We start from the raw sequence: 137440 nt of genomic DNA on the forward strand, positions 1-137440 counted from the left end.
AAGAAAACAAAACAAAACCCTTCCTGCAAACCTCCCCAAGTTAGAAGTAGGGACTGGGGAAGAAAAAGAGCAATGAAATTGTACCAGGAAAACTTCAGATCCCATTTTGTTGTTGTTTTTTTTTTTTAAATATGTATTTATTTATGCATACAAGAGCTGGGGTGCAGGCCAGCGATGCAGGGGGTTGAGAGGATTCACCAGAGACCGAGTGGGGAGCAGAACAGGCATATGTACTGAAATACACTGCTGAGGGGAGCAGCAGACCAGACAGGAGAGGTCTGCTATGCCATGTGGGTCAGCTCCCAGGCCAGGGATGGAACTCTTGCTGCAGTGGCTGCAGATAGCTTTGTAGTGCTGAATGCTTAACCCCGTGTGCCACCAGGGAGTCCCCAGATCCCATTTTGGCCACTGACCCCTGGCCTGGTCATAGGTCGGAGGTTCAACCTCTCAGACCCTTAATGCTCTCTGAACCATGTCTCTTAGGGAGGGATGAGCACTCACACTGTGGTAGATTTGTTGAGATGTGGAAAGGAAATACATGCAAAAGGGCATAGACTGACATGAGGTCTGCATTCAATCTATAGACATTTACAAAGAAACATTTCCACGTGCACTTACTTGCCTTCTTAGCAAATTTTCATACTTACCCCAGTTCTCCTCACACATCTGTATCTCTTCCTTCAATGTTTTGGCCCAGAGCAGAAAGATACTACCTCCTTGCCCTGGATTCTTTCTACAGCTGGGGCGGAGATCTTTGCCCCTGGATACACAAAAAGCCCACTGGCCTCTAGCACATACATGAAGCACAGAATTCAACAGGCTGCAGAATTGGTGTTTAAGGACAAGTCAGGAGGGTCAGAAGCCCCCAGCCACTCTCTTCATTCCTCCTTCGCTGGTGGCATCATTTTTCTCCAAGTTATTTAAGCTGTCTCTGTGAAACCTTTGCACAAACATAAGCCACTCCCTCCTCCAGACCAGTGCTGTTTGATAAGTTTCTGTGTTGTCCAATATGGTGACCACCATCACAGGTGGTTATTGAACTCTTGAAATGTGGCTAGTGTGACTGATAAACTGAATTTTTTCTTTTTTTCACTTTAACTAATTTCAATAGCCACATGTGGGTAGTGTCCCTGTAGTGGACAGCATAAATCCAGGTGGATACAGAAAGAGGGTCAGTGTGTGTCTGAGCTTTACACAGTGTGACAAGATGTAGAAGCATGTGAGATAATGTTGGGGAGGAGTTTGGGGCTTGTTATTTTTCCAGTTTTGTTGAGAAATAATTAACACATATCACTGTATAAGTGGGAAGTGTACAACATGATGGTTTTGATTTACATATATTATGAAATGATTACCAGATTGTGTCTTATTTTTAATTTTACTGGGCAGTGTATTAGTTATCCATTGCTGCTAACAATAAATAACAAAGCTGTCCCCATATTTAGAAGCTAACTGGCTAACATTTCTTTTTTTTTTTCCTGTTTTTATTTTATTTTTATATTACCCATACAATTGCAACCCCCTTATTTTGACCCCAATGCCTCCTTTCCCCGCCCAGCCCCCCCCCATAGTGTGTCTCTGGTTCATAGTTGTTTGTTGATTTTGATTTTTTCTTTCTTATAGTTATTTTTTTCCTGGTCCCTTATTTAGGTTTTCTAGATTCCTGCTATGAGTGAGACCATCCGGTATTTTTCTTTTTCTTCTGGCTTATTTCGCTGAGCATGATCCATTCCAGCTCCATCCATGTTGCTGCAAATTGCATGTGTTTATCTTTTTTGAATGCTGAGTAATATTCCATGGTGTATATGTACCACATCTTCTTGATCCAGTCATCTATTTTTGGGCATTTGGGTTGTTCCCATAGCTTAGCTATTGCAAATAGTGCTGCTATAAACGTAGGGGTACAGGTGCCCTTTGGAATTGATGTTTCTGTGTCCTTTGGGTAAATACCTAGGAGTGGAATTGCTGGATCATATGGAAGCTCTATCTTTAGTAGGTTGAGGAATCTCCACACAGCTTTTCATAGTGGTTGGACCAGTTTGCACTCCCACCAGCAATGCAGGAGAGTTCCTTTTTCTCCAAACCTCACCAACATTTGTTGCTAGTTTTTTTACTATGTGCCATTCTCACTGGTGTGAGATGGTATCTCATTGTAGTTTTGATTTGCATTTCCCTGATTGCAAGTGATGTTGAACGTTTTTTTCATATGCCTGTTGGCCATTTGTATTTCCTTTTTTTTTTTTTAAATAAACATTTCTTTCTTTTTTTAAAAGATTTATTTATTTATTTATACAAGCACTGGGTACATTCAGAAGTGTGGGAGGGTGAGAGAATTCCCCAGAGCCAGAGCAGGGAGCAGAACAGGCAGAAGGACTGAAGTACACTGCTGCGGGGAGCAGCGGGTGGCAGGAGAGGTCTATGCGCCATGTGGGACCCTCGCCTGGCAGCCAGGGATCGAACCGGCCGGCTCTGCAGATGCTGCGGGCAGCTTCGCAGCTCAGCGCTCAACCGCTGCGCCACCGGGGAGGCCCCATTTGTATTTCTTCTTTGGAGAAGTTTCTTTTTAGCAATTGTGCCCTTTTTTTTTTTTTTTTTTAAGATATTGAAGTCTTTTTTTTTTTTTTAAAGATTTTATTTATTTATTTATTTATTTATTTATTTATTTATTTATTTATTTATTTATTTATACAAGCACTGGGTACAGTCAGAAGCGCAGGAGGGTGAGAGAATTCACCAGAGTCAGAGCGGGGAGCAGAGCAGGCAGACATACGAAATACACTGCTGAGGGGAGCAGCGGGCGGCAGGAGAGGTCTGCGCACCATGTGGGACCCTCCTCCAGTGGCCGGGGAGCAGCCGGGGATGGAACCAGCGCTGCAGAGGCTGCGGGCAGCTTCGCAACCCAGCGCTCAACTGCTGTGCCACCAGGGAGGCCCAATTCTGCCCATTTTTTGACTGGATTATTTTCTTTGTTTTTGTTGAGTCTCGTCAGCTCTTTGTAGATTTTTGTGATCAGTCCTTTATCATTAGTGCTGTGTGCAAAAATTTTATCCTAGTTGGTGGGGTTTCTCTTTGTTTTGGTTATTGTCTCTTTTCTGGCTAACATTTCTTATGTTACAGTTTCTGTGGGTTGGAGCCTGGGCACTGTTTAACTGGGAGCCTCTGCATCAGAGTGTCTCATTAGGCTCCGGTCATTTCCACTGAGAGAAGGGCCACTTCCAAGGTCACTCACAAGGCTGTTGGCCAAAGACCTCAGTCACCTGCCATGCAGGCCTCACCACAGGGCAGATCACTACATGGCAACTGGCTTCCCTCACAATGAGGCAGTTAGGTGAGAGGCAGTGCCTAACAAGGAAGCTGCTGTTTTTTGAGTAACCTAATCTTGGCAGTGATATTCTGTTGCATTTTCACTAGAAGTGAGGTATTGTTGGGGGAATAGTATGTCCTGAATGAACTCCACCAACTAAAGTTTTATGGACTCCACCCCCTCCTCCATGCCAAAGAGATCCCAGGTGCTGAAGATTACAATTCCCATCATGCCATGAATCTGCCATGACTCTTGATTTTTCAAAGTGGGGATTGCTGGGAAGTAAGGGTGGAGTTAAGCAGCTGTGCTTGGTACAAAATCGAATGTATGTGAGCCTTCAGGGGTCTTGGTTTTGCCTGCCTTCAGCATGCACCTGGGATTCCGTCTTAGTGCTATAAGTAGGATGTTTGATCAATTAACCTATCTTCCTTTCCTTTCCCTTCCCTTCCCTTCCCTTCCCTTCCCTTCCCTTCCCTTCCCTTCCCTTCCCTTCCCTTCCCTTCCCTTCCCTTCCCTTCCCTCCCTTCCCTTCCCTCCCCCTCCCCTCCCCTCCCTCCCTCCCTCCCCTCCCCTCCCCTCCCCTCCCCTCCCTCCCCCCCCTCCCCTTCCCTTCCTTCCCTCCCCTCCCTTCCCTTCCCTTCCCTTCCCTTCCCTTCCCTTCCCTTCCCTTCCCTTCCTTTCCTTTCCTTTCCTTTCCTTTCTTTCTGTCTCTGTCTCTCTCTCTCTGTGTGTGTGTGTGTGTGTGTACATGCATGGTTCCTTTCTTATCATTTCCCTTGTATCAATAAATAACCCTTTTATTAACCTTTCTCTGTATGCCTGCCCTTGGGTTCTGTCCTGAGTTTTCTTTAAGCACGTAGGTGAGGACTCGCATCCAGGCCATCCCATTTCCGGTTGGGGTTGCTCTGTAACAGTATCAGATCCAGGGCCTCCCTGATGGTGCAGGGGGTTGACTGCAGCACTGTGAAGCTGTCCTCAACCTCTGCAGCACGGGTTCGATCCCGGCCAGCCAGAGAGATACCCACATGGTGGGGCAGACCTCTCCTGTCTCGTCTGCTGCTCCCCTCAGCAGTGTATTTCAGTCAGTCTGCCTGTTCTGTTCCCCACTCTGTCTCTGGTGAATCCTCTCACCCTCCCTCACATCTGGCCTGTGCCCTGGTTCTTGTATGTATGAATAAATAAATCTTAAAGAAAAAAAAAAAACCAGTATCAGATCCAGCTCATGCTCAAGGGTGAAGGTGACTGCAGCAGGGCATGACTACCAGGATGGGGGGGGAGGGTCATAGGGCCACCTTAGACCAACCAGTCCACCCCAGGAAGCCCTTGAGTCCACTCTAGTGCCCCTGGAGGATGCTGAGAGGAGTGACCAGATCAGGTTGCCCATTTGAGAAATAAGCCACACAGTCACATGCTATAAAATGAAGAGTCTAAAAGTGTATATAGTATGAAAAGCCTCTTCCCATCCCCAGCCACTTACTTAATTACTCTTGGTAGTGATGCACAATATTTCCAAGCCTTCTGTTGCTCCCAGAGGCAGTCCATGCACATATAAGCAAATTTGTCTGTGGTACTTGCTACTCTTTCCAATTCTATTCTCCTTCCAGACATATACCAGGAATCTATTCCTGCAAAATAAACCACTCCCAATGTAGTGACATAAAACAACTTTTTTATTGTGCTCATAGGTTTTGCGGGTCAGGAATTCAGGTAGGGCTCTGCAGGTATGGCTTGGCTCCATGCCACAACACCAGGTTTCAGCTGGTGATATTTGTGTGGCTGGGGCTGATTTGAATGACTGGCAGCTGGAATCATCCAGAGGCCTCTTCATTCATGACTCTGGTGCTCAGGTGGAAGACCAGAAAGCTGGGCTCTGCTGGGACTGTGAACCAGAGCACCTACATAGGGCCTTTACATTAGGTCTGGGCTCCTCATAGCTTGACTGCTGATTCTGCACGAACATCTCAGAGAGGTTTCTGGAAGGCAAGTACTACAAAAAAAGGCACAACTGAGTAGGTGACCTTTTCTTAGTAGGTGACCTTTTCTCAGACTTGTTATGCATCTCTTCTACCACGTGCTGCTGATAACAAGAGTCATGAAGCCCAGACCAGAATTAAAGACAAGGAAACGAGACCCTATCTCTTGATGTGGGGGTGGTAAGGTCACATCACAGAAATGCTTGTGGAGTGATATGTGTGTGGCTTACTTTGCTCGTCTTTGCAAAATACAAGCTGCCTTAGCAGGGGCGCTACCTCCCCATCTATTTCAAGTGAGTTGTGACCATGTGGTTCGTCTTGGCCAATGAAGCATGAGCAGCAGTGGCTTGCATCACTTCTGGGTGCAAACTTTAAGGGCCACTGTGTGATTCACCACATCTCGTACTGTCATCTATGTAGAAGAGCAAACTGAAAGGGAGGCCCTATCATCCTGGGTCCCTGAGTGACCACTCACCTGTAGAGGACTAGAGAGAGAACTTTTTGTTGTTTTAAAGTCACTGAAATGTGTTACTGCAGCCCAGCCCAGCCTCTCCTGATCCTATTTACACAAATAATAAGAAACCTTACACTCCATTCTGCACTTTGCTTTTTTTGTTTTTGTTTAGCAATATATCTTGAAGATTATTTATATCAGCACAGGAAGAGCACCTGTATACTTTTTTGAATAGATAGCCACATAGGGGGCCTCCCTGGTGGCACAAGGGGTTAAAATGCAACCTATGAACCTATCCGCAGCCATTGCAGCACGAGTTCGATTCCCGCCAGGGAGCTACCCACATGGCGCAGCAGACCTCTCCTGACTTGCCTACTGCTCCCCTCAGCAGAGTATTTCAGTCAGTCTGCCTGTTCTGTTCCCCGCTCTGTCTCTGGTGAATCCTCTCACAAACCCTGCACCCCCACACACACACACCTCTGGCCTATACCCCAGTTTTGGTATGCATAAATAAATAAATCTCTTAAAAAAGAGAGAGAGACACACACATAGTATTCCTGTATAGGAGAAGACCAAATTTTACTTAACGAATGCCTTTCATCTTTTTGAACTTTTATGTGCTTGAGTGCAATTGTATTTGTAGGATAAATGCCAAGAAATGCATGTTTCACATGGTTGGGGGCAGATTTCCCTTCTAATAAGGATCACTTTGGCTGTAGGTGGAGGATGGTTGAAGAGCCAGAACCTGAGAGTTGCATGAGGCACCTCCCTCTCCTTACCGCATATCAATCCCCGGATCTTCCCAGTTCCAGTTTCACCATAGCATTCAGTCTGGCTACTTGTCTGTACCCTTTGACCACTGCCCTAGCACAGGACAGCATCATTCCTCTCTAATGGTTCTTCCTAAAAAGTCTCCTGCCTGACTTACTCAGGATACTTGGTTGTAAACAAGGAAACCAATTCTGGGCAACTTAGGGGGGACAAGGAACTGACTTCAGCTCCTGCTGACTCTCCTAACCCCAGGAAGGACTGGGCTTGACAGCCACCCCCTCCCCATCCAGCCACCCCCTCCCCATCCACTGCTTCCATAATAAATGTGAAAAGGTGTCTCAGATGTGGATTCAAAGGCCTAATTGGAGGCATTGAAAACATGCTCCAGTTATCAGCGGTCTTGGAGAAGAAATTCTGCTTGCTCTCTGATTTTCCTGATGGAAGACAGGTCCTGCATTTCACATGTTTCTTCCCATAATAGAGGAACAGTCAGGTCCTGGGCACCAAAATGGTGTCTACAAGTCATTTTAAATCACTCTCTCTCAGCCCTGGCTCCCTATCCCCATCCACGAGCCTTCTGTGTGGGCAAAGCTGATCACACTACTTCCTGGCTTAAAACACCCTTGACAGCTCCCCACTATCCTCAAAATTAAGTTGAAATTCCTTATCTGGCCTCCAACCTCCAAGATCTATATCTCTCTGTCTCATTTCTTGCTCCTATACTCGCCCTAATGTGCCCCCTAAAAACCTAGCCCAGTGCTTTGCCTGCAGGGGCTGAATGTATGAGCCCTTACCACCTTCTTCTGCACAGCTTTAACATCACTGGCCTCCCCTCCAGAAGGCTCTTTCCCTCCCCACTCCAATTACCTCTGAAATCTGTACATTCTCACTTCATCCAAGTGTTCATTCACTTGGACACAAAGCTTCCACTAAATGAGGTACCTGGCCCTTTCAAGGCACTTCTCTTTATACCCAAATGTATCCTATAATCATCTCCACTGTCATCTTTTTTTAAAAAGATTTATTTATACAAGCACTGGGTACAGTCAGAAGCACGGGAGGGTGAGAGAATTCACCAGAGCCAGAGCGGAGAGCAGAGCAGGCAGAAGGACCGAAGTACACTGCTGAGGGGAGCAGCGGGCGGCAGGAGAGGTCTGCGCGCCATGTGGGACCCTCCTCTGGTGGCCGGGGAGCAGCCGGGGATCGAACCGGCGCTGCAGAGGCAGCGGGCAGCTTCGCAACCCAGCGTTCAACCGCTGCGCCACCGGGGAGGCCCCACTGTCATCTTTTTTTAAAAAGACTTATTTATGCATTCAAGAACTGGGTTACAGGCCAGAGGTGTGGGGCATGGGAGGATTCACCAGAGACAGACTAGGGAACAGAAAAGGTGAGTCAGGAGAAACACACTACTGAGGGGAGCAGCAGGTGAGTCAGGAGAGGTCTGCTGCGCTATGTGGGTCACCCTCCTGGCCAGGGATTGAACTCGTGCTGCAATAGCTGTGAATAGCTTCACAGTGCTGTGCTTAATCCCCTGCACCACCAGGGCGCCCCCCTCCTTTTTTTTTAAAGATTTATTTATTGCATATAAGAACTGGCGTGTAGGCCAGAGGTGCCAGAGGTGAGAGGATTTACCAGAGACAGAGCAGGAACACTGCTTAGGGGCGCTGCAGAAGACACAGAAGAGGTCTGCTGTGCCATATGTGGGTTAGCTTCTTGGCTGGGGATCGAACCCAGGCTGCAGCGGTGATAGCCCTGAGATTTAATCCCTAGGCCACCAGGGAGGCCTCCTTCACTGTCACCTTATTGATCCAGATAGCCATTCCTCTCTCCTGGAATTATGTAGCCTCCTAATTGCTCTCTCATCTTCAACTCTGGGCCCCTTAAAAGTCTACTATAACTATGGAGTTACCTTTTTGAAGTATAAACCATCCTTCCAAGGGTTTCATATTTCACTTAAAAACAAACTCCTTGCTATGGTCTACAAAGCCTAGAGTGATGGAATCGGTGCTCTTGTTCCTTCATGCCATCCCAGACCTTGGGCTTCCAGCCTGACCCGTGAATACACCAAATTTTTTCTAGGTTTAGTCTCCGCACGTGCCTATTGCCTCTGCTTGGAATTCTGTTCCTCCAAATTTTTGTGTGGTTGGATCTGCTCAGATCATACACTGAGACTTTTCCCCTCACTATTCTGTCTTAATAGCACTTATTCTCTGAGACCATTCTGTTTATTTACAGGAGTCTCTCCTATAAACCTCTTGGATGTAAGCAGGTATCTGCTGACACCTCGTTATTGCCCAGCACCTGGCTCCCTGACACGCACAAAACGAATGTTCTGTATTTTTGGATGAATGAATGGATAGGGAGCAAAGAAACCTAGTTGAATTAGGCTCTGCCTTACTCGTTGAGTTTGGGCAAGCCTCGGTTTCCTGCAGTGTGAAATGGGGGTGGAAGGAGAGAGGATGAGCCAGAGGTGCTGATTGGCTGTAAGTTTTCGGTCTCTATTCTCTCTAGTCTCCGGCGGGGATCCAGCCACTGGCCCTCAGGCGCCTCAGCTCCCCACCTGTGCAATGGGCGTGAGCTCACATCAACGTCTTGGGTTGGTAGTGCTGCCTTATAAGGCAGCAGAGGCCGAGGGCGGGCGAGGCCGTGTGGGTGGAGAGAATCACAACATCCGGCTGCGGGGGCGGGACGGGGGCGCCTGCGGCTGCCGGACCCGAGCGTCCGGGGCTGCTGGGGAGGCCGCCAGCCTCCTCCGGGTCTCTCCAGTTTCCGATACGTGCGTTCCAGGATGGACCGACCCAAAAAAATACGGCGGGACACATGGCCCAAGCAAACTCCAGGCGCTTCTCAGGAGGCCCAGGATATCATACGCGCCCCCTACAAACCCTGGAAAAGCGAAGGCGGGCCCGAACCACCCGGCCACACGCCCATCCGATGGCCCAATGACAGTGCACTACAGAGGATAACTGACATTTCCTCCATCCAATCAAACGTCCAGTCTCCAAGGCGTGACCCAGAAGACCCACCTCCGTCGTCTCAGCGGAGGGCTCGGCCCTAATTGGCAGTTCAGAATCCTACGAAGGCCCCGAAATTCGAACCTGGGGGCTGAACGCCACCCGCAGACCAACCAGGAAGAGGTGACGTATGAGGGCCCCCGCGCCTCCGCTCCTTCGAGCCGATCCCTGGCTCAGGGGGCGGGGCTACTGCAGAGGCTGGCTAATGGGAGGACGGCGCGGGGAGCGTCCGGCCGGTTAGTGGCCAAGTAAAGTAAACAGAGGGCGGGGCGGGGCGGGCCGGGCCGGGCCGGGCCGGCGCCCGGGTGGCCCCCGGGAGGGGGCGGAGAGAGCGCGGCGGGCGGCGGCGGCCGGGGAGGCCCGGGAGGCCGCGGCGCGGTCACTGCGAGCCGAGCCGAGCCGCGCCGATCGCCATCCGGCCCCGGCCCTAGCGCGATCCCGGCCGGCGGCGCGGCCCGGCGGGCCCGGCGGCGCCGCACCCCATGGAGCTCGAGAACATCGTAGCGAACACGGTGCTGCTCAAGGCCCGGGAAGGTGAGGCGGCCGGGAGGGCGGCCGGCTGAGAGGACGCTCGCGCGCGGCCTCCGAGCTCGGTGGGGCGCCCCAGCCGCGCGGTCCCCTAGGGCTCCCCGCACCAGCGCAGACACTAACCCTTCGGGCCGGTCGTCTCATCTCCTCCGCACCTGCCCCCCGGACTCAGGGCCCAGGAAGGGGCGGGGGTCAGGCCACCGCCCTCGCTGGGAGGCGGCTGCGGGGGGGCGGGGGTGAGGGAAGGAAGAGGGACGGGTGAGATCTGAGCCCCGGAGCGCCTCTCCGAACCCTCTCCCTAGTGAAAGGTGAAAAGATGCCCCAGGAAGGGGCAGCCTATCGCACGTGCCCAGGGCCCAGACCCTGCGCTGAGCTTCGGGCGCCCAGCCTGTGCAGGCACCAAGTTGGTGCAGGTTATAAGCTGAAAATGAATGAGGGACCTCTACCTTAGCACAGCCCACACGACTTGGGAAAACTGCTTCTGGTCGTATATGCTACCAATCCTACAAACACTTCCTCCGTGCCTCAGGACACTGGGGACAGAGGTGAATGAGTCACCATTTTTGACCTCAGGAAGCCCAGGGTCTAGTAGGGCAACTGGGCACAGAAATAAGTAAGAGCAGAGCTTTGAAGGAAGAGAGCATGCCCAGGTGGCCAAACCATAAGTGCAAAGCCCTGCACTTTGAGCCAGTCATATAAACCTGGTCTGTGCCTAACTTCTTCATGACTCCGGCTTCAGGTGTTATCAGGTGCTGGCTCTACGAGGTTGCAGGACACAGGAGGACCATACCTAGCCCTCACTGCTCTGTTATCAATCTGCCCCTCCCCTACCATGCCCATCTCAGTAACATAATCAGCAAACATCTACTCTGTCCTGTCCTGTCCAGGGTGCTGGAGACCCAGCATGAAGAAGACCCTTTTTGGAACTCTTGGACTGAGACAGTTTTTCCACTCTTCTGGGCTTCCAGGCTGAAAGAGTCATCTGCTTTGTTTTTGTGCCCCATTTTACAGGTGGGAAACTGAGACTCAGATGAGGCGCTAGCCCCGAGGTCACAGAGACTGACTGACTAGATCTAGGACACAGGATGTCTCCAACAGTCTGTAGGAAGCTTAGAGGAGACCCCAGCTGGCACAACATCTGGTGCTCCCTGTTGACCCCAGGGCAGGCTGGGTTCTTAGTGCCCGGAACCTTCCTTATCTTCTGTCCTCCTAGCCTCTGGTCTTCCTCACAGTCTCTGGGGGCATCTGCCGGTTCTGTTCTGCCTCGTCATCCAGCCAGCCAGGGAGGAGGAGTTGGGAGAGCCTGGCCAGGACTCCCTCCCAAGAGCTGTAGTCCATTCAGGCCTCAGGCCTACTGAGAGCACCATCTTGACTAGCTAGAGAGTGTGGGCACTCTCGGACAGGCTTCCTCAAGCTGTATTGGAGGCTCTGGGGAGTATGGTCAGACTGGGGACCCTCCCCTGAAGAACCCTCACCCCAACATGATCTGCCCCTCCCACTTGCATGACTCTAGACAAATCTCTCTTGTGAAATGGTTGGGGACAGGGAAACCAAGAGAAGGAATCCCAGTTTTCACTGAGTCCTTGGCCCATGGGCTGGCTGCATCAGAATCACTTCATGAGCTGGCTGACAGCTTGGGGTCAGGGCCTTTGCCAGGTTCCCACATGATCCAAGGCCTTCAGTGATTGGTGTATGTATACAGTTGACACCTGATAGATGCCTGTTATGTGGGGGTGGGCAAAGAGCTTGGGCTATGGTCCTGGGGAGCTGGGTTTCAGTCCTGCTTTGCCACCTTCAGAATTTGTGATCTTGGACAAATAGATTCTTCATTTCAGAACCTGGGGTTTCCCCATGAATTTGGGTCAGGTTTGGCAGAATGGCTGCAAGGATGAAGTAGGCCTGGGATGTGAGCCTTTACTCAGTCCTCCTTTCCCAGGGGCCCATGGAGGGGGCCAGGCTAGGGTGGGGAGGAGCCCACTACCGGTAGAAGTTCCACCCCAGCACAGGATATTTGCATGTGACTCTGCTTCTGCCTTGATGTGGCTGAGGGGGAGGGGGAGGAGGAAGTAACTGGTTGGGGGAGGCAGCACATGGAGAGTTGGGTGAGGGACCTGCAGGGGTGGGGGATGAGTTCCCCTTCTGGGGACGCCTGGCCCTAAGTAAGGGATGCGAGTGGGGGGTCTGTTGCTTACTAGCAGTGAAGCAATGACTGGGGTGTGCTGGGACTGACTGCAGGAGGGCTGCTAGCAAGTTTCTCAATGGGTGCCTGCAACACTTCCTCCTCCAGGCAGCTTAGGTCAGGGAGACCTACCCATTTCCCCTACACCATGTGCCTTCACCCAGTTCAGATGAAAACAAGGCTGGGGAAACTGAGGCCAGGCACAAGAAAGTGATTTCCTGAGGTTGTCATCAAGTTGTTGGAGGGATGCTCTCCTTTTGCCACAGCCCGGCTGGGAGCCAGACAGACTCCCGCTCACCCTCACAACACCTCTGGAGGTAGCTTTGGATCCAAAATGCACTGGGAGAAATTGAAGTTCTTGCAGGGCAAGTGATAAGTGTGAGTTAGAGATTCAAACACAGGTCTGTGAGACCCAAGGCACAGACCCTTTCCTCCCTTCTCAAGCTGGTGGCTGGTGAGCCACATCTGACCAGCTCTTTAGCATGTTTTATTTATTTGGCTTCAGTGGGTTTTTAATAAAAAAGGAACCCATAAGGCATACGGGTTATGTCCAGATTCCCAGATGCTTCTGAGAAATTAAATGGAAGCAGGCCACAAGCAATCAGCATTCCTGCCTAGCAACAACCAAGCAATTGGAGTTCTAATGTACTTGTCCCTGTTGGAAGGGGCATGCCTGGTACAGTTCACCACACTCCCAACCATTCCCTATTGTCTCCCACTTGACCCACATTAAGCATATCTGCCTGGCCTTATGGGCACTTGAGCCACTACCCTGGTCTCAGCAACTATACATGGGGTCAGTTAGGTAAAATAAGGTGACAAGTGTCAGGGAAGCCCTTGTGTGCAGTGGGTGGATCTTGAGTGCCAGCCATCCTGGCACCACCTTATTTCAGTCTCTGATAGCTCAAATGCGGGGGCCAGGAATAGGGAACTTTAGCTTTCCCAGTGGCCCAAGCTATTGCTTCTCGAGTATGACCTGGAATCTCTCCTTTCTGGGCCTTGATTTACCGAGTTCCCACCTTCTCTGTGATGTCCTTCACTACTTCACTTGGGACACCCCTACCTTGGAGGAAGCGGCTAAGACTGGACCCCTTGCTGAAGCTACCTGGAAACCCCACCCTCCCTCACCAGCCTGGCCTCACTGCCCCTCATGGCTTATCCAACCCAGGAGGGCCCAGGGGACAGTGTGTATCCTGGAGGCAGCAAGGGATTTTTAGAGCCTAGGGTGCCTCCCAGAGTGCACTGTGCTGAAGTTGGAACCCCAGGTCTCTAGAGCATGCTGAGGGTGAAGAGGAAGCCCAGACCCAGCACGCATTTGTTCCCACAGGTGGTGGTGGGAATCGCAAAGGCAAAAGCAAGAAATGGCGTCAGATGCTGCAGTTTCCCCACATCAGTCAATGCGAAGAGCTGCGGCTCAGTCTTGGTGAGGCCTGGGTGGAGATGGGGTTGGGGAGGTGGCTGAGGCCAGGGGGACCTACTGATGATCGGGAACCTCCCTTGAGACCTAGGCTCAGGGTGGAAGGAGAGGGTTGAGGGGTCTGGGGGGCATACATCCTGCCAAGCTCCAGTTTCTGGGTTTGGGTTAGGGGGAAAGCAGAGAGCAAACAGGATAGCAGGGGCAGGGTGTGTGGGTGTGGGGAGTAGGGCAGGTTCAGATTTGGGGCATTCTAAGAGAAGCAGAGGAAGGGAGGGTCAGGCTCACAGGACAACGCAGTGGGGGCTGGAACCACCCACAGATTGACTGTGACGGAAACTCTAGTTCTGCCCTACCCAGCAAAGCTTTAATTAAAGGCCCTCAGCCTGGGCAGTGTGGCAGGGTTCCTTGTAGAAGGGGACAGAAGGGTCTAGGCCCCCTCTGATAGCCTGCATATGGGCACGGGGTATACCGTGGCTTCTTCCACTGCTTGGGAAGGAGACCTAGCTTTGAGCTCAACGGAAGCCACAGCTTCCTCCCCACTTTCGCCAGGCAGGCAGCAGGTGTGTGCCTGGCCCTGCCCGGAACCTCACAGACCACACCCAACCCCAACCCTGTGACATATGCAAGTGATGTGAGCCAGCAAGGGGGAGGTGAGGGCCCTACTCTAGAGCCACAGTCCTGGCTATGTGACCTTGTAGACCTGTGTGTCACTTAGCCTATGTGGGTCTTGGAATCCCCAGCTCTGATGGGAAAAACAGTATTGCTTACCTCAGGGTTGTGGTGAGGATTCTAAAAGAGATTATGGCAGCCATGCTGCAGGCCTAGAAGCTGTCGCTGGGGCCCAAGGCCTGGCAGTATAGACAGAAGTGCCCCGCTGGCTGGCTCTAGGCCTGGGAACCCAGCAGCACCCACCTCTGCCCGCAGAGCGTGACTACCACAGCCTGTGCGAGCGGCAGCCCATCGGACGCCTGCTGTTCCGAGAGTTCTGCACCACAAGGCCAGAGCTGACCCGCTGCATTGCCTTCCTGGATGGGGTGGTAAGTGCAGCCCAGACCCAGGTCCAGAGGCCTCAGGCAGAGGATGAGTGGAAGTCCCAGGCCACATGTGCCCAAGCTCCCCACACCTGTCGCTCTTCCCATCCCCCAAACGTCTCTGCCTCCATCCTGCAGGCTGAGTATGAAGTGACCCCTGATGAGAAGCGGAAGGCGTGTGGGTGGCGGCTGATGCAGAATTTTCTGAGCCACACGGTGAGTGAGCAGTGATGGAGGGATGACAGCAGTGAGCACAGCTCAGTGATGGGGAGAGAAATGACCACAGCCTGGGCAGAGAGTACCCTGGAGCTGCTCCAGGCGCACCAGGCAGTTCTGTGGGCATGGAGCCCAGGAGGACAGAGCAGCACTCTGAGCCAAATAGGCTGCCAGCGGCTCTGTTTCACCCTGCCCCAAGAGGCGCAACAGGATGGAATTCTGCAAACTGGGCACTCGCTGGTGTTCCCTTGACCTACAGCCACCCCAGACACAGACTTGAGATATCTTCCATCTCTGCCCAAGATATCTGCCATCTTGCCCTTGGACAAGGGGGACCCCCTGCACTGACCTGTGGTCTGTCCCCAGGGTCCTGACCTCATCCCCGAGGTTTCCCGGCAGCTGATAACTAACTGTGCCCAGAGGCTGGAACAGGGACCCTGCAAAGACCTCTTCCAGGAGCTCACCCGGTAAGCCTCTCGCTGCCACAGGCCTGGAATTGTGTCCAGAGGAGGGACTTCTGTGGGCCTAGAAGGCTGTAAATAGCACAGCAGCTAGGCTGAGAGGGAGCTTGTCTTTTCTTCCTGGCCTTGCTCTGCTGTGGGACTTGGGGAAGGTGCCTGCCCTCTGTAGCATCCTCAGCTTCAGCATGGGCAGTATGTCTGCCACCTGGGGAGGTGGGGTGGCAGTAGAGGATGATGCATTTTGGGCTCAGCAGGCACCAAACAAGGGGCCTGGCCCATTGAGCCAAGAACCTGTGGGATCAGGCTGACTGGCAGGCTGGGCCTTCTCAACAGACTGACCCACGAGTATCTGAGCATGGCCCCCTTTGCTGACTACCTCGACAGCATCTACTTCAACCGTTTTCTGCAATGGAAATGGCTGGAAAGGTGAGTTCATCGAAGGCTGGACCAGGATAGACCAGGTTGCTAGGGTTCTCGTGGGCCTTGGGCCCCAGCTCAGCTAACATTTGCTCCCCAACCCCTTGCCCACAGGCAGCCAGTAACCAAAAACACCTTCAGGCAGTACCGAGTGCTGGGCAAAGGTGGCTTTGGAGAGGTGAGTGGCCAGGCCAGAGGTCAGAACATGGACTAAGTTGGATCCTGAATCAGCCCCTTCCCCCATCTAAGCCCTTGGAAGGGCATGCCCCAGGAAGGGCATGGCTGATTCCCATTTGCCCCATCTACTCTGGCTCTAGGTGTGTGCCTGCCAGGTGCGGGCAACAGGCAAGATGTATGCCTGTAAGAAGCTGGAGAAGAAGCGGATCAAGAAACGGAAAGGGGAGGCCATGGCGCTGAACGAGAAGCAGATCCTGGAGAAAGTGAACAGTAGGTTTGTAGTAAGTACAGACAGAAGACTCACCCTCCACCCTGCCCTGACCCCTTGGAGATGCCCAGGAAGGCAAGACTTTGGGTGTTGGCACCAGACCTGGGGAGCAGGTAGGGCCCCAAGCAACTGAAGGATTTTGGGGGTGACTAGTACCAGCCCTGCCATTAGGTGGCCTGAGGCCCCTGCTTGAGGGCATGGATCCCCTTGGCTACAGGTGAGCTTGGCCTACGCCTATGAGACCAAGGATGCACTGTGCCTGGTACTGACGCTGATGAATGGAGGTGACCTCAAATTCCACATCTACCACATGGGCCAGGCTGGCTTCCCGGAGGCTCGAGCTGTCTTCTACGCTGCTGAGATCTGCTGCGGCCTGGAGGACCTGCACCGGGAACGCATCGTGTACAGGTTGGGGGCTGGCAAGGCACAGGTGGAAGTGGGGGCTGTCATTGAGGCTACAGTCTGCTGCGTACTGGCTCAGGGCTCCAGACTCAACCATACTGGAGGACTTGAGAGGCTCAGGACCCAGCCCTTTGTGTCCGACAGACACAAGTGTGAATCCAGTGTTGCTGACCCTTTCTGTGTGATCTTGGACCAGTCAGCTCCCTGCTTCCAACACTATTATCTTTCCTGGGAAGCAGTTTATAATTTCTACCCCTACCCCTACCAGACATGGAGCCTGGCACAGAAGGCTCAACTGTGAACTCTGCTTATTATTGTTCTTGGTGATGATTTTGTTTGAGCCTCCCAACAGCCCCAGGAGGGGGTGGATGAATAGGCCCATTTGACAGATAGGAAAGTAGAGTCAGCCACCAAAGGGGAGAGAAGTAGGGAGCTACTCACCACCAAGGGCAAGCAAGACTATTGATTTGTTCTCTACTTCACCCCTGCCTTGGGTGGGAGGTACCTTCCATTTGCCTGGCAAGCTTTGGCTGCCCTGGCTCTGTAGATCCTTCCTGGTTCCCTGGCAAACAGAGCAATCTCTGACCCTGCCCTTTTCTCCCTGCAGGGACCTGAAGCCAGAGAACATCCTCCTGGATGACCACGGTAGGTGGAGAGCCATAGGGATGGTAGGGGGTGGGGAAGCCCTGGCCCACCTGCTTAATGGGGCTCCTGCACCTCCACTCACATTTAGGTCATATCCGCATCTCCGACCTGGGGCTGGCTGTGCATGTGCCCGAGGGCCAGACCATCAAAGGCCGAGTGGGCACTGTGGGCTACATGGGTGAGTCTCCCTCCAGCCTGGGCCACCCATCTCCTGGGTCTCCTCACTGACTTCCAACACTATTATCTTTCCTGGGAAGCAGTTTATAATTTCTACCCCTACTACCAGATTGTAGGGACCAGACATGGAGCCTGGCACTGAAGGCTCAACAGTGAACTCCCCCACTGATTCAGTTTGGGAGTCTCCTGAGCCCTAGGAACTAGAAAGAGCTGTTGTTTTCCTCTTGTAGATTAGGAGAGCAGCATTCAGCCAGGGGCCTGCACACATGTGAATTCACATCATTCCTGTACCTGATACTTATTTGCTGGGCTTGCACCTGGCTACCAGTGAAGGGTGAATGGGGACTCAAACCCCTTTTCATAGGCGTAGCCCCACTCTGAGCTCCCAGGGACTGCATGACACTAAGGTCCCACCTTTTGCTTATTGTGTTTCCTTGGGCCAGAGCACCCTGCACCATCCCTGCCTCACAGCATCACTTTCTGCAAGTATAATACCTGCCCCTAGGGTAGCCTTGAGCATGCAGTAGAGGCAAACCCTGGTAGGCAGACTGTTTTGCAAATGAGACTTCTCCTTTCCCATGTTAAATCCAGAGGTTGCAAACTGGTAGCTACACCGGCCTTATTTGGCCTACTTTTGTGCTCAAATCAAATCATTTTAAAAATAGTTTGAATTGGTCATTAACATTGAGAAAGCCAGGCAGCCATATATTAAAATATGAGTTTGTCTTTCCTTGAAAAAAAGCAGAAGAGGGCCTCCCCGTGGCGCAGCGGTTGAGCGCTGGGTTGCGAAGCTGCCCGCAGCCTCTGCAGCGCCGGTTCGATCCCCGGCTGCTCCCCGGACACCGGAGGAGGGTCCCACATGGCGCGCAGACCTCTCCTGCCGCCCGCTGCTCCCCTCAGCAGTGTGCTTCTGGCCTTCTGCCTGCTCTGCTCCCCGCTCTGGCTCTGGTGAATTCTCTCACCCTCCCGCGCTTCTGACTACCTAGTGCTTGAATAAATAAATAAATCTTAAAAAAAAAAAAAAAAGCAGAAGACCTGGCCCTGGCCCCCCTGCTGTCCTTTGATGGGCCAAGCACTCTCCTACTCTTGGGTGCCCACGGGTGGGTGGGTGTTCATTTGAGCTGATCCACTGTAATGTGTGTGGGGCATTCTGGGCCCCTGGGCTAGGCTCCCACCTCCCACCCAGCGCTGATCCCCACGCCCCTCTGCCCAGCTCCCGAGGTGGTGAAGAATGAGCGCTACACATTCAGTCCAGACTGGTGGGCACTAGGCTGCCTCCTGTATGAGATGATTGCAGGCCAGTCACCCTTCCAGCAGAGGAAAAAGAAGATCAAGCGGGAGGAGGTGGAGCGGCTGGTGAAGGAAGTGCAGGAGGAGTATTCCGAGCGCTTCTCGCAGCAGGCGCGCTCGCTCTGCTCCCAGGTGGGCTCTGTGGACAGTGGGCGCGGGCGGCCAAACTAGTGGAGTGGAGGCATGTATCCCCAGCCACCCTGACTGACCCTGCCTTGTTGTAGCTCCTCTGCAAGGACCCTGCTGAGCGCCTGGGCTGTCGTGGAGGCAGTGCCCGAGAAGTGAAGGAGCACCCCCTCTTCAAGAAGCTGAACTTCAAGCGACTAGGAGCGGGCATGCTAGAGCCACCTTTCAAACCTGACGTGAGTACTGCCCACTGCGGCTGAGGGCAGACCTAGCCTGGCGCGGGCTGGGGACCCTTGGAGGGTAGGTTAGTATATGTTCTGTGCCAGAGTCAGAACACCCAACTTAGATGGCTTAGCCAGCAAAGACATCAGTTGCCCCAGCTATCTGAAAATAGAACTTTGTGATTTGATATGAGTTGGTAGGATTTGGAGTGGGGGGCTGGGAACCCTGTTATCCCATTAAGTAAATAATTTTTTTTTAAAGATTTATTTTTATACAAGAACTGCGGCACAGGCTAGAGGCGTGGGAGGGTGAGAGGATTCACCAGAGACAGAGTGGGGAGCAGAACAGGCAGATGAAGACACTGCTGAGGGTAGCAGCGGGTGAAGCAGGAGTGGTCTGCTGCGCCATGTGGGTATCTCCCTGGCTGGCCAGGAATCAAACCCACACTGCAGAGGCTGCGGACAGCTTCACAGCACTGTGCTTAACCTGCTGTGCCACCAGGGAGGCCCAGTAATTAATTTTTTAAAAAAATTTGTTTATGCATACAAGAACTGGGGTGTAGGCCAGAGGTGTGGGGGTTGGGGGACGGTGAAAAGATTCACCTGAGACAGTGGGGAGCAAATTAGGTGGATTGACTGAAATACAGTACTGAGTGGAGCAGCAGGTGAGACAGGAGAGGTCTGCTGCGCCATGTGGGTTAGCTCCCTGGCCAAGGATTGAACTCGTGCTGCAGTGGTGACCAATAGCTTCATAGTGCTGAGACTTAACCCATATAAATAGGATAGGGTCTCCAATGCTTTTAGTGTCCAATGTTGAAGTGTCCCTAGACCCAAAAATAACTTACCAGGTCATACCAAGTAGGCACACTCTACTTTCAGATATTGAGGGAGGGCCTCCCTGGTGGCACAAGGGGTTGAGCGCGGCTCTGTGAAGCTGACTGCAGCCTCTGTGGTGTGAGTTCGATCCCTGGCCAGGGAGCTACCCACATGGCACAGCAGTCCTCTCCGGACTCGCCCGCTGCTCCCCTCAGCAGTGTACTTCAGTCTGTCTGCCTGTTCTGTTCCCTGCTGTCTCTGGTGAATCCTCTCACCTCTGGCCTATACCCCAGTTCTTGTAATCATAAATAAATAAATATTAAAAAAAAAAAAAGATATTGGGGGAAACCTGTAATCCTCTAGGCTCACACAGAAAGCCCCAGGAGGATTTTTGAAGTGGGAAGAGGTGATTAAGAGTTTCTAAAATTAATTGTGTGATGGTTACACAACTCTGAATATGCTAAAAGCCTTTGAAATATATGGCTTTTATTTTTAATTTTTTTTTTTAAGATTTATTTATTCATGCATACAAGAACCAGGGTACAGGCCAGATGTGCGGGAGGGTGAAAGGATTCACCAGAGACAGAGCAGAGAACAGAACAGGCAGAATGACTGAAATACACTGCTGAGGGGAGCAGCGGGTGAGACAGGAGAGGTCTGCTGCGCTATGTGGGTATCTCGCTGGCCGGCCAGGATCAAACCCGTGCTGCAGAGGCTGCGGACAGCTTCACAGCGCTGCACTCAACCGCCTGCGCCACCAGGGGAAGCCCTGAAATATATGACTTATAGGTCCGTCTTTTGGCTTACCCGGAACCAGGTCTCTAACCATGCTACATGAATTCTGTCTCACTTCCTTTCCTACTGGTCACCTTACAGTCTTTATACCCAGGCTGCTGTCACCAGTACACAGCAGTGGGCTTAGTCCAGACCCACATGCTACTAGCTTAGCCACCCCAGTTGACCTACAGTGCCTCTCATCTAATCATTTTAAAAAAAAAAACTGAAGGGAAAAAAAAAGTCCTGAGGCAGCTCCTCATTGCATGTAATTACTCAGAGGCCCCTTGGTGGCTACCTCTGGATCACTGGCCCACATAAACCGCTGCCCAAAGGAAAACCAAGATGCTGATGCCAACAGGGGTAGGGTTGTTGTGCTGGCAGGACAAGGGCTGCCTGTCACACCAGGTAACTTTGACCTCTGGGCCTTCAGCAAGAGAGTCCCCTTTATAGAGTCTCATCCATTCACTGAATATCTCAGTGGATCAGGCTTCCTACAGGCAGGAATACCCTCGAGTCATCAGATTCCAAGTAATAGAAACCTAACACAAACGTGTGCCCGATGTTGAGCTTACTGGTTTCTTTGGCTAGAAAGTCCCAGATCAGCCCCAACATAAGGGCCTCATACCTTGTTGCCAGGATTCCATCTCTTGGTTCTGCTCAACCCGTTGACTATCCTCCGCTGAGTATAAGGTCACAGGGAAGGTTCTGATCATCCAGGTTATGTGCTTGTCCTTCTCTCATGTTCAAGTGGACCAGGTCCTGTGATTAACAGTTCACCAGAAAAACAGGGGAGACTAGAAGGTGGTGGACAGGACAGGCCGATGACTGTCAGTCACACACGTGATTGTTCATTTACTCAACAAATATCTGAGTGTCTGATCTCAGAGTGAGTTAACAGGACCCAGCTCTACCTTTGTATGAGTTCTAGTGGGGAGATCCACCAAATCAACCAGTAGAGGGAAAAAAATGTCAAGTTGTGGAAAGAGCAAAAGAGAAGAAAGAAGCAGACTAAGATGATGAGGAATGATGTGGGGTGGGCATACGTATTTTTAGACAGGATGGTTTCTGTAGAGCTCACAGTTAAACAGAAGCCTCAAATGTGTGAAGGAGAGAGCAGTGCTAAGATTTGGGTGGGGAGAAGGAACAGCATGGAGGGCTGGGGCAGGGACCAGCTGTAAGTGGCATCCAGGGTGCCAGTGTGTTTGGAGAAAGATATGATTCTTATTCTTAGTGTGATGGGCCTTTAGGAACTGTCACCAAGCATGAGGTGTGGGTAGTAGGCCATAGAAGGGTAAGTGGAAGTGAGAGGTCAACTAGGAGGCTAGGAGGTCAACTACGCCTCTGAAGGGTTGTGTCATGTAGGCCTCACTCATGGGTAGTACCTGGCTTCCAGCAGCCTTCCTCGGGGCTGGCACAGCCACTGTAGTCTACACCTTCCCATTTCCTGTGCACATCATCTCATTAACCTTCAAGTCATTTTACTGCCCCCCAGTCTTTCATACAAAGTTAGAGAGAAAATCAGTGCTCTGGAGCTTAACCTTTTAGAAGCAGCAGGTGAAAATAGAGCTCAGTGATGGTATCATTTTTACCAGCCCTAAGCCCTATTGAGATTTTACCAGCCGTAAGCCCTATTGAGATTTAATTCACATACCATGGAATTCTCTTTGTGTGTGTGTGTGTGTGTGTGTGTGTGTGTGTGTAGAAGAACTGGGATATAGGCCAGAGGTGTGGGAGGGTGAGAAGATTCACCAGAGAGAGTGGGGAGAAAGAACAGGCAGATTTACTGAAATACACTGCTGAGGGGAGCAGCAGTTGAGACAGGAGAGGTCTGCTGTGTCATGTGGGTCAGCTCCCTGGCCAGGAATTGAACTCAGGCCATAGCGGTGATAGCACTGAGACTTAATCCCTAGGCCACCAGGGCAGTCCCAATTCATTTAATAAAGTGTATAATTCAGGGGCACCCCTGGTGGTGCAAGAGTTTAAACATCAGCACTATGAAGCAATCTGCAGCTACTGCAGCACAAGTTTGATCCCCGGTCAGGGAGGTGACCCACATGGCGTAGCAGACCTCCCCTGTCTTGCCAGCTGTTCCCCTCAGCAGTGTATTTCAGTCAATCTGCCTGTTCTGTTCCCTACTCTGTCTCTTGTGAATCCTCTCACCCCCCGCATCTTTGGCCTACATCTCTGGCACTTATATGCATAAATAAATAAATCTTTTTAAAAAAAAAAAAGTAAAGTGTATAATTCAATGACTTGTAGTATACTTACAAGAGTTGTGCAATTATCAACATAATTTTAGGACATTTTCATCATCACACCTCCCCTCCAGAGAAACCCCATATCCATTAGCGGTCATTTTCCCATTCTCTATTCCCCTGGCCTTTGGCCACCACTAGTGTCCTTTCTGTCTCTTTATATTTGACTATTCTAGACATTTCGCATAAGTGGAGTTAGATGCTATATGATCCTTTGTGTCTGGCTCCTTTCACTTCGCGTGGTGTTTTCAAGGTTCATCAGTGTTGTCGCATTTATAGCACAGCCACGTGCCACATCACATTTCAGTGGTGGTCCCTAAATACAGCATGAGTGTGTCATAGGCTAGACCATCTAGGTTTGTACAGTTACTCTATAACATTCACACAATGACAATATTGCCTAGTGATCCATTTCTCAGGACATTTCCCTATAGTTAAATGACACGTGACTGTGCTTTGGTCCGTTTTTATGACTGCATATTCCATTGTGTAAACATGTGACACTTTGCTTATCCACTCATCAGTTGATGGACAGTAGGATCATTTCTACTTTTTGGCTACTATGAATAAGCTTTTGTATGGACATATATTTCCACTTATCTTGGGTATACACCTCAGTGGAACTGCTGCTGACTCGTAGGGTAGTGCGGTGTTTAACCCTGGTGGGGAACTGCCAGGCGTCTTTCCAAAGTAGCTGCACCCTTTTACAGAATGTTGTCTTCATTAACATCCTTAATAGCAGCATTTAGAAAACAATGTAAAGACAAACAAGCAAGGGGCCTTCTGGAGTGAGGAGGGCTCCTGTCAGAGGCCTGGGGTATGGGAAGGCAGGAGGGCTGGTTGGCTGTGGAACATGTAAAATGTCCACTGGACATCCCTGGAAGAGAACCCACCAGCCCGAGGTCCTACAGAGGGGTGCCGCACTGAGAGGTCCAGCTGAGATTCAGCCCTACTCACCTCACCCATTGCACCCCCAGATGGCATGTATACATGGATGGCATGTATGTTATCACTTCCACAGCTCCTCGGGACCTGGGCGGGTACAACAGATCCCACAGACTGGTTAATGAGCAGTGAGGAATAATGATCCCCAGTCTACAGAGGGGAAACTGGGCCTCAGAAAAGACTGCTGTGATTTACGAAGTGTATAAAGCACCCCATTTCTGGCTCCAAACTAGAGAGCTCCGGGAGGCAGGCACAACCAGACCTATGCTGGAATAAATCTCTGGGTTAAGCTACCTTCCTGTCTGTGTGTCTTTCTGTGTGTCTGTGTATCTATATACTTCTGTCTATGCGTGTCTGTGTGTGTGTATATATGTATGTGTCCAGGTGTGTCTGCGTGTATGTATCTGTCTTCTGCGTCTGTGTATCCATGTCTCTGTGTGTCTTTGTGTGTATGTGTATTTGTTTCTTTGTGTGTGTGGTCTGTGTCTGTGGTGTTCCTATCTGACCGCCACTTCTGCCCCCCTAGCCCCAAGCCATTTACTGCAAGGATGTTCTGGACATCGAACAGTTCTCCACGGTTAAGGGTGTGGAACTGGAGCCCACTGATCAGGACTTCTACCAGAAGTTTGCCACGGGCAGCGTACCCATCCCCTGGCAGAATGAGGTGGGGCCTGCTCAATGGAAGGGGTGGGCTTCAGGGGGGTAGTTCTGGGGGACGCTCTGACTGCTGCCTGTCTGTGGCAGATGGTGGAAACTGAGTGCTTTCAGGAATTGAATGTCTTTGGACTGGACGGCTCAGTGCCCCCTGATCTGGACTGGAAGGGGCAGCCGCCCGCACCCCCCAAGAAGGGACTGCTGCAGAGACTCTTCAGTCGCCAGGTAACCCCCAGTGGTATCCCACCTGGACCCCCAGCCTGGCTCCTGGGGACGGTGGGTGGGAGGCAGAGCCGGTGCCTGCATGTGCTGGAAGTAGACAGCCACCAGCTGTGCCAGTGGTGCCAGGGTCTCTGGCCTCATTCCCGCCTGTCCCCCACCCCTTGGCTGGGCTCACGGCCTCTTTTCTCTTTCCAGAGGTGAGCAGTGTGGGCTCCCCGTGGGTTGACCTTGCTGCCCAGCCTCGGGGAGCCACAGGCAGCCCTTCCATGGCAGAGGCGAGATGTGGGCGAAAGAAGTCTGGTGCCCGCTTCCCCCTCCCCTGCCCCATTCCCACTGCTTCTGTCACCTGCACCCTGGCATCTTCGAGCTGCTGGCCTTGCTTAGCCGTCTTGTCTCCCCATGCCCTGCCGCCACTGGCCCCAGGGGAAAAGGGCTAGATGAGGCTTTGCCTGGCAGAGTCTGGGGTTTACCTCTTCCCCCTGACTTTAGTATTTCTGGCAGCCTTGCACAGATGTCCACACATGACCCCTTGTGGTGATCCCCTTCCCCAGAGCATGGCCCTGGGCAGCACCTGGACTGGCCTCAGTGACAACCCTGTGGCTAACAGCGCTCGCTCTGCCTCTCTCCCTCCGTGTCTTCCCTGCCCCTCCAGGATTGCTGTGGGAACTGCAGCGACAGTGAGGAAGAGCTCCCCGCTCGCCTTGAGCTCCCCACCCACCTCGAGCTCCCCACCCGCCTCTAGCCCCCTGCCTGAGGCCCCCAACAGCAGTTGGCGGTAGCAGCCACTCCAGGCGCCGTTTACAGTTTTGCACAGTGGTCTTCCCCATTGTCCACTCAAGCTGTGGCCTGGGGAACACAGCCGGAGCTAACCCCAGTGTGCTCTGCCCCTCAACCCAGGTCTGGCTGAGTTTGGCAAGGCCTGTGCTGTCCCTGGGACAAAGGTGCATCCCTTCAGCTCTTGTCTGTGGAGCTCGGGACTTTCTGTATTTATGTATTTGTACGAATGTATATAGTGACTAGAGCGTTCTAAGACCTACCCCAGAGCTGGCAGAGGGGCCACTGCCAAACTCAAGGCTCCTCAGGTCCAGCTTGGATAGGCCAGGCCCTGAGCCCCCAGCACTGTGCTCGCCACCGCTGCCGCCGCCACCGACCTCTGAGTGAGACTTGTGCCTGCCCTGCTGCCCTGGGCTCAGGCCACCACTTTTGGGGGCCCGATGCTGCCCCTTCTCAGCACTTGCCAGAGCTGGAGCTGGGTCCTCTGTGTCCCCTGGGCCTGTGCCAAAGTGTGACCGGAGATTGGTCTAACCCTGGGACCATCATCCACTGCCAGGCTATCCCAGATGGGTTGCCTCTGCCTTCCAGCCCCGAGGGCGCCTTGTCCCTCCTGCTGGGCCCTGCCCTGAAGACTCCTCTTGCTGAACATCCCAGCCTAGGCCATGGAAAGGGAGGAATCCCTTGGCCAACCCTCGAACATTCCAGACTCCCCTCATAACAATAGACACATATGCCCAGCAATAATCCTCCCCTCCCATGTGGGGTGTGTGTCTGTGTGACATGTGTGGTGTGCGTGTGTGTGTCTGAAGGAGGTAAGCTGAGGCTGTGTCTACACCTCAGGCCCAGCTCTGGCCCTTCCCAGACTGTGACATCTGTCCTGGTCCCAGTGTAAGGGTGGCATGGGATTACAGGGCCCTGGTTTTTCCTATTTAAAGTCAATTTTTATTATTCATTTTGTCCAATGTAAGCTGCCACATATCTCTGTGAATACAGTCCGAGCACAAACCTGGCCAGCCACCCTTGCCTGCCTTTTTCTTACTCCTGGTGCTCCAAGGGTCTTCTTGCTTCCCAGATCCTGCTGGAGTGGGAAGGGTTTAGTGGTAGGCCTGGCAGCAAGGCCCAGGAGCCCCAGGGCTGCTTTTATGGTAGCCTCTCAAGTGACCAGGTGTTTGTGATTTTTGGGCTCAACCTATGGGTTACTTGGGCTCCTGAGTGGGGTGAGGCATGAGAGAAGCAGCCTTGGGTCCTCATCAGGTGTGTCTGCTGGCAAAGCAGGCCCAGATAGTAGTGTCACCTCCAAGGCTAAAGTGGCCTGGCTACCAGTCTTGGGAATGGTCTGGGGAGCAAGGTGGGAGGTGCAATTAGGAACACCTGCCTGCTCTGTCTTACCTGGGTGCCTGCTGTGCATCCAGTCTGGGGCTAGCAATCATACTTAAGAGCCAGTGGTCCTCTGCTCTGCTCTTGAAGCAGGAATGGTGGCTGGACAAACTGGCAATGCTGGGAGCTAGGCTGTGGGAGCCAGTGGGGATCCACCACATGAGCATCAGGGAGGGTCCTCTGCCGACACCAGTTGAACTGGGATTTTTTTTTTACATTTTTATTATTTTTTAAAAAATTTATTTACTTATACAAGAACCAGGATACAGGCTAGATGTGCAGGAGGGTGGGAGGATTCACCAGAGACAGACTGGGGAGCAGAACAGGTGGACTGACTGAAATACACTGCTGAGGGGAGCAGTGGGTGAGATAGGAGAGGTCTGCTGTGCCATGTGGGTTAGCTCCCTGGCCAGGGATCGAACTCATGACTCATGCTGCAGTGGCTGGCAATAGCTTGATAGCGCTAAGATATAACCCCTGCACCACCATGGAGACCCTTGAACCGGGATTTGAAAGAGACATTCATTTGAGGGGACAGAGGGTTCGGAAGCATTCCATCTATGCTAAGACTTGGAGTTAACACCTATTGACCCCAGATCTGACCCAGACTTCACAAACTCATTGCTGTTTAGCCTCCCCAGGGCCCTGCTCTTTCCTCCAAGGAACACCTGCCCCCAATACCATCCCCCACTTCAAACCCAGCCCCCCCCCCCAGAACATTTGTTCCTTGTCTCTGGGCTGGGTACCAATACCACAGAAGCCATAGCTTTGCAGTTGGACAGTTCTGGGTTCAAGTTCAGCCTGGACACTAAAGCAGGCTCCCTTATCTGGAAAGATGGATGCCCGTAAGAACCCACCAGAGCAGATAGTCACACATACATACACAAGGTCCTTAGGTCACTGGTAGGATGCAAGTGCTGGATGCCAAGCCAAGAACTAGTTCAAGGACAGGAGGTTCCAGGCACTGACTTAGTAGAAGGGGCCTCTGGGGCCCAGCTATTGGTGTATGGAGCACCAACTCCCTCTTCTGTTAACTTGAGGGAAACACTAAGGAAATAACCTTTACTAAGGTCTTCCAGCCAGTGCGTGGCTGGAGATGGATTGGAAGCCAGCTGCTGCTGATGGAACTGGATCCTGCTCATTAGGTTGGAGCTGAGGCACAGTTGCCCCTCTGTGCCAGTTTTTGTTGGGGGCAGGAAGGGTGGTTAGGTAGGTATTGGTGTGCAGAGGCCAAGCCCAACCCTGTACAAGGGTGAGTAGGTGCCAGATGAATGGTAGGTCCCCAAGGTATGCTGCCTGTTGTGGTGGGTCTAGGCCTCCCACCAAGCTCTCCCTTGGCCCAGGGAGGCATCTAAAGAACTTGGTTGGGGTTCAGTTCAACCTGAAGCTTTTACCATAGTGGATCCTAGTTGGAGGTAACCCACAATTCAGTTCCTAACAAGCCTTCCCTAAGCTCATCCCCTCCCCATCCAGCTCTATGGTGGGAGCTGGGGACCCAGATGGAGACAAGGCCCCCGCCAGCTTGGAGCTCAGTCTGGTAGGGAGGCAGACGTGGGAACAGTGGGACCCAGCGCGATTACTGTGGCAGAGACAATTCTAGAACTGGCAGGGCTGGGACTGCTGCAGTACTGGAGATAAGGCCAACAACAAGTAGAGAAGGTCACTTGACCACAGAGTTGTCAAATTCATGCCCTCCAGGACACAGGACCAGTTATGCCCAGATGGAGGAGACAGGGTCTCCAGTAGTTTAGGGCAGCTGAATGTCAGTTGGGGGGGGTGGGTAGGGGTTCCTGGAAGAAGGGAGTGGCTGGAGCTGAGGTCAGTGTTCATGCAATGCTGTGAACACGAGAATGTGGGGCCTCATCTATTGATAGAAGACGGGAGTCCCTGAAGGGTTTTAACGTCATGTTAGGGTGTCTGCCCAGTATATACAAAAGAACCCAAAGATTCTTTGGGCTGCTCATCTCTCAGCCCATGTTGTTGAGATGGGACTGGGGTTTTGCTTGCACCCCCTGAACACACATATATTACACACACCTACAGCTTGTGACCCAGGTGGCACTGTTAAGGATCTTTGGTTTCAAGTGACAGATGTGTCCTCCAGCTAACCTAGAAGGTGTTTAAAGGATATGCAGGGAACTGATAGGGAAAACAATAACTGGGGAAGCTCTGGGGTCTTATCCTGACCCCATTTCTCATCAGGGCCTTTGCATCACTGAGTCTTACTTCAAACTCAAATGTCTGTCTGGGAACCTGCCCAATGTGCATCAGGGGAGCAGGACAGTTGGGGAAACCCATGAAGTTCAGTGAGTCCCCCTGATGAAATTAGGGTGCTTACACTGAAAGAGATTATAGATACTGGTGTGTTGAACACATGTCCCCTTCCCCAGTCATGGCCACCTGGATTTATTCACCAATGGACATTTGAGATGAGTCAGTCAGTGGAGCATGGGAGTGAGAGGTGGGAGTTACTAGAACTAGTGAAAGAATTGCGAGGTGACAGAGTGAAAGCCTAAAGCTTTGGATCATCCTTGCCACCATTTGGGGGAGAGTTTGCACGAGGATGATGCACAGAAGAAAGTGGAGAGGAGAGGGCGGATAATGCCTGAAGTCACTGCTGGAACCATGGAGCCAGAGTTGCTACCCTTGGACATGAGTCCCCCTCAGGCTCAAACCTATTTGGTATGTTCTGTCACAACCCAAAATGTGCTGGCTGACGTAGGGGTGGAGGGTGTTTTTGGAAGATCATCTTTTTGTGGTAGAGAAGTTGGACTAGAAACAATCCAGTTAAGAGGCTGATGGACATCCAGGTTCAGCCTTGACCCCAGTCTAGACAGTAGGACATTCACCAAGGTTCCCCTCTCCCTAGAGATGAGCAGGGGCCATAGAGGCCTGGGCCATGAAATAAAGACTGGTTCCTCCTCCCTCTGCTACTTGCTAGTGACCAAGTGGTGATGCATGCTTGTGGGGGGCACAGTGGGCGAGGTCTGAGTTAGAAGGGACCGTATTGTCGTATTTTCGCGGTTGGAGCCATGCTGGGGTGCCTACCTGCTTCAACCCCTGACCACTGGATGTGTGCAGGGCCTCCCAGGATGTGGCCGGGGCCTGGGCGTGTGTGTGGCTTCCGGGATGAGCTGTTGTGTGTCAGGGTTTTTGACCTGAGGATGCTTAACTGAGCATCCTGTGTGTTCTGCCGATTGTGGGCCCCGAGTCGCATGGCGTGTGCCCGCGCCCGGGCAGCTGTTTGCCAGGAGCTGTGTGGCGTGGAGCGTGCATGCCCTGTACAGGGTGAGCCCGCGTGCGGAGTCCGGGCGCGGCAGATGTGCCGGGTCCTCCTCCTGTGCTCCCCGGGCAGCTCCATCGGCCGCGAGTGGCTGGGGGTGGGGCCCTCCCGGCGGCCGCGCGCGCGCACGCCGAGCTCGGGACGCGCCGTGTACGCGCCCGTGCGCGCGCCCCGCGGCTCCAGCCCAGCGCTCGGAGCCGCCTTCGCTGCCACAGTCGGCTCCCCCGGGCCGCCGCCGCCTCCCCCAGGCCGGGGGCTCTGTCCGCTGGGCCCGCGCCGCTCGCTCCGAGCCAGGAGGACGAGCTCGAGGAGGATGCCTGGGCCCGTGAGTACCGCGGAGGCGGCGGCGGCGGGCCGGGCGGGCACGGGGCACGGGTGGAAGATGGTCCTGGGGCTGAGCCCCTCCCCGCGGGCTCCTCAGCGCCCCGGCCCGGGGTCGCCGCCCCGGACCCCCGCCCCGGCCAGCCCGTCTCCCAGCCCGCACTGGAGAGAGGGAGGGAAGCAGGGAGGGAGAGGGAGGGCGCCAGAGAGCGAGAGAGCCAAAGCCGGGCGCGAGCCGCCACCGGTTCGCTTGGAAACGGTTGCCACAGCAACGGGGTTGCGCTCCCCGGCAACGCGGCCGTGGGGCGGCGACGCCCCCTCCCACCCCTCCCCCACCCCACGCGGAGCCGCAGCCCCGGGAGCGAAGGGGTGCGGGGTCGCCCCCTCCCCGGGTGGGGAGGACTAAGCTCCTCTGACCCTGGGTGTGCCTGCCTCTATAGCCCGTCGGGAGTGGGGGTGGGGGTCGAGCAGCCCAGTGGGCCCGAGCCGGCCCCCACGTGGCTGCAGTCGTCGCAGCAGGGCTCCTGGGGTGGCTGCAAATGTGGGGGCGGCCCACCCTGGGCCTTCCGCGGTAGAGGAGGCATGGAGGCTGGGTCCAGGGTCTGTGCCCGGCAACCACCACCACTGACCTGACCGGGACCCCCGGAGGCGATGTCCCTTACCCAAGAGAGGAGAGAAGCGCTCATCCCTGACCCTCATGGCCAGGGCATGTGCCAAACCGCGACTCACTCGGCAGGCGGTTGGTCTCTGCTCCTAGTTCCAAGCCACCATTCTTGGGGAGGGGTGCGAGCAACGTGGGCAGGAGCAGAGGAAAGGACATTGCTGATCCAGGGAAGCCCAAGCCCAAGCCAAATGGGAGCGTCCCAGCCCATTGTCTTAATCACAAGTGTCTCTTTCTTGTCTGAGCACAAAGCCCAGACTGTGCTGGGTGGTGTGCAGGTTGGCTGGCTGGCAGGCCAGCGCCACATGGAGATGCCCTGTCCTCCAGAGGAGCTCCTCTGGGAGAAGAGTGGCCGCTGAGTCAGAGGAAATGACCCCTGGCTCCCCTCCCAACCTCCCCTCAGAGGGCAGTGTGCTGGGGAGAGAAACTGCCCTCCTGCCAGCTCTTTGGGCCTGACTCAGCAGATGCCAGCCCTGACCGCATGCCTCCTCAGACCCAGCATCCCAGTGGTCACAGCCATCCTTGGATTTCCTTTATTCAGGGAGGTGTTCTGGACATTGGTAACATTGTGGTGAACATTTGAGGCCTTGGCATAAGATGCCCTTAGACAGGAGGTCCCTAAGGCAGGCTGAGTCTCCCACAGGAAGGAGTACCTTTGAAATTATTCCCAGGCTCCTTTCATTCTGCTCCTGCTCTGCATCCATTATCTCCTAACCCTTACCACAATGGTGCAAGGTAAGTTTATTATTCCCATTTTAGAGATGAAGACTCCCAGGCCCGGGGAAGTTAAGTGACTTGCCCAAGGTCACACAGCTAGTAAGTGGTAGAGCTAGATTCCCAGTGCAGGTTTCTCTGCGCAACATAATAGCTCCTGTGACCCAGGCAGAAGAGAATGTGGAACTTTCTAGAACATTCTTAACCCTTTTTCCCATTTCCTCCAATGAGGAAACTCAATCTTTTGGGCCTTGCTACATATTTCCAGAGAAATCACCCAGATTCTTGTCCTCCCCACACCCCACAGTGCTTTGTAGGGCTCTGTTGCTATTTGGCCCTCCACTCTATAGTCTCTCTCTTGGGGGATACTGGGTACCTCAATCTTCTAGAGCCCCCCCCAGGCCCCTCCCCCACCTCCCCCCCCCCAACCTCTCCCAAGCCCTAGTCCTTGGTGTGTGGGCTCTCTGGTCTGATCACCTTGTAGCCCTGGGTGTGGGAAGAAGCAACTAGCAAAATTGGGCCCATGTGGACCCTGTGAGTGCTAAGTATAGCTTAGGGGTTAGAAACCCAAATACCCCAGGGCCTTGGGGGCAATGGGATGAGTGAAGTAGTCAAGGGAGCTGCTGGGCTGCAGCAGCTTGTGTGGGCTTGGTGTGAATGACTACATTGTCCAGTTTTTAAAATGGGCTAGAAATTCAGACTTTTATGTAAAATCTGGTTTTTAAATGTTGGGAACTAATCAGAATATTTTTTAAAAATTGGCTGTGGACCAACCAAGTACATCCCTGAACTGTGTCCTGAGACCTCTGATCCCTGATAAAGTGACTGAAAAATTTGGTTCCCCCCGACCCCGTCTCCCGCTGGTGTATAAGTAGCACCTCCACTGGGTTCTACATTTGGCCTCTTGAGGTGCTGGCATTTGGTGTGTCATGTGCAGCTGTATATGCTGGTCTTGAAGCATTTTCACACCCCTCATCCCTTGGCATCATCACATTGTCTCATCCCTGCCTTATGGATGAAGAAACTTCAGCTCAGCTTGGGAGTAGCCACCAGGATGGGGTCAACAGCTCAGGGAGGAAGTAGGATTTGAATCCATGGCTCCCCCTTCAGTGCTCTGCAGGCTCTATCAGGCTGTCCCTCAGAAGAGGGTATTGATGTTTCCCCCTGCCCCAGTGTGGCCATTGTCCCTTGGAGGGACAGATCACTGTGCCTGCATTGGGTGAGGAGATGAGGCACAGAAAACCACTGGTCTGAGCTAAGTGCAGTTTGGCCTCTGATATCCAGTGCCATAGCTGAGCCTGGTGACACTGGCCCAAGTAAGGCCTGTTTTCCCACAAGCTCACGAGGACTGATCTGTTGTCCTGTTTTCAGTTTCCCAAGGCCTGGCTTCCCAGCCTAGTGCCAGGGTTGGGTCACAGAGATGCTGCCTGTGGGTGAGGGTTTTGAGTTAAGACCTTGGCTTAGCTGGAAAAGGGAGTCTGGTCAATCTCAGGCCTGGTTCACTGGTAGCTGGGACAACTGTCGTTTTACCCTCAGTTCATCTGTATTGGTGTGGAGGGGTATAAAAAGTCACCAATGCCTCCCTGAAATGCGCTTCTTGCCAGGATAGCGGAGTGTGCATTCCACCTGGGTTCCATGCCACCTGCTTTGTGTGCCTGAGCCCAGCTCCCATCTGTACAATAGAGGTGGCAGCAGCCATCTCCCTCGGGCTTGGCATGTGCAGGGCATGCAGTACAGGTAGCAGTCACCCTCCACCCACCCCATCCCACCTGATCCCTGTCCCTTCACTTGACCGGCAACTCCAGCCTCCCATCCAGGTCTTCACTGCTGACCAGAGCCCCTGTCCACACCTGCATACAGTCCTTTCCTTTTATTCACATAGACGTATGAGTCTTCTGCTGGCTTATAAACCTCTGTGAGGGCTGAGAGCTGGTCAGTGACATTTTGATGACTGGCTGACATTTCCAGGAATGAATTGGGATGCAGACCCAACTCTTGAGGTGTTCCCTTTCCTGCGGCCAAAAGACCGAACAGGTAACTGGACATTGCCAGCCACTTCTTCCATGAGTGGTGGTTGGGTGACTATGTGCCAGATGTCACTTCTGGTGTTGGTCACCAGCCACAACAGGACACCAAGATGTCATGGGCTGCTCCTCCAGCCCTGGGGGATGAGGTGGCTCAGGGATGCCTTTCCCACTGAAGTGACAGATAAGGCCATGAGGCTGACTAGCAAGAAGCCTGGGCGAAATGGGCAATGTGAAGAGTGTGTAGGCTGGGCAGGACACAGCATGGCAGTAGAGAGAGTGGTGCCAAGAAAAGTAATGGGAGTCCAGGTGATGGTGCCAGGTGATGGAGTCCAGGTAATGGTGCAAGGGGACCAAAGTAAGTGGACAGATGAAGGGAAACTGCACTTAGTGTAGAAACCACAGCATGTGGCAGATGGAGTGAATGGGTCTAAGTTTGGGTTGCTTGGGTGCTTGGTGCACAGAAGTGATGTGGTGGGTGTTTACAATGGTGCACTGAGCCCTAGAATGAGAGATCTGTGACCTCAGATTTACTCTCTTTGAGCCCAGTGCTCTCATCTGTCAAATGGGAAGATTCTTACCTACCTTCATAGGGCAAATGCAGGAACTGTGTGGTGACAGCCCTTAGGCAGGGAGCATGTTAGAGACACACATGTCTGCATCCCGGGCTAAGAGGTCACCATCATCAGAGCTAATTTTGTTGGATGGCTGCACACCGTTTAAATGGATTAGCTCAACCTTCACCAGGGTCACTGGAGCAAAAACTGAGACAGTCTGGAGGTTAAAAATCACCCCACTGGGTCTTGCTTTCATCCCCCTGCTCTGTTCCCAAGGAGCATGTGGTCTGAGAAAACCATATAAAACTATAAGACTACAAATAAATCTAGATAGAGTCCTAAAAAAATGTTCAGATAACCTGCAAGCAGGTAAGAAAAGAACAGGAAACAGAAAACAAATAATGAAATGGCACATTTAAGGATAAGTCTGTCTGAAGGTCTACTCGCACAGCTGGAGGTGGCCCAATGGCAGGTATTTGCTAAGAAGGGGACGGGGAGGTGGCTTTGAGCAAGAGGCTGCCAGATAGGGTCTGTGTCTGAAGGGCTCTCAATACCTGCACAGAGGTATGGAGGGCTGAAGGGACAGCAATTTGGGAAATTTTGAGAAGGCTGGTCTGAAGAATCTTGGTGTATGTGTGTGTGTACGGCGGGTTAGATGAGAATGTACTGAAAATTTGGGGGGCTAGATCAAAGCAGGATTCCAGCCCGCTGGGGCTGCCATAGCACCACTGAGTGAAGCCATAGTCTGTGGGCAGGGGGTATGGAACATCAACTCCCCGCCCACTCAAACAGCACTGGAGCCAGAGTGGGGTCAGAGGGCCAGCTCAGCCGTGAGGCCTCACACAAGAGACTTCCTCTTTCCAACCCATCCTACCTAGTCTAAAATGCAGCATGCCTCCTGCCTGAGGGGCCACAGTGGCATCTCCAGGTCTTGGGTACATTCTATCCTAATGCCCAGTCCCTGTCCTGTCCCTAGTTCACTCTGGAGCTGCCATTCCATCTCCCCTTTACCCTGTAGCCTCGTCCCACTCTTGAGCTAAGGATTGGTGGCTTGAAGCACCAGGGCCTGACAGGGAAGGAACAGAAAGGGCCATTTGGCTACAAGCTGGCCTGTCTCCCCAGTGTCCCCAGGGCTGCCAAATCCTCTTGTGCTGAGTGTTCACAGGCACCTGGCTTTTCATTTACATCTCACTCAGCAGGAAGGGGAAAGGTTTTACCTGGATTTTTTTTTTTATTAAGATTTATTTATTTATGCATACAAGAGCTGGAGTACAGGCCAGAGATGCAGGGGGATGATAGGATTCACCAGAGACAGAGCGGGAAGCAACAGGCAGACGGACTAAAATACACTGCTGAGGGGAGCAGCGGGCGAGACAGGAGAGGTCTGCCTCACCATGTGGGTTGCTCCCTGGCTGGCGATCGAACTCGTGCTGCAGAGGCTGTGGATTGCTTCATAGTGTGGTGCTTAACCCCTTGCACCACCAGGGAGACCCTTTACATGGTTTTTGGATTTCAATGCAGTCTAAATTCTAGCTCCTATCCTTATTAGCTGTGTGACCCAGGGCAAGTCATTTCCCCCTCTGAGTCTCTCTAATCTGTCTAATGGGCAGGACCTCTAGGGGAGCAGATGGTGTTGAAGATCATATGACTGTGTGCAAAAAGCCTAGAAGGAGGCCTGACATGCAGTGGGTTGTCCTTAAGATATTTCTAATTCCGCTAAATCCCATCATCTCCAGTCCCAGAAATATGCTTTTGCTGACCCACAGGCCTGCAAGCCCTCCAGTTAGTACCAGCTTCCTCAGAGCATTCTTGAAAATTCCTGTGGGCTCAAGAAAAGGAGAACAACAGATTTAATTAACTCCCAGTGACTGGCAGCATCGTGTTTCTATCTGGGCTGCGTCGCCATGGCAGCCTCATGGTGGGGCTGTGGAGGGGGCGGGTGGAGCTATTGTTCCTGCCATTGTCTGTTCTGGAACGCAGGCACCAGGAGAAAGGAACTGGCACAGGCACCAAATGGCACATGACACAAGGCAACCAAAGAGTCAGGAGCCATCTGGGGAGAAGTGTGGTGTGATCTATGGCCTGGCTTCCCCCCAGCTTGCTCCCAGACTAAGACAGCTCAGGCCCACGGAGCTGCATGTGTGTGCACCTTGGGCACGCTGAGGATGGGTGTCTGGGGCTCCTGGATGGGCCCGCAAAGCTCAAGCAGCAGCTCTCCCCCACCCCATGCTAGGGCTGTGGCTAGACTTGGGTTCAAATTACAGCTCTGCTAGCTGCCATCTACACAGCGAATTGCTTCCCCCACTCCCTCATCTATAAAGTAGGAATAATTCCAGTTACCCCAAGGGTTGTGTGTTAAAGCCCCTGGGTATAAGATATTCAGGAAGGGCCCATTTCTGTTCTGCTACAGTGGAGAACACTCGCCTGCCATCAGTCAGGCAGGACCCCCTCCTACATACCCCAGGATAAAAGGTTCCCTTTAACTCTCGTTGTGGTGAGGAAGTGGAACCAGGGCTGCCCATCTGCAGTGGTGAGGGTCTAGGAGTACAAAGACCAGCTAGTGTTCGCTCTTCATAGATACAAAGAAATTGGGGGAAAGCGATGCAGCGGCCCGGATCTAGAAGGGCAGGGCCAAGTGGGGCTGCAAGCGAGGGTAGGAGGCACGGGAAGCCGCGAAGGAGCTGGGATCCGGCGGGCGGAGGCGCCTAGAGGAAAGGAAGAGAGGGACCTGCCCACGCCCGGCGGCGCAGACAAAGGCAGGGCTGGTGGCGCGCAGTGGCAGCCGGACTCGCACGCCCAGCCCCCACCCCGGGCGGCGCGGACCCGGCGGCCGCGGGGCGGGCGCGACGTTCCTCGACTCGGGCAGCCGGCGATACGTGGTCCAGACTGCCGGGCTGCCAGGCGCGTGCACGGGGCTGAAGCGGGGCGCCGGAGCGCTGCTTTTGGGGCTCCAGATGGACCAACATTTCCCCGCCGCAAAGCCAGCGCGCCGAGACGCCGCCGCGGCCTCCTGGGAAGTCTGCCCGCGGGTCTCAGGCCCCGGCGGGGCGGGGTAGCTCACGCCCCGGGGACGTGGGAGCAGGGCCCGGCGCCCCGAGCCGAGCCCGGCCCTCGCGCGCCCCCTGCCGGCCCTCCGGAGCCCCCTCCGCGCCAGCGCCCGGCGGCGGCGCCGGGTCCCGCGCAGCCCCGGGAACACCCGGCCGGGGAAGCCCGGGCGTGACGTCATCCCCGCCCGGCCGTCCCCGGGCCCGGGAGCGCGGGGTCCCCGCAGCGGCGGCCTCCCCGGGGCCGCGCCGGGGGCGGGGAGCCGCGGGGGCAGCACGCCCTCACCGCCCGTGTCTGTCCCGCAGGTCCCGCGCGGCCCCGGGTGAGGCTCCCGCGCCCCGCCGGCGCCATGGGAAGGAGCGGGCGCCGCTGCCGCCGTCCCCCGCCGACGCGCGCGCCACCTGCGCCCCGCCGCGGGCAGCCCCCGGCCGCGGGCCCCGAGTGACGCTGGCGGCGCCTGGGAGCGTGGCGCGGGCCCGGGGCCGCGCGGAGGAGCCCAGCGCCCAGTGAAGCAGCGAGGACGCCGCCGCCATGGTCATGTCCCAGGGCACCTACACGTTCCTCACGTGCTTCGCGGGCTTCTGGCTCATCTGGGGGCTGATCGTCCTGCTGTGCTGCTTCTGCAGCTTCTTGCGCCGCCGCCTCAAACGGCGCCAGGAGGAGCGACTGCGCGAACAGAACCTACGCGCCCTCGAGCTGGAGCCCCTCGAGCTGGAGGGCAGCCTGGCGGGGAGCCCCCCGGGCCTGGCGCCGCCGCCGCCGCTCCGCGGCCGCCTCGAGGCGCCGGCGCACGCGCACCCGCACGGGCACGCGCACCCGCTGCTGCACCACGGGCACGCGCACCCCCACGCGCACGCGCACCCGCACGCGCCGCCGCACCCGCCGCCGCCGCACCTCTCGGTGCCGCCGCGGCCCTGGAGCTACCCGCGCCAAGGTAAGTGCCGCCCTCCCGCGGGGGCGACGCGGGCGCCGGGGGGCGGGCTCGGCCCCGGGGCGGGCTCGCCGCTCGCCCGCGCGGCCCCCGCGGAACCGCCTCCCGCGCCGCGCGGCGGAGGAAGCGGGCGGGCCGGGGACTGGGGCCGGCGCCCGCCCCCGGGAGAGGCTGGGAGCGGGGGCCGCACCCACCGGGACCAATTCCCGTTCCGCAGCGGAGTCGGACATGTCCAAGCCGCCGTGCTACGAAGAGGCGGTGCTGATGGCCGAGCCGCCGCCGCCCTACAGCGAGGTGCTCACGGACACGCGCGGCCTCTACCGCAAGATCGTCACGCCCTTTCTGAGCCGCCGCGACAGCTCCGAGAAGCAGGAGCAGCCGCCGCCCAGCTACAAGCCCCTCTTCCTGGACCGGGGCTACTCGTCCGCCCTGCACCTGCCCAGCGCCCCGCGGCCCGCGCCGCCCTGCCCCGCGCTCTGCCTGCAGGCGGACCGCGGCCGCCGCGTCTTCCCCAGCTGGACCGACTCGGAGCTCAGCAGCCGGGAGCCGCTGGAGCACGGAGCTTGGCGTCTGCCGGTCTCCATCCCCTTGTTCGGGAGGACTACAGCCGTATAGAGGGGCGCCACCCGCGGACTCCTGGCCTGACTGCGGGGCTTTTTAAATGCTCCCCTTAGACTGCAGGGGGGTGGGGGGAGGGAGGGAGGGATTTCTTACCCCGTTTGTTACATTTTGAGGATAATAAAGGTGTGTGATCTGGTTTGGTACAAGCGGAGGGGGCACCCACTGCTTGCGCCCAAAGGCTCTGGCGGCCAGGCGTGCCACCAGGGGATGGAAACCCAAACGCACTTTCCGGCTACAGCTCGCCCGAGAACACACAGTTAACACCCGGGGTCAGCCTGCTTCAGACCAGAGGATGGTTCCCTTAGGATCTCAAGCCCCACCTTCCCTGTCTTTGATTTCTGGTCGAGGGCGCCCTCCCCTTTTCTGCCCAGGGGGTGGAATTGGGATGGGGGGAGGGCGGGAGGGGTGACCCACCCCAGAACAGCCCCTGGAGGCCGGGAGCAGCAGGCCCGAAGGGATCTGGATTTCTTTATTAACAGACATGAGCACGACCCGTTACAGAAGTTTGTGCTTTCCAAAAAACAGTTACTGAACGTGAAAAAAGGAACCCAAGCAAAGAGGGAGGAGTCGGGGAGGGGCCGCCCAAGCCCTAGGCCCCACCCATCGCCCTGACTTGAATCACGCCTAGGGCCTCCAGCCTGGGACCTGCCCAGCAGGAGGGGGCAGGAAAGGGCTGGGGAGCTGAGGGGCCCCAGCTGGGCCTGCTACTTCCTTTTGGCCAGGCGGGGAGTGGTCAAGAGAAGGGCGGGGATGGGGTCCCAGGGAGCCAGAGCCCACGAGCCATTTATTGCCATGTTTTAAAATTCGTGCAAAATATCTGAAGCCCTGGACAGAGAATACAAAGTGATTATTTTTCCAAGAAACATAAAACTAGGAAAGAGGTGGGGGGACACTTTCCCACCAGAGCTCCCCACCACGCCAGGCCCCAAGCAGGGTGAGGCCTCCACCCCCGCCAACTAAGTGACCGGGGAGGACTAAGAGCTACAATCAGGACCGGGCGGGGAGGGGGTGGAATCTGCAACAGCGTCTCAACTACCAACGGGAGGAAAACCAGTCAACTGTACAAGTCTCCTATCAACTTTAAAAAAAAGAGAAAAGCTGTAAAAGTTGGGCCCTGTGGGTAGGGAAGCGGCCATGTCCCCGGCGAGGGCCGGATCCGGAATGGGTGCCAGGCGGAGCTGCTGCGAGCGCAGACCCAGCGGGCCGTCTGGCCGGAGGCCGGCACAGGTGGGCGGCCTTGGCAAGGGCAGCCTGAGCCTGCTGGTGCCTTGGCTAATCACCTCCCTCGAAGCCCTCCTCCTCTTCAGGTACTGGGTCTGCATCCCAGCAGGTAATGTCGATTTCTACGGTGTTTGGAAGAGAGATGAATTAAAGAGATGGCCCAGCAGATGGTTGTGTCATCCAACTCCGGGAAGCTGTGCTCACTGTAAGTGCGCGTGGAGGCTACTTGCTCACATCTTAAACCCAACATCCCCCCCAACCCCCCAATCTTCCCATTAACCTCCCCACTACTACCTGGAGGCTTGCTGTAGAACATAGGAGGCGGAGCCTTTGCGCACAGCTCTTCCGATTGGGCAAATTCCTCCTCCTGTGATTGGCTGAAGTACCCCTCACTGGCCTGCTGGACGAAAGCACCAGGTCACTGGGCCCCACCCAGCAGGACTAAGGCCGACCTACCAGGCCTGGGCCGGTTTCTCTAGCAACCAGTGATTCCAGCAGTGGTTGCCAAGGAAACAGATGCCTACCTTGGGAACAAAAGCATAGTTGGCCCAGGGAAGGTGAATGTAAAGGAGCTTCCCCTAATAATGTGGGTCACCACGAAAGGGGGTGGGGGTGGGGGGGAGTACTGCTGCAAATCCCAAGAATGCAGGGTCTGTTCCCTGAACCAGCCCTGACTCCCAGCCCCCCACCACCAGGCTACCCATGCCCAACCTGGGTCCCCTCCTTCTGGGTGGTCTCGCCATTGGTCAGCAGGTGGGGCTCTGATTCCAGCTCTGGCTCCTGATCCAACTCTTCTATAGCTGCAACCAGGGGTTCCCCTTCTATTTCCTCCTCTGGATCACAGAAGGTAGCTGGTGGCTCAGGCAGCTCATCAAAATTGAGAAGATTGGCACAGCCTTCACCTGCTGGGGGCAGTGGCTCTGGAGCCACCTCGTCCAGCAGGGGTACCTCTGCCAGAGCGACCTCAGCACCCGAGGGTGGAATAGGAGCACTAGGCTCAGCCTGGGGTGCGGAGGCCCCTTCCCCATTGCCAGGCCATAGGTCAATGAGGCTGGCAGCGGTGGGGGTGACAGTGTTGGCAACAGCGGTGTCAGCAGCGGCAATGTTGGTTTCAATGGCGTCAGCTGCTGGGATGTTGGCCATTGCAGGCTCCAGAGGGGCAGCCAGGACAGCCTGCTCAGGAGATGCCATGAACATCAAGTCCTCCGTGGGGCTTCCTGGACCCCTGGGAGGCTCTGGTGCCTGAGGGGGCTCCTCCATAGGGCTGGCCCAGGCCTGAGGGGCTACTGCTCTGGCCTCCTTGCTGGTCTCTTCATTATCCAAGCCAGGGCTGGGTTCCTGGATCTCTGTCACAGCACAGATGGAGGAGACGGAATCAGCTCTCCCTTGGAGAAGGCTGCAGTCACTGGGCAGCTACCCTCCAGTACCCTGCCCACCCACTCACTGGAAGTCAGTGACTTCCAGGAAAAATGGCCTCCACTGAGACATCCATTCAGAGCACCGTCCAGTACCACTGGGCCCTGCTGCCCTTTACCTAGTGTTTTAAATTTGCCTGGGAGGAAGGCCCACTCCTGGGAGAGAGACCTAGGCTCAGGTGGGTCTAACTCAATACACTTCCAGGCCAGCAGTCTGTGTGGGTGATTGGTGGCCCAGATGCCTAGGAAGTTGTTTCCATGGCCACCTGGGTTCCCAGACCTAGGGCCCCTCACTCACCCTGGGCTGGTGGGAGTGGTGGTGGCAGTGGTGGAGGCTGTGAGGATGTGACCTCATCCAGGGCCTTCTCTATCTGTTCAGCGATGGGAGTGGAGGCCGTGCTGGAGTCAGACGGGCTCCGGGTGGGGATGGGAGTGGGTGCCATCCTCCGGTGGCTGTCCAGGTGGCTGCCTGTGGAACAAACCCCGAGGCTGGTCACTGAAGGCCAAGGAGCCAGGTGGGACCAGGACTGTCCACCTTGGACCTCTCTGGAGTCTGAGTGGGGGCTGGGAGCTCCCCAGGCACCCGGGGGGGCCAGACCACAGCTCCAGACCCTGTAAGCCAGGCCCCTGGGGGCCAGAGCCCCTTCAGGGCCAGGGGAAAGAGGCAGGCAGTACCTGCTCTGGGGACAAACGCCAGAAATCAGCGGTCAGGCTGGGGGAGTGAGGCTGGGAAGCGGGGCCCTCCTTACCCCCCCGCCGAGGCCAGGGGCTGCTACCTACATGGGAGGGAGGAAGAGAGGTTTGGGGTGCGGTGACAGGTGATATAGGGAAAGGGAGTCCGTGGAGGGGAGGAGGAGGAAGAGGAGGAGGAGGAAGGCCCACTGTCCGATGCCTTTATGAAAGGGCAGTACGGACGACCTGCCGAGAGAGAGAGAGAGAGAGAGAGAGAGAGAGAGAGAGAGAGAGACAGACAGAGAGAAAGACAGAGGACAAGAAAGGGTCAGTCACCCCCACCCCAAGGCCTCACCCGCCCCCCCAGGGGCTGGCCCTGGATGTCCAAGCTGCCTTCAGCCAGGGTGCACATTCAGCCAAGCTGGGCCACAGTCTCAAGCCAAGAGCCAACTCCCACCAGCACCAGCAACACACAGCAAGGAGCCCCCACACAGCCAGTCTGAGCAGCACATGCCCAGGACAGACTGCCCAGCTGGATCCCCAGCACTGGGCCAAGCACAGGGCAGGGGCAGACACATCCACACCAGCAGACAGAATGGAAGGATGCGCTACGGGGACACAGAAGCTGCAGAGAGAGTATCTCATCAGGGAACACTGGTGGAGGCGCACAGGCTCCAGGCTGCTCCGACTCAGCCACAAGGGAAGAGCCCACCCCACATGCACCCACAGCCCTTCAGGCAAAACCTTGTTCAACCCCCACAGGACTGCTGTAGCCCAGGGAAGCCTGAGGCCGGGCCAGAGCTGCCCAGAGAGCTTCCAGCACTACCCACTCCTCTGGCCAGGGCGCTACAAGGTCCATCCCAGCCTTTCTCAGTCCTGCACCCCCACATGCGGCAGTGGTGGGAAGCACATTTGATGAATGGCCTTGCCTCCTCCAAGGAGTCCTGGGGCAAGGCTCCCCTTCTGAGAAAGAGTCCCAAAGAGGGTCAAGGCCAACACCTGAGGAGTGGGGGTCAGGTGGGAGTGGGACCAGGACTACCTGGTCGGTGATTGAAGGGCGAGGGCACATCACAGCTGCCTGCAGAGGCCGATGCGACTCGTTCCTGCTGCTTGAAGAACTCCCGTGGGTTGTCAGGCCTCTGGGCAATAATGGCCGCTGCCTCCTGGGAGTACACGGAAGGGTTCAGGGCCAGGTTGGACCTTGCTAGGGCAGTCTTGCCAGCCTCACCAGCCCTCACCTCTACTTCACCTCACAGCTCTCACCTCTACTTCCGATTCTGACTTCTTCATCTGGGTCTCTTCCTCCTCATCCCTCTGGTCACCCTGGAAAACAAGTGATGTGTCCTAGGAACCCCACCCCCACAGGAGCTGGTGGTCTCCTTACAGTCCCCATATTTTTTGCCATAGTCAGGCATGAAGGGATGGAGTTGGCCCCTCTGCCCCCTTCACCTCCCCATCATGAGTCCCCTAGCACAACTCAGCTTCTCCTGCTCCTTTACCCCCACATTCAACCAGACACCTGGGGCCTTTCAGGAGTGCACTCTGCTTTATAACTAACGCTTCTTGGACCCACCCTTGATGCCTGGACTATGGCTTCATGACTGAGACCTCCTCATTCATCCCTTGCCTCCTTGCTCTTGTCCCCTAATTTGTGTACTTCGGTCCTGCTGCCTGTTCTGCTCTCTGCTCTGGCTCTGGTGAATTCTCTCACCCTGCTGCGCTTCTGACTATACCCAGTGTTTGTACAAATAAATAAATAAATCTTAAAAAACAAAAAACAAAAAAAAACCAAAAAGGTGACCTACTGAATGGGAGAAGATAGTTGCAAATTATGATCTGAATATTCAAGATGTATTAAGAACTCAATGGCAAACAAAACATTCCAATTAAAAAATAGGGAGAGGATGGATGGGCCTTCCCGCAGCAGTTGAGCGTTGGGCTGCGAAGCTGCCCGCAGCCTCTGCAGTGCCGGTTCAATCCCCGGCCGAGGATCCCACATGGCATGCAGATATCTCCAGCCGTGCCCGCTGCTCCCCTCAGCAGTGTACTTTGTCAGTCTGCCTGTTCTGCTCCCCTGTTCTGCTCCCCGCTCTGGCTCTGGTGAATTCTCTCACCCTCTCTCGCTTCTGACTGTACCCAGTGCTTGTATAAATAAATAAATAAATCTTTAAAAAAAAAAAAATAGGGAGAGGAGCTGAATAGACATTTTCCAAAGAATAGATACAGAATATATACTGATGACCAAGACAGGCATACATAAAAAGGTGTTCAACATTATTAGTCATCCGGGAATGCAAATCAAAAGTTTGTGTGAAGGTATCACCTCACACCTGTCAGAATGACTATTTTCAAGAAGAGATAACAAGTGTGGGCAGGATATAGAGGAAACGGAAGCCTTATGTACTTGCCGGCGGGAATGTAAATTGGTGTAGTCACTATGGAAAACAATGAGGATCCAAAAATAAAAAATAGAACTACCATATGATCCAGCAACTCCACTTCTGGGTATTTAACTGAAGGAAACAAAATCACTAATATGTATGCACCCCCACGCTCACTGCAGCTTTATTTACACTAGCCAAGGCATGGAAGCAACCTAAGTGTCCACTAATGGATGAATGGATAGAGTAACAGAATATTACTCGGCCATAAAAAGGAGGATATCTTGCCATGTGTGAGGCGCTTGACAAGTCCTCATATCTTTTAAGATTTATTTATTTATGCATACAAGAACTGGGATGTAAGCCAGAGGTGTGAAGGATGAGAGGATTCACCAGAGACAGAGTGGGGAGCAGAACAGGCAGATCTACTGCTGAGGGGAGCAGCGGGTGAGACAGGAGAGGTCTGCTGTGGCATGTGGGTTAGCTGCTTGGCCAGCGGGGACTGAATTCATGCTGCAGTGGCTGGCGATAGCTTAATAGCACTGTGTCTTTAACCCCTGCACCACCAAGGAGGTCCTGGTCCTCATACCTTGAGAACATTATGCTAAGTTAAATAAGTCAGAATGAGAAAAACAATGTGAGGCTACGATTTCACTTACATGTGGAATCTAAGCCCCTCCCCCCCCAAAAAAAAACAACCAAGCTTATAGTAACAGAGAATAGATTTAGTATTTACCAGAGGCTAGGGGTGGGAGACTCGGGAAATGGGTGAAGGAGGTCAAAAAGTACAAACTTCTAGTTATAAAATAACTAAGTCCTTCTAGTTATAAAATAACTAAGTCATGTATAGCATGATGACTACAGCTAATAATACCTATCATAGCAAGTTGCTAACACAGATCTTTTTAAAAAGGGGGCTTCCATGAGCCATAGTAAGGATTGGCTGAATATGGCCCAACATGGTTTTTGTTTTGCTGGTATTATGTTTTTAAATACATTAATTAGTTGCCACCGCTTCAAAATCAGGAAGTTCAAAATGGGGAACTCTAGTTTTCTTGAAATGCCAGAAGCTCTGACAACATTAGTCTCTATTCCCCAAGGTAGCCACTGACCAGAGCTGTGCTGTTGCCACCCGGGCACTGAGTGTGCGCTGTCAACTTTGCTGCAGTCCACATCAGTCCCTACTTACATCACATGTCCATTTCACTATGTTTCAGGATTGCAACCCTAGGTTTGCAGGGCCCACATTCCCTCCCCCTGCTGTATCTAGCCCCTGCCCTGACTCACCCACATATCCTTTGAGATGAAGAGATCAAGTCATCAGCACAGTGTGGCTGGAGCTCCTAGACTCTGCATACCATTCTCCACCTCCATACCTTGGCCTGGGAGAGGAATCTCTTATTCCCCAAATGCCTGACCCCCACCCAGGTCTAACTCTTCCCATTTCTGGCCTCAGTATGGGCACGGATTCCTGGGGAGAGGTCCCTGGCCTAGTCAGGTCATTTCCTTCTCTGGGCCCCATAAGGTGTTCCAGGCACACTGCAGATGACTGTCAAAATTTCCTGTCTCTGGGATCACCTTCCCTACCCCTATGTGGGTGACAGAGAATGAGAACCTGAGTCTGTGGGTACATGGCCAGCACAAGGTTTGGCTGATACATAGCTGCTCAAACAAATTCACTCTACCAAAAGCCTCTTAATTGGTGCCCCCTGGTATCCCTGTGGCTAATGGGACAGAAGAGACTGATATAGGTCAAGAAAAAGCTGCAGGGTAAGATGCTGAAGTAACAGGGGCACATAACCACAAACTTTTATGTCATGGTGCATTAGGGGACTGACCCTTCAGAGTAACCCCCCTTGAGGATTGTCACTCCAACTACAACTTTGTGTCCTCCTGAATGAAATGTAAAGTTCTCTGACCTTGCTCTCTCTTCCCAACTTTCCCCTGATCCTCATCCACTGCACTCTAGCCAGGCCCTTGCCTTCTCATAAGTGTGTATCCCACCAGCCTTTGCTGGTACTCTGCCCTCTGCTATGGTAATATTGCTAGGGTCCTCAATCTTGTTCAAAAAAGGGCCAGAGGCAGCTTACCACAAAAAAAGTTCAAACCACCAACAATGTGAACAGCATCAACACAAGTTAGAAAAATGGGCATGACAGAGCGCAATACACTAACAATTAAGGTCAAGAGCACTGGAGTGCATGAGCACTTTCAAATACATGGAGACCCCTGGCTGCCCAAGCAAAAAGGGCACTCAGACAAGGAATGCAATTTTTAGATAAGAGAAAGCAGAATAAGCTTTCTTAAGCTAAGATAAAACACTTTATAGTTCTAAATCCCAAAGTTTGTCATTTGGAACCTTCCTTAGAAGACCTTAGAAGACAATTGTAATTGTACTGCCATCACACTGACCTGCTAGAACACCCATCCATTTTCATAAAAATAGTTTTTTTCAAAAAGACCTTGCTCTGGATGGGTAAGATGTGATGTATACACACAAATGGCATTACTAGCCTTAAAAAAGGAACAACACTCTGATGAATATTGAAAACACTATACTGGGCCTCCCCAGTGGCACAGCGGGTTGAGCGCAGCGCTATTAAACTGTCTGCAGCCTCTGAAGCGCGAGTTTGATACCCAGCCAGCCAGGGAGATACCCACATGGCACGGCAGACCTTTCCTGTCTCGCCTGCTACTCAACAGTGTTTTCAGGGCCTCCCTAATGGCGCAAGGGGTTAAGTACCACACTACGAAGCAATCCATAGCCTCTGCAGCACGAATTCGATCCCCAGCCAGCCAGGGAGAAACCCACATGGTGAGGCAGACCTCTCCTGTCTCACCCGCTGCTCCCCTCAGCAGTGTATTTCAGTCAATCCACCTGTTCTGCTCCCCACTCTGTCTCTGGTGAATCCTCTCACCCCCCACACCTCTGGTCTATACCCCAGCTCTTGTATGCATAAATAAATCTTTTTTAAAAAGGCTAAGATGATACATTTTACTGCAATTAAAAATAAATTTATCGGGCCTCCCGGGTGGCGCAGCGTTGAGCACTAGGCTGTGAAGCTGCCCGCAGCCTCTGCAGCGCCGGTTCGATCCCCGACCGACCGCCGGCGAGGGTCCCACATGGCACGAAGACCTCTCCTGCCGCAACCGCTGCTCCCCTCAGCAGTGTACTTCGTCAGTCTGCCTGTTCTGCTCCCCACTCTGGCGAATTCTCTCACCCTCCCGCACTTCTGACTGTACCCAGTGCTTGTATAAATAAATAAATCTTTAAAAAAAATAAATTTATCAATTAATTTTAAAAGATCTTGCCCATCTTGGGCCTCCTTGGTGGAGCAAGGGGTTGAGACGCAACCTATGAAGCGATCCACAGCCACTGCAGTATGAGTTCAATCCCCCGGCTAGGGAGCTACCCACATGGTGCAGCAGACCTCTCCTGACTCGCCTGCTGCTCCCCTCAGCAGTGTATTTCACAATCTGCCTGTTGTGTTCCCCACTCTGTCTCTGGTGAATCCCCTCACACCCCAACCTCTGGCCTGTACCCCAGTTCTTATATGCATAAATAAATAAATCTTTAAAAAAAAAAAAAGATCTTGCCCATCTTGATTTCCACATGTTTCCAACTCCACACATGGGAAGTAACAAGGGTTTATTGCATGAATGACTGATGATGGAATTTACCAAGCACAAATCATCTCCACTCCACCAGGGCCTGATGTGCTTGGAGTCCCCTACAAAGGTCACTTAATGACAGTGGCTGCAGAGCTGTCCTACCTCCTCCCTCCCATCCTCCTATGGGGGGCGACCCTGGAACTGGTTTGCATCCCCACAACCCAGTATCTGTCCATCATAATCTCAATCCAGACCTATATTGCCCACCCTGTGATGTGCTCCATGCTCAGCTATTTCTGAAGGATAAAATTCAATTCAAAGCATGAAGACTAGACTCCACTGTTTTCAAAGGGTCAATCCATAGGTCATCCCAATGTCCGGAGGTTTGTTTAGGTAGCACCGCAGGAGCAAGGGGTGCTCTGAAGGAGACACTGCACACTTGTGCACAAGTGCTCAGAGCACTAGCCAAGAATCATTTGTGGGGCTCTGCAGCACCTTTGTTATGGGTCAAGACCTCAAGCCTCCTAAGTGCGGGAAGCATGCATGTCTAATCCACACCAAGACCCATTGTCTGACTGGGGAGCTGGCAGGGGGAAGCCTGGCTCATGAGGGTCTAGGTCAAAATAGACTGTCTAAAGTGTAAGTTTCTCCCGGGAGATTTCTTTCCACAGACAGAGCCAGAGGCCCACGTCATGGGGTGGCAGGACTGATACTCCAAGACATCCCAAGTCCATGCAGAGGTACTCAGATTCCTAGCAGTGTCCCCAGGTCACTGTTTTCCCCATGAGGCCCAGGAACACAGGGTCCATCCACATTCCCCGACGAGGAAACTGGGGGTCCCAACAAAGAACTTACAAAGATAGATTGCTCCTTCAACCGCCTTTTGGCCTCCTCAGCTTCTAAAGTCTGCTGTTTCCTCCTGGAATGATAAGTGGGCATGTACCCTTTCAGGGCAGAACCACAGATGGACACCACATGGAGCCTGGTGGCCAGGGCTGGGGTGGGCCCACCTGTGCTCCTCGATCTGCTGTTCCCGTTCTCGGTATCGCCGTTCCCGCTCCTCCTGCTCCTGCCGCTCCTGCTCCATTCGCTCTTGCTCAAATCTGAGCCTCTCATCCAGGGCCTTCTTCCGCTCCTCCTCCTTCCTCAACTCTTCTTCCTTCTGCAACCCCCAGGGCCAAGGCAGTGTAGGCCTTGAGCCTGGAGACCCGCCCCTGACCCTCCAGTCCTCCCCAACCTAGGTCTAGGAAGGGCGGTTCTGAGAGTTCAGGGGTTGAGCTCTAAGGACACCAGGCCAAAGGGCTCGCTTTTTCAGCTGCAGGAATACATGGGGTGGGACACACAGCTGAAGGCAGGAACCTAGGGTGAGAAGCCCAGAGCTACCCCATGGGGTAGGATCAGGGGCCCACCTTGGCTTGTTCCCAGAACTGCTCGCGGTTAATGCGCTTCATTTCCACAGCCGCATCCGTCTTCTGATAGGTGGTGCCCTAGAGAGTCAAATGGCCCAGCATGAGCACAGAGGGCAGGCTGAGGATTCCAGAAGCCTTCACACTCACAGGTAAGGACTGTGAGGACTCAAGGCCGGGAGGGGGTGAACACTGACCACGGGCTCCGCATTCTCGTCCTCGCGCAGCCGCAGGCGGTGCAGCACCGGGCTGGAGAGCCGCGCCAGCCCATTGGAGAGCCGTTGCCCAATAGCGCCCGCATCTATGTCTTCCACACTGCTGGCGTTCACGATCACGTCGACGCCCTGTGGCAGGATGGGGTGTTCAGGAAGCATGGCTTCTGCCAGTCAGCATCCCCAGCACACAGTCCCCGAGGCTGGCCGGCGGGCCCCAGGAGCCCCGGCCCCTCCCCTAGGAGACCAGGCCCCTCCGCACCTGAAAGAACTCAGCCACTTTGGCCACATGGCTGGCACAAGCGCATTTTCGGGCATCCGGCACGTCTTCCCCCACCTGCAAAGCATTCAGGGAAAAGGGTGTTGGTAAAGGACATTAAGGGACAGCAGCCTGGGCCTCCCCGGTGGTGCAGCGGTTGAGCGCTGGGTTGCGAAGCTGCCCGCAGCCTCTGCAGCGCCGGTTCGATCCCTGGCTGCTCCCCGGCCACCGGAGGAGGGTCCCACATGGCGCACAGACCTCTCCTGCCGCCCGCTGCTCCCCTCAGCAGTGTACTTCGGTCCTTCTGCCTGCTCTGCTCCCCGCTCTGGCTCTGGTGAATTCTCTCACCCTCCCACGATTCTGACTGTACCCAGTGCTTGTATAAATAAATAAAAATAAATCTTTAAAAAAAAAAAAAAAAAAAAAAAAAGGGACAGCAGCCTGAGGCCCCTGGCTTTCTTCCCAGGGTTAGTGGGTTTTTTCCAGTGGTATCAGAGGGTGGAGGGTGACTGTTCTGGGGCCTTCCACTCCCTTCCCCAGCCCAGAGCTGCATACCCAGTTGATGAGCACGTATTTTGGCAGAGCAGCTTGGGAGTCCTTGACACTGCAGAAGCCGTACATCACCTTCTGGTTCTCAAAGTGGCCCGAGAGTTCCTGTAAGCCCCCATCTGGGGGAATCAGGAGGGTGTCAGGACTTCCCCTCCTGAACCCTTACCCACAAAGGGCTTGGAACCCAAAGGAAAGACTCCTCTGTGGGCACCCGCCCCGGAGTCTTCTGGCCTCCAAGACCTGGTCAGGAGCCCAGAGTTCTGGGTTGGTGTGAGAGAGAGACAACAGGCAGGAGTGAGCTTTACCTTTAAATCTTCTGGGCTTAATTTCGAGGTAGGACTGAGGAAGAATTTGTTCACTCATCTTCCTGCCCCAAGTGGTGCTAGTGCCCAGTAAAGTGAAATGAAGCCTTGGGCACTGGAGAAAGTGGGGGTGATCTGGGCCACCCCTGCCAGCCACTTCCTTTCTAGCTGTGTGATTTTGGACAAGTCACTCTCCCTTTCTGAGGCTCAGTCTTATAATCAAACAGGAAACAAGATTCCCTCCCTCCTCACCCTGGGGATTGCAAGAATGATGAGAGGAAGGACACCCGCCAGACAAGTGTAGATCTGCTCTATGCAAGTAAGGAGGTGGCCCGGAGCCAGGAGGATGGGGAAGAAAACAATCCGAGGAGGGGGCGGCAGAGAGGAAGGCAAAGGAATGGCTGGAATTCTTACCTCCTGACGCTGCAAGCTTGAGGTCATCTGAGCCATCCTCATATGTGTACAGAGCCCTGGGAGGAGGGAAGAGTTGCTCAGTCAGCTATGAGGGCCAATTTTGGGTGGGGACAGCTCTGGGGAAGAGGAGGGACACAGAGGGAACAGGACAAGATTGGGGGTTCGAAGCCCAGCACTCCCTGGTAGCCATGACAACAGGGATAGGCACCATTTCTGGCTGGAGGCTCAGTCTTATAATGGGGGCACCCTTGGGCCTGGGTCAGGTGAGGAGTAAGCATAGAGTAAAAACTGCTGCCTGGTAGCTTCACTGCAAGGAAGCCCAGGTGTCGCATCCTCTGAGTCCTGCCTCTGGCAGCCTACAACCCAGGAAGCGAGTGACGGTGTGCACTGATGGAGATTCCAAGGCGACGGTTCCTTGGTTACCGTTCCCTGGCTACCATGCTTCTCATCCCGGATTGGTCGTCTCCAGGAACCTACCTGGCATGTGCATCCCCCCCCCCCCGCCCCCCAGAGAGGGAGGAGTGAGGAAAGAGAACCTAGTGCTAGCTCAGCTCTGGGCATCCCCCCGTAACCATGGCAACCCAGCAATTGGCACACGACTGGCCCACCCCAGCTGCATTCTCCTGAACACAAAGGACCCTAGGGACCCGCCCTCGGCCTCAATCTCCGCCTCTCCGAAATGGGGATGAGGTCATCTCGGTCACTCTCGCCCAGACTATGGTCCCTGGGTGGTTGTGCTCTCCGAGCCGCCCAGCCCCTAGGCCGCCTCCGCCCAAGCCCGGGCCCTGGCCTCCTGGGACTGGGTTATTTCACCAGAAAGCTGACCTACCAGCCTTCCTTCTTCTTCCTGGCTTTTTCAGCCCCAGCTTTTTCTCCCTAAGTAGCAGAGATACAGCATTCGTTTCACCGATGGGAAGGCAGAGCCCGCTCCTTCTGCAGGCCCACTGGGAGGACTGGTCAGGAGCCCTGAAGACTAAGGCGTGCTCAGCCCCTTCCCAAGTGGCACATTCCCTACAGCTGAGACAGGAGACTGGGGCTGGGGGCCGGGAAGGCAAGAGCAGGAAGGTGGAAAGGGAAGGGGGGGAGAGGTGGAGGAAGACCAGGTGGAGGAAGAAAGACCAGAGAAAGGGCTAAAGAGAAGGGATACAGAGAAACTGAAGGAGGGACAGAGGAAAGGAAAGGGGGAGGAGAGCAGGAAGAGAGGGAGGAGGGAGACGGGGAAGGGAGGAGGGAGACCAGCAGGGAGGAGGGTCTGGCCCAACCCCCATGAGGTCAGAGTAAATCCTCCTCGCCAGGGCCAAATGGCAGGGTGACACCCCAGGCCTGGGGATCCCTCCCTTCCCTGAAAGGGACACAGGTGGGCTGTGGGGCCAGGAGGGCCTGGTCCAACTGTTGCCGGAGCCTCAGCCCTGGCAGTTGCTTCCCAAGCACAGCTGTCTCACCACCTGTCCACCACTCTAACCCACCACTGTGAACAAAGGGCCCTCAGAGAAACAGGGGCTGCCCCTCTTCATTCCACAGACAAGAAACTGAGGCAGAATGCAGCGATCCTGGTTCCCACATGGCTTTAGATATGGGAGGACTGACAGCCCTCGCTTTGCCCAGGAACACTGTCCTGCTTCTTCCATGCTCGACCCTCTTCTGCTTGCCTCTGATCACCTATTCTGTTCTCCACGACCCTTACCTGACAGAAACCATAGCCAAGTTCAAAGCCTTCAGCAGGCCTTCAACCCTGAGTTCCACCCCGCCTGCATTTCCAGCCAGATCCTCTGTATCCACACCGGAAACCTGGGTCACACCAAATGGCTCCCTGCATATTGTCCACCCTCGAGCCTTTGCATGTGTGGCTCCCTTCACAGAAAGGCCAACCTGTCTTCTCCACCCCACTCCCACCCCTAGCTGAAATCTCTGAGCACCCCAACACCAGCTCCCCAGAAAGGCCTGAGCTAATCCTCCCAACTGCACCCTCCCTGCACTTAGCACATCCTGGAGGGATGCCAAAAGGTATCTGAACCACCTGCCCCAGGTCTCAGCAGACCAGTACTTCTCAAACACAGGAGAACTACCAGGCGGGCAGGTGGGAGCTCGTGAAGCCACAAGGAGTCGGGGCGGGGGGCCCACATCTCTACGTGTCTCACCAGCTCCAATCCCCAGAAAGACTATAAGCTTTGTCAAGGTGGGGAGTCTGACTCAGTCAATCCACACATGTTGCTGTCTGGGTCCAGGATGCAGCCCAGAGCAATACCAGCAGGAATTTGTGATACTTGACAAACTGAGAAACTATCTAAGCTGAAGTGAGTGGAAGCTGGGATGGAGCAGCTCCAGGAAGATCCAGGGATGGGCTGAGGACAGGTGGACCCCTCAGGACCATCATTCACACTGAGGATGTTAGAACTGGAAGGCCCTTGGGTATCACAGATTTGGTTGAATCTGATCCCCTCTCTCTCTCTTTTCAAAAGGACCGGAGAACAGGGACTATGTGCAGTCACAGTGAGTTATTTTAAATCCACGGCAACACTGACTCTTCCCACTATACGACCTGGCTTCCTGGGTGCCCTGCTCCCAGCACCAGGGCAGTGATCCATCTCTGAGGCCCACCACCTAAGAGAGAACTCCCTCTGGCCCCCTACCAGCCACTCAGAGGCAAGCTAAGGGAGGGTAGGGGCAAGTGCCCTTTGCCCAGGTAGCAATTTTACTCAAGATGCCCTCCTCTGGCCTCTGCGTGCAGGGTCTGCCCCTGAGTCTTGAGATCCTACTTCCTCTTGATTACGTGCTAGGCATTCCTGGCACTCATGCCCTCTTCTGCAGGATAGAATCCTCACACTCTTTTTATGAAATGCTATCTGGGCCCTTGGAGTGCGAGGGTGCGGGTGTGCATCTGTGTGTGTCCCACACACAACCCAGATGGGGGGGTGACGCACACCAGTGATGAATAACTCCTTTTGGCCACATGGATGCTGCTGGGTGGTGGGAGCCCAGGCCTCTGCTGACAGGAGAGGGGCCAGCAGTGGTTGTGTGGTCCTGTTGTCAGAGCTCTGCTTCTGGGGGGGCTGGGGGCAAATGGGATGGTGGTAGACAGCACCCCTCTAGACTAGAAGTCGATGGGGGGGGCCGGGAGTGGACTGTGCCCCTCTCCAGACAGGGCCCATAGCCCAGGCCAACTCCTCCAGCAAGCCAAGCTGGCCACTTGCCCTGAACTCCTCCCATGATCTCAGCCCCCTAGGGGCAGGGATAGGACAACGGGTGGGCCGCCTGCCCGCTTAGCCTGTGCTGGCCTCTCCTGTGACTGACCTGCAGGACATGAGAGCTCATCTCTCGCTTCATCCCTCAAGGCCTGGCCGCCAGCCAGTGCTGCAGTACCATGGCATGGATGCCTGGTCATTTTATCCCCTCCTCCAGCCCCCAGGTCAGTGTCCCTCCCAGCACAAGAGGGAGGCTGGCCCAAGTGGGGCCCCTCAGATCTGCCCTCATTCTGTGCCTCAGTTTCCTGCCTATCAGAGGGAGAAGTCTAGGAAACAGAATGGGCACCTGCTCCATGAGAAGAAAATCTTGTGTGTGGGGGGGAGGGGATAATTCCTGAATGGGGCAGTGTGGAACCCTTGAGCTTTTTCCTGCCACCCAAAAGGACTCCAGTTCCAAAGCAGGTGGTGATCCCCTCCGCAGCTCAGGGGGAGACAACAGCTGGGAAGAGGAGAGAGGGCAGCCCAGCTCCTCTCCCACCAGGAAGCTGCAAGCCTCTTGCCTCTGGACCATGGGACTGGGAGCTCAGCGGGTCTACGGAACCCCTCATCCCTCTCTGGGGGCTCGCCCCACACCTGAGCACTCCTGGGCTTCCTCGCGGGCACCCCAGCTGGCCCCCTAGGCGGGTACTTGGGTTCTCTTGGCATCACCCAGCCTAGCAGTCTAGTCCCTGCAATCCCTTTCAGGTCGGGGAGGAGGACTCATCCCTGCCTCCTCCGCGACCCCAGAGAGAAACAGGAGTCACTTGGCGGTTGCCATGTGGCAATGAACGTCTTTCCATCACACCCAGCACCGCGAGGCCCCCGATGGGCGGGGCGCCCGGCCCCCCACCGGCTCCGCACCTCCCCCGCCCAGGCTTTCCTTTGTGCAGTGGCCGGGCCGGGCAGGGCCGGGCAGGGCCAGGCAGGCTGCGCTGGCTCCGCTAGCTCGGTCCCCGCCCCGTCCCCGCCCGGTCCTCGCCTGCTCGAAGGTGGCGAAGGTGCCCTTGGCCGCCCCGTGCACACCTGTGCCCGGGCCGCGGGTGGGGTGAGGGGGCGGGGGACGAGCTCGCGCCGGCCCCGGGGCCCCGGGCGGCGCATCTGGCCCCAGCGTCCACCCGACCGGCCACCGCTCCCCCGCGCGACTGTGGCCGCCTCCGGGCGCTCGGGCCCGGCTGCGCCCCGCCCGGCCCGGCCCCTCCCCCGGCGCGCACAAAGGCAGCCCCTCCCAGACCCTCCCGAGCCGCTGCACCATTTTGGGGTCTCCCCCCTTCGCCGGCGGCGGGGCCGGTGGAAACAAAGGCGCGCGGCGGCCGCGCGGGGACAAAGGGGCTGGGGGGGCGGGGGCGGGGGGCTCACCAGTCGGCCGCGCTCTCCTCCCGAATCACCTCCTCGTACGCCGCCAGCAGCTCCAGGCGGTGGCCGCTGAAGCTGACGCCGGCCATGCTTCGGGCCGGACCGAGGTCGAACGGACAGACGCACGGACGGACGGACGGACGGACGGAGAAGCAGGGAGAGAAAGAGGGAGTCGCCTTCGCCGCCGCCTCGGAACCTCTGCAGCGCTGCGAGCGAGCGAGCCAGGGCCGGGGGAGGGGAGCCGGCCGGCGGGGGGCGGGGGGCGCTGGCTCCGCCCGGCTCTCTCCCTCCGCTCGCTCGGTCCTAGCGCCGCCTCGGCCCGGCTCAGGGGGAGGCCCGCCCCCCCTTCCCGGCCTGCCCCGGGGCGCCCCCACGCCCCTCTCCCACCGCCCCTGCGCGCCGCGCCCGCGGCTGTTCTGCCCCTCCGCCCCCGAGCCCTGCCCACCCTTGTCCTCAGGCCGCACCTCTCGTGTTGCCAACCTGGTGGCTCACCCTCTTCCCCAGCCCCACATCCAGCCCCATCCCTGCTTAAGCGAGATTCCCACCTCCTCTCTGGACTCAGCTTCATCCCTCTCGTTTGCACTCCTCCTGTCCCAATCCCTAACCCCCTTCAATCCAATCCGCCCCGACCCCACTCCGTGCTTAATTTGTCTCCATCCCAGCCTCACCCACCGCCATCCCTGGTCTATCCTATTCCATGTGTACCCCATTTCCATCCCACCTCCTAACCCCGACCCAATTCCCATTCCAGTTTCCCCAGGCCCATTCGCAGTCCATTCCCATCTCTGAATGGTCCCTTCCTACCCCAGCACCATCCTTTGCCATCTTCGTCCCCTTCCCAAATATGACTGTATTTCTCTCCCATGCCAAGTCCAGCCCTATTTCCAACCCGCGCTTAGCGCACCCCTCACCCATTCACCACACCAAACTTCGCATCCTCCTCCTCAGCGCAGCCTATCTGTTCCCATTCTGATCCCAGTTCGCAGCCACATCCCTCCATCCCTGCCATCTCCATCATTCCCAGCCCCAAACCAGCTCATTATCTCAGCACATCCAGCTTCTTTTGTCCCACCCTTGGGGAGCTGCCTCCTGGGCCCTCTCAGATAGGGCCAACCTAGGAAATCATTTGCTTGCTTGCTTTTTTTATTTTTTAAAAAGATTTTATTTTGTTTATGCATACAAGAACTGGGTACAGGCCAGAGGTGGGGGGGGCGGTGAGAGGATTCACCAGAGCCAGAGTGGGGAGCAGAACAGGCGGATGCACTGAAATACACTGCTGAGGGGAGCAGCAGTGGGGGAGACAGGAGAGGGCTGCTGTACCATGTGCATAGCTCCCTGGCCCAGATCGAACTGCAGTGGCTGTGGATTGCTTCATAGTGCTCACACTTAACCCCTTGTACCACCCGGGAGGCTCTGGAAATCATTTGCTTTCTATCCCAGGTCTCTCCCAGAGGAATCCCATGTAGCATTCCGGAAGCGGAATTTAACACCAAGCTCCCAAGACAGGGCACCCCCAAGGACACTCCAGGGCCAACTACCTGGCACCTTGATTTCCCAAAGCTCTGTACACTGAAGGTGCTGGAGCCTCAGAGAATGTTCAGGAAGGGATGGGAGACTCACTGCCAGGGCCTTCTGGAACCTCTCTGCTCCTTGTTGAGGTGGGGTCTTAAAACCCTCCTGGCTTTCAGAAGCGTTTCCCATCACCTACAAATCCTCCCAACCCCATCTTCCCAGAGCAGGTAATGGAAACTGAGCAAACTACCTGGTCAAGTCTGGAAGTCGTAGAGGAGGAGGCCAGCTGGGCCTCAGAGTCCCCAGCTGGGCATAATCTGCCATGCCAGAGAGAAGACAATAGTGCATGCTGATTATCAGTAGTGGTTCCCAGCACTATGGAATGGGAAGAAACCTTCTAAAACTAAAACATTTCATAGGTCCTTGCCCAGAGACCCTACACCTACCTGGGCACCTGTCCCCTTCCCCAGGAAGGCTTAGCAGGATTTTGGGGAGGGAGGAGACCTTGCAGTAGGGTTGAGGAGTGCCGGGGAACAGTAAGACAGGGACCTTGCACCTCAGCCCTTCTCCTGCTGACTTATACCAGCTCAAAAATCCTCCCACTTTCCCCTCCTGACCCCTCCCCAATCTCCTGTCACTCAAATTCACATCCTAAACATAAGCCCTACATGCTCGAGCGGTCTTCCGTCTTCCCCCATTCCTGCCTCCCGCCCTCACCACCCACAAACTCTTCAGCCACGCCCACTCTCACCTCTTTACCATCTATCTTTTTAAATAAACTTTTAATTTTAGAACAGTTTTAGATATAGAGACACATTACAAAGATAGTACAGTTTTCTCTATTTTCTGTCTCACACCCAGTTTTCTCTATTTTCAGGGGAGCAAGAGGGTTTCAGGCTGGCATGTCCTGGAGCCCACTTCTGGTCTCCTCATCCTTAACTCTTTCACATCATATTCATCCTGCAATTTCTGTATCTGTAACCTGTCTCCTGCTTTCCCCCTTGCCCCTGGCACCACCCTGGTCAAGGTGACTAGTGACCCCTCACTTGCCAAATTCAGTGGCCCAACCGTAGTCCTAAGTTTCCATGGCCACTAGGAGCAGGGTGGCCCCTGATCACTGCCCTCTCTGAGCCCGCATCCCTTCTGTCACCTGCTACCTCTCAAGCTTCTATACCCAGCCTGGGTGGGGCTGCTAGGTACCTCCTTGGAGGTCCTACCACCAGGCTTTCATGACTACCACCCCCAAGTACTGATCATCCTTCAAGTTGTTAAGATATCAGTCCCTCCCATTCCCAAAGTGTGAGCTCCCCCATGTGCTGGGAGGCTAGCCCACTGGCTTCTGTGTCCCTGGTGAGAAAAAGACAAAGACTGGGATCCAGTTGGTCACTTGCTATGTGACCGTGGCTGGAAAGCTTTCCCTCTCCGAGTTTCTTCTTTGAGAGCATGTAAGGCTAAAATGTGACTGTATGGCGGCTTAGAAAGTGAGAGCCCCCTCCCTTCCTCCATGAAGCCCTACCCTGGTCCCTCCCACGCCCCCTTTCCTGTTCAGTGCTCCCCATACCTCTCAGGGAAGGCTTTAAGGTTGAGAGAAGGCAAGCTGACCATAGGATTTTGCCAGCTGATGGTGCCCTTCTCTGCCCTCATCCAGCCTCTGCAAGTTCCTACCAAGCATACCTTTAAAAATGCCCCCATCATCATTAACGTGCTCACAGCATTTCCAGCCCCTGCCTCAGGGCAACCACCTTCACCTTAGCGCTGCTCCTGACAGGTGGGTTGCTGCCGCCCACAGACTGTGCTAACTGGGAACTCAGACTCCTTGCTTGAGTTTTCTTTCTCACTCATTTCCAACTGTGAAGTGCAAACAATAATGATGGTACTTACCTCATGGGATCTGTTTGAGGATTTTTAACTAGAAAGTGTCTAAAATGGCAACTGCACAGAGGAGTTACTACTGATGTGTTGGCTTTTACAGATAGGAAAATCAGAGAGGGTAGCTGCTTGCATTGACACACACAGCCAGTGATGGAAAAGTCTGGATAGGAACCCAGGTCTGTGTGTGTCACTTTCAGCATACCACATGCCATAGAGATTTCTCCTTCAGGCACCCCCATTTCCACAGCCAGGAGTTGGGCTGGCCTGGAATTTGGTCAGAATTAGAGCCTTCAGGGCCTAGGGGAGGCATTGAGAGGAGGAAGTATTCGGGGTGCACTCACTGCCCAGTTTGAGGGGTGGCCCACTACCTGCTCCAGAGAGGAGTGTGTGATCCAGGTCGATGAGCCAGACCTCCAACTGCTCTGGGGGTGGCACATGCCCATTCAGTCCAGTGCCATCAGCCCTGGGACTTTTGCTGGAACCACAAGGAAAGGTTCCACAGGGGTTGTTGGCAGGATGTGGGCCTAGAGCTTCCATCTTTGCCAATAATGGGGAGAGCCACCTGAGAGTAAATCCAGCACCCCAGAAAGCTGAGAGATAGTGAGGGAGAGCCTCTATAATATTCATGGGTACCAGATCAGGCCATGTCTAAAGCCATTCATCTTTTCAGCAATTATCCCTGTTTCTGATTAAACTATTCAGGTGTCAGCTGAAAGTAGAACCCCTAGTAGTGGTCAGTTTTGTCAGTAGCAAGGGACCTGGGCTTGCTGGTCCCCCTGGGACCTGGACAGGAGTGACTAGCCTGGTCCTGGGGCTTAGGGTTGCTCCCTGACCATTCCTTGGTGATTCCATTGCATGATCTCCCAGGGGCTGGTCAGAGCCTCCTGAATCCTCCCCAGACACCCGGCAAGCTCCATGCCTCACCATGTCCCCTGAACCCCTACTGGGGGAGGGCCCTTCCACACTCTCGGGGTAAGCTTTGGACTCAGGCCCACTCGGGTTGGAATCCCAAGCACAACTGTCCATCCTGTGCCAGCCCCTTCAACCATGACTACAGTTCCCTTCCTGCAGCAGGGCTGCTCGGTAGGGTCCACAGGATCGTGTGTACCTTGTGTGCCATCCAAGGCCACAAGGGGCTAGGCATTGAGGAGGCAGTAATAGAAGCATCAGTTCCTGCCTCTGTACTCTGTGCTCTGGGTGAAACAGTACCTCGCCCTCCACCACCTCGCTCCCTGCTGATTTCAAGTAGGCTCCAGCCATTTAGAGCTAGAAAAAAGCCCCTCTCTTGCCTGTGGCTCCCCACTTGCCCACTCAGCCCCCTGCTGTGGGCTCTGCCCCCTCAGCTGGGGAGACTGCGCTCTCTGAGGGTACTAATGGCTTCTCCTGCCTGGCACAGGACATTTCCCAGTTCCAGGGGCCTCCACCAGTATAGCCTGCAACCCCAGCTTTGGAACACTGTGATCCCTGTAGCCCTGTGGTGGTGGTTGGGGCAGCTGGGAGATGCAACCGGGAGCACCTCAGTCTTTAATCTTTGTTGCTGTGACCCAGGCCACTCCAGCTAAGTGGCTCTAGACAGATCACTTTCCCTCGCTGAGCCTGAGTTCCTTCATCTGAAGTGTGTCTTTAATGACATTTCTCTTAAGTGCATTACAATAACTAAAGTAACACTGGGGGCCTCCCTGGTAGCCTGGGGTTAAGTCTCAGTGCTATCACGCTGTCACCTCAACAGCCTGAGTTGGATATCAGGGCAGGCAGGGAGCGGACTCACGTGGCGCAGCAGACCTCTCCTGTCTTTTGCCCACTGCTCCCCTCAGCAGTATTTCAGTATTTCAGCAGATGTACCTGTTCTACTCCCCACTGTCTCAGGTGAATTCTCTCCCCTACATCCACCCCCAACACCCTGCATACCTCTGGCTTGCACCCATTCTTTTACACAAAAATAAATAAAATCTTAAAAAAAAATAACATCCGAATGATCGCTGTTTCCCAGCAGAGAGGTAGCCTCTGAGCAGAGGTACACACCACCGTGCTCGTGTCCATTTTTTTTTTTTACCTCCCCAGGTCTATGCTCTTCACCCCAGATGCCCAACATCTTCCCTTGGGAGATGCGTCCCAGCTTCCTCCTTTTACCCATCTTGGTGGCTCAGCTGACTAGCTCAGAGCCAGTCTAATCCACTGTCCTCCTGGGCCACCACAGCCAAGCCTCTTGAAAGAGCTGTCTACACTCTATCCTTCCACATCCTCACCACCCGTCTGCCTGTTCCTCTAACCTTGGCAGCCACCCCAGCTCTCCAGTAAACTGATCTGGCAAACATCACCTTGTTGATAATGCCATGGGGACTTCTCAGCCTTATCTGCCTGGTTGACACTGTTGGCAACTTCTGGAAACACTCCTGCTCTGCCCCAGCTTCCGTGCCCAGAGTCCTTCCGAGGCTGTTGCCCTCCATCTCTAGTGGTGCCTGCTTTCTTTACCTAGGGCTGTGCTGTCATTGCTTCCCAATCTGATCTCTCTTCTCTGTGCTGGGCTCCTGACCATTCTCACATTGATTTTTTTAAAAATAGAATTGAGAAAAATTTGAGTTGTCAACATTCATAAACCTGATTTCACATTAAAGTCTGAATCTTTGGATGCTGTTGGTAAAGTGCAGATGTGGCCACAGCTCGGCATCCCACGCAGCAGCCCTGGGTTAGGTTCCCAGCAGTGCTCACCATCCGGCCCCAGTGCTCTTGTTCACTTGTATCCATGGAAACCAAGGATGGACTGAGAGGGCGTCACGGTTCAAGAGAAGTGGGAGAGAGTGCATTTCTTTGTGGAAGTGAATGATACCCTGTGTTTAACACACTAGGATGTCCAGGTTGAAAGAAAAGCACATCCCACCTGTCTTACTCCTGAGGTGCCTGCTGTGCACTCCCCCACCTCCAGCTCCTCAGCTCTCCCTGGGCATCAATTACAAGCATCTGTGATGACTGCCCTGGACCTGTCCCAAACTTATTTCCAAATTGACTCCGAAGTGAACCACACTTTACTCTTCAGTTGCTTCCTGAATGTCTCAGTCAGTCATTCAACAAAATGTCATTAGGTGTCCTTTATGTGCCAGGCTCTGGCAAGATATCCTGGAATAACACAGGGAGTCCTGTACACATTCTCCAGGGGTCTCTGAGAGAACACAACAGAACACTTTCTCTTCTCTGAAAGGGTAGGGGGTCTAAGGGCCCATTGAGATGCCAACTCTAGGTGTTGATGCCAGGGAGCCCCAAAGTACAGGTCACTGTGGACATGCTGAGTTGTCCTAATTTAGGCCCTCTCCTCAATTCCTCTCCCAGTCCCCATAGGCAGGTGGGGGGCACCTGGGGAAAGATGGGACCACTATCAGAGCCTCTAGGGTTTAACGTGCCAGGCAGAAGCAAGCTTCCAAGGTGCACTCCTGGTGAATGATGCTCAGGGTCCACCAGTCCCGAGACAGTGTATCCAGTTTCAGGCCTGGATTCTAATGTGGCTCATGGTTCAAGGACTGCATGACCTTGGTCAGGTCTCCTAATCTGGCAGATTCTTCCCAAGATTGCTGGATCTTGTGAGATGCTGTGAGCAATGCTGGTACATCCTGTATGCCTAGCAAGGCTGCCTTCCCTCATTTCCCCATGCCACCTCCCTTGGTCCTACTCTAGGCTCCCCAGGACCTGGGTCCCAACTCTGCCATGTTGCTTTCTGCTCCTTCTTTCCCTGACTGCTGCCCTTCCTCCCAGACTCTCTCCTCTTTCCTGCTACAACACAAATCTGTTTGCTTTGGTATTTCTTTTTTTTTTTTTAAAGATTTATTTATTTATTTATTTATTTATACAAGCACTGGGTACAGTCAGAAGCGCAGGAGGGTGAGAGAATTCACCAGAGCCAGAGCAGGGAACAGAACAGGCAGAAGGACCGAAGTACACTGCTGAGGGAAGCAGCGGGCGGCAGGAGAGGTCTGCGCGCCATGTGGGACCCTCCTCCGGTGGCCGGGGAGCAGCCGGGGATCGAACAGGCGCTGCAGAGGCCGCAGGAAGCTTCGCAGCCCAGCGCTCAACCGCTGCGCCACCAGGGGAGGCCCTGCTTTGGTATTTCTAACTGTCCAGTAACCTCACTCCCAACCCTCAGCCTCAGCCTGCCCTCAGGGGCAGTCCCAGCTCTTCCATCTTGCACCTGTGGACTCCCCTCCCCCCAGGGTCTGGGTTGTCCTCTCCAACCCCATATTCTTTTGCTGCAGTATACAATGGCAGTGACACCTCTGGCCCTTTACTCTTCCTGTCACTGTTTGCCACATCTGGTCTCTGCCAATCACCCTCACCTCCTCTGACCTCCAATTCAGGCTGAACCAGGTATCCCCCATTTCTATGGGCCTTGGGCCCAATACCTGGAATCCCCTTACCTCCTCCATGTGCCTATCACAGGGCCTACTGGGATGGGAAAACCATCTTAATCTCGATGCTCCTATGCACCTCAAATACCATGTTCCTAATATGCAGGAAGAAGTGCAGATAGGACACAGTTGGATACAAGTTTATTGTGGCACTGAGGTGTACAGGGGCTGGTATGGCCAGCACTGGTGTATGATGGTGGTGGAGGCAGTTGGGGACAATGAGGGGGTAAGGCAGGGTCCTGGGAACCCCAGGCTCCAGCAGGAGTCAGGGTTGGGATGACCTCTGCCAGCCCTGCCCAGAAATCTCAGCCTTGACTTCAGAACCTGTCAGAAGGTTGCAGTGGGCAGGGCCAGACAGCAGTGGGCGGGAGGGGCTCACACGTGGGAGAAGGCATGGCTCTTGCAAAGGGGCTTGTCCTTCTTGGAGTAGAAGGTCTTCCCTTCCAGGTTGATCTGACATATCTGTGGAAAGCCACGGTCCAGTCACATGGGATTGGGGGTGGCAGGAGAGGTTCCTTTCCAACCTCTCATGAATCCCACAGGCAGAGGGTTGGGGGAGGTTTACAAAGAACACAGGGGGCTGGGGGTGGGGTGCCAACCAAGAGTAGCACTCACTGCGCAAACGAAGCATGTGTCATGCCAGCTGAAGCCCAGTGCCTCCAGGAAGCGGTCCCCGGCGTCAATCTTGAAGTCACAGCCGCGGCATTTGGTGCCAAACATCTTCTCATAGTCTGGGGAGAGACACAGAGAGGAGAGACATGCTGGATTCCTGCAAGGATGAGCATCCTGTGCTCCTCTTCCCTTCCTCCATACCTCGCTCGCAGTAGGGCGCCCCTTCCTCCATGTAGAAGGCCCTGTTCCGAATGGGTGTCTTGCAGGCTGCGCAGGTGAAGCAGTGAACGTGCCAAGTCATCTTCAGGGCGTGCATGATCTCCTGGGAGGACAGTCACCGGGGGCAGCTCTTTGGCCTCCTCTCCAGAGCCATGATGACAGTAAGACTGGCCTGGAGCCCTCTTCCTTCCATAGTAAATGTTAAGTCTGCATCCCTACCACTCTTCTGTCCCAAACCTGAGATCTCCCTGTGGACATCCATACCCCCTCCAATCCCAGGCAGCTACACATTTCTCTGGGGTGAAGCAAAGGCCCTATGAAGGGCCAGACAGGTAGGTCTGGAACTCTGTCTCTCTGCTCCCCCCATGAGGCCTCTTGCCCATGACCGATGCACACCAGGCACATCTGTCTTGGGGCTTCACACCCACTGCTCCCTCTGCCTAGAAAGCTCTATTCCAGATGGCCCCAAGGCTCAGCCTGAAACTCCCAAGTTTCTGCTCAAAGGAAGCCACTCTGGGTGTATACTCCAACCCACCTCCGAATGCTGCACTCCCACTACCCGTAACTATGGCCTCCTGTTGTCTCCTAACTACAGTTGTCTCTTAACTACAGTTAATTGACCTGTTGTGTCTATTGCTTATTGTCTGTCTCCTGCTGAAATGTAAGTTCCCAGAGGGCATAAACCAGGAACAGTTCTATGAACAGTGCTTTACCATGTGCTGTAGAGGGGAAGGAGCGGGTGGGGGAGAACCAGAGGTTCATAGGCTGGGCTGTCAATCTCTGGGACCTTTGGGGCTAGCAGGGTTCAGATGTGGTGCAGGTGGAGGGCAATGTGGAGGCCTTGAAGGGGGTGAGATCTGGGTTCAGCCAGACTTTGCTTCTTACCTGGGTGACATGGCTAACAGCTTTCCCTTCTCCTGACTTTGGTCCCTTCCCTGTGAATGGACCCTAATCCCACTAGACTTCCAGGGTTACAAGGATGATCACACATTTGAAGGCAGACCAGTGCCTGCCAGGCCTGGGTGGTGTACTTGACGGGGACTAGGTAGACTATGTCCTGGCACTTCCTGGAGGAGCAGTATGGCATTCAGGAAGGTCTGGTGGAAGGTTCAGACTGAAATCAAGATGTTAAAGCTGCGAGAAGGTAGGACAGTTCAGGCAGGAGTGTGGAAAGCTCAGAGTTGGGCAGAGATGCAGATTTCTGCCAGAATACAGAGCCAGTTACCAATTTTTCTTCATCTTTTTGTGTGTGTAGAAGAACTTGGGTATAGACCAGAGGTGTGGGGGTGAAAGGATTCACCAGCGACAGCGTGGGGAGCAGAACGGGCAGATTGACTGAAATACACTGCTGAGGGGAGCAGCAGGCAAGACGGGAGAGGTCTGCTGGGCCATATGGGTTAGCTCCCTGGCTGAGGATCGAACTCAGGCTGCAGCAGGTAATAGCACTGAGACTTAACCTGTAGGCCGGCAGGGAGGCCCCAATTACCAATTTCTAATTTACCCCGTAATGTTTCCGAAATCCGTCTGCCTCTCCCACTCCCACTGCCCGGGCCCAGGCCCTAGCAGCCCAGATCCTCCTCTCTAGTTCTGTCTTCTTCACTGCCCTAGAGGAAGCTTCTCAAACACCTCTGACCTTATCAGTCCCCAGCTCCAAACTCACTGCCACTGCCAGCCTCTTCCACCTCATCTCGCACCCTTTCTACGTGCTGCCTTGTGACACAAGCTATTCCCTCTGCTTGGTGCTTGCTCCCTGACCCTTCTCCAACCTAATTCCTACTCGCCTTTTGTGTTCTGCCTAGAAGTCATTTCTATCCACTTCTTCAAGTGTTTACTGACCACCTCTTATAATAGGGGCATGGTGCTTGAAGCAGAGCAAAAAGCATGAATGAGCAAAATAGCCCTGATCCCAGCCAATGAAATTCACAACTAGGGAGGAGAAGGCACAAATGACTGGGGAGTAGTGAGCAAATTGTGGGGGATTTGGTCTTCGGGGAAGGTGAGTATCAGGAAAAATATCCCTAAAGTGATATTTCAGTTCTAGGGGAAAAGGAATGAGGTAAAGTGGGTACTAGAGTGTTCCTGTCACCTGTGCAAAGGTCCTGTGGTGAGGGGAACAACACCTTGGCAACATGAATTGCCTGTGTAGCTGGAGCACCAGAGTGAGGGAAGTGGTGGCAAGTGATGAACTTCAAGACCATAGGGTCCCAGGTAGTCCCCAAGACAGTACAGGTCTTCTCTAATGTATCCCCTAACCCTGGTGTTTCCCTTCAACTCAGCTGAAATTATCTCATTGCCTGTGATGCTCCCCTGCTCCCTGCTCTACAGTGAGCTTCATGGGCTTAGTTCAAGTGTCCTGAATTATATGATGGTGCTGAGCATGACATTGACAATGACTGTGAAAATATCCATTCCCGGGCCTCCCTGGTAGCACAAGGGGTTAAGAAGCAACCTATGAAGCTATCCATAGCCACTGCAGCATGAGTTCGAGCCCCGGCCGGGGGGCTATCCACATGGCGCAGCAGACCTCTCCTGTCTCGCCCACTGCTCCCCTCAGCAGTGTATTTCAGTCAGTCTGCCTGTTCTGTTCCCCACTCTGTCTCTGGTGAATCCTCTCACCATCCCCATACCTCTATCCATTCCTCTTCTTGTCTACTGATATAACCCCCATTTTTTGAGAGGCACATGACTATCACAGACCATATTCCCCAGCCTCCCTTGCAGTTCAGTGTGGCCAATGGGTTGGAAGCAGAAGGGTTAGGTGGCAGCATCTTCTAATGCTGTCCATGAGCCTTCCAACCCTTTTGCTCCTTCCAGCTTCCTGGAAATTTTGCCTGCAGCACAAGAACATCTTGGACTATGAGTGGTAGGTAAGGACTGGCTAAGAATGGCCGAGCAACAACATCCAGGAGCCAGAATTTGCCACACTGTGTTGTCTGCCACCTCTAAACTTTCCTAAATGAAAAGCAAGCCATTATTGAGTCTTCTACCACAAGCGGTCAGGATAATCTTCACTATCATCAATATTGCATACCTCTCTAGCCACATCTGGCTCTGGATCCAGAAATAAGAAGCATAAACAGCAGAAAGAACCCAAACTGGGGGTCACTGGGGCTTGGGGCTGTTCCCAGCTTGACCTTGCATAGTTTTTGCTCCTCTGCCCTTCAATTCCAACACGGGTGCAACAGGAACCCCCTCAGCAAGTCATGCAGCCTGATCTGTATCCTCTTCCACTGGATCTGCTCTCAGCCACTGATACCCTATGAGTCCCCCCAGTCCAGGGTGAGCTCTCGGGACTGGCCAGCTAAATGGCCTACCTCTATCTCTTCACAAGGCACCCCCCGATTGGGGCAAACTGCCTGGCACACTCAGAAAACAAAATGAATGAGGGAAGCATTCATAAAATTCTGACCTAAGTCCCAAGCCTGCTCTGGGCGGCAGCTAGGTTGCTCTCCAGGAAACCTGGCTGGGCCATGTGGTATATTTCACCCCAGTGGGAAAGACAGGATTTTGCATCATGAATTTTGAGTCTGAATTTCTGACTCTGCCACTCAACCATCCTATGCCTCCCAGCACATCAAGCCATCTTTCTAGATTTCAGGTTTCTCTTGCATTAAGGTGGCAGACACAGTGGATTGACCTCTCAACAGCCTGTCACCACCCAATTCTCTCTTGCTTTCCTCTTACTGACGCTAGAAGTTCACATACTGAGTTTGCCAGCTTTCCTGTGGTCCAGGTGCTCACAGCACAGAGTTCTAAACACTGAGATAAAGATGCAAATTCTTGGTTTTTCTTCCAGAGTCAAAGGCAAAAAAAACCCCAGAGGTTAAAGACACAGTGCTATCAAGCTGTCGATAGCCACTGCAGTATGAGTTCGATCCTACCAGGGAGCTACCCTACCAGGGAGCTACCCACATGGTGCAGTGGGCCTCTCCAGTCTCACCCGCTGCTCCCCTCAGCAAGGTATTTCAGTGGATCTGCCTGTTCTGCTCCCCACTCTCTCTGGTAGATCTTCTCACCCCCCTCACCTCTGGTCTACACCCCAGTTCTTGTGTGCATAAATAATCTTTTTAAAAAAAAAAAAAAAAAAAGGCCTCCCCTGGTGGCGCAGTGGTTGAGCGCTGGGCTGCGAAGCTGCCCGCAGCCTCTGCAGCGCCAGCTTGATCCCCGGCCGCCAGCGAGGATCCCACATGGCGCGCAGACCTCTCCTGCCGCTCCCGCTGCTTCCCTCAGCAGTGTACTTCGCCAGTCTGCCTGTTCTGTTCCCTGCTCTGTCTCTGGTGAATTCTCTCACCCTCCCATGCTTCTGACTGTACCCAGTGCTTGTATAACTAAATAAATAAATCTTAAAAAAAAAAAAAAGGCAAAATATCGTCAAAGAGAATGACACTTGCAGGCCTCCCTGGTGGCACAGGGGTTAAAGTCTCAGTGCCATCAAGTCATCACCAGCCACTGAGGCATGAGTTTGATCCCAGCTAGGGAGCTAACCCACATACGGCACAGCAGACCTCTCCTGTCTCACCCATTGCTCCTCTTAGAAGTATATTTTTGTAGATCTGCCTGCTCTGCTCCCCACTCTGTCTCTGGAGAATCCTCTCACCGTCCCCCCACCCCCGTACCTCTGGCCTACACCCCTGTTCTTGTATGCATAAAAAAATAAAAATAAATCTTAAAAAAAATAAAGACACTTTCCCCTTCTCATTCATCACTGTCTGGGGCAAGAATTCAAGGCTTGGGGCTCAGGTGATCATCTGCTGAGCACACAGAAAAGTTCAGGGACAAAGGTGTACATAGGCTAAAATTTCAAAGTAATAACAGTCTACAGATGGGCTTCCCTAGTGGGGCAAGGGGTTAAGTCATAGCACTATGAAGCTATCTGCAGCCACTGCAGCACGAGTTTGATCCCCGGCCAGGGAGGTGACCCATATAGCACAGCAGACCTCCCCTGTCTCTTCCGCTGCTCCCCTCAGCAGTGCATTTTAGTACAGCTGCCCGTTCCGCTCCCCACTGTCTCTGGTGAATCCTCTCGTCCCCACATCTCTGGTCTGCACCCCCAGCTCTTGTATGCATATATAAATCTTTACAGAACAAAAACAAAGCAGCTTACAGGCATCTCTTGAAATTCTTGTGACTGAAGTAAATAGCCCCTTCTGCTTAAAATCTTTAGGGTTTTCTGCTGATGCAGCTGAATGTTATCCCATTGACACAGCAGCCAGTCTGGCCTACCAGCACTTCCCTTCTTCGGGTAATGTCCTCCTGGCTTTATTTCAGGGCACCTCACTCTCAGATGTGCTTTAGCCGGGGCCACTGGACCCCATTCCACAGGTGGTGTCAGCCAGGCCTGGCCAATGAGAGTCCAGGGTTTGGTTCGGGGAGGGGCATGGGTGACAGCGCTGGATTCAGTGCTTCTGCTGGCAGAGGTGCTCTTTCTGTGTGTGCTGCTAAGCTAGGGAGCTGGAACCCTGCAGCCACTATGGCACCATCTTGGCCGCCTTCTAGGGAAAGCATGCAGGGAACGAAGCCAGCACAGATGGAAAACAGAGGCAAGTGGCACCAAGAGTCCCAGTAACCTTGGTACCTATGTTAATTCTGCTGGGCCTGAAAGTGAGCATCCTTGAGGCTTGGCAGTTGGTTACTTGAGCCACATTTCTTTCTTGTTTGAACCCTTGAGTACATTTCCGGTCACTTGTTAAGGGGATCCTGGCTAACAGAGTGAGGCTGGTTTGTTGGGTTGCTAAGAAGCCAGGCTCGTGCGGGGAGAGCCCTGATACTCCTCAATGCTGACCAGGTCAGGATCTCCTTCCACCCACCTGCCCAACAGCCCCACTCACGCCCGTGATCTTCTTTTTGCACTTGGCACAGCTGGGAGCGTAGCGCATGTCATAGCAGGGCGGGCAGAAGATCGAACCCTTCTCCTCGAAGAAGCCACCCTCTTCCAGAACCTTCCCACACTGGCTGCACACAAATTCCTCAGGGTGGTATGCATGGCCCAGGGCCACCAGGTAACGGCCCCTGAGGGGAAGGTGACATAGTGAGAGGGATGCAGTGCAATGGGGGTCCAGGTCAGGGCTCAAGTGGATTTACTCAGTGCCCTGCTATGAAGCCTGGAAGGGAGAACACCGTTTCTCTTTTTCCAGAAAGGGGAGAAAATAATAGGCTTGGGAAGTGACTGGGCCAAGTCACAGATAATATGGTGGGAGTGAGTGATGAAGAGGCACACTAATGACAGCAGATAAGCGAGGGGGACAATGTGGAAACTCCAGAGGTTACACTGGGTAAAGGCTGCTGAATTGGGCCTAATGCAACAAACCCAAGATACTGGTGTGAGGTGCAGTGGTGGGGAGGCCCAGAGTGCCCATGAGTCCTGAAAACCAGTAAGCACGTAAGCCGACCCTGGTGCCCACCCTGTTTTTGCTTATGCCATCTGGCCTGAGGAAGAGCCTGCAGGTCCCAGATAAATAGGGTGTCTGAAGGAGGGAGTGCTTTGCAGAGCCTAAGAGCTGACAGGAGAGGAGAGCAGAAGTAGGAAGGTTCTAGAGTCTGGCACACTGTCTCTGGGGAGCCAGGCTGGGACCCTGCTGGGCTCGAGGGAGCAAGACAGAAAGGGAGGGGCTCTGGCTTAGCAGAGAAAGACAGTGAGCAAGAGAGAAAGAGGTAGAGGGGCTGGGAGGAGGTGGTCCCTTCTTTGTCCAAAAAGCAGCAAGTCTGGGAGTGCAGCAAGGACTATTGTTGGCACTTCCTTCACTTTATCAGGCAAACGCTGAGAAGGGTTGATGTGGGGTGGAGGTAAGGCAGAATTCCAAATCTGTGGACCCAGATCAGGTCCTGACCCCGACTCCAACTCCCACAGTGGCAGCTGAGATGACAGACCAAGGAGCAGAGGTGGGAAAGATATCAGGACCAAACTGTGGGTCAGGAAAGGCCAGGCTAGGAAAGAAACATGGCCACCCACCGGATGACCTTGTGACATTGGTGGCACACGGGTGTCTTGCCATTGCCGCCACCAGTCCCTCCTGTGGCCCCTCCAGTGGCTGCCTGCACGATGGAGGTACGGTTCTGCAGAGGTGTGGGTGTGGCTGGCTGGCTGTGCCGGGTGAGCACCGTGCTGGTCTTGTCGGGGGCATAGCGCTCGGCAAAGGCAGGGTCCACGGCCCAGGGTGGGCGGCTGGTGGGGCTAGGGGTGGTAGGGCCTGCCAGAACCAAGCAGAGAGGCTCCAGGGAACACCCTCCCAGGGACCCCAAAGGACAGGGCAAGCACCCGGGGTGGCTTGAAAGAGCCCACAGTCCCCATGCCCCTTGGAGTTTCCCCACCCTTGCCCAGGTCCAACTTCCCTCTCTCACCAGGCCAGGGTTCCTGGGGTGTAGCTGAGGCTGGGGCTGGGGCTTCTGTCCTGGGTACCTGGCTGCAAGATCCACCATTCAAGGCCCTGCATAGCTGAGGCTCCTGGCATGATCCCACCCCCCCCCCCAACCCGCTGTTCCTATGAGAGGTGCCTGGGTCCATGAAAGCTGCTGGGCAGCATTCCAAGCCCCACTAGGGTAAGGCTCTCACTTTTGGAGCAGCTCTTGGTGATCCCTGAGATTGGTTCAGATGACAGGGAGCCCTTTGCTGGTACCTCTGCCCAATGACTGGCAGGGCCCAGACTGGCAGGGCCCACACAGGGTCTAAACCACATAAACCCCAGACCCAAAACACAAATCAAACCCACAAAGAGAGAAGACGAAAGCAGAGAAAGCAGGGCTGAGAACGTTTATTTCCATGCCCAAGTCAGCACAGACCTGGCAGACAATAATACCATAGGGCAAAGAGGGAGGGCAGTGTCAGACGGAGCCAGGCCCTTTGCCAGGTGGGCAGGAGATTCAGTCCAGGGGCAGGAAAGTGTTGGGTGAGGCAGGTAGAAGCTGGAGGCACCAAGGGGATGCCCTGGGCAGGAGGAACAGAGAGAGAGGCAGAGAGGGCAGCCAGTTGGCAAGGGCCAAGCTAGGGCTGCAAGTTGAGCACATGGGCAGAGCGCTGGTGGTGCCAGTCCCGGAGGCGGGTGTAGCGTGGGCTCTGCAGCTCCAGGACATACTTTTCCCTGAGGGGCAGAGAGAGAAGAAGGAAGAAGTAGAAGGGAGGGAGGAAATTGGGAGGACTGGGAAGAAGGCAGGCAGGCAGCAGGATGGCAGAAGGAAGAAAGGCAGGACGATGGAAGAGTGGGAGGGAAGGCGTAAGGAGGGTAAAGACCCCTGGCTGGGGACTGCCAGGAGCAGCAACAGGGGTGGGTGCTGACATGGCAGGAGGTGAGAAGAAGGGCTGATGCTCAACATTTTACCTTGACATCTTCAGTTGCTCCTCATCCGGGTCTTGCACTGAGAGGGCAGAGGCAAGCATTGGCTAAGAGAAGACACAGGGCTATCCCTGCCCTGAGCCCTGGCAGCGGGGTACCAGAGTGGTCTCCTTGAGAAAGGGTTTAAGTTGGGGGCCAGGAGGAGAGTCCACCCTGCCCTGGGCTGGTACTTACTGAACTCGGTGCCCGTCAGGTGGGCAAGGATGCGGAAGGAGCGGGACTGGCCTGTCCCGGGCCTCGGCCGCCAGTCCTCCGTGTTGTCCATCAGCCGCTGCTTGCTGGCATCTGGGACCAGCGGTCGGAGCGGCTGTCTGTAGGGAGGGTGTGGCTCAGAACCTCACGCTGGGGATGGGTGGTGGGGGTAGCCCCTCCCCGGATTTGGCCCATGGGGGCTGTGGTGATGGGAGAGTGGGGAGGGGCAAAGCCAGGGCTCTGCTGGGTGAGTGGGTAGGTGGGTAGTTGGATCAGTGAGAGGGAAGGAGGGCAGCCAGGGCAGGGAGGGGCTACGGCCCAGAGTGCCAAAAGGAAGGAAGAGAGGAGCAGGCAGAGGGGGCTCACTGACTTGTCAGGGGTCTGCACCTGTGAAGGAAATAGATAGATGGACAAAGGGACAAAGAGACAGACACAGGGGAAGAAAAAGATGGCGAGGGGTCAGAGTAAACGGGTACGGTTGCACTGAGTTTCTGGGTCTCAGCAGCCCAATACAACACCCCAACCCCTGACCTCCAGTGGTAAGGAGCTGCCTGGTTCAGAGCCTCCAGGAGTCTAGAAGCCACCCTCAGGAGAGGGGCCCTGTGCCTGCAACCCCTGCCCAGGCCGCCAGGGGTCGCTGCCGCACGGTTTCAGCAGAACATGGTTGCAGCACAGACCGAACAGCAGTGGGTAGCGGGTTGGGGGGCGGTGGGTGGGCAGGGACCGACGTACCCATTCTGCTGCGGGGTGCTGTCAGCGGGCGGGGGTGCCCCAAAGGGCCGGGCCGTCTTGTTGAGGGAGGCGCTGGGTGCAAAGGTGTACCGCGGGGGGTCCGCGGCGGGGGCCAGGGCCTGGGCGGAGACAGAGCCGAGCAAGGGCAGGCAGGGGTGGGGCCTGGGGCAGAGTGGGGTGCCCCCCCCCAGCGCCGCGGAGAGGACAGCGGTGTTCCAGCCCCTCCCCCACACATCTGGCCAGAGGATGGGGGGGTGCATCTCAGGTTTCAAAGGGCCCATTTGGGAATGATGATCTCAGCCCACGCTGCCCCAAGGCGGAGGGCGGAGTGTGGCTTTGCAGTACCATAAGGCAGGATGCAGGCAGACAGACAGGCTGACATGCATGGTGTGGTGCCAGGACCGTGCGGCAGCCCTTGGCCCAATTACCCGGGTGCTCCACAACTCTGGCCTCTAACCTCTACCCTACACCAGGGATGGGGGGTACCCAGGCAGCCTAGGAGAGGGCAGGTCACCCTAGTGTGCAAACTCACCCTGCCCACCCGCTGTCCAGATGTTCCAAGCTGGTCACTTACCTTCTGCTGTTTGCTCTGAGCCGGCTGCGCTCTGGAGGAGACAGGGAAGGGGTGATGGTAAGTCTGGTCCAAGGGTGTCCCCTCCCATCAGGCAGACCAGCATCCACATACCTGCTAAGACCCAGGCTGAGGCGCTCCCCGCAGGCTCGGATCTTGTTCTGTGCTTCAATGTGCGTGAGCCCCCCGGCATTCTCGCCATCTATGCTCAGCACCCAGTCTCCTACAGCCACGCCAGCCTGTGCTGCTTTGCCTCCAGGAGTGAGCTATGGAGAGACTAAGCGTCAGGGAGGCCCAAGACTGCAGACCAAGCTGAGGCCAGCATTCACTAACCCCACCTAAGCTGTCCAGTGGCCAGAACCCAGGGCCTCTGAGATCAACATATTTCTGGGCAGCTGCCATCTGGGAGGGGGTAGGGCTCATGTGAGCTTCACCATCACCCTAATCACCGTGCTTATTTCATTATTCACCTTCACGACCCTCCCCACAGTCCAGAAAATGCTGTGATGTCAACAGCCACCCTCAGGCTAAATCCAAAGCTTCTGGCTTGCGCATGTGGCAGGTTTCTCCTCCCTGACACCCTTGGGTGTTCTCAGTTACCTCCTACATTTCCAGCACCCTGACCTGGGGTCACCTGCAGAGATCTACAAAGATTCTTTGAGAGCCAGGAATAGGCCCCATCATCTCCAATTCCCAGAGAAAAATGCTTAAGGGGCCTCAAGGTGTCAGCCAGGGCTTCAAAAGCAATAAATGGGTGACACCCTCAAGACTTTGACAGCATCACCCTCTCCCCTAAATCTTTTAGGTTCTGAGTTGGGAATCTCTGGTTCCCTTGGCAAATGAGGGGAAACAGCAGCCTGAAGAGAATAGCCACATCAGCAGCAAGCACTCAGAAGTGATGGGCTTTGGTGACAAGAGTGGGATGTGCTGGGGGTGGGGGTGCTGAGGGTCCCTTCGTGAAGGTCTCCAATGCCATGCCAGGGGAAGGGTCTAGGACTTGGTCTTGAGGGCAGATGGAGCAGTTTGAAGACTCAGGTGGGATCTTTCCCAGGCCCCTAGGAGAGGTGACCCTGTCAGTCTTTAAGTCCAGCTGCAGTAACCTAGGTGGGGTAGGCACCTTGTTCATGGGGCACCCATGCTTCTGGCAAAGGGCTGGCATTGATTGGGCTTCTGAGGGGTCATGTTGGAAGGCTGATTCACACTTTACAGCTTGGGGAGGGGAGGCTTGGAGTACAGGCTGCCTGTGGCCCCAGGTGGGCCAATGCAGACTAAGTTTAGGTGAGGAGAGTGGAGCTAAGAGGTTCCAGAGAGGGCAGAGGGGCCAGCTGCAGGGTTTGACAGCACTGGGAGAAAAGGGATGACTGAGTTTCACAGGTCTGTTTCATGCTTGAGAGTTTAAAAGGGTAAGAAAGCTGAGTGGTCCCTTCTTCACCTACTAAATAAACAGCAGTGTCTGCTACTGAGTAGCTAGTATTGTCATATATTGTCACTGAATTCCCCAATATCTGAGCATTTGGGATTATACCCATTTCACACATGGGAAAAAGAGATCAAGTAACTTGGCCTCAAGTCATCCAGTAAGAGATAGTGCCAAAATGGAGTGCGTGACCATTGGCACACCAATGGTCCAATCTTTTAGGTTCTGAGTTGGGAATCTCTGGTTCCCTTGGCAAATGAGGGGAGACAGCAGCCTGGAGGGAATAGCCACACCAGCAGCACGCAGTGCCTGACCTTAGGCTCCATTACACTAGGCCCCTCTCTGCTGAGCAGTGGTGCTACTTAGAGTTTGTCCATTCGGAAAGATTCCTTAACCCTGTGGCTGGTTTGGGGCTTAGATCCCCTATCTCACCTTTACTTTAATCCAACCTCTTACAAGGGGCATGGGGAAGTGATGCCCTTGAGGGGAAGTGACTTACTCAAGGTCATGGTGAGTCAGTAGAAGGAAACCTGGCCTAGCCACTCCCTACCCAGAGGACAGGCTCCTGGGAGGTGTAGGCTGAGCCTGAGCTGGGGGCCTTGGAGTGGGCAGGGGCAGCTGGCTTCTGGAAAGTGCTGGGGAGTTGGGAACTACTTCCTTTCCTGAGTGAGGATAGGAAGCACAAGGACAGAGGAGTGGTCAGAGATGCAGAGAGAAGCAGGAGAGAGCTGGGAATAGGGTGGGGTGGCTGGAGAGAAGCAAAGAGGCCCAGGGACCAAGGAGGGGGAAAAGCCAGGGGACTGGACACTGCCTGGTGTAGGGGTGAGTCAGCCCCAGGGCTCCACTGAGCAGGCCAACCTCCAAGTCCCAGACATTACCTCATCTCCCAAGCCTGGGGCCCACAGCCAGCTCTAGCCCCCCCCACTTCCCCTTATATTGGGGTCAGGGAGTGTGAGGGGGTAGGCCCGGCTCAGAAAAGACCACCCCCAACTCCAAGGTTGGGCTCAGCTGGTAGCCCCACCCATTTGCTAGGGTGCCTGACATGACAGCCTGGGGCCAGGGTGCCCCCAACAGGCCACATCTGAAAGTCCATTCCTCCACACTATGTTGCCCATGCCTATCTAAGAACTGGAGACTCAGAGACCAGCCAGGCCTAGGCCGCCAGTCATGCTGTTCAGGCAGTTTTCCAGAGATGGGGATACAGGATAGGTTTTCAGGACTGGCAATGCTTCAGTGTTGTGTAGGGTGGGTATGGGTGGTGGTGGTAGGGAAACCACTGCCCTTAGCCATCCTGCTGGCAGGGCAGTTTCCAGGGGAAACCCAAGGAAACCAGGTCCCTGGGAAGAACAGTGACCTCCAGCCTGCCCTGGCTACCAAGCCCAACTCCTGCCTTGGGGCCCCTCTCAGGCTGGGAAATGCCTGGCCAACCTTCTCCCCCCTTCAGGCTATGCTTGCCCTGGGCTTCCTGCTACTGGCTGCTTGCCCAAGGGGTGCCTGGGTGGGCCTCTGTGGTCAGGCGGATGTGGAGCAGGAAGTCCCTGCCCCCTCTGACCCTCAGGCCACAGAGACAGCCCTGATTCTGGGCAGGCAGTTTGTTTTCTGTGTCCCATAAATGACCCCATAGCTGGAGCCATGGTCTGGTGGTGACCAGTTGAGAAGCCCACCAATGGGGTCCAGGGGTTCAGGTCTAGGCCAGTCTTCCTAGGCTCTGCAGACTCATGCTACCAGCAGGCCATCCCAGCATGGGTCTGCATTCTTGGTCTTATAAGGCAATCCCCCTGCCACAGGGAGGAGCCTGCCCTCAGCTCTGCCCCTACCAGGATAGGCTCAGCAGCAGAAATCTGAGATCTAGAACCCTGTCCTAGACCTCTGCTTGAGGTCAAAGGCCGCTGCATCCTGAATTGGAATCAGTAGATGGAGATGGAAGTTCTCACAGACTGGTGCCTGAATTCATCCCTGATTTGCAAATAATCACTGAAGGAGTCTATCCTGAGTCCCCTCATATGGAAAAGCAGGATAACAATTACAGTTCTCTGGGTGGTGATGGGGTTGAAGTAAGATCCTGTAGTGGAGCCTCCCTGGTGGCGCAAGGGGTTAAGCACCGCACTATGAAGCAATCCGCAGCCTCTGCAGCACAAGTTCGATCCCTGGCAGGCCACGGAGCAACCCACATGGTGCTGCAGACCTCTCCTGACTCGCTCGCTGCTCCCCTCAGCATGTATTTCGTCAGTCTGCCTGTTCTGTTCCCCACTCTGTCTCTGGTGAATCCTCTCACCTCCCGCATCTCTGTCTTGTGCCCCAGTTCTTGTATGCATAAATAAATACTTTTTAAAAAAAATCCTGTAGTCAGAGAATCCTGCCTAGAACCTGGCTCTAAATAATGCTCCTTCAAAAAGCAAAAAGCATAGGCACTCCCTAGAGATTTCATGCTTCCATCCTGCAGAATGAGCATCCCCAAGCCTCATACATGGCCCCATGAAGTACTGCGCTGTGCTGGGGACATGTGGGGGCTCTCCCAGCATTCACCTAGTTGGAAGTTCTATGACAGGCGCCCACCACATCTCTGGACCAGGACATCTCCTGGTCGGTTGGTTCAGTTTACTCTTCTCAGACTCCTCCCATCACCCACAGGACCTCTGAGCACCTAAAAACTCTTGGGGGAGCCCCTTCCCCAACCTAGGCTCACCCGGGAGATGGAGAGGGGCACATTGAAGTCCTTGCCTCCCTGCAGCCGGAAGCCCCAGGGTGCTGGCCCCTCCAGCACCACCTTGAAGGAATCCATGGTTCCCGCTCCTGAGAGGACAGAAAAAGTGAGTGGTCCTGGCGGTGGGTGTGCGGGCGGTCCCACTCCGTGGGATTGGTGCCCAGGACTGGTGCCAGACCAGCAGAGGGCAGACTCCAAGCACACCCAAGACAGGGGCAAGCGAGAACCTTCTCAGGTCTGGCGGGGGTTGCTGGCAGAGAGATCTCACTTCGGAAAGATGGGCGCAAGAGTCCTCCCCCAGAGACTGGGAAGGTGAGGGGAGTCCGCATCCAGACATGAAGTTCTCTTCATGGAGGAGTGGGCCTCGGGGCTAATTTGGCAAGGCCTTGCCCCAAGCAAGCACTGAGTCTTGGATGGCCGGGTGAGTCAGGGGCCAGCGCTCCTCTCCCCCGCCCCCAGGTCCCGGCAGGCAGGCCGCAGCTGGAGCCGGCTCGGACTATATAAGGCGTGTAAACTGACACTGTGAGGAGAGCCAGCGAAGGGAGCACTTGGGGGCTCGGGACGCCAGGGGGAGGGGTGGGGAGGGTGCAGGCTGGAGGGAATCCTAGCCATTTCAGGATCGGTCAAGGCTGCTGGAAGCCAAGGCGGTACCCGTGGGCGCTGGGGGTGGGGGAGGGGAGCGAGGCAGGGAGGCTCGGGGCGAGGGCGCGGCCCCTAGGGAGCTCGGTGGGGACTGGCAGGCCAACGCGGGGGCAGGAAGGGGATCCAGCCAGGTGCCCACTGGGGGTGGTGCCTCCCGCACAGGGCGGCTATCATCCCGACGTGACTCAGTTTCCCTCATGATCCCCGTCTGGGCCCCATGCACTGGCCGAGTCCCGGGCGCAGGAAGCAGCGCAGGCGCCAATCCGCCGCGCCGAGCGGGCTTAGCCGCAGGAAGGCGGGGGCGGGGGCAAAGGCAGGGGCCCCGGCCTGCGAGAGGAAGCGCCGCGCTGGCCACGACCCCTAACGCCCTCCGTGGCCCCAGCAGGCCGCTACCCTCCAGCCTGGCCCTGCCCGAGATGCCCCGCGAGGTCGCCTGTACCTGCTCGGCCCCCGCGCTGCTCTGGCGGGCTCCCGGGAGCGCGTCGGGCTCGGCGGCCAGCGTTCCGACCCCGCCCCGCGCTCGCCGACCGCTTTGAGCCTGCGGGGGGAGGCGGAGCCTCAAGCCACGCCCACAGGGACACGCCCACTCGCCGCCGCGGCGCTGCGGGAAGCCCCACCCACTTCTTCCTCCTGGCCCAATCACGGAGTCCCGTCTCGCTCGGCGCCGTAAGACTGGGCCCCCCCGTCCCCTCGCTGGGGCGGGGCCGAGGCGGGGCTGGGCTGCCGCTCGCCGAGTCTGGGAGCCCAGCCCCGCGGCTCAGCCAGTCGCTTGCGCCTCCCGCCGGCTGAGTGAAAGGAAGGCGGCCTTCGAAATCTGACTGACCTGCTGCAGTTTGGCTCCCTTTTCTGAGAAATCGTGCAATAATCCTCGCCTTGCTGATAGATCCTATCCTTGCAGATAGGCGTCGTTTGGTGTGAGGTCTAGCCATCCGAGGCTCCAGAATTTCTAAATCGGAGGCATTGAATAGAAGGGGACAAGCTGATATGAAGTTAGTTGAGGGGCACAAGGGAACTTAAAAGTAAGTGTGCAGAACACTGTTGAAGGCAGAAAATAATAGCAAGAGTGGACAGAGGTGAAGAGGCCTTGATTGAGCCCATCCTGACCTGTGGGCGGTGTCCTCACTCCCACCTCACAGCCCTGCGACTACAGCTCAGGGCCAACCCCACACTGTTGAGACTCCAGAGTAGGCAGTGCCTCCAGTGGGGGTGTCAGTCTCCATTTTGCCCACAGTCATTGGGAGGGCTTGAGGGGTGAGGGTTAAGGAGCACTGAACAGGGATAGAGTATGTGGGCAAGTGATGGCCTTCACTCCTCAGTTCCTGGGACATCACTGCTTTCTCCCCCCTCTCCTGTCATATAGTTTTTTAAAAGATTTGTTCTATTTATTAATGCATACAAGAACTGGAGTCTAGGCCAGAGATGTGGGGGATGAGAGGATTCACCAGAAATGGAGTGGGGAGCAGAACAGGCAGATCTACTGAATTTCACTGCTGAGGGGAGCAGCAGGAGAGACAGGAGAGGTCTGCTGCACCATGTGGTTTAGCTCCCTGGCTGGATATTAAACTCCTGCCACAGTGGCTGGCAATAGCTTGATAGTGCTGTGACTTTAACTCCTGTGCCACCAGGGAGGCCCCCCTCTACTGTCATCTTTTTCTCCCTCTCCCCCTCCCTACACAAACTGCTGTGAGAGTCTCATCTTTAAAGAAATCAGTCTGCTCTTGACTCCACATCCTTCTCTTACTATCCCCTTTTTATTCTACTCCCCTTTGAGTCAAATTCCTTGAAGAGGTTATCTATTTTATCTCCGCTGTTCTCTCCTGAAGCCACTCTTGTCCCTGCTCCATGCCCCCCCTCCCATGTCCTCTGAATTAATTCCCTCTTCTCAAGGTCTCCTGCAACCTTCAGTTTGTCCAATCAGTGGTTGTTTCTCAACTTTCCTTTCAGCAAACCTGGAAGTAGCTCTGGCTTCATGCTTTCTTCCTGCCCTACCTACAACACCTTTTTCCATCAACTTTGTCGACTCCTCACCTCCCTCCCTACATGGCCCCCAGATAGTTCCCCTCTATACTTACTCTCTAGTATCCCGTCCTGGACTGTGGCTCTAGATAACACCCCTATGTCATGGACTCCCAAGTTATATGTCCAGCCCCGCCCTTCACCCAAGAACTCATTCCAGACTCCAATATGCAGCAGCCTCTCTGAGCTGCTGGAGCTCTACTAGGTAGCTCAAAATCACCATGTCCTAAATTAAACCTGTGATTTCCCAGCTCCTTGATCCAGTAAAAACTATGAATTTATTCTTCCTTTCTCTCCTCTCTCAGACCCCAGATCCTGCTCAGCCCCTTGCACCTGCAGAATATGTTCTACATTTGTTCAACATTGTCCCTGCCATTCATTCTCATGCCTGGACACCTTAACCGTCTCCTAACAGATGTGTTCCTGCTTCCTCCCTTGCCCACTCCAGAGTCTTCTCCATGCAGCAGCCAAAGTGATAGTTTTTTTTTTTTTTTAAGATTTTTTCATTTGTTTATACAAGAACTGGGGTACAGGCCAGAGGTGCAGAAGGGTGAGAGGATTCACCAGAGATAGAGTAGGGAACAGAACAGGCAGACTGACTGAAATACACTGCTGAGGGGAGCAGCAGGCAAGGCAGGAGAGGTCTGCTGCGCCATGTGGGTCACCTTCCTGGATGGCTGAGGATTGAACTTGAACTCAGGCCACAAAGGCTGCGGATAGCTTCACAGTGCTGTGCTTAACCCCTTGCACCACCAGGAAGGCCCCCCAAGTGATGTTTTAAAGCAAAAATCACCCCACATTTCCCTCAGTTTTTAGCATTCCAGGGGGCTCACGTTACACCAAAAATACAATTAAAGTCCTTATGACACACATGATGCTAATTAACTGGCTCCACTCCCACCGTGGTCTTCCTCACTCACTGCACTCCAGCCATACTTGTCTCCACACTGTTCTTCCAACATGCCAAGCATATTCCTTTCCCAAGGCCCTTTGTGTTTGCTATTCCTTCTGCTTAAAACCTTTTACACTAGACAGACTCTCACTTTGTTCATGTCTCTGCTCAGATGCTATCCTCCAAGAGCCTTCCCTTATCTAAAATCGTTGCCTCCTGCCACCTCATGGGCGTCATGAATCCATCCCTTACCTGGTTTTATTCCTCCCGATCCTCCTCCCCGAGCCAGCACCTATGTTGAGTGCCTGTTTCTTCATGGTCCTATGTCCCCATCGGAATGAATGTCAGTCCTGTGAGAACAGGGCCTCCTCTTGTCCACCATCATTTCCCCAGTGTTTGCATGGCACATGTGAATGAATAGATGAAGTAAGGTTTGAGAATAGAAAATAGCAAATGAGCAAAGAAGGAAGTGACAGCCTGGAGGTCCTGGCATTCCTCCAGCAGCAAACCTCAGGGTTCCCATTCCCTGGATGGAACCTGGGAGGCTCTGAACATGCAGCCTCTGCATGGGAAAACACCCTGGGCTAGGACACAGTGCCCCCTGGTGGCAAGAACCTCTGCAGCTCCAAGGCAAGGTCCAAGGACTTTCTCTTCCATTGTCTGGTTGGAACCACACAGAAAATGCCATGAAACAAAGAAAGTTAAATTTTTAATAAAAAAGCATGCCAGACTGGATTTCAGCTCTGGCTGTGACCCTGACCCTCTGAGTAACCTCTGGTGTGTCCTGGGATTTGTTGAGCTGGGTAAAGGCAAAGTGGTCCCTGCTGCACCAAGCCCACCCCCCCACCCCCATGAGAGACTCTTGGCCTCAGCTTGCTCTATGGCAGGCAGCCTGACTAATCATGGCAAGACTGACCATCAGGAGGAGTGGGGCCGAAGTTAGCTTCCCTTCCCTTTGGCTCCAACACCCTTCTTTCCCCCCTGTGGCCACAGACACCCTGGGCAAAGTACTACACAAAATCCTTCCCCCCGATCTGATCTCCCTTTACTCTTAACTTTGAAGATGCATTTTAGACATCCAGAAATCTGTGTGCTGCTGGATTCTTAAATCTGGAGCTCAGGAGAGAAATCTGCCCTAAAGATATACCTTTGGGAGCCATCGGCTCTTAGATGGTGAGACCTGGAGACTGACTGTTGCATGTGGACACATTCTGCCAATCAGGGAATTGATAAAATGCCCAGGGCCTGGCTAGTCTAGTGAAATCTGAGACCCCAGGTGTGGGTCTGAACATAGCCCTTCTTAAAAGCTCTCAGATGATTCCATTTGTGACCAAGGTTGCACTGTACTGGGTCTGCCCCAGGCAGCACTCTTGTCAATAGCAGAGGCTGGGAAGGAGAGAACGAGAGGAAGGAAGAAAACCAAGAGAAGATGGTATTTCAAGGAGGGGTGTCCAATGCTTCTGACAATTTGGGGAGCCCATGTCACAAAGAGAGTCAAGATTGCTTTTGTTTTGGGAAACACAACCTGATAAGAGCAATGTGGTGCAGGAGTGGGGACCACCAGTAGTCTGGAGAATGGGAGTTGAGAAAGTGGAAATGAGAGTAATCAACAAGTCTTTTGAGGAGTTTCACTGTGAATAGGAACAGAGAAATGGGGGTGGGGGTGGTGGTGGCTGAAGCAGAATTTGAGGTCAAGGGAAGGTTTCTTTTTTTTTTTCAAGATTTATTTATTTATACAAGAACTGGGGTACAGGCCAGATGCATGGGAGGGTGAGATGATTTACGAGAGACAGAAAGGGGAGCAGAACAGGCAGACTGACGAAATACACTGCTGAAGGGAGCAGTGGGCATGGCAGGAGAGGTCTGTGAGCCATGTGGGTGGATCTGAGGTCGGTGGGGATCGAACCTTCACTGCAGAGGCTGCGGACAGCTCCACAGCACTGCGCTACACCGCCTGCGCCACCAGGGAGGCCCCAGGGAAAGGTTTCTTTTTAACGTGTTATATTACAAAGCAGGTGTGTATGTGGCTGGACATGGTGATGATGACATAATGATGGAATTAATGGGTGGAAGAGAGAGGGAACAGCTCAGTTTGCCAGGCTGTGAGTGGAGCTCATTTTGGGGAACAGACAATTGTCTGTCATTGGGCAGGAAGGAGACTGCAGATTCTGGTGCACTTGTACATGAGGTGGAAGTAGGTTGAAGGTGTTTGCGTGTGTTGACCACTATTTCTCCTGGATAACTGGGAGGTGAGTATGGGCAGGGATGGAGAGGAGACGGTCTCGGGGAGGAGATTAGCAGCCACTCTGGCATACAGAGCTGCACGAAGAGCCTTGCCTGTTTGAGGTCTGTGAATACAATCAGCTGGGTTGGGGGAATTTCTCCAGTCATTGGCGACAGCCCAGGCACAGGGGAGATTTGGGTTCATTCCAGGATGGGAATGTTTGCAGGGCCAATAAGAGGAAATGAGAGGGGGTAGACTAACTCTGCCAGTGGAACAAAGAATCTAAGTCAGGCAAGGATGGAATCCAGGGTGATGGCTGAGTAGACTGTGGGAAGAGGGTCACTGTAGGTCATTGTGGATGGAGAATGTGGGCTCAAAGGAGAGAAGGAGGTGACCAGAGGGGGATGCTTGGAAATAAGATTCCATATATGGAGCATTCCTGTCATGAGGACAGCTTTAAGATGTACCAAGAGTGTAGGCGGCCAAGGCAGAGTCACACAAGGACAATGCCCCAGGAATGGGGACAGGAGACCCTGGAGGCAGGAGAGTTACCAGACACTGAACTCCTAAAAGACTGTGGCTGTCTAGAACCTGGCCGCATCCATGTGCCTGGTACAGGCATGACACGTAATCATATCTTTACCCTGTTTTTTAAAAATAAGAACCGGGGTGTAAGCTAGAGGTACAGGGGGTGAGAGGATTCACCAGAGACAGAGTGGGGAGCAGAACAGGCAGCTCTACTGAAATACATTGCTGAGGGAAGCAGCGGTCGAGACAGGAGAGGTCTATTGAGCCATGTAGGTTAGCTCCCTGGCCGGGAACCAAACTCAGGCCCTAGGGTTGATAGCACTGAGACTTAGTCTCTAGGCCACCAGGGAGTTCCTGATCTTTATCCTTGGCAGTTGAGGAGACTGAGTCCTGAGGTTCCCTAGAAACACCTGTGCATTTTTGAGTCCCAGCAGGAGAAAGTGCTGTGGGGTGTGTACATCTTTCAGGCCCCACCCACTGACCTTCCCTTTACCTTCTCTCCTGCTCAGACTTCCTGGTTTCATATTGAAAATATGATTGTATTTTTATGGAATTTGTGATATCTATGTCATCCATTAGCTTTTTTTTGTGTGTGTGTTTTAATTCCAAACAGTTATCCATTCAGAACTAATTGTGTTATTTCTCTTAAAGAGAAAGCCCCCAACTTGTACAAACTGTAAGTCCCATAAAACTTAAATCTTGTGGAGATGGGGACACCGGAGTAAAACAAGCAGAAGATTAAAACTATCTCTGCCTTTACTCTAATGGAGGACAAACAAAAAGACCTGTTATGTAGCACATCAGACCATTCTAGGGCTATCAGCTTGTCTGCTCCCCTTGATTGGGAACTCCTTGTTCTCCCCTACACGGATCCCTAGCACCTAGGATCAGTTTTTGGAACAGGGTTTCCTCAAATACAGCCTCCACATGTTTCTGAATTTTGATCCTGTCCCTCTGCTGTGGATAAGGCTAAGCTCAGGAAGGTCAGGGCCTGGAGCCATCCATGGCCAAGCTCTTGTCTCTGGATCCAGCAGACCACCCTCAGCTGCACCTGGTGAAGCCCTGCTGACCCTTTACACACCACTCAGAGGGATTGTATGCTCCTATCAGCAGGCCTTGTCTCCCTCTTTGCCCGACTGTCCAAGTCATTTTCTGTTGCATAGGATCATACCACCCATAATCATCTATATCTTGCCCATCTGCTTGAGTTCCCTTGAACCCACTGATGGCAGAGGTCAGGTCCAGGTCTGGTATGTCCCTGGAAGCCAGCCAGGGGCACAGGTGTTGGCTGCAGCACACATAAGGGAGGTTCTGTGTGCCCTGTAAAGCTGTGAACTCCACTGCCTGCAGCTGAAGCCAAGAGGTATGGACTGTGGGCCAGGAGGCAGAATGCAAAGGGAGCTGGAAGATTTTATTATCAGCGCATCTGTACACTATACATGGTGGGGGGAGAAGCTTAGCAGGGTTGCCTGCCACATCCCTGGAGGCCACTGTGGATGCAGATGTATCCCCAGACGTCCATCCTTTGCCCACCCTTCTGTCCCAGGGAGAGCACCTTTCTCTCCCACTGCCAGGCCTCCAGTGTGGTCAGGGCCGGTCACAGGGCACTGGGCCTTTCTTCTTCTCTCGACTCAGCAGTGTCACCAGCTTGGCCTTGAAGCCCGTCTGTGCCCCAGGGCGGCTGGAACCCCCAACCTCCTCGCTATTGTCAGCCAGCTCCAGCTCCAGCAGCCTCCGATACTGGGCCTCTAGGGTGCTGTCATACGCTGGACTAGGCCAGCTTAGGTCCTCACTGTTGTGGTAGATGGGGCTGGCCAGGGGACTTCTGGTGCTGGGGCCCTCCTGTGCGGGCACTCCACTGTTGGGTGGCACAGGGCTAGCCTCCAGCCGCCACAGGTTCTCATAGAGGTGCTCAGGGCCTGGGGGGCCACTAGCCCGCTTGCACACCGAGGCATAGAGCCCAGCTGCCGGCTCATCGAGGGGCTCTGTGCCCAGCATCAAGGGCAGGCTCTGCGGGCCTGGGTCAGCCAGACGCACCCTCCAGGAGCTGTGTGGTTTAGGTCCCGGGGGTAGCTCCTGCAGCTCTCCTGGGGGGTCCAGTGAGGGCAAGGAGGTAGCCCGAGGCAGTGGGCAAGGCCGGGCTCCCACCAGCCCTGGTAGCCGATCCTGCTGGCGGGCAATGGCAATGGCCACGGCTGCACACAAGTCACGGGCATGGGGGCTGCTGAAGGCGAAGAGGCCCTCACCTGAGTCACAGCGGCGGCCAGCTTCAAAGGAAAACACACCCTGGGCACAGGTGACATGGCAGATCAGAGGTTGGGAGACCACAGTGCCTGTCACCCGCTACCTGTTCCCACAGGGTTGGCACCCTAGCAACTCACCGTGTCTGAGCCGAACTTGCGCAGAAAGCGGTAGGGCCAGGCATAGAGGGCCTGGGGGCCGGAGGACTCTCTCAGCTGGATGGTGTCCTGGTCCAGCACCAGAACGTAGGGCCCTTTTAGCTGGCAGCGGGTAGCAGCCTCCGTCCTCTGTACCACCACTGGAAACTCACCCACTGTAGGCAGGGGAACCTTGAGGGCAGGGACCCACCTGCAGGTACGGCTCCCAATGGTTTCCCAGAGACCAACCCCGGGGGTGGTGGGGCTGAGGCTGCCCTTGCCCAACTCACCTTCCTGCCAGGAGGAGTAGATGGAGTTCTCCTCCATGGGCACCAGGCCCCTCTTGGGAGCCTCTGTCTCCCCTGATCCTGAGGAGCACTCCCCTGTGCCCTGAGGAATGGGTCAAGGTATAGGTTCAAAGTCAGCCCATTCCTCTTCTCCATTCTTTCCCAGGGATCAGTAACCCAAGACTCCAGGACAGCAAGGGCACCCAGGGTGTGGATGCCAGCCACAGCTCAGCCCCTGACACACTGAGCCTCCCTGGGCACCCCTCTGAATCTGATTTCTCACTAGCTCCCCCTTGAGGGTGATGGCAGCTGTAAAGCAGGGGGCACCCAGAGGATGTCCCCCATAAGCCTGAGCTTGGCCAGGGTCTGGGCTTGTGGTGTGAGTGTCCCTGTCAGTTTAGGCAAGTGCTTCACCGGTGAACAGCGACTTAGATCTCCCCCAGGCCTTTTCTCCACCTTGCTCCTGCCCTCCCCTCATCCCTTCATCACCTTTGGGATCTATTTGACTCTCAGCACCTCCGACACGACCACCTTGGTCCACAGTATCATGGCCAAGGTCAAATGCTACGGTTTCCTCACTGGTACCCTTGTTCCCAGTCATTTCCTTTTTTTTTTAATTGAAAAAGTTTTGGTTAAGTACATAACATTACAATGGCTATTTTAACCACTTTGAAGTGTACATTTTGATGTTTTTTTTTTACAATAGTCACAAAGTTGTGCAACCGTCACCTTTATCTACCCCCAGAACTTTTCCATGGCTCCTAATGGAAAACTGGTACCCGAGAGCAGTCACTCCCCATGTCCCTCCCTTGGCCCCTGATAACTGTCCCTTTGGATTTGCCCTTCTGGGCAGTTCATGTAAATGGAGTCACAGACTAGGTGGCCTTTGTGTCTGGCTTCTTTCACTTTACATCATGTTTGCAAAGCTTATCCTCAAGAGGGTGTAGCATGTGCTGGTGCTTCATTCTTTTTTATGGCCTAGTAACTTCCCACTTATGGATATGCCACCTCTTCTTTGCTCGTCAACTGATGGCCTCAGGTTGTTCATGCCTTTGGGTTATTGTGACTGGTACTGCTAGGAACGTTCTTGCACAGGTCTTGTTTGAACTGTTTCAATAAGAGTTTAAACTCTCGGGTAAATACCTGGGAGTGCAACTGCTGGGTCATATGGTAACTCTATGTCTAACTTTTTGAGGAACCTCGGGACTCATTTCCTTTCGGCTCATCACACACCCTGTGAAGTTTTACAACTTCTGACCGTGGTTCAATACACCTCCTCCTCACCCACACCAAAGCCTTCTCTTCTTCAGAATCAAGCCTCAAGCTCCCACCAGACTCTCCCAGTTTGCCTCCTCTTGGGCCTCCTTTCACTCCTTATCCTGTAGCTGTGCTGGCCTGCTTCAGGATCTTTGCACACACTCCCTCTGTCCAGGGATGTTGGGGCCCCTGAGGCGGGCGGTGCGGAGACAAGGAAGACATTAAGGTCGTGGCTTACAGATGGGGGTGTTCTTCCTTGTCTCAGCGCTGCCTGCCTCAAGGGCTCCAACAAGGACACCCTCGGAACCTGGCATATACTAGCCTCAGATCTTTGCCTGGTGGCTTTTGTTTATCCTTGAGGATGTGGGCCCGCTGTTCCCTCTGAGAGGTCTTCCTGGACCATCTTTTCTAATGTGCCCACCCCCCCTTACCTCTGAACCAACTCCAGTGTTTCATTTTCTTTATGGAACATATGACCATCCCAGCTTTATTCTGTGGGTTTCTGGGTGGTTTCCCAGGCTCCCATGTACATGTCATATTCTTACTGAGTGACAGGATGTGAGGGAATACAGTATTTATGAGGACAAGGAGGGCATCAGTTTGTCCCTTGGGGCTGGCCCCTGCCCTCCCTCCCTGTGCTCACCGGGAAGGCCAGCTGGCAGATGGGGCCCATCCACTCCTGGCGGTGCTGTGCAGCCATCAGGTGGCTTCGCTCAGTGGTGGTGAGCAGGAAGGCACTGGTGTCCCGGGGGCAGCTCTCACCATCAGCCCGCAGCACGGACACGCAGTCAGCCAGGCGGATGACCCGTCGCTCCCCCCGCCGGCCAGGCCCCACAGACCTGTCACCTGCTGGCGCTAGGCCACCATCCCGGACCTCCCAGCTTTCCAGCCGGGCCACACCTGATGGACCTCCTGCATACAGGAGAGCCCACACCTTCCGCCAGGACTTCTGTGGGAGATGGGGGTGGGGCGGAGAAGATCCTTGAGTGGTAGGTTCGCCGCACCTCAGCCCCACACAGGTAGCCCTATCTGCCCAGGCTGCCTCTGCCTCCCCAGCTGAGTCTCATGGTCCCAGGGAAGGAAGCCCCAGCTTCCTTGCCCCAGCTGGTTGGGTTGGCCCAGTGGGGGGAAGAAACTTGCAGGGGGCTAGTCATCCCTGTGTTCAATTCTATCCCACACTTTCCTGTGATGCCAAACACAAAAGGTCATGAGAACACAGGTTCTCTGCTGTATTACGTCTGTATTTAGTGGCCACAGCAGACCACTCGACTCTGCCATTATGTTGGTGCCCCCCACCAAGCCCCAAAAGAGGTTACTTGGACTGTGGGCCAGGGGCTGGGGTGCAAGGGAGGCCTCAGGCTCTTGATGGTAAGGAAGGAAACATGCAAATAGCACCAAGCAAAGGAAACAGACGGTTTATCTGCCTGGCCAGCAGCTGCCACTGTGTTGAGGGGGTGCAGGGCCTGCCGCTGAGGAGTAAACCTCCCCCTGTCCTGTGACAGGGCTGGGAGGAGCTGAGCCCTCTTCTTCAGGGTGGGGCTCCACCTCTGGGACTCCTACAGCTCAGCACCCCGCCCTTTCAGGGGGCCTTAATGCCATGACCCAATGGGGCAGAACACTGTTGGGTTGGTTAGCCCCCTGCCTCTGTCTTGCCCCAGAGTTTGGGTTCCCAGGCCCTCCCCAATCGTGGCGGCCCCATTTTTACATGAGGTAGGAGCTCACAGAGGCCTGCATAGGCTGAGGATGGGGCTTTGTTCCACACCCCCACACCTGGGTTAATTCCCCCACCCTGACTCCCTTCCCCAGCTCCCCAGGTCAGGTGGCCTGGCGAGGCTGGGGTAGAGACCCACTGTTTGTCCCGGGCAGCTGTCTTACAGTCAGGGTCCCCACCTTGCCGAACTTGACGTGTTGCTGGTAGAGGATGCCGTCCTTGACCGGTGTCTCCAGAGGCTCCATGGTCCAGGCCAGTCCTCGGGGCTGCCACTCTGAGGTCCTGAAGAGACTGGTGACAGGCTGGAGGGGAACTCCTCACACTTCCCCTTCTGGCCACTTCCCCCTCCCTCTGTCCAGAGTGGCAGCTGCTGGGCTGGGGGAGGGGAGCCTCATCTTTGATAAAGGAGCTAGCAGAGTGAGGGGTAAGAGTGGACCCTGCAGATTTCCTCTTGGGGTTCTGGCTGGTCCAAGGTGTCCATGTGTTCCTGGCAGGGGCTACCAGAAGGCAAATGACCCTTGCCTGCTTCGGGTCAGTTGGGTCTGAGTGTCTGACTGCAGACTGGCTCCCTGTCATGAGCTCCAACCCCTCCCCTCTCCTGTGCCCTGGTGGCCTGGCCTTCCCACAAAACTGTCCTCACCCCAGGCCCCCCTTCTTAGGCCAAACTGGCAAACTCCTGACTTTCCCATGCTAAGTCTTGGTTGGTGTCTCACCCAGTCCTGCTCTACTTTCCTGTGCCTTGAGAGTATTTCCCACATTCGCTCCTCTCCATACTCACAGAACTATCCCTTGCCAATTGGGTCATCTCCCCTTTGATTACTCCAACCACCCACCACAGTCCTCTTTGCTAACCACAAGCCAAGCCCTGAACTGAGCTCTCTCTCTCCTTCCTACACACTCTCCTGTTCCCCCACTGTGTGAGCTTGTTGACTCAGACTCAAGGTGCCCAGTGCTCTCCTGCCCACCCTCATGCCCCATCAGCCCCTCTAGGGCACTTACCACTGTGCTATTTGTGGCACTAGACTGCCTCTTCCTCCAGGAGGACTGACCTGACTACTCCATGCAGTCAAGAGAGCACGTAAGCCCCAGCGGTGTATCCCCATTCTCTTGGTGAGGCCTGGCCCTGGCCAGGTAAGTGTGGATGGCACACCCCATTGGGTCCCTGGGGAGCTCACATGCTCTTTTTGAGCTTTGCTTCTTGCCAGGGTTATTTTTGCCTTGTTGTGCTAAAGGCCAATACCGGGGCTGTGTGTGATCTGAATTCTGGGATCAGCCTCACATCATTCAGTGCCACCTTGGGAAGGAATGTCTAACCAGACTGAGGACTGCTTTTCGGGGTTCACAGTGAGGGTACAGCAACTTGGGCAGGAAATATTTTCTAGGTGCTTTTGGCACCCGGCTTGGTGCCCACTGTGGCTTGGGCAGTTCCAACCACCACTGCATTCTCATTGCCATTACGATGAGGAAATTGAAGCTCCAAAATGTTAAGTAACTGGCTCAAGGCCAACAGCAAGTGACAAACACGCCTTGAGCAACCGCGTCCTGCTGGGATAAGCACTGGCCTCACACACAACACTAGGCCCCAGAGGAACTGGGTGACACAGCCGCCGCCACAGCCCTTCCTCCTCCTGCCTCTGGTCAGGTGCTGGGATCCTGGTCTGTCTGCCAGCAGCCTTGTGACTGCTGCCCACATTCACTCATGTCCGGTCTCTGTCCTGCTCACCAGCAGGCTTCCTAGCTGCCTGGATCTCGGGTTCTACAGAGAGCTGGGCACAGGCTGGGGTCAGAGGGTGCTTGTGCCTTGGTAGCAGTCTTTTGACACCCTCTGCCCTCTCAGTGAATGGAGCAGAAGGGTTCCCTACCAGGAACCCATGTGGGCAGCCAAGTAGGCAGGGGGGTCTGAGGTGGGAAGCCACCGCCCAAGAGGCCCCAAAAGTTTCACACAACTGACAGAAAGAGTGAGCTTGGGCAGGATTGGAAATTATGAAAGCCAACCAGAGACCAGAAAACCCAATCATTTCCCCTCCCTGTCCGTGCCCCTCCCAGAGTCACAAAACCAGGTAGGCCAGGGGAGAATGCTGAGGGCTCCCCCACCCCCAACTCCCAGCGGCTCCTTCCACAACCAAGTACTAGCAGGCCTGGTATTAACAGTGGTGGTGGAAGATGCTGTCTTGTAGGGGTCTGGAGGTCAGTGAGTGAGATCTGCCCAGGAAGCTGGGAGCAGGTGAGGCGAGACAGACAGGGCTCAGACTGAAACCAGAGAGGTTTGTGCTTTAATGGCAGCTGGGATAAAGGGGAGCAAAAATAGTAATTCTGGGGGCCACAGGGTGCAGGTAGCCAGGCCCGGCCTGGTCCAGCCCAGGCCAGCTGGGCCGAGGATGCTGGCTTCTTGTCCAGGGGGCTGGTGTGTGTGGTAGGCAGCTGGGGTCCCAGGGACCGAGGCCTCTTGGAGAGAGGGAGGGATGTCAGATGGCTCAGAAGTCCATGGAGCTGTGGGCCAGGTAGTCCTTGCGGCCGATATTGCTGACCTGCTTGGTCTGCATAGCCTCAAGCTTGGGGCAGTCGGTGATCCGATGGCCCAGACCCCCACAGAAGGCACAGCCACGCTCTCCTAGAGGGATATGGGGGAAGTTAAGTGTACACAGGGACCAGGCTCCACAAACCAGACCCTGTCCCCTTAGACTCCCACAACAGTAATGTGTAGCTTGGAATTGCTTCAAGGGGTTTCCCCCATGACCTCCCAACCCCACCCAAATAGTATCCCCCCCACTCAACAGTCACCTCCAATGTCCAGCATGGACTCGTCCCCACAGTGCAGCACTTGCAGCACGGGGGGCACCTTCTGCTTGGCCTCCAGCAGCAGGGCTTTGAGGTCCATCAGCACCGACTCATCTGTGGGGGTGATGGGGAACTGTCAGCCCCAGGTAGCCCAGGTAGCCACAGAGAACCCAAGAGACAGCTGAGGTGGCCCTGGTGGCTCACTCACCACAGGCCTTGTTGATGAAGGTAGTGGCAATGCCTGTGTTTCCTGAACGCCCGGTGCGGCCGATCCGGTGCACTGCAGAGAGAAACAGAGGCTCTGGCTCACTGCTCGGGGGCTGTGCCTGGTCTCTAGCCCTGGCATCCCCATCCCCCTAATGCCCCACCGTAATTCTCTATCTCCTCAGGCATGTCATAATTGATGACGTGCTGGATGGCAGGGAAGTCCAAGCCCTTGGAGGCTACATCCGTGGCCACTAGGACATCCTTCTTGCCTTCCCGGAAAGCCTCGATGGCCTTGGTCCGTTCCTCCTGGTCTGGAAGGGTAAAGCAGGAGCTGTTAGAGTAGGAGTCCAGGGATTAGGGGAACACAGGCCAGCCAGGGAAGGGGGAGAGGTGGGACTGCTGGCAGGGAGCATTGTCCACGGCAATGCATGCGCCACCCTAACCTTTGCCTCCATGGATGGCCACGGCCTCCACCCCCTTGAGCAGCAGGTACTCGTGAATGGCATCCACATCAGCCTTCTTCTCAGCAAAGATGAGCACCTGTCCAGGAAGGCCAACTCTAGTCATGGGGACAGCTCCCCAATTGCCCCCTAGCACGCGGTCCCTACTAGCCTCACCCCCTTGTCCCAGGGTTCCTGGGCCTCTCTTGCTGGCTGCACTCACAGGTGGGGGGGTCTTCTGCAGGCACTCGAGCAGGTACACCATCTTGGCCTCCTCCTTGACGTATTCTACCTCCTGCCATCACAAGGACAAGGCCAGGTGATTCTGAGGTCAGGGTCCCCAGCCACGGCCTTGCCACAGATGCTAGGGCCCCAACGTCAGCTGAGAGGTAAGCAGAAACCTCTTGCCACCAAGGGCTGGGCACCCAAAGAATGTTTCCTTCCAAGGTCAGGGGCTTTGAATGAAACTCTCAGTGCCCACAAAGTGGGCCAAATCCCACTCTCATCAAATTGCGGGGGGGGCCTCACCAGTTCCAGCTGTCACATTTGAGAGTGCCTATTAGAAGGACTTGCCCACCTGGATGACATCCAAGCTGGCGGCCCCAGCACGCCCCACATTGATGGTGACAGGCTTTACCAGGGCACTCTTGGCAAAGTTCTGAATTTTCTTCGGCATGGTAGCACTGAAGAGTAGGGTCTGCCGCTGGCCCTGAAGGAGGACAGGGTTGGGATAAGGGCTAGGGTGCTGGGGATATTGAGCAGCTGGGACAGTGGTAGGCAGTAAGAGGCCTCAGGGCCCTCTCCAGTTAGATGTGGTGGGGGTAGGGTGGAGCGGGGAGGTGGAAGGGAAAAGAGTGGCAGGAGTGCCCCAGCCAGGTGGAACGGACACCTTGAAATAAGAGAAGATGGTGCGGATGTCGCCCTCGAAGCCCATGTCGATCATGCGGTCGGCTTCGTCCAGGGCTAGGTAGCGGCAGATGTCTAGGCTGACCATCTTCTTCTGCAGCAGATCCATGAGGCGCCCAGGGGTGGCTACCATCATGTGCACACCACTGGGGAGCCAGGAGAGAACCTAAGGCGGGGGCCACATGCGCACCCAAACTAGAGGCTGGCATTTGGCTTCTTCCCTGTATCACCTCACCTGTTACCATCTCGCCCTTCCCTTCACCCTGCCACATGTACAGACGCAGCTCTCCTGGGACTGCTGCAGCCTGCTCAGTACCTTAGACTCAGACAGACTAACTGAAGAACTTTTCTAGGACACTTGGAAGTTCCTCCACCTCTGTGCCTTCTGCCTAGAATGGCATACCCCACCTGACCTGAGATGCCCTCATTCTATCTGCTGTACTCCCAAGATAACTCACATCCCTCTGTTCCACCCCAACAGATCTTCCCATTAGACTAGGGGCTCCTGGAGGGCTGGGCCCACAGGAGGCCTCTGAGGGTCTGTGGAATGGCTAATACCAAGGGTCCTTTAGCTGGTCTAGGGGCTCTGAGGAGGCACATGGGGTGGGACTGCTCACTGTCGGATGGTCTCCATCTGCTCTTTGACAGACATGCCCCCAATACAGAGAGCACAGCGCAGGAGTGGAGAGCTGTCCTCCTGCAGTAGACGGCAGTAATACTCCAGGATGCCGTGGGTCTGCCGGGCCAGCTCCCGCTGCAGTATAAGAGCAGAGGCTGGCACCAGAAGGTGTCCCGTCTCTGTTCTGTTCCCCAGGCCAACCTATCTTACCGATGGGCAGATGATGAGTCCGTAGGGCCCTTCCCGTTTGGAGAAAGGTAACCTCTTCTCTTGTTCCAGGCAGAACATGATGACAGGCAATGTGAACACCAGCGTCTTGCCTGAACCCGTGAAGGCAATACCTATCATGTCACGGCCAGACAGACTGCGGGGAGAAGACAGGCCTAAGGGTCAGCTTCAGCAGAACATGGGCCAATTTCTCCTGATGGCAACCTAGAGATGGCTCCTCCTCATCACCACCCTCCCCAGGCCCACACTTACATGGTGGGGATGCCCTGGATCTGAATGGGTGTCGGATGGTGAATGCCTTTCTTCTTCAGACCTCTCAGGATGGCTATGGAAAACAACCCTGTGTCACCTGTGTCTCAAGGGTACTTTACTGGGTCTCTAAAGCCTGTAAAATTGACACCATCACGCTCAAGCTATAAATAACAACACCATTTCTAAGAAATGGACAAATGTGTACTTGTTTAGGGCCTCTAAGCAAAGCAGAGGTCAGTCCATGGCCAATGTCACCTGCTCCTTAAAGCTGCCTAATAGCAAAGGAGAGTGAACGTGTCTAGGTAGGGGTACGGAAAAAGCCTCCTCAAATCCCTTTATCTGCTGCTGAGACTCAATGCTGCAGCTGTAGTGCTAAGGGGGTGGGGGAATAGGATACAACCTCACAGGTATTGACTATCAAAGTATGGCACCTCTCTCAGCTCCCAGGTACCTGCAGGAAATTTCATCTCCTTGAAGCTCTTGATGGGTGGTGGGATACCATCTCCTTCCACTAGGATGTGGTACTTCTTCCGTACACGCTCATGGCGCTCTTCAGACATACTCAGGACATATCGGGGAGGTGTCCAACTGTGGGTAAGTAGTAGCAGTTAAGAGAAGCACAGCTGGCTTTAGGGTGCCCCTGCCAGTCTCAGCCACATACTATCTTTTTTTTTTTTTTTTTTTTTTTTTTTTATAGAGGCATGCTTTATTTATTTGTTTGCTGGTTTGTTTGTTTGTTTTTTGTTTATACATGCACTGGGTACAGTCAGAAGCGCGGGAGGGCGAGAGAATTCACCAGAGCCAGAGCGGGGAGCAGAGCAGGCAGAAGGACCGAAGCACACTGCTGAGGGGAGCAGCGGGCGGCAGGAGAGGTCTGCGCGCCATGTGGGACCCTCCTCTGGTGGCCGGGGAGCAGCCGGGGATCGAACCGGCGCCGCAGAGGCCGCGCGCAGCTTCGCAACCCAGCGCTCAACCGCTGCGCCACCGGGGAGGCCCCTCAGCCACATACTATCTTAAGTAAGGGTAACTGGCTTGCTACAGACTGGAAGGGCGTACCTGGTTTTGATTGGATCATCATATGTAATTCCCTTAGCCATCTCCTTCACTGACATCAAGGCTGAGGAAAGAGATGTGGCTCAGGGCTGGTGCCTGCTTCTCAGAGGCCAGGCCCCCCTTCTCTCTGACCTGGTCACAACCATACCTCTGCCCTCAGCCACACTCTCCAGGATCTTCTCTTCTTCCTTCAGCTGCTTCTCCTTGGCAGACTCCTTGCGGGCTAAGGAAAGAAGCGTAAGGTGACACAGGCACCAAAGCAGTTGGCCAAAGTAAGCCTCCACCTGGCCCCCCTGGCCATGCTGCCCAGCCCACCTTCAGCTTTCTCTTTGAGGTGCTGGTGCTGATCCAGGAGGCTGACGTTAGACTGGGGGCCAAGTGGGATGTCATCCTCATCTCCCCGGGGCTCACTGCCGCTGTCTTGCTGCTCCTCCTCTGCAGCTCCCTTGCGCCTTCGCTGCAGCAGCTTCTGGAGCTAAGGTTCCACCAGTGCCCCTTACAGCCATGCCCAAGACAGAGCGGGGCATTGGGCCCAGGGACCTGCATCTGCATCTTGGCTTTTGAAAGAGGATCTTGTGCCCCGAAGCGCAGTCCCTAGTCGGCCTGGACGCCACGATCCTACCGTATACTGACATCTCACACCGCAGAGCCAGGGCTACCCTCCCGCATCCCACCGCGAATCGCCATCCCACACTCATCCTCCACGGAGCCGGGGCCTCACCAGCAACTGCCGACGCTGTCGTAGAGGCACGTAGGGCACGTAGTCCTCGTTGTCCTCATCCTCCGCCTCGGAGAGGCTTCCTGTGGCAGTGGCCTCATCGCTCCGAACCCGCTAAGGGTACACTAGAGTCAGGCCCGGTCTCCCCCTCCCCCAGCCTTCACTACCGCTCCCCACCCGCGCGGACCCCAGCCTCGCTCCCACCTTCCGCTCGGGTTCCGACTCCTCCATTCTTTGCTGCACGCATGCGCGCCACGGCAAAACCCCGCCTCACCTTTGAGAGAAGTCCAATCAGATGTAAAGAAGCCAACGTCGGCGCCTAGCAACGACCTCAGAGTGCCGGATCCCACAGAGGGACAAACTTCCCTCCAGCGCCCCCACGAGTGGCTGTGCAGTCGTCGCCCGGGCTGAGAGCGAGTGTCAGGCAAGGCATTATGGGATGCTGGAGGCCTTCGACCTTGTGATAAAGGCTCAGAGCCGGGTGGGAGAAAGCGGCCTCCTCGAAGGCTAGTTTTAGAGCATGAATTGGCCCGGTACCCACCCCCCTGTCGTCGGGCACTGCGCCCTCTAGTGGTCGGGAAACCCTATGAGGTCCGAGAGGGGACAGGGTGGGGCCGGTAGAATAAATGACGAATCCTGTGCTCTCAGACTGGAGTTTTCGACTGTGCGAGACATCTATATTCAGAGAAGTGAGAGATAAAATACGGCTGGCAATGGCTTTTAGCTGAATCTGTACGTATGATGTACAGTTATAACTGTAAATGCTGTAATAGAGGCCTGGGGTACCTGACAATAGGCGGCTTCGAGGAGACTGGATCAGTGCTTCCAGGGGAATGTGGAACCTAAGCACAGGAGTGGGGAAGAGAAGCTACCAGCTAGAGGGCATAGCAGGAGTGAAGGCCTGGTCACGATGTGAGAGGGGGTGTAGGACTGGGCGTGTGCCATGTAGGACACTTCTTAGGTATTTGACTATCAAAATCAGCTAAGGCTGAGGGGAAGAAAGGAGTGGTTTCTGAACCTACAAAAATGACACCTCCAAAAGAACTTAGTGACTATGTCTCCATCATTTCCCATATAATATTGGTTTTAGTAGATCGGGCCCAGAGCAGGTGAGGCTGTTACTGTCAGAGAAATTTCAGCTTCACTGGTCAGTGCTGTTCTCCCTGTCACTGTATACAGCATTCAAGGAGAGAGAAAATGAGCAAGACACAAACCTGGCTGGTGAGTTGAGGAGACACAATTATAGATGAGTAACTACTCTTAGGTTAAAGAAAATTATGGTAAGACAGACAAGGCACCCCTTTTGGAATTATCACAAAGGCAGGGCAAAAAGATTCTCATGATAAAAGTACCCTCTCAACTGGGATGTGAAGGATGAGCAGAATCCATAAAAGGATAATCAGCAAAAATCAGAAGACCTAAGGATGCCAGGCCAATTTGGAGAACAAGGTTATTAGTGTGGTTGGAATGAGTGTGGGAGGCAGAGGCAAGGCACTGGCATCTGATCACTACTCACAGGAGTCTAGTTCTCTGTAGGTGAAGTGGGTTCTCGATTAGACCTGCAATTTGTCAATGATGAAAGAGAATTTTAGTTAACCATGCCAATTAAACTGCAGGGCAGGTGCCTGGTGCAAGAGTTGAGATCACTGGTAATAAATATACAGGTAGAGGTTTCACAGGGAAGCGTTGCAGTTCCCTGGGGATTGGGGAAGGCCAGGGCTTAGGAATTGGAAGCCTGTGGTCAACACTGTTTTTCATTGCTTTGGAAGGAGCTGGCACTAGCTGTGCACCTGTGGTGGGGTTCAACCTGGGGGGAAGAAAGGAGTGGTTTCTGAGCCTACAAAAATGGCACCCCCAAAAGAACTTAGTGACTATACCTTCATCACTCCCCATATAATCTTGGTTTTAGTAGAGAAAGTCACACTTGGGACAAAGGGTTAGGATATAAGGGTGTGAGTAATTTTTAGCAATCCTATTAAAACCTGAGTTACAAATCTGTGTTTACAAATCAGATCCATTAGGGGAGAGGAGGAAGTACTAGTATGCCTTCCTTTATAGGACTCATTATCTTCTTAGCTCTCAAGTACTAAGGCTACATGTCCCATTCTCACTGGAAATCAGATCTAATGTATGGAAACTCCACTTGCCCTGCCAACTCCAGCCACCCAGGCTGTAGGCACAAAGCACATAAAGGCTTGAGCCCTCATACAGATGGGGAAACTGAAACACAGCATGGGGAAGAGGCCCTCTAGGCTCAACTACCAGAATTCTCCGAGCAGGGGGACAGGGTACAGGTGAGACTGTCACACATACCTGGGCTCTCACTCAGACTGAGCTTTATGTTATAGTTCCCTCATTTGTGAAAAAGGATAATCCTACTTTGAGCTTCTGCAAGTATTAAGTGGAAACTTTGCCAAACTGGTGATATAAAGTATATGCTGAATAAGTCCAGTGACTAAGGCAGAGATGGTGCTTCTGAGTAGGGTCCTCACCTCACCCCTACTCATCACAAACCAATACACTGACTCTGTGTCCAAATGTTGCTTTATCTTTCGCAGGAAAGATCTTCACAGTATCAAAAGTAAAGAATCGAAAAACAAAAACAAAAACAAAAACCAAACACAAAGAGCAGTGCTGGGCCAGCAGTACCATCAGCCCCTGGCCCACAGGCCAGCCCAGCCACCGGGCTCTGAGTGTGGAGGCTGCGTAGCACCAGGAAGTGGCTCTGCAGAGGTCCTGAGGGCCCCAGCACGCACGGCATCCATTCAGCGTTTGGTTGGTCCGGGATGGCAAGGAATGGGGAGGGTGTTGGGCAGGTGGGCAGGGATATGGAGGAAGAAACTGTAGACTTTCGGCTGGCAGTCGGGGTCTTCACAACACCCTGAAGAAGCTTCACTCTACAGGGGCTGAGAAAAACAACACAAGCAAGCAGTGAGGCTCCAATGTCCTGAGGAGGGGCTACAGCTGCTTCCTGGCCTGAATAAACTGAGCAGATTTTCTGATTGTGCAGATTAAGGTTGAAACCCTGACAAATGACAGTCCCAGCCCTGAGGTTCTGTAGTAGATCTCAGAATGTGGGGGGAAAATCCTGGGGGAGCCTGCCCACCCTGGCAGCACACCATCCCAAGCAGGTGAAGTAGGAGCCCTCCTCTGCATCTGCTCTCCCACCAGCAGGCCAGGAATGTCCTCTCTGACTCCTGCCTTAGGCTCCAGGTGCCATGATGCCTGGGCTGGGCCAAGCCTGTGCCAGCACTGCCTTATCCCCATCCTGTTCTGAGGAGGGTGAAAAGATTCAAGGAGGTGGGGGAGGGAGGAGCTCCTGTCTGGGAAAAGATATCAAAGGAGTAAGGGAGAAAGTTGGAAATTTCCTGGATGACAGGGGCACTGGTGCAACCGATACAAAGTGTCTGGGATTCCTGTGGAGGTGGAGGGAAGAGGCAGAAGGGTGCCCTGGCCCTTGGCAAAGGACCTCGGAGCCCAGCTCAGAGCTAAGGTGACTCAGATCATCCAGACCTTGGGATCACACGGGTGCCACAGGGAGTCGCGTCCCAAGGTGCCTTGGTTTCAGGTTCTCTGGACTGCCCCTGGGATATCTGGGGTGTCAAGGGTGGCGGATGCTGATCCAAAGAGGACAAGCAAATTTGGCCGAGAGGCCAGGAAGTCTGCTGTCCTGGGTCAGAGGCGCTGTGCTGGCACAGCAAAGGGGAAGAGGACACGTGAGAATACACTCCTGGGCAGTCTGAACCGGACGCTCCTGCCCCAGGTTCCTATTGCCTCAAGAATGGCCATGTGGGGCCTCCCTCCCTGGTGGCGCAAGGGGTTAAGTCTCAGCACTATGAATCTGTCGGCAGCCACTGCAGCACGAATTCGATCCCCAGCTAGGGAGCTAACCCACATGGTGCAGCTGACCTCTCCTGTCTCATCCGCTGATCTCCTCAGCAGTATATTTTAGTCAGTCCACCTGTTCTGTTCCCCAGTGTCTCTGGTGAGTCCTCTCAACCCATCCACCCCCAACCCCTGGCTTACACCCCAGCTCTTGTATGCATAAAATAAATAAATCTTTAAAAAAAAAAAAAAAAAAAAAAAAGAATGGTCACATGGTTGCCAGCTAGAAAAGGCCTGAGCCCAGGGACAGTTCAGGTTGAGACATGGCCCTGTATAGCCATCAGGCACCAAGACCAACCTGCCAGCTCTTAGCCCAAGGCCTTCTCCAGTCTTCTGTTCTCAGTCCCAAATGTCACCTGATATGTCAGGATTTCTGACAAAAGGACCTTTGTGGTGGCTGGGAGGGAAGCCAGGTCTCTGCTTCTGGGAGGCAGCTTCATTGTCCTTTTTCTCATGGAACTTGTGTTGGGGAGAGCGCCCACTAACACCTTCATGCTTAACTGACCCTCAGGGGACCAGGTCTAGCTCAGCTACCTCTCAGGGCTGACTCCTTCTCACATAAATTCAGCAGGGAAGCATCCTGGTTGCTTGCACTGAAGAGGCAAGTCAGGCAGTCAATCCTGGGGCTGATAACTTCAGGGGTGGGGGCAGCCCTCTGGGGCCCACGGCTCTCTGGGTACTTTGGAAGGCAGCTGGTATGAGAAAATAGAGACCTTGTGGGGATACTCTGGGGGATGATGGCCCTTCAGGAGCATGGGAAGGAGAACTGAAGGAGGGCCTGGCTCAAGGAGAAGCGATGGAAAGACAGGCCTATAGCTAAGTGGCTGCAGGAGAAGCGATGGGGCCTGTACCTTTGGAACATGTAGCTGGCTGGGCTGAATCTATGGAGAATCTATGAAGATTCAGGGCTTACAATTCTCAGGCAGAGAATGGGCAGAGGAAGTGCATGCAACATGTGTGTGAGGGGGTCTTTATACCTCACTGAGCTGTGCTGGGAGTGGTTTTCTTGAGGCTGAAGTTGGTCCAGTTCACAGCAACTTTCTGACGAGTTTGCTTTGCAGAATCCAAACAGAACCTGGTGGGTTTGGAGACACCAAAGTACAATTAGAGGTTCCCTCATTCCTCTGCTGGATCTCCTTCCAGACCTGTGTGAACTGGCCACCAAAGGAAGCAGGTCAGCTCTGCACAGCCCCTCTGGGTCCTGGGTGCCCCAGTCTGGAAAATGTGGGAGCTCTACTGGCTTAGGGACTTCCTGGACGCAGTGCTCAGGAGCCCAGGACAGCATGTGAAGAGATACTGGCTTGAGATTCAGGCCCTCTCCTTACTCTATTTGAGTCGAGCTACACTAGGTTGTATTCTACTCCCTTAAGGATGATGTATTTCTTGCCCCCTCAAACCTCTGTACCTGCTGGCCCCACTGCCACAAATCCACAAATACTTTTTTAAAAGCTGATCCATTCATTCCTATTTTTCAGCTTAGGTGTCAGCTTTCAGGGTCACCCCCACCCCTTAGTTTGTCACTGTCTCTTCCAGCCATCTTTCTAGGCCCTAGACTGTACGTTTATGGCTCTCTTTCCCCAACCACACTTTGTGATTCACCTCTGTCCCCTGAACTCAGACCAGGCAGACCTGGGGAAGTACATCAGCTCCTCAAATGACATCACTTCATTCAATGTCATTTTGTTCTAATATTAATGAGAAAAAATAATTCTGGCTGACGAGGGCCTGCTTTAGTTACATGTTGTTTTGTTGAAAGCCACATTCTCCAAGAACCCGTCTATGATGATATTTAGTAAGGACACAGCGGACAAGTGAATACACAAAATGAATGAAGCTGGGAAAAGCCCAGGTTCTTAATGTGCAATGGTCCTCCAGCTCCCTGTTCTTTGCCCCTTCCCAAATGCCTTGTCCTGCTAAATGGCTGTCCTACTAAGTGGCTATCTGGGTTCCAGCAGACAGGCTGGTGGGAGAGAGCCTACAAGGGCTGCAGTGGCCTTCTAAGGGCACGGTGCTGATGGGGAGGTAGTTCTGAGGCACAACGTGGGGTGTGTGGGCAGGCCTTGGAGTTTGCCACAAGCCCAAGCAGGTCAGTGGGGAGCCCCACACCTACCTCTTGAAATACTCCACCTCCCGGTCAGTCTCATCCATTTCCACCCCATCCATGTCCTTGGGTAGGAACACATCATCTAGGGAGACATAGCCAGGAGGGTTCAGGGCCCAGGGCCAGGCCTCTGGGGTCATGCTTTCGGGCCAAAGGACTGCCCTCCACCCTATCGCCTGGCTGGGGTGGAGGGATCAGCCACTCAGTTCCTCTTGCACTCACCCAAGGAGGTTGACTTCTCCTGCTTGTTGCGGCTGCGGCGGCTCCGGCCCTTGCCCTGCGGCAAGCTCTGGGGCCTTGCTGGGCCTGAGGGCTGCATGGACTCCTGTTCCGGAGGACGTGCCTTGGCCTCGCCTGGCCAGTTTCGCCAGGAGCTGCCCTTCTCCTTGTCAGCTTTGGGGCTGCCAGCCCAGCCAGGTCCTGGCCGGCTTGCCCTGCTCCCCTCTCCAATCTCTGCACAGCTGCCTACTTTGGGAGGCTCTGGGGCCTTGCCTGGCTGCTTGGGGTTAGGGACCTGGCCCTTGGCACTAGGAGCCTCAAGGCTGGCTGGAGATCGGGGAGCTGGGCTTGCTTCATTCTTCTTGGCCTGAATGCCCTGTCTCTTGCCCTTCCGAGGCTTCCCCCCTGAGGCCAAGGGCTCAGGCAGCTCCTGCTTACAAATGGGGGCCTCTTTTGGGCTTGTCTCCTCAGGACTAGGGTTGCCTGGCTTGGGTGTCTTGACCCAGATCACCCGGGACAGGTTGGGCACAGTGTTGAGTCTCCTCACTAGCCCATTTTCAGGGATGATACCGGGAGGGGGGCCCCTCACCTCTGTCCATGGTGGGTGGGGACCTCTTATTTCCGCCCATGGGGGGGCTGGCTCGCCTGGCGCTTGTAACGTGTGGTTCGGAGGGGAGCCCAAAGTCAAAGGGGATAGGTCAAGGTTGATGTCAGGCCGCTGCTCTGAGGAGCCATTGAAGTTTGAGGGGGCCAGACTCTGGGGATCTGATTCATTAGCCCCCTCCTTAGAGAAGCCATTGCTGTCCACACTGAGCTCACACACACTGAAGCTGGCACGAATGGAGTCCTTGACAGTGTTCTTGATCTCCTGCAGACGGCTGCTCAGGAAACTGTTAACCCGATCCAGCTCCTGGTCAGGCCACTCCAAGAGCCGCTCCCTAGCAGACCTTGGCTCCCGGCTTCCAGAAACACTGCGATTCACCTGCTTGAGAGCTTCTGCTGCCAACTGGGCCTTCTCCTTTTCCTGCCAATATAAGAGGCAGTTTTAGCAGGGGTCTGGCAGTTGCCACATCCAATGTGACACCTGACACATTGGCCCAGAGCCTAACTTTGCCACAAACTGGCTAGAGGTTGGGCTTTGTGAATCTGGCATGTTCGCCCACCCCTGCAGGAGTGAGGATGAAATGCAATCAGACGGGTACAAGTCTGGGGTGGGGGTGGGGGAAGCAGGGATTGGTGAAGAGTTTGTATAGCTCCTTCATCCAGAGTCCCTGTGTCAGTCCTGCGAAGCTGAGGATGGAAAGGAACTGAACTAACTGGATCCTGCCCCTCAGGTATGAGCTTCAGCAATTCACTCATCTGCAAAATTCTGGAGAAAAATTCTGGAGTAAAGATCAAAGTGAGGATACATGTGAGGAAGATGTCTGTCGCAGAGGCATTCTGCCCAATTCTACAGGAAGTAGGGGAAAGAAGTTGGATGTCTTTCTAGAAGAGGTGGGGCTATAGAACAACCAAGGTGGTCAGGCTGCTCTGGGTGCCTCCCGACATTGTTTATGGGCAAAGTTCCCATAGGAAGGTCATGCACTACTTGGCTGGCCTCACGTAATCAAGGTCACCCCTAAGGGGTGCCCAATGGCACACAAAACAGCCCCACCAGCCTCACAGAAAGATGTCAAGGCAGCCCCCTCACCCAGGTGAGGTCCAGGGAGGTCGGATCCGGAAACTGAAATTCTGTGGGTTCCATCACTCCACCCCTCTGCCCAAGCTCAAGGACCAGCAGGCCAAGGAGGCCTGCAGAGGGATACAGGAAACAGATGTCAAAGTCTACAGAAAGGAGGTGGTGGCAGTATGCCAGGGGCTGGATGACTCCTACCATTCCACATATTTCTAGCTGATTTGGGAATGAGGGGGAGAAACAGGAAAAGAAAATTGGGGGCAGAAAAGAGGGCTAGCCATCACCTCAGAGTCCACTTAGAGGGCGACCTGTGCCCCGCGGGCATGCATGTATTTCTTCTCTCATCTTTTTTAAATACTGGCTCCACAACTGAGTAGGAGACTGGTGGGACCTTGGACAAATCACTTATTTCTGAACCTTACACAAATTGCATGTAAATCTGAGTAGAAAACTAACCACCTATATACCTCACAGGGTTGCTCTGATGATACCTGAGAGGATGTGTGCCTGTTTCCCTGTTGCAAACAAGGCTGTTCCTTGGCACTGTGATGCTCAGGTGAGGCAGCTGCTCAGTGTACAGCAGGGTACCAGTGTGGGCCACGGAGTTCCAAGCTGTGGGCATGGTGTGCAAGGCACAGGGACAGACACAGGTTGGAAGGTCTTTGTTTTGCTCCTCTCTTGCACCGGAACTGCTTTTTTTTTTTTTAAATATTTATTTATTCATTCATACAAGAACTGGGGTACAGGCCAGATGCACGGGAGGGTGCGAGGATTTACCAGAGATAGTGCAGGGAACAGAACAGGCAGACTGACTGAAATACACTGCTGAGGGGAGCAGCAGGTGAGAGAGAAGAGGTCTGCTGCACCATGTAGGATTCTCGCCTGCTGACCGGGATCAAACCTGCCTTGCAGACAGCTATACAGCGCTGCGCTCAACCGCCTGCGCCACCAGGTTAGGCCCCACCAGAACTGCTTTGCTTTTATTTGTTAAAAGTTTGAGGTTCCATGGAAGGTTTCATTTGCAGAAAAGAGTTCTGCTACTAAACAGAAGTCTGTAAACTACTGGTGTAGGGGGAACCACGTAGAAATTGTTAGTAAGAGGAGAAAGCACAGGACCCCATGTTTTCTGCTATAGACCACGAGTCTGGAACTTCTCAAATGCTCTTACTTAATCCTCACAGCTGCCTTGTTGCATCATTATCCTCAATTTACAGATGAGGGAACCCAAAGAACAAGGTCACATGGCCCAAGGCTACATGACTAGTAAGTGGCACAGTCAGGACCAGCACACTCAGGAGTGCTCTTTACAGTTCCTGTGCTTTTCAATCCTGTCTGACAAGCTTTCTCTCAGCAGAATTCAGCCATGCAGGAGACACAGTCTCTGCTCGCTGGCTTGGACTGGCTGGGGAGCCACACATGAGGACAGGCTGTTTAATTCTGGTGATAGTGACAAGCACTACAGGAAAGCAAGCATAGAGTGCTATGAGAACCCAGACTGAGACAGCAGGGAGTGCTTCCCAGAGGAGGCAGTAGCTCCCAGCACTGATGGTGATTGGGATTATCTTGCAGAGTGAGACAGTAACTTTCTAAACAGAGAAGAGCAAGCATAAAGCCTGGGAAATGGAAAAGCACAAAATCTTTAGGGAATGGAGACATTCAGAGACATAGCTGGAACTCAACCTCTTTCTGGGGGTGGAGGGTGGGGCAGGAAGGCTAGAAGGGCAAGACTATGAGACAAAACTGGCAAGCAGGGTGGCAAGCAAGTAGGGGCTGCATCCTAAAGAACCCTGTAGGCCTTGGCTCAGTTTTGTTCGGCCACTGAAGGCTTTTTTAAGTAGTGGCAGTATGCTGAGAGAAGTGTGAAAAGTGACACGGTCAGGACTCCTGGTGATGGGTGGGGAGAGATATGAGTCACAAGAACAACACCGACAACCATTACTGCTGCCACAGAGGACACACCAACTAAAAGTCCACTGCCCAGCCTTTCTGTGCATTGCTGTCCTGCATCCTCCCAACAGTTTGAGTTAGGTTCTAGTGTTATTCTCATTTTATGGATGAAGAAACTGAGGCTTAGAGGTTAAGTGATTTGCCCAAGGTCATACAGCAAAGTGTAGCAGAGCTGGATTTCAAACTGAGGTCCAATTCCAAGGCCCGCTGCTCTCAATCACCACGAAGTATTCATTCTCCCAGGATGGCACCCAGGGACTGGTTCTGGCCACTGGGTGGATGGTGGTGCCATTAACCAGACAGCCAACGGAGAAGGAAGAGCAGGCCTCTTTGGAGAAAGAGGAGGAGCTCAGTTTTGGATGTGCACAATCTGAACACCTGGGGAACGTCCATGAGGAGGTGCCTGGTAGCAGGAGACATCAATGTGAAGTGCTGGGAAAGTAAGTGGATCTAATAAACCAGGACCTAATGTACCTGACAAAGGGTTAGGCAGAAGCACAGGGGTTCATAAAGGAGAGAGAACATGGATCGGAGAGGAAGGTGAGAAATTTGGAGAAAACGGGGTGCCCTCTGCTTTTCCCTCTTGGCTGAAGACCAAGGAGCCCAAGAAAATAATGTGTGACAAGAAAAACAAACACAAACTGTAAAAGGTTGCCCAGTGGACAAAGCAGATGGAGCAGGAGAGTATGCTGTGGATTTGGCAACGGAGAAGTCATTGCACCCAGAGGAGGGGGGGTGGGTGGGTGAAAACAATTGGCAGTGGGCCAACAAGAAGAGTGAAGACAGTGATCACAGACATTTTCAAGAATTTGGCTCTGATGTGAGGGAAAATCTACAGAAGTGAGAGAGGTTGTATGTTCAAAGAATACGCTGCTTTCAAAAGACTGTACTGGAAACAGTGAAATGCTACTGGGAAAGAGTGTAGAGGAGCTGGAACCACACACATTTGACTGAGGAGGTGAGAAAGGACTGCATGGGTCTCAAGTAAGAAAGAGGTAACAATCTCTTTTAGGACAAGATGATGTCTGCAGGTGGGCTTATAAGACCTTTTTTTTTTTTAAAAAAAAAAAGATTTATTTATTTATTTATACAAGCACTGGGTACAGTCAGAAGCATGGGAGAGTGAGAGAATTCACCAGAGCCAGAGCGGGGAGCAGAGCAGGCAGAAGGACCAAAGTACACTGCTGAGGGGAGCAGCGGGCGGCAGGAGAGGTCTGCGCGCCATGTGGGACCCTCCTTCCGTGGGCGGGGAGCAGCCGGGGATCGAACTGGCGCTGCAGAGGCTGCGGGCAGCTTCGCAACCCAGCGCTCAACCACTGCACCACCGGGGAGGCCCCTAGGCTTATAAGACCTTGAAAGAGGACTTGTCCACTAGCTTTTATTCCTCCTCCTTGAATCAGGAAATTTTATCAAATGTCCCCAAATCGGGGGGGGTGGGGTGGTGGTGCAGACTGGAGGTTGGAGATGAAGGTCTAACCAATGAGTTGTGAATGGAAGAGATCAGAAGCAAGATGACTAACTAGGAGGCTACAAGAGGCTTGCTCGGCAATGTTGGGGCTGAGGTGAGCAGAGGCCTTGTGCCAGGCAGCCAGAGAGAGATTCAAGCAGGCGCTTCTCTCCTGGCATACGTAGAAGGAAGAGGCAGGTTGGGCTACAGTTTTTGTGAAGGGCAATAGGCAAGGACTTGAGAGTATAGGTAAGAAAGTAAGTAATGATGGTTAAGGGATGTCAGATGGCCTGGGAAAAGAAGGGGCAGGTGGCAGTCTTCAGTGGAAGAGGGGGCTAGGCAGCTGCAGATGACAAAGCCAGGAGTACACTTTCAGAGTAGCAGGGGCAGTACATGAAGGCGAGAGGGTTGAGATCTGGAGTAGTATAAGGGAGCAGAAAGACACTCAGCTCTACCCCCTCCAGAGGTGGGAGAGAATTAGCAGTTGCCACTGGATGGCTCCTGGGGGAAGCTGTGTTTCTGGTGGACAGCCAGGCTGTAGTTACAGCCAGGAGGAGGGGATCGTCAGTGAGGAGGTTGATGTAAAAACATATGACCATGAGTGCCTCTTATATGACATCTGCCTGCCTGCTTCTGTGTTGTATCCTGGCCTCTTGAGTGGACAGGATGGGCTGAGCCAAGAGTTTTTGAACGAGGGAGTAGTGTGAGCTCATCAGCAGTCTAGGGAGGTGTGCCTGGTGTAGTGGAAGTGTAAGGGGTTACCCACGCAAGTCTGCAAAGGTGGAAACATTGGACTTGAGCTTGGAAGGAAAGCTGACAGGAGGAAAAGGGGGGAAAAGGAGCACTGTTGGTAAAGGGGAAAGATCATGTGGGGATACAGAATTAAGTATAGCAGTCCTGAGAATTGCAGAGTGCGCTCTCTGGGAAATAACTGGGAACCACTGCCTTTTGAGGCCAGAAGAGGCCAAAGAGTCTACAATGGCAGCCTACTCAACACTTCCAGCCAGGTCACACTGCATGGGAGGAATAAAGAGTTCAAAAGCAGTGGTGGGACCCATGGAATCACTACTCCAGGTTGCAGGGAAAGGGTCCTGGTTGTCCTTTGACTGGAAAAAGATGCAGAATCAGTGCTGTTTTCCAGAACACGAAGGCTATTTGACCACCCAAGACCTGGACTACCTGTCATACCCAATCTCTTCCACAGCTGGGCTCTCAAGTGTGGTGGCGCTGTGCTCCTGCAGCTGGGGACAGGCTGGCCACAGGGTAACAAGGCAGCAGGGGACATGCTATCAAGCCCCAGGGCTTGCCTAGCAGCAGAGCTGCTGGGAATGGTTCACGGGGTTCTATCCTTAGCCCTTGAGAGGTGCTCACTAAACTGGGTCAGTCCCATGGCTTCAATTACATCTCCATGCTGGCAACTCCCAACCCCACACCTCCTGTTGATGTCTCAGGAGAAGCTCCAGTCAACATGCCCTAACTGAAGTCCCTATCTTCTGCCAATTCATCCTTGCACAACGGAAGGCATACCATCTCGCCACCTGGGAGAGATCCCTGATTTCATCTCTCTGTCCTGCCAACAGATCAGCAAAGTCTGCCACTTCTGCTTCCTCTAAAAATCTTCTGCCCTCGCCCCGCCATCAGTCATCTCTCCCTGGCTCAGGGTTTCCTGCCTCAAGTATCATGCCTCCAGGTGACCTTCCAGATTGTCACAATGTAATCTCAGAATACAGATCAGGCCAACTGCAGTCGTTGATTAAAGCCCTCCAGGGACTTCCCCTCACCTGTACGATCCAGTCAAAAGCTCTTGAACAGGGCCTGTGAGATCCTCACTGACCTCCACTATCTGTCCTACCTCACCCCTGTAGGCACTCAGGAAATCATGAGTGGCTGTGGAATGTGCCATGCCCACTGCCAGGAGGGCCCTGGAGTGTGAACTCATGCCCTACCACTCAGCTCCCAAGTCAGCCTCTTGGTACAGTCTTTTCCAGCAGCCCAGGCAGGACTGTGACCTCACCACAGGGCTGGTCACACACTAATGTGTTCGTCCAGTTTTGTGGCAGTCTTTCCACCAGACTGAGTTTCTCCAGGGTAAGAACGGAACTGTGTCACGCTCTGGCTCCCAGGATTTGCAGAAGTGTTTGTTGAATGAATAAGTAAGTGACTGACCGAAGCGAGTCCTGGGCTTTGAGGAATCCAGTCAGCGGCTTCTGAGGCCCAGACTCATTTTTCCTCCAATCATTGGTCCCAAGCTCCCTGACCCATTGATGCCTCCCAAACTCATTCAGACCTTCCCAGAGCAGTGAGCAGTGCTGAGGCCTTTGGCAGCCAGCACCATTCATGCCCCAGATGTGCTGGGGGTTGCGTGAGGGATTCCTTGGGGAGAAGTGGTAGAGCTGGGCTCCCCCTCACACCCACCTTCTTTTTCAGCTTGTGCCGGGCCCGCTTGGCGGCCCTGGCGCTGTTGGGGACTTTGGGCTCCGTGCTGTTGATGAATTCCAGCAGCTCATCCACATCTCGGTGGTCCACGGCGGGCTCCCCAGGGATCCCGCCCAGGGCGCCCCCCTTCATGGGCAGCTCCTCTTTCCGCCTGGTCAGCCTTGAGCGGAGCTTCTCCCGGATCTCGGTATAATTCCGACTCGTCGGGGCAGCGGGTGGCTGGGGGAGGGGGAGGTGCTGACATTACACCCTGGGCCTGGGAGGCCCGGAGCACTCCCACCCGCTGGCACCAAACGTGGTGAGGAGCTTGGCAACTGTTCTCTCTACCATAGCCACACAGACCAAATGGCTTTACCCTCAGCCAGGCCCTGAGCTGAGGCAGTGGTGGGTGGCAGGAGATGGTGGCACATGACAGTGGTGGGAGCACACTGACTCAGGAGCCAGAAAAGTAGGTTGGAGCCCGGGCTTTGTCACTTGGAAGCTGTATGACCTTGGGCAGGTCACTGAGTCTTTGCGAGCCTCAATTTTGTCATCTCTAAAATGAGGATAATCACCCCTAGCTCAAAGGTGACTAGCAATGTCATTACTTTCACTTCTTCTGTCCTCCACTGCGCTACCCTGGCCGGCAGCCCTTTCCTCTTCACCTTATGAGACTTCTGAACTGCTTTCTCCCCCTGTCCAGAGACAGCATGTACTCTGCTCTGAGCTCCTTCCTGGAGCCATCTGCGCTCATGGCCCGTCCCTTGGCTGGCTCTCACACTTGGGGGACTGAGAGCCTTTGCTTCCACTCTGCCTTCATCACGCACAAGCCTTTACTTCTCTGTGATTACACACGTATACTCATCAGAATCAGAGCTCTCTCTCTGCCATTTCCTTTCCTTTTGCCTAAGGAAAAAAAGTCAATCTTAAGAGAAACCACGAAAACAGCAAAGATAGCAAAATGTTGAAAAATCCCTACCTCACAAATGTGCTGTGAGGATCAAGCGAGTGGATGCAGGGGTGAGGACCTGCGGGTCCCAGTGTAGCTATTATGCCCGGAACAAAGGGGGCTCTGGGGAGAGCAGGGCACTCATCTGGCTCACCTGGGCCAGCCCCAGTCCTCTCTTGCCCAGACAGGCTCACTCACCGCATTGTGGCCGAAGAACTCACAGTAGCAGCAGTCACAGAACTTCCCATCTCGCTGGTGGGTGGAGGACGAGGTGCAGGAGCTGCGCTCTGAGCTGCTGTCCTCTTCCTCGCCCAGCCCCTCATCTGCCTCGCAGGGCTGGGGCAGCTGGCAGGCCAGGCCACTGTGTGTAAACTTGTGCCCCTTGCACCCGGGGTCCCTGCTGCCGGGGGAGAAAGACATGCCCAAAGGTGAGGGTGGGCAGTGTAGGGAGAGGCCACAGAGGAGCCTGGGAAAGAAGCCCCACTGTGACTATCCCTCGAAGGCTGAGGCATCAGGCAGGATCAGCACCTCTTACAGAACAGGGTGAACACCATCTCTGCCATCACTCAGGGCCCAGCTTTACAGTGATGATCTGTTTGCCTGTTTGTCTCTCAGATTGATGGTGCACTCCCCAAGAGTAGGGACAGTGCCACAGTAGCACACTGTGGCAGTGTGTGCTGCAGTGCCCACTACAGTGCTACTGTATGTTGTAGCACACAGCAGGTGCTTGGTTAGTAGGTACTGAATAGATGAATGGGCAGATGGCTACCTGGAACATCCAACAAGGTCAGTCTCCTTTCACTCTTGAAGGTTCTTATGTCAGTAAACTTACCTGTGGGCCACAGACTATGGGGAGCTACTGTGTAGGCCAGGAATTGTATTCAGCATGCACTTTCTAAATCCTGCCAAACAAGTGTGGCTCTCCCCACCTGGCAATGGAGCAGACTGAGGATCAGAGTGCCTAATCGATTTGTCCAAGGAGTGGCCAGGACCCTGCCCACATGTCTCTTTGTGTTAAGCGCCCCACTGCATTACTCTGCTTCTGTAGTCACAAAGCCCTGGAGCATCTTGTAATATATATGATTTCCCCAAAGCGAGGATGAGACATAGGCCTGAAAGGTTTGGAATTGGAGCCAGGGCCCTGGGCTGGGCATCAGCAGCTGGAGTGCCTGGGCTGGGGCCACAGCTAAGCAGTGGGAGCTGGGGGAATTAGGGAGGAGGCTCAGTCTCCATGGGGCAAGAGGTGGAAAAGGATAGGCAGGAACCATTACCACTGATGCTCAGAGAAGTTTAAGTCAAACTGACTATTCTTCATCTATTATATTAGCAAATTAAAATACCATATTCCTGAGAATATGGAGAAACAAGCATACTAATATTGGTGGTTACATCAAGTTGGACAACACTTTGGAAAGCAATTTTTCAATGTGAAATGCAAACTCTTCTCAAAAATGAAAACAAAACAAAAAACACCTTTAACAGAATTTTTCATTCTGAGGGATATATTCTAAGGAGAAAAACCCAAAAGAGGAAACATACTTTAGGCAAAGACATCTTTAGGGATATTTATAATGTTAAAATGTTGGAGTGACCCAAATGTTCAGCAATTGGAACAGAGTGAAGCACACTGTGGGGAACATTCTCTGGCCTTAAGGTCAAGGGAACAGAAGCGCACACAGGAACCTCATGAAGTGCAGGGCAGCGGGAAAACAGTACTGACACTACCACACCATGTGGGACAGACATGGGAGGAGAAAAGTGCAGTGGTTGTATGGGGAGGTGGGGTATTAGAAAGGGAACCCACAAATGTGCAATAAACACACACCTGATTTATAACACAAAAATATAGCAGCTGTCTTCTCCAAAATTTTTTATCTTTCAAATATATGTTAACATAACTTTTCTCTGAACTATGAGTTACTACTAGCTAATCTACCTTAACAATGTAATTCCTGAATCAAACAGACTTAGGTACAAAGATGCTTATCACAGCCTTGTCTATAATGGTAAAAAACCTGGAAATGTCTAAATGTTCAGCCAGTGCTGTTATACTATAAAACATAGTGGCCAGTAAAAAGTTTTCCAACAACTTTAACTAGGGAAATGATTATGATTATAAAGTTAAAAAAAATCACTACACAAAAGTGTAATAGGACAGAGATCAAATTATGTCATTTATCAATACATACGGAAACATCAAGAAGCTAACACTGCAGCGTTAGAAGTTTACCTTTAGATTGTGAGGGTATTTTCTTCTTTATACATTTCTAAATTGTTCTAAGTTAAAAAAAAATAACCACAACATTCTTTTATAATCAGAAAAACATAGTCTTCCCTTTAATTCCCACCCCAAAGGTACCAATGGCAAATTTTTAAAAACTCTACGTTCAAGTCAGCAGGGAGCTTGCCCTTCACGCTGCTTGCTTGCTCACCTGTGAGTGCTGGGGAGTTGCTGGGAGCTCGGTGGTGGCAGGAGAGGCCCACTGCAGTGCCCGCTGCAGTGCCCACTACAAGGGTGGCTGCACCCCGAGAATGGCGGAGGCATCTTCAGGAGCGGCATGCTGGTGGAGGGCAGGTGGGGGCTCTGACAGGCCCCTGGTGTGTGTGGGGCGGCAGCAGCGGCAACAGGGCACTCTGAAGCCTGGGCAGGGAAAGGTGCTGCTGGGGTGGTGGGCAGCAGGTGTGGGTGGGGTGGTGAGTCAAAAGATCCGGGGTGAGATGGGATCAATGATGCTGGCGGGGGGTGGTGGCCGGTGGGGCTGTTAGGCGGAGCAGTGAGGTCTGAGTGCCGGTGGTGCTCCGAGATGGGGAAAACCTCACCTGTGGATGGGGCGGGGAGAAAGGCATCAGAGTGGGCGCTGGGGTCCTGGGCAGGAAAGCCCAAGGGCTTCTTGCCACAGAGTCCTTCTGACTGACCAGATGGGACCAGCCTGGGCCTGGCCTCTCAGTGGGACCCTGAGCTTTTGGGAGAGCTCAGCAGCGCTTTGGGCTTGAGGTTTCTCTGGGGCAGCAGCTCCAGTACAGGCTGGAATGCAAGTCTGAGGGAGCGGGCACCAGCAATGCAGGCTTCCTGGAAGGCTACTCCTTGACTGGCATGAATGGGACCAGTGATCAGTCTTTCAAGGACCTGTATGTCACAGGTGTTCTCAGGCCCAGAGGAAGATCTGCTGAAGCCAATGGAGCAGCAGGCCAAGGGTCTGCCTCAGCCTTGTGGACAGAGCAGCCAGGTAAGCCAGGCTCTCAGGTGGCCCCGGGTTTCAGAGAAATGGGAAAATGCATTGATGACTGGCTCATGTACCAACCTAACTGGAATTATATACTACTCAGCTCTCACAATTCTGGGGCAGGATCTCTTTGAAGAATTTAGTCCCTCCCTTTAGAAGTAGTAATTTATATTTACATAGTACATCAATAAGTCAGTGTTTTTTCTCTGGGTTTAAGAAGGCTTGTATAGCTGTGGCCAGTAATCACAGCAGCACACACTGCCTCTCTCCTGACGAAGATGAAGCCACTAGGCCTTCTGTGCCGCAGCAAGGGTGGTCAGGTGTTAGGTAATCTAGGTTCTAGTTCCTTAAGGGCCCTCCCAGACTCCACTTTCTATTCAGTCAGAACTCACCAAGTCCCCTCCTGGAGCCAAAGGGAACAGCCAGGAGAGCAAGTGATAGCGATAGCTCACAGTCATGGGGAAAGGAATCCCACAGGGACAGTCAAGGACTACTCACATTCCCTCTGCCACCATCACAACAGCTCCCCTTTTACTTATTTTAGCAGCTGATTTCCTGGTGTGTCTGAACAAAGTGGCAAGGAAAACAACAGCTTTCTACGGTTGTGGGGCCCAGCTCTCCCCACGCTTGGAGACTCACCAGGGATGGTGGGAGGACTCCCGAGCGAGCTGCCTGACACAGCTCCACTGGAGTGTGGGGAGTTCCAGAGGCCCGAGAGCTTATGTGCTGACAGGAAGGAGCTGGGATCCCAGTCCCCTGAGTTCCCATGGCAGGAGGAGGAAGATGAGGACGATGAAGAGGACGATGAAGAGGAGTGGGAGTCACCCCCACAAGACTGTGATTTGCAGGATGTGTGTGACAAGGAGATCTGGAGAAGGGGGGAGAAAAAAGTTCATCGGAAAACAGCAGACACAAGAGCGGCCCCTTTGCTGTCTAAGCTTACCCAGGAGCACTTCCTCCTTTAGGCCCCATGCAAAGGCCTAACCACAGGCCCCACAATTCCAGGAATAGGCCAATGCAGGCCAGGCTCTGCCTTCACTGGGCTAGCAGTGGGGCTCCTGGCGAAGTGTGTGGATACTGGTGGGAGAGACTCTGGTAGGGGGAGCAGCTACCTGTCAATTGTGGGCCTTTCAGGAGTCCTCAGAGCTGCCAAGGAGAAGAAGGGCCTCCAAGGCAGGACTGCTGAGGCTAAACTGATCCTACATAAAAGAGAAGGTCAAGAGGGGAATGACAGACAAGGGAAGTCTGACTGCTGTGATTCAGGAAATGGCAGACTCAGTGCCCAGACATCCCGGAGGCTAGCTAACCGAGGCACACTGCAGACCCTCAGACCAACCTTTGTCTTCCACACCACTCTGGCTGGTACTTCAAGCTGCCACAGAATTGAAGGCAGCATGACCACAAGGAAGGGGCAGGATTGAGCTCCACCAGAACCTATAAGCGTGCCTTCAGACTCTGCTCAGGGGTCAGGTGGGCTGCTGGTAGCCCCTCTTTTCTGCCCACCTCCATTAACCCAAGCTGCTAATGCTGTGTGGATGCAGCCCAGCAGCCAGTCATCACCTGGGCACAGGGCAACCCGAGTTGAGCCACCTGAGAGGATGGGTAAGGAATAGTTTAATGGTCTGCCTTCCCTGTGCAGGCAGCCCTCCTGCATTCGGGGATCCTGCTGCTCAGCGGTTACCTACCGCCACTGCATGTTCTCGACCTGTCTGCCTTTCATCTTCCTCCATGCTCTTTCGGCAACTCTGGCAGACCCATAGAGGCATCTCGCCTAGGAGATTCTTGACGAGCTTTGGCATGAAGTCAGGGGGCAGCTTCTCACCCTGCAACACCAGTCCGTTTTGGGAAGGGCCTTCTTCCCAGCCTTTGCGTTCCCGATGACACAGCAGGCAGCAAGTCTGCACAGACTGGCTGGAGGTGGGGGGAACCTGTCCAACAGACAGAAACAGGGTTTCCCAGGAGGGGAAAGGCTCTGCTTAGAAATAGTATCAACAATGCCAATAATGTCACTTATTACGTACCAGGCACTGGGTTAGGCACTTTATATACATAATTTTAGTCCTTGTAACAGCTCTGCAAACTAGGTGTTATTATTCCCACTTTTTTTAAGATGAAGAAACAGATTTCAAGAAGTTAAGTAAGCTGGTCAAAGTTATAGAGTTAGTGAGTGGCTGAACTAGGATTTGAACTCTGGTGAGGCTGATAGCAAAGCTCATGCTCAAATGCCCTAATGCCCCAATGTCCCCAAATCTTGAAGGTTAAAGAGAAGATGGCCCTTCCTTCTCTCGCATGGCTGGGAGAGACCATAATTCTTAGGCTGTCCGTGTAGCTGACAGACCAATCCTCCTCTAAAAGGAAAGAATACGTTCAGTTATTGCAGTGTGTGAGAGAACATGTGGGTTTTCCCAAGCTGCACAATTCCATTAGGATCAGCAGCATTTTAGAGAAAGGGTTTGCACAGCATCAACTCAACTGAATTGGAGGGATGATAAGGCAGGAAAGTGCTTCTGAGAGGTAGTGAGGTGTAGTGACAAGAACCTGAACTCTGGGGTCAGACCAACAAGCATTTCAATCCCCGCCTGACCATATTTGCTGGGTGACATTGAGCGAGTTATTTAACTTCCTGAGGTCTGATTTCCTACCTACCTTGCAGAGTTGTATGAGGCTCAGTGCATAAACAGGGAAAGTGCCTAGCCCTGTGCATGCCCATACCATAGGCCCAATACAAAGTAATTACTATTCGGACTTTTTCTCCCTTCTAGGACAAACTTGACTTAGAAATATAAATCTATAGATTTCCTAACACACTGACCCTAATTCATGACCTTCTTATAGCCTGCAAAACTTGGTAGTCCCCACTTACTCTGACACTGGGCTAGGTCATGTCACTTTCTTTGGCCAATGGGATCTTAGCAAACATGCTGCCAGCAGAAGCTTGAAAAGTGTGTATGCATTTCTGCTTGCTTCCTTGCATGGCTGGTCTTGTTTGCTCTTGCACCTCTGCTGTGCCATGAGAGCACGACCAGGCTAGTTGCTGAAGTGACGTGAGATGTGTGGAGAAGTGCATTTTCCCAGGTGACTGGCCAGTGGATCAGATATATGTGTGAGCCCAGATGAGTTCAGTCAAGCTGGCCCCATTAGCAGAAACCCCCAATCAACCCATGAAGTCATGAGAAATAATAAATGGTGTAGTTTGTTTGAAGCAACTAAGTTTTGGGGTGGTTTGTTACATGCAATAGTTAACTGTTGTACCTTCCAAACTTACCTACCACTAGGTAACAGGTATTTGCAGACACCTAAGAAAGGAATAAGGGTATCATCCTCATCCTCCCAATAAAATAAATGCCATCATCTTCCTGGAATAAAACCATTATCAGGGTATCCTTAAACCCTTAAATATCAGGGTATCCTTAAATTGTAATGTTACAAGTATAATGACCTGGGTCCCTGGTTTCTAGAAAAAGAAAGGAACAAAACAGCTGCATCAGGAGCAGAATGAAACATTTGGGGAAGTATAAGGACCTGGGAAAAAGAGTACCAGAGAGAAATCCTACATATGGAACTAGTGTGAGACACTGTCAAGGGAACATTTCTGTGAACAAGGCAGTTGCTTAATGGCAACTGTAAAAGGATATAGCCTTCTGACCTGGGTGGCAAGTATCCAGGGGTGGAAGTTAAGGCAATGGAGACCTTTTTTGAGAAGTGTACCCAGGAAACTCCACAGTTACAAAGTGCCATGGTAACACATGCAAGAGGTGAGGCTAACACCCAAGTCATTCTCCTGTGAGAAATATGATGGTGATCATATTCTTAAGGCAAATAGCAGGACATGTAATTTTATTATAATAATTTCATTTCATTTGGGTGATAGAGTCTAAAGTTGTTACATAAGATGAAAATCTTGTATGAGTCAAACTATTCTTGAAATTCTTCATGTAGCTGGTGAAGTACAACACACCTGGTTTTGTAGGGACGATCAAGAATTCAAATGTATAATGGATACCAAATGTATAATGGATACGACAATGTGTAATAATGTCTCTTCTATTTTCTTTTGAAAGTAAATACAGAAAATTGTTATAAGTTAAATGTGTGATCAAGGTGACTGTATTTAGTGTCAAAGTACTAGTGAGGTATGGTAGAAACAACACTGGCTTTGGCATTAAACCTGGGCCTCCATTATTTACCAGCTGTGTGATGCAAGTTCTACTTACTCTGTCTCCATCTATAAGGCGGAATGAAGTCCTAACTTGTAGGGTCAGCTATGAGCATTAAATATGATAAAGTACCTAGTCTAGGGTCAGGCACATAAGCATACTGCTCAACACAGGTGCTAATTATGAACATGATGAGAGCAATTAAATCAGGACTAGACCATATGGTCACTATATTTTATAATGTCTCATATGCAATGAGTCTAAGGTGACTCTGAGACATTTTAAGCTCTACACTCAACCTCATGAAGCATTCCCTCAGTTCCCCAAATACTCTCTACAATTTCCTACTTTGTGCCTTTGTTAAAGGGGATCTCTGCTTAAAGCCCCAGCTGAAATCCAACCTCATCCAGGCTTTCTTAGAGTTCCCCAGTAATTCACCTCTCCCTCCTATCCATATCTCCACAGTACTCCGCGTCTCTCACTTAATTTATTTACTTGCCTCTTCTGTCCCTTCTAGAAGGTTCTGCTCCCAAAAGGCAAGCACCATGCCTGAGCCTTGTCTGGATCCTTCATGGTGCAGCACAGGATCTAGGCTCAGCTGTGCATATAGTAGCTAAGTCAGACTTGTTAAGCGTCCCCAAGGCAATACAGCTGGCAGGCAGCTTGGTGAGACACTCTTGAAATTATTGCTTCCCACAGAGAAAGCACTACTCCCCACCCTAATCCTCTACCTGAATGGTTTGTCTGGAGTGTGGCGGAGTAGAAGACTATTCCTTGGGGATTACACTGAGAAGCCCTTTTTCAAGGAAATAATATGCCTCTCCCTAGAGCCAAATTGGTCCACATAATAAATGAGATTAGCTATCAGTGGAAGTGAATTTACAGGACAAGCTGTCTCTCCAGTTAAAGGAAAGCACAGGGTCTGGAAAGCTAATTACGTCCTCACTGAAGCTGGCATACCACCTACATTGCTAAGGTTGCACAGAGGATTACATGACATCAGAAATGCAAAACACTTAGCTCAATGGATCCATGCTGCAGGCGCTCCATCTATTATCTAGGCCCTTTGGTTGTTCTGTTTTTAATAAGTCTAACATGGAGACTAGTTTATCTATTATGTCAAGTTCTTTCTAGGTCCAGTTATGGAGTCACTCCTAGAGCTGTCATAATCTTAAGCCTTGTCACTTGACCTCAGGTGCAAAACCCATCGAGGCCGTGGGGCTTTTCTCCCTGCTATTTTCATCTCTACTTTTACTGTGAGTGGATGATGAGAATCCCAAGCCCTGGAGATGTTATATTCAGGAGGTACTATACCTGTTTCTCTACATTTTTGCTTTAGCAAACAAAAGTTCTTGATTCAGAATTCCCTTTGACTGGCAAACCCCTGACATTTTCCAAATTCCTGGCAATCATGACCCCTCATGCCCTGGTTTTCAGCTAGGTGCTCCTCGCAAGCTATATTTTAACACCCAGTATACTATTCTCACACAAAGAATATGATTTTAATAAATGTTTCTCAAAAAATGAAACATCCAATCACTTCACCATAAAGGCTGGTGGAACTGATTCCTATACTGGACAACAATTAATTATTCCTTCTCATCTCAGTTTAAATTTCAGTTTCTCCAGATACAGGCCAAATCTTAGGCAAGAGACAAGAGAAGAGGAAGGAAAGGTTCTAGTGATTCACTTGATTTTGTGTCTGTTCAAAAAAGCATCCAAATTACTTTGGCTTCACTCTGAGCAAAACCGGAATCTCTGCAGAGCATGGAGTTATTCACACAGGGGACCCATGTTGTAGCACGCAAGGAGCCAGATGAACCCTCGACTGGGCCACTCCCACCCCAGAAGGATGGCATGTGCAACAGCTAAAACCTGTATCTGCTCCCCTATCAGACCAGACCCAATACTCTACTGTCTTGGCCTGAGAAGTATCAAGCTAGGGCATTTTAGATTTTCCTCAATAAAAAAGAGTAAAATCAAAGGGGAAGCCTTTTTGCATGGAACACCTTTTTACTTGAAAGAATGAACTGACAAACTATGGTTATTTGGACTTGAGTACTGGCAGACATTTTCCTCAAAAAAAAAAAAAGAACAAAATGAGCTCCAGGGAAAACTACATTTTATTGTGACCCGTGATCAAGCCAAAGCTTTCAAGGAAAAATCAGAATTTTGGAAAACTTGTATCCACCACCAGCTTCCCAATATTTCAAAACCTGATGATGAAATTAGTGGTGATGTAAACAAATGTTATCTTTTAATATTATAGAATAAAATGGGAAAACATTTGAAAGACCTACATAACTCTGAAGCTTATGTCCAAAGCACAAAATTACAGAATTATGTGTTGGTAAAAAATTCATTCAAAGTGTTAGAAGGACCAACAGATTTTAATATAAAACAAGGACAAAGACTTCATGATAGGGTCCTAGATTCCATATTGCAAAGAAGAATATCAACAATCTTGATATCAACAATATTAAAATATTCCTCCCTTTTCCAACAATGGCTCTATGTGAGGCTAGGTTTTTTAATATACTTCAACCAAAATAATGTATTGCAATAGAGACACATATATGAAAATCCAGCTTTTTTCGATTAAGTTAGATATAAAGAAATTTATAAATGAAAACGAGACCATCCTATTTTTTGTTTGTTTTGGAAAAAAAATCATTTCATTAAAAATTGTTATTTATGGGCCTTCCCGGTGGCACAGCGGTTGAGCGCTGGGTTGCGAAGCTGCCCGCAGCCTCTGCAGCGCCAGTTCGATCCCCAGCTGCTCCCCGGCCACCGGAGGAGGATCCTGCATGGCGCGCAGACCTCTCCTGCCGCCCGCTGCTCCCCTCAGCAGTGTACTTCGGTCCTTCTGCCTGCTCTGCTCCCTGCTCTGGCTCTGGTGAATTCTCTCACCCTCCCGTGCTTCTGACTGTACCCAGTGCTTGTATGTATGTATGTATGTATAAATCAATCAATCAACCAATCAATAAATCTTTAAAAAAAATTGTTATTTATGTTAATATCTTAGGCTGAGTAGTTATTCTCAAATAAACTAGTAACTAGATATTTTTAAACTTTCTCAGCTTTAATACTTAAGTTGGTAAATATCAAGCTTTTTTGGGTTCTTGCAAAAATTTTTTAGGAATGTGAAAGTGCTCCAAGACCAACTACTTTGAGAACTGCTGCTGTAAGCCATCTAACAGTGCTGATCACTCAATGTGTACACGGTAAGCAAAGGTGATTATTAACATTGACACAGTCCATGGCTATCTGGCGGGCTTTTTGGGGGAATCAGACTTTCTGCCCACATGGCTTGAGAACTGCCAGGGAATAAACCGGGTTACCAGACCAGGCAGCTGTCAAGCACTGCTCTGAAATGGGATCTAATTCCCAGCACTAAACCTGCTCTCATTCCGCTCATGGATTCCTTTTACACCCAAGAATTTGGGTATGTCTGTAGAGGACTCCCCCAAGACACATGCTTGCATCTACCAAGCAGCCCTAAAAAAGCCTCCAAATTCTATTCTGAAGTGGCTCAGTGAAGCACCACTCTATTCTCGAGACATCCAACTCTAAGAGCCTCCATGTCACCAAGGTAGGCAGAGGACAACAATTCCCTGCCAGAGTAGAGAAAATGAGTCATCCCCAGCCTGGAAAGACTCATCAGCTGTCATCGCCACTCCCTCTTCCATTCACTCATTCACTCCTTCATCAACAAACATTCTCAGAGCCTTGCCTGGTGCCAACCACTGTGCCAACCAAGTGCTGGCAAACAAACAATAGATTTCCTGCCCAAGAAGACATGCTTAAAACAGGCAGGTCATGCATGGGGCTATCCATGCCCCCACACTCCCAGGATGCCTCACAGTCATTTCGGAGAATCGAGCAGTGAATACGCGGACTGAAAACCACCAACCAGATCCTCTCCTGACTGTAACCTTTCTGTTGTCTTCTTGAATACCTCTCCAGTCTGAGGAACTGTTTGTTCCTTTAGCTTCTTTCCTACTTTGCTCTTTCATCTCTAGCCTCCCTCCTGGTTAAGGTCATTCCCCTGGCCCCCTCTGGTCCTGGCATTTGTGACCTGGCCCAGATAACTCCTGCAGGCTCCCTCTCCACACTAATACCTGAGAACCTGAGATTCTCTTCATACTGTTCCACAGATACTCCTTGCTCCTTGAACCTCAGCTCTGCTGCTTGGCAAACTCCTAATCATTATCTAAGATCCCGGTTAAAGGGTGCTGAAGCTTTTGCCAGACGAGGCTGAGCAGATGTCATTTTTTTAATTTAGTACAGCACCTATCATTTGTAACAGTGTCTGTCTGCTCCCAAATACCCAGTACGAGAGCTCTTTGGGTCAGGGAATGAAACTTGGTCATTTAAGTGTGCCCACGAACCTAGGCCTGTCTTGGGGCGGGCACACAGTGGGCATTCATTTCATAAACGAAAGAATGCCAATCTGGCTCTTGTCTCAGCTGCTCTCCACAAAGGACAGAATCTAAAACACAGCTGTTTTAGACACGCTATGTTGAAGGCATGGCCGCTTCACTCCAAACCACTGATGGGAGGGAATCAGTGCTGAGAATCTCAGACCATTCTAACACTGGCAAATCAGAGTTGCAGTGAATTCTTACAGAGCTGATGTAACTATACCTCAGTGCTCTGCAGTTTTCACCTGAACTCCCACTCAGGCAGTTGGCTCAGGTCCTCCCAGGAGGCAAGACATTTGTTTCATACCACAAAGTCTGTTGCAGGAGAATTTTCTCTGCTTGTACAAGCTGAGTCAAGAACAGGGCAATGAGTGTCTCTGACCCCAGTGGCCCTCTACCCCTGCAAGGGTAATTCATCTGTAGAACCTGCAATCAGCTACAGGAAGGTCTAAGGTGCTACTTATTAAGCAGGAACTACATGCAAAACTCCCACCCTACTACTCTGTAACCCCAGCACAGAATTCTCATGTGTGGGAAGAGTATAAACTTTGAGGACAGACTGTTGTGGGTTCAAATCCCAGTTCTGCCATTTTCAGTATGATCTTAGATTATTACTCAATTTCTTTGAGACTTAATCTCCTCATTTATGAAATGAGAATAAAACCATAGTTCACAGAGTTGTGAGGACAGAAGGAAATAAATTATGTAAAGTACCTGGCCTGGGCCTGGCACACAGTAGGTGCTCAATACCCGTTAGTTTCTTTCCTCTTCTGTCCTGGAAGAAATGACAGGGAAACTTACTAAGTGAGACTTGCCCAATCCAGCGTTATACTTGAAGCACAGGATCGAGGACTAGACAGGTGACCTTCAAGGCCTCTTTGAGGCCTCCCCTCCACCACCCAGTTCATGTTCTCTGACTCAATGTCCTATAAGAACCTTCACTGTTTCCAGCCCCTTATTTCTTATCTTCCCTTTTCAGAGCAGATAAAGAAATCTGTTTCAGAATGGAGGGTGAAACCAAGGCATCTGGAGAGTTAACAGCCTTGGGTAGGGAATAAAGGAGAGGTAGCTTGTAGGGCTGCAGCCTGGAGTTTGAAGCATTGAGGGTGGAGCGTGGGCACAGAACCGAAGGATGCAAACACTGGCCTTTCTGGGGATGTACATTTGCCTCTTCTCAGTCCTGTTCTGCACTGCACATTCTGCCACAAAGAACCATTAAATCTCCCACAAAGAATGAATGTTCCCCCAAAGCATAAGCACTCACCCTATTACTCTGCCCCCTCTTTTTTAGGATCAGTTTGGCTGTTAATCCTCCCAAACCCACAGGCAGATGGCCTGTGCTTTGGTCTGGGATGCACTAATATATCCCATGATTCATTATATTCAAATCATTCAGCAGAGGTGGAACACACAGTAGGCAGGAGAAAGCATTTTGATACACGGGGGAAGATTAACAGTTGGACAATCTCATTAATAGGGCAACAACTGGAGAACTGGGGAAAGTTTGTTTTGCTTCTTTTTAAACCAAGGCTGTTTCTATTCCTACTTATGGAAATGCTCCCCTTGCCTCTCTGGGAAAGCACCATCATTCATTGAAAACTATCCTAGGTCTCTGCAAAGAGCCCAACAGCACCTTCAATTTAACAGTTACCAGACCTAGTCACACATCAGAATCACGTGGGGGCAATCAATATCAATAGATTCTTGGGTTCCAGACCGAGAGACTCTGGCTCTGTAGGCTTGGGACAGCTTCAGCAAAGCAGAGGGAAACCGATGATCAGTTAGGCTGGGGTGAGGGAGAGAAGGAATCAAGCTAACACAGTTGCCTTTCCGCACTTAGAAGTACTTCCTCCCATGCTATCAGTGAATTTACCCGAGTACATCATGTTCACTGCCCTACTGATGTCCTTTCATTGACTACAGGATAAAGCCTAAACCTCTTGGTGAGGTTTTCAAGAACCCTCCTAGTGTCTCCAGCCTGATTTCTTGCCACTCTCCCATGTATTGGATGGTTCAAGCCACTGGGTCTTGGTCTGTGCTGCTTTCTTTGAAGCCGCAGCTCTGAGAAGCTTTTTCTAGACTATCGTGTGTGCATCCTTAGCAACAAGTATCTACATTAATCAGAGCTACCACTTGTGCTAAGTGCCTGACATGCAGCAGTTGTGGCCCTAATGTGAGCCTGATGTCATTGTCATTTTATATTGGTGAAAACAAACCAGAGGTTGAAACACTTCCAAAGGCTTTGGACCAGATCTAAGTGCTCTTCTAGCCTTGCTACAACAACTGTATACAAGTTCCCCAGACCATGAGTTTCTTGTGGGGAGGGACTATGTTTGATTCACTTCTGCATTCCCAGCTAGACCAGGGCCTGGCACAGATTGTGCCCATTTGCGTTTGCAGAATAAATGAATGCTAGGTCAGGTGAGAGAAAGAGTGGGTACAGTGTGTGTGCAATGGGCCTAAGTGAGTAAATGACTGGCCCAAAAGTGGGGGCAGGTAAGGACAAAATGGTAGAAACTTAACCCGTTATAATTTAACAGTCATTTACTAAGCACATAAGGACCCTGCATAATAAATACCCCAGAAATAATTTAAACTTAGCTCTTGCTCTCAAAAATTCTAGGTTCAGTAATTAAAGGTGTTAGGATTTAACAGTCCATCTGATAGCAAGCATTAAGTTTGTGGCTCTCGGGGTTTTAAGGAAATTAACATCTTCAAATTCTTGCAGTTGTCATTTCCTTTGAAGATCTGGCATTTCTATATAGTGAATCTCCACAGGCTTACAAAATATGAACCAGAAGTGGCAGGGATCCCTCAACATCATTTCCTCCTACCTACAATGAAAGTGGTCATGCTAGACAGGCAGTCATCCTAGGGGTGGTCCCTGTGTAGAGGGGCTAGCTTATTCACACGTGTGCCCTGAATCAAGGTCCTGCCATAGAGGCTATCATGTGTGCTGAGTGGATAAAACATAATGAGATGGTTTTAATAAAGATACTGACTGATCCTCTGCTCCAGTTCCTTGAGGGAGCAGGTTTACCTCTGAGCCATTGGGGAATCAGGTCTCTAGAGACCCTTTAACTAGGTAGGGCAAAGTCCCAGAGGGATGCTATACAGCGATCAGAAATATGAAGAACAGGATGAGTTCAACCCCCACCAACTTCTGATTTCGTCTCTCTCTCTCCTGGGGCATACTGAGCGTGTATCTGCATTACAAGTGGAGTGGTCTGAGAGAACTGAAGAGTCAGCAGAGCTGGCAGGTGAGAATACCCAGGCTTCGGACGGCCATCTGGCACAGTTTCTGCCACATACCACCTCCGACTCTTGTGCTAGGAGCTTCTGTGTACTAGGTGCTGTGTAGGTTGCTCCACATTCTATTGAGAAGTTGCCCGTGAAGCTTAGGGGAAGAAACATGTCCAGATCACAAAGCTAGGAGGAGACTGAGCTCAGAGTTCACCCCAAATCTGTTATCACTAAGCACAATTTCTCACAGTCTCCTTCAACGGCTTTAGATGTTTTTCCCCTTTCCTAATAAGGCAGTAACTGTACTAGGTCTTCTTGTGAGGTGAAAGAGGACTTGGGTTCCCAGTGAAGAGATCAGTGTAGTTTAGTAGCCTGAATCAATCGGAAATACAGCAGTCCTTCTTTACATGAGATTTCACTTTCATGGTCAACTGTGGCCTGAAAATATTACCTGCAATAAGGTGTTTTGAGAGAGAATATTCACAAAGCTTTTTATTACAGTATACTGTTATAATTGTTCTACTTTCATTACAGTTATTGTTATCCCCTTATTGTGCCTAAATTATAAACAAAAGCTTTATCAGAGGTATGTATATATTAAAAACATAGTGTATATGGGATTCTGTACATTAGTTTCAGACAATCACTGAGGATTTTGGACCATAACCTTCGTGAATAAAGGGGGACTATAATAAGGACTTCTGGGATACTGATTAAGCTCAAGATCCTAAAATGAAAAGTGTACAGGTTATGCAAATGAGTTATGGGGTGGAATGGAATCACAGTGGCCATACAGTCCTAGTTACTTACACAGGGCAGGGGCCACTTAGAGACTGCAGATCACACCCTATGGAAATGTAGGCCCTTTAGAGTTTGTGGGAAACATTTCAATTATTTAAAATACTAGGTCAAATCAAAACAAAAAGACAGAAACAAAGCAATCTGTGAGTTAGGATATTAGAATTCACATTCATGCCCGTGAACCGGAAATGGTATTTGCTACCTTTGGCGTCAGCTGGGCAAGTGACCCTGTGTTTCACCTTCCTTGCCCATTTTGAGTACATATAAGAAAGGGTTCTTGTAAGTGGTGGTGGAAGCCAGCGGTCCTCACCAAAGGCATGTCTGTGGGCAGAGCAATGACTGACCCCAACCGTTTAAGCAGGGCCTTTCCATCAGTGCACAAAGGTCTACTTCTGGCATGGAGAACCCCCTGCCCAGCAAAAAAGTGAGGCACAATCAGAACATAGTTTGTCAATTTGTTTCCCCTCTTGTGGGGGGTAGTAAAAATATGCTTTGTTAAAGTACACAAGAATGTCAGTTTTCTTTTTTTTAGGGGAGGGGGAGGGCTGAGACCTATAATGGGCAAACGTTTGGTTACTCTAAGTTTCTGTTTCATCATTTGACAAATGGGATAGCAGTATTTATAACCTTTCAGTTCATTCATTACTCTCCAGACATAGGGGTACAATGGTGACAGACATGGTTCCCACACTCTCAGAGTTTATGTAGCAAAAGTGAACTCATAATCATACCAATAGTTAACTCATCACATCTGTGCTAAATGCTTAGAATATAGAGGGGGTAGGAAGATTAGAAGTAAGGAATATAAAGTGCCTGGCTTGAATATGAATGCATGAATTAGCAAGTCAAGCACTGGAGTAGGCAAGAACATGGTTAGGAACCTACCCTACTGATGAAGCTTATAGTTCTTAGGTACTTAGTTGCATTCTAAATAAATACTAAATGGTTAAGCCATCACCCAAACTTCTTGGCCATGAATACTATAGGTTGGCCAAGTGGTGAGATTCTAGAGTACTGCATGGTATGAAAAGGGAGGAGAGAAAATAACAACAGGTCCCTGGCTCTCCCATCCCCCACCCTACCCTTTTGGATAACAGTACTCCCAATGGGGCCCAGAAAAGGCTAGAGGGGGAAGCAGCTTCATAGCTGGAAGTCAGGCCAGGCATGAGTGGGGTTCAACCTGGGGAGCTGCATCCTTTGGAACTAGTGTCAGCCCAGGGTAGAGGGTGGGGGTGAAGGTAGGACTTCTGATAGTAGGTACAGACATTTTCATTATTACCTAATGAAATTCTTTTTAACAAAGATCTTAAACAGATCTTCTTGTGATATGAGACACAAAGGAAACCAACATCAAAAGTGGGTTACAATAAGGACAGGTTCTCAACCAACTCATTCTTTCTCTTATTCACCTGGTTATTTCTACTCTTTGTCAGCAAAGCCCATGGCTATGCATGGAGGAGCATAGATATATAACACAGTCTGTTTCTATGCACCTATGGCGTTCACAGTCCAGTGTGGGGAACAGAGACATTAATAAGAATGTCTTATTGAAGAATGGGAAGTGCTGCCAGAGGGGAGCACAGGGGACTGTGGGCACAGCAGGGGCACCTGACAACGGGGACGTGAGGGAAAGCTTTCTGGATGTGAGGGAAGGCTTTCTGGGAATGGTACCCCAAATGGCAACCCCACTCACATGCACAATTCCAGAGATTCTACTAGAAGGCTGTCAAGAGCCATGCCTTCTGGCTGCACCAGCCTCCCAGAGTCCCCTGCTGCCCGATGCAGTGTCTGCAGAGCCAAACGCATCTTCCGCCACGCCTCATCCTCATCCGGCGCTGCATCCGACCCTCCAAGACTCCTGCAGGAGCCTGCCTTCCTTGGCAGGCTCAGCCAAAAAACCAACTCAAAACTCTTTTGTCAGAGCAAGCTTAGGGCGAGCCACCCAGCCCCAGGTGCCACAACCCTCCCGGAGCAACTGTGGCTCATGCCACCCCAGCCTCTCAGTTAACACTGGGAGGGTACCTCCCATCATCTCTTTTGCTCAAAAGAAAGTGACCTTCTTCCAGGTGGCAAACTGGAAGCTTTGGAGGTCCTCTTACTGCTCACTTAGAGCAAGAATCACCAAACCCAGGGGGTTTAAGGGTTGGGGTGGCCGTCTAGTGGGCCAGGGGTATCGAGGGGAGAAAAAACTGGCTTTTCTGGGCGCCCACCCAGTGTGACAGCCCCACCGAAGAGTCTTTTGGACAGCCTGGCTGTCTGCTTCAGCTACTCTGCTGGGCAAAGGAGAGGCGGGAGGCCCCAAGAGACTATGCTGGGGGCACAGCTGCTGAGGGGGCAGTGGCTGCAGGCAGTGAGGGGAAGGGGTGGAGCCGCTGGCGGTGGGGTGGGGGGAACGGGAAAAGAGGGGGCAGTCTTCCAGGTCCCAACGCCCTGAGATGGCTTGTGGGTGGTAGAAGGGGGGTGAAGGGCAGAGAGCTGAGCTATGGTCTCAAGATCAGAGCCCGGGTCCCAGTGTGGGTGCAGGACCAGAACGTTTAGCTTTTGCTCCAGCCCGAGGGGGCGGAGAGAAGGCAGCAGCCTGGTCTCGGGAGGACTGGACCGGCCGTGTCCAGGCTTTGAAGGGGTCCAGCTCCATTCCCTCCTCGGAGGGTGGGGGAAAAAACCCCATCCCCAAGCCCTCCCGGCCCCGCTCCGGGGAGGTGAAAGCTCCCTAGCAGCCGGAGTCGCCACGCTCGCTCCTACCTGCGGACCGGGCGCCAGACCGGGCTCGTCCTCCTCCCTAGGGCCGTCGCGGTCGGGTTCCGCCGGCGCCTCCGGGGGCCCAGCACCCGCTCCCGCTTCCAGGCTCGGCGGCGGCGGGGGCTCGGGCGCCTGGGGCTTTTGCGGCCCAGCGACCCGCGCCCGCTCGCGCCGGCCCGCGCCGCCGCTCGGCCTGCTCCGCCTCCGAGTCATGCTGCTGCTCGCTCCACTCGCGCCGCCGCCGCCGCTCCCCTCGCAGGACAACAGCCAATATGGCGGCGCCCGGCACCCCCTCCACCACTGCCAGCAGGTCAGAGGGCACGCGGAGTCCGCGCCGCCGCACTAGCCCCCGAGGCTGCCCGCGCCATTTTGAATAAGGTCACCCCCCGGAGTTCCGTGGGAGAAGAATCTGGGGAGGAGACGCCCCTCCCTACGGCTGACCGAAGAGTAGAGAGCTGAGCTTTGGGGGAGGGGGGGAGATGGAGGTGGAGGGAGGATAGGGAGTGGAGGGGGGATGGAGGAGGAGGGGGCATGAGGGTGGAGGGGGGATGGGGGTGGAGGGGACTGGGGGTAGAGGGGGGATGAGGGTGGCGGGGGACTGGGGATGGCGGGGGGATGGGGGTGGCGGGAGGATGGGGTGGGGATGCGCGCGGTTGTAACGCGGCGCTGCGGCCCTGGGCTCTTAGTCACTGCCCGCGGTTAGTCACGGTTCTTTCACATCCATTACTTGATTCCACACGGCGAGGCAGGTACAATCCTTCCCATTTTGCAGGGCAGAACCTCAAGGCTGACAAAAGGTGAAATGGTGCTCACCATCCAACCAGAACTCCTGGGCTCCTGAGCGGAAAGAGACGAAAGAATCGTCTAGGTTTTTATTTGCAATATACGGTCCACTGAGAGTCCAGCGTTAGTTGTTTGGACATCGGGACTTAGACCCTGCTCCTTTTCCAGTTTGCTGGGGAGTGGACTCTTAAATAGTTACTACCATTGTGTGTTAGAAAGTTGAGATGACTGGGCATGTACTGCAGGTCAGTATTTCCAAAACAGCGGTTTGTGCAGGAGAGCATTTTGAGAGGTAAGCAAAGGAACATTAAAGGTTTAATATGTATTTAATTGTTAAAAATGCGATTTTTCTTCCAGTTCTTTTTCAAAAATATGGAATATATTCACATGGTACTCATTGAATTAAAAGAAAATTTGAGTGCAATCTGTCGCATGCCAAGATTAGTGGGACCCTGAAGCCATATGGTGGTTATATACAGAGTTGCTTTTGATGTTGGCAAGAGGAATAGAATCCTGACACTGGCCTAACCCCGTGCATCAAGAGCTGTTTTGAGAAGAAGGGCCAAGTGAAAGGCCCTGGAGCTCTCAACTGCCAGGAAATTAAATAAAAAAATAATACTTTGCTTCTTACAGTATAATAGAACAATACTAAATTCATCAGAGGTGTTAGTGCCACCCTCAAGCATTTGAAAGATGTAGGATAATTCCCACTACGTTGCTATGGCCACTTCAGTTTTGCTCAGAGTAGAAGATGGATTTGTTTTTCCACCTACTTATTTATTTTTGTGGTAAAATACATATGCCACAAAATTACTGTCCTAACCATTTTTAGGTGTAGAGTTCAGTGGTATTGTGTTCATATTGCTATGCAACTATCACCATCATCCACTTTAGAATTCTTTTCATCTTGCAAAACTGAACTTCTGTGCCCATTAAACAGTAGCTCCCCGTGACTGGGTCCCCCCAATCCCTGTCAACCACCATTTCACTCTCCTGTTTTTTCTTCCCCCAGCCTCAGGTAACTACTATTCTACTCTGCTACCATGAGTTTGGCTTTTTTTCTTTAATATCCCACATATAAGTAAGATCGTGTAATATTTACCTTTTTGTGACTGACATATCACTATTACATCCTCCAGGTTCATCCTTATTGTAAATGACAAGATTTCCTTCTTTTTAAAGACTGAATTACATGTGTATATATAAAACACATGTTCATTTTAGAAGCAGTATTTACATTTAATTACATATATAATATATTATCACATTTTATTTATATTTTCATGCTTTATTTATATGTCTCACATTTTCTTTATCCACTTACCTGTTGACAAAGAAGATAGATGGTCTTTTTTTTTTAATAGAGGCATGTTTTTATTTATTTATTTATTTGATTTGTTTTTGTTTTGTTTATACATGCACTGGGTACAGTCAGAAGAGCGGGAGGGTGAGAGAATTCACCAGAGCCAGAGCAGGGAGCAGAGCAGGCAGAAGGACCGAAGTACACTGCTGAGGGGAGCAGCGGGCGGCAGGAGAGGTCTGCGCGCCATGTGGGACCCTCCTCCTGTGGCCGGGGAGCAGCCAGGGATCGAACCGGCGCCGCAGAGGCCGCGGGCAGCTTCGCAACCCAGCGCTCAACCGCTGCGCCACCGGGGAGGCCCGAAGATAGATGCTCTTAAAGGATGATAGCATCTTCTGATAAACTCACTCTGGTAGGACTCCCAATTGTCAGTACCCTTTCAGATGTGGTCATATGGTCATTCTTGGAGCAATTCTTTCCAGTTTTCGGTCTCCAATAGGCAACTATAGGTCTGTTCATGCTTTTTTTCCTATATCAAACCTTAGGGATAGTTTATATTCCTCTGGTAGAAGTAAACCTTTACAGTCTTGCTTTAGGAGTGTGCCACTCTCTGGACACCCTTAGTCTGCAGAATTTTTTGACTAAATCACCGTTGCTATGACTATCAGGCTAATCTGATGACTTTATCCTAATAGATGTTGAGAACAGGAAGTAGCAGATACCCTAGATGAATTGGTAAGGCATGATGCATGTGCCAGAAGGCAGATAACAAAATTCCCTGAATATACAGGGACCTAGCTTCTCAGTGAATGAGCTAGGGGCCTGGAGTATGTTAAGATATCCATACAAAACGCAGGACAAGCTGCTGTGCATCTTGGGTGGTAAAATATACCATATTTAGATATACTGTTTTTCTCTCTTACTGGGTCACTGAAAGCTGCCAACTTTAGGGGGGACCATACAAGGAAAAGTCTGGGTCGTCCTACTGGACAGGTCTTTGGCGTTTATATACAGGCATTGGGTTTTGGAACAAAGTTAAGTCCTTCTACAGCAAATAGTTATCCTCCTTTTGAGAAAGACTTCCTTGCTTGCTCCAGGGGTCTGGTGAAATCAGATGCCTTCTTATGGCATTCAAGGTGACCGTGTGATTTGAGCTTTGGTGTTATCAGATCTATACCACTAAATATTGGGTGACCAGCAGTACTCCATTGTCAAAAGGAAGTGACATATATGACCTGGATCCAAGCAAGCCCTAAAGGCATAAGTAGGCCACCTGAGTAGGTTGTTTACATTTCTCTCCTCCTACCTTATCCTCAAGCCATGTTCAGGTCTTACCGAGAGTTGTTTGTGATGAGTTAACTGAGGAAGAAAAATCTAAAGCTCAGTTCACTCATGGCTCTGTATAGTATGTTGGTACTAGCCAGAGCAGATTGCTGAAGTGTTGCAGTCTTCCTCCAAAAAGGCCTCCCTGGTGGCCTAGGGGTTAAGTCTCAGCACTATCACCACTGCAGCCTGAATTCGATCCCTGGCCAGGATGCTGACCCACATATGGTGCAGCAGACCTCTCCTGTCCTGCCCACTGCTCCCCTCAACAGTGTATTTCAGTTGATCTGCCTGTTCTGCTCCCCACTCTGTCTCTAGTGAATCCTCTTACCCTCGCACCTTTGGCCTACACCCCAGTTCTTCTACGCAAAAAAGAACAAAAAAAAATCAGCTTACAATTTCCACCAAAAACCCATTTGGATTAAAACAAAACAAAACAAAAAAACAAAAAGGCCTCTTTAGGATCCTGGGCTCTTCCACAGAGGGTGTGTGTCGTGGCCTCTCCACACCAGCTAGCAATTATCAGACACCAGCAAGGTATCTGAGAACTCAATTCCGACACTCTATCAGGAGAAAACATCAAATTTCACAGGTTAGGGTCTCAGCCTTCCAAGACCACTCCACTTCAGATGCTAGCCCCCCAAACCCTGGCTTCTGACCAATGAACTATGGATTGGAAGCTCCCACAATCCCCTCCTCAGTCTTCAGGTGATAGATTATTACCTATGCTTTTGATCAACCACTATAATCAGAGATTCCCAGGACACTCTTTTCAGGTTTTGCTAGAATTTCTCACAGAACTCAGGAAACCTCACTAGATCAATTTATTAGAAAGAATATTACTCAGAAACAACAAGATGGAAGAGATACATAGGGAAGGTACAGGGGAAAGTTTCAGATAATCCATGTCCTTTCTTGGTTTGCCATTCTCTCCAAACCTCCATCCTCACCAAACCCTCAAACCTCACCAACCCAGAAGCTCTCCAAAACCCCCTCCTATTTTAGGGTTTTAAGTGGCTTCACTATGTAGGCATGGTTGATTAAGTCATTGGCCATTGGTGATTGATTCATTCTCCACTCCTCCCCTCCCACGAGGTGGGGCTGGATGTTCCACCTCTCTAATCACAAGGTTGGCTCCCCTGGCAACCAGCTCTTACCGTCAGGTGTTATCCAAAATTTACCTTCATTAATGTAACAAGAGACACCATTATCACTCACAACACTTAGGGAATTCCAAGGCTTTGGGGAGTAAGAATGAAGACCAAATGTATGGGAGAAATGTACATTTTGGTCACTTGAATGACCAATTTCTTATAAATCATAATATTGTAGGACATAAGGGACCTAGGAAAGGGAAGTGCGCCCAGAGATGAAGTCAAGACACACTGACTCAGGGGCCTCCCTGGTGATGCAAGGGGTTAAGCACCGCACTATGAAGCAATCCACAGCTTCTGCAGCATGAGTTTGATCCCTGGCTGGCCAGGGAGAAACCCACATGGCGAGCAGACCTCTCCTGTCTCGCCTGCTGCTCCCCTCAGCAGTACATTTCAGTCAGTCTGCCTGTTCTGTTCCCCACTCTGTCTCTGGTGGATCCTCTCACCCCCTGCATCTCTGGCCTGTATCCCAGCCCTTGTGTGCATAAATAAATAAATCTTTTTTTTTTTTTTTTGTGGGACCCTCGCCGGCGGCTGGGGAACAAACCGTGCTACAGAGGCTGCAGCCCAGCGCTCAACCGCTAGCGCCACCAGGGGAGGCCCAATAAATAAATCTTAAAAAAAAAAAAGACACACTGACTCGGATTTGAATAATGGCTTAGTTTGGTAGAGACTTGGAAGGAAAAAGACAGAAGACTTTGAGGAAGACAAAAGTGCATGGATTATACAGAATGGTGTAAGGTTATTTGTCTCCCATGTCGACATCCAGCAGCAGGATCTTATGGTGGACAATCCCCTTAAAAACCTGGTGGGCAGTATGGCTCCTTCTGTGGCTTATGGGTGCTCTCCTTCCCCAGCCCCTTCAGGGCTTGCTAAACAACAGCCCAGAGATATGGACCGTTCCCTCCCATGCCCGGTCTCCCAGCTCTCAGTGCTGAGACCAACTTGCAAACTCCAGGGGACCAGCCCGAGCTCTAGGCTGGAATCTTACTTTGAGAGCACCAGCCAGCTATCTTCTGGACATGACCTTGGACTACATTGTGGTCAGGTGTGGCTAACAACATGTCAGGGAGTTAACACTATAATAGCTTAGTTCTTGTTCATGTCACAGTCCAGTGTCTGACAAAGGGGGACTTTGTTTCATGCAGTATCCAGGGACCAAGTACCCCTCTATCTTATCACTCTGTCCTCTAGGTCCCCACCATTCAACTACAGAATAGGAAAAAAGATAGAGGTTTGCGTGGGATGCTCTTATAAGCAATACCCAGAAATGAGTCTACCTCATATTTACTCACTTTCTGTTGGTGAGATTGCAGTCACACGGCTCCACCTGACTGCCATGCCTTCTTCCCATTCTTTCTCCTCTTCCCAGGCAACCACTGATGGCTCTTCATGAGTATTTGCATTTTCATGCACTATGCACTTTGTTTTGTCTAACTTCTTCCCCTCAGCATAACTACTTCATGCTTCATCAGGGAGGTAGTGTGAGCCTTAGATGTTTCCTTCTCATGGCTGCATAGTGTTCCACTGTACAGGAGCACCACAGTTTGCTTATGGACTCGGGCAGATGAGCAGTCAGGATAACATCTCTCCCACATTAAATTAGCATTGTATACTGCTCTGAAAGCTGGAAGAAAAATACATCTAACTATATTGTTATATTGTTCAATGTACAATATAGTGAAATTACATCTGTGATCATTAGTATTTAGAACTGGATTTAAATGTGGTGGGGGTGGGCCTGCCCGGTGGCTCAGCGGTTGAGCTCTGAGTTGTGAAGCTTGCCCACTGCTTCTGCAGCGCCGGTTCGATCCCCGGCCACTGGCGAGGGTCCCACATGGTGCGCAGACCTCTCCTGCCACGCCTGCTGCTCCCCTCAGCAGTGTATTTCATCAGTCTGC

The 137440-nt window shown here is 53.0% G+C and overlaps 7 protein-coding genes across 21 annotated transcripts; 2 read left to right on the plus strand and 5 right to left on the minus strand.

Annotated features, from left to right (window-relative positions):
• The first annotated feature begins 9840 nt into the window (after window positions 1-9840).
• Window positions 9841-28657, plus strand: GRK6 (G protein-coupled receptor kinase 6). 6 transcript variants are annotated; one of them, XM_054691308.1, is made up of 17 exons: window positions 9970-10050; window positions 13551-13646; window positions 14565-14677; window positions 14810-14887; window positions 15254-15354; window positions 15682-15774; window positions 15880-15943; window positions 16083-16223; window positions 16428-16618; window positions 17220-17257; window positions 17346-17435; window positions 18648-18856; window positions 18949-19086; window positions 24391-24528; window positions 24609-24743; window positions 24936-24937; window positions 25393-28657. In XM_054691308.1, the coding sequence occupies exons 1-17, from the start codon at window positions 9999-10001 to the stop codon at window positions 25517-25519; spliced, it is 1806 nt and encodes a 601-aa protein (XP_054547283.1). In that variant the 5' UTR covers window positions 9970-9998; the 3' UTR covers window positions 25520-28657. The 6 variants fall into 6 exon arrangements, with proteins under 6 accessions (XP_037356818.1, XP_054547283.1, XP_037356817.1 ...); XM_054691307.1 differs by lacking the exon at window positions 24936-24937 and adding an exon at window positions 10932-11055 and having other exon boundaries at window positions 10019-10050; window positions 25393-25530; XM_037500921.2 differs by lacking the exon at window positions 25393-28657 and having other exon boundaries at window positions 9841-10050; window positions 24936-25339.
• Window positions 28658-37798: 9141 nt separating this feature from the next.
• On the plus strand, window positions 37799-39194 carry PRR7 (proline rich 7, synaptic). Its single transcript, XM_037500922.2, has 2 exons — window positions 37799-38430; window positions 38645-39194. The coding sequence occupies exons 1-2, from the start codon at window positions 38028-38030 to the stop codon at window positions 39040-39042; spliced, it is 801 nt and encodes a 266-aa protein (XP_037356819.1). The 5' UTR covers window positions 37799-38027; the 3' UTR covers window positions 39043-39194.
• A 619-nt stretch (window positions 39195-39813) lies between these two features.
• DBN1 (drebrin 1) lies at window positions 39814-56300 on the minus strand. Of its 3 annotated transcripts, XM_037500918.2 has the most exons (15): window positions 56069-56300; window positions 51492-51547; window positions 50782-50894; window positions 50230-50304; window positions 49953-50099; window positions 49759-49836; window positions 49360-49511; window positions 49205-49268; window positions 43620-43679; window positions 43396-43519; window positions 42465-42602; window positions 41983-42153; window positions 40981-41615; window positions 40564-40666; window positions 39814-40391 (listed from the first exon to the last, which is right to left on the minus strand). In XM_037500918.2, exons 1-15 carry the CDS (start codon window positions 56152-56154, stop codon window positions 40321-40323), a joined length of 2073 nt encoding a protein of 690 aa, XP_037356815.1. In that variant the 5' UTR covers window positions 56155-56300; the 3' UTR covers window positions 39814-40320. The 3 variants fall into 3 exon arrangements, with proteins under 3 accessions (XP_037356815.1, XP_037356814.1, XP_037356813.1); XM_037500917.2 differs by lacking the exon at window positions 42465-42602; XM_037500916.2 differs by lacking the exon at window positions 42465-42602 and having other exon boundaries at window positions 40564-40669.
• A 7667-nt stretch (window positions 56301-63967) lies between these two features.
• On the minus strand, window positions 63968-79767 carry PDLIM7 (PDZ and LIM domain 7). 5 transcript variants are annotated; one of them, XM_037499213.2, is made up of 13 exons: window positions 79699-79767; window positions 78600-78706; window positions 74611-74762; window positions 74500-74530; window positions 73564-73580; window positions 73176-73312; window positions 72987-73023; window positions 72013-72074; window positions 71624-71861; window positions 70503-70683; window positions 64657-64777; window positions 64459-64574; window positions 63968-64305 (listed from the first exon to the last, which is right to left on the minus strand). In XM_037499213.2, the coding sequence occupies exons 2-13, from the start codon at window positions 78693-78695 to the stop codon at window positions 64219-64221; spliced, it is 1275 nt and encodes a 424-aa protein (XP_037355110.1). In that variant the 5' UTR covers window positions 78696-78706; window positions 79699-79767; the 3' UTR covers window positions 63968-64218. The 5 variants fall into 5 exon arrangements, with proteins under 5 accessions (XP_037355110.1, XP_037355108.1, XP_037355109.1 ...); XM_037499211.2 differs by lacking the exon at window positions 73564-73580 and adding an exon at window positions 73926-74044; XM_037499212.1 differs by having other exon boundaries at window positions 70482-70683; window positions 79699-79754.
• A 6554-nt stretch (window positions 79768-86321) lies between these two features.
• Window positions 86322-90840, minus strand: DOK3 (docking protein 3). The gene is made up of 5 exons (XM_037499121.1): window positions 90732-90840; window positions 89485-89790; window positions 87588-87687; window positions 87301-87473; window positions 86322-87205 (listed from the first exon to the last, which is right to left on the minus strand). Exons 1-5 carry the CDS (start codon window positions 90795-90797, stop codon window positions 86507-86509), a joined length of 1344 nt encoding a protein of 447 aa, XP_037355018.1. The 5' UTR covers window positions 90798-90840; the 3' UTR covers window positions 86322-86506.
• A 1972-nt stretch (window positions 90841-92812) lies between these two features.
• DDX41 (DEAD-box helicase 41) lies at window positions 92813-98016 on the minus strand. The gene is made up of 17 exons (XM_037501090.2): window positions 97958-98016; window positions 97757-97867; window positions 97351-97510; window positions 97184-97258; window positions 97039-97099; window positions 96434-96570; window positions 95983-96055; window positions 95713-95866; window positions 95501-95637; window positions 94867-95029; window positions 94555-94686; window positions 94201-94272; window positions 93981-94077; window positions 93699-93848; window positions 93539-93610; window positions 93334-93444; window positions 92813-93163 (listed from the first exon to the last, which is right to left on the minus strand). The coding sequence occupies exons 1-17, from the start codon at window positions 97982-97984 to the stop codon at window positions 93027-93029; spliced, it is 1869 nt and encodes a 622-aa protein (XP_037356987.1). The 5' UTR covers window positions 97985-98016; the 3' UTR covers window positions 92813-93026.
• A 492-nt stretch (window positions 98017-98508) lies between these two features.
• On the minus strand, window positions 98509-131192 carry FAM193B (family with sequence similarity 193 member B). 4 transcript variants are annotated; one of them, XM_037501087.1, is made up of 10 exons: window positions 130983-131192; window positions 117301-117543; window positions 116255-116483; window positions 114824-115211; window positions 112590-112791; window positions 111443-111682; window positions 103962-104982; window positions 103749-103824; window positions 102616-102713; window positions 98509-100659 (listed from the first exon to the last, which is right to left on the minus strand). In XM_037501087.1, the coding sequence occupies exons 1-9, from the start codon at window positions 131190-131192 to the stop codon at window positions 102617-102619; spliced, it is 2706 nt and encodes a 901-aa protein (XP_037356984.1). In that variant the 3' UTR covers window positions 98509-100659; window position 102616. The 4 variants fall into 4 exon arrangements, with proteins under 4 accessions (XP_037356984.1, XP_037356986.1, XP_054547278.1 ...); XM_037501089.2 differs by lacking the exon at window positions 130983-131192 and adding an exon at window positions 129934-129962; XM_054691303.1 differs by lacking the exon at window positions 130983-131192 and adding an exon at window positions 124911-124943.
• Window positions 131193-137440: the final 6248 nt, after the last annotated feature.

The sequence above is a fragment of the Talpa occidentalis genome, unplaced genomic scaffold (genome assembly GCF_014898055.3).
Source record: "Talpa occidentalis isolate TD23 unplaced genomic scaffold, MPIMG_talOcc4v2.1 talOcc4.9, whole genome shotgun sequence".
NCBI lineage: Eukaryota > Metazoa > Chordata > Mammalia > Eulipotyphla > Talpidae > Talpa > Talpa occidentalis.

Coding starts and splice junctions, on each gene's coding strand:
- DOK3 (XM_037499121.1), bottom strand. CDS start 90,797: ATGGAGCCTCTGGAGACACCGGTCAAGGACGGCATCCTCTACCAGCAA. Junction 87,688..89,484: donor TCTGCCAGCTGGCCTTCCCG/GTGAGCACAGGG, acceptor CCCATTCCTCAG/GGCACAGGGGAGTGCTCCTC. Junction 87,474..87,587: donor CTACTCCTCCTGGCAGGAAG/GTGAGTTGGGCA, acceptor CCCTGCCTACAG/TGGGTGAGTTTCCAGTGGTG.
- DBN1 (XM_037500918.2), bottom strand. CDS start 56,154: ATGGCCGGCGTCAGCTTCAGCGGCCACCGCCTGGAGCTGCTGGCGGCG. Junction 50,895..51,491: donor CAAGCTTGCAGCGTCAGGAG/GTAAGAATTCCA, acceptor TGATTCCCCCAG/ATGGGGGCTTACAGGAACTC. Junction 42,603..43,395: donor GCCCTTCAATCACCGACCAG/GTAGTCCTGGTC, acceptor CTCTCTCGGCAG/GTCGTCCGTACTGCCCTTTC.
- PDLIM7 (XM_037499210.1), bottom strand. CDS start 78,695: ATGGATTCCTTCAAGGTGGTGCTGGAGGGGCCAGCACCCTGGGGCTTC. Junction 74,045..74,499: donor CTCAGAGCAAACAGCAGAAG/GTAAGTGACCAG, acceptor GTCTCCGCCCAG/GCCCTGGCCCCCGCCGCGGA. Junction 64,575..64,656: donor GGCGCCCTACTGCGAGCGAG/GTATGGAGGAAG, acceptor GTCTCTCCCCAG/ACTATGAGAAGATGTTTGGC.
- DDX41 (XM_037501090.2), bottom strand. CDS start 97,984: ATGGAGGAGTCGGAACCCGAGCGGAAG. Junction 96,571..97,038: donor GATGATCCAATCAAAACCAG/GTACGCCCTTCC, acceptor ACTTACCCACAG/TTGGACACCTCCCCGATATG. Junction 93,445..93,538: donor CTTCATCAACAAGGCCTGTG/GTGAGTGAGCCA, acceptor TCACCCCCACAG/ATGAGTCGGTGCTGATGGAC.
- PRR7 (XM_037500922.2), top strand. CDS start 38,028: ATGGTCATGTCCCAGGGCACCTACACGTTCCTCACGTGCTTCGCGGGC. Junction 38,431..38,644: donor CTGGAGCTACCCGCGCCAAG/GTAAGTGCCGCC, acceptor CCCGTTCCGCAG/CGGAGTCGGACATGTCCAAG.
- GRK6 (XM_054691308.1), top strand. CDS start 9,999: ATGGAGCTCGAGAACATCGTAGCGAACACGGTGCTGCTCAAGGCCCGG. Junction 13,647..14,564: donor AGAGCTGCGGCTCAGTCTTG/GTGAGGCCTGGG, acceptor CTCTGCCCGCAG/AGCGTGACTACCACAGCCTG. Junction 16,224..16,427: donor AAGTGAACAGTAGGTTTGTA/GTAAGTACAGAC, acceptor CCTTGGCTACAG/GTGAGCTTGGCCTACGCCTA.
- FAM193B (XM_037501087.1), bottom strand. CDS start 131,192: ATGACTCGGAGGCGGAGCAGGCCGAGCGGCGGCGCGGGCCGGCGCGAG. Junction 115,212..116,254: donor GAGTCCTCCCACCATCCCTG/GTGAGTCTCCAA, acceptor CCCCATCCACAG/GTGAGGTTTTCCCCATCTCG. Junction 111,683..112,589: donor AGTTCTTCGGCCACAATGCG/GTGAGTGAGCCT, acceptor CCCCTCCCCCAG/CCACCCGCTGCCCCGACGAG.